General features: G+C 45.7%; 1 protein-coding gene across 1 annotated transcript; it reads right to left on the minus strand.

Annotated features, from left to right (window-relative positions):
- Positions 1–67,721: 67,721 nt before the first annotated feature.
- LOC123130478 (protein transport protein Sec31B) lies at positions 67,722–68,839 on the minus strand. The gene is made up of 4 exons (XM_044550376.1): positions 68,638–68,839; positions 68,481–68,538; positions 68,188–68,279; positions 67,722–68,080 (listed from the first exon to the last, which is right to left on the minus strand). The coding sequence occupies exons 1-4, from the start codon at positions 68,728–68,730 to the stop codon at positions 67,919–67,921; spliced, it is 405 nt and encodes a 134-aa protein (XP_044406311.1). The 5' UTR covers positions 68,731–68,839; the 3' UTR covers positions 67,722–67,918.
- Positions 68,840–144,179: the final 75,340 nt, after the last annotated feature.

Raw genomic sequence — 144,179 nt, forward strand, 5'->3', positions numbered from 1 at the left:
TTTAGGATTTATTTAATTATTTAAATTCAACATTATCCAGAATAGTGTTTGCCGACGTCAGCATGACATCAGCAGTTGACCTAGTCAACCTGACAGGTGGGTCCCACCTGTCATTGACACATTTAATTATCAAGTTTAATTAACCTAATCAGTATTAATTAGGGGGTGGGCCCCACTGTCATTGACTAGTTAATTAACTAATAGTAGTTAGTTTAATTAGTTATTTGGTTAATCTTAATCATGATTATTTAGTTTAATTAACTGTTTAGTTTAATTAATCAAGATTAATTAAGTTAATTAATTAATTAATATTTTATTTATTATTCATTTTTAAAACCTTTTTTTAACGTTCAGGGGCTGGGGCCCTGCTGCCATTGGCCCCAGGGGGCTAACGGGCGCACGAGCGAAATAGCAGCGGGCGCCAGCCGGGCGACGGGCGACGGGCGCCAGCCCGCAGGGGCGCTCGCCCAAGATAGCCGCGGGGCGGGGCTGGCGGGGAGCCAGCGCCAGGGGTGGAGGCGGAGCGGTTGGGGGCGACGGCGGCGGAGAACACCGGCAGGCGAGCATCGATAGGCGGCGGGGGAGGCGCGGTGGCGTGGGGGCAATGGAACGGCGCGGGTGCGCGCTCTAGCAGCAGGGGGCGGCGACGCGAGGAGCTGGGGTTTCGGCGACACGCGGTTAGAGGCGCTGGCGGCGACGAGCGTGCAGCGAGGCGCGGCTCGGCGAAATTGCGAGGCCAGCGAGGCGACGCAACAGTGTGGAAGGGCTGCGGGCGACGGCGCGGGGAGTCGGGCGGCGTGGTCGCGAGTGCGTCGGCATGATGGCGAGAGGCGGCCTGCGGGCAGCCGAGGCGCCCGGGACGATGATGGGGCGCAACACGAGGCGGACGGGGAAGTAGCGGGACGGCGCGGCGACGGGTCCGTGGTGGTGCGTGGTGGGCGGGGGAGACGGGGCGCGGCCGTCGACGTGGTGAGCGCGGGGGCGGGGCTGCGGGTAAGGACGGTGGGGCGGGAGCCGCGGTGGGCGCGGTCACCGCGCGGCGAGCGCGAACGCGCGTGCGGGGACGTGCAGGGGAGGGCGTGGAGCGGCTATGGCGGGGCTTCGCCCGAGTGAGAGGGGAGGAGGCAAGGCTCACATCGAGGAGCAGGGACGGGGCTGCGGGAGTCGTGGAGGAGGACGGGCACGTCGTCGGCGTGGAGGAGGCAGGCCGGCGGGGAAGAGGCGCCGGCGAGGTCCAGGCGGCGGGGTCGTCGGGCTCGAGGCAGCGCGCGCTGGCCCGGGGCGGCGGTCTCCTCCCGATCCAATCGGGAGAGAGGGGGGAAAGATATTTTGCAGGGGGAGGAGTGGGTGTCGGTGGCAGAGTGGGTCTCACAGGGTGGGGGATAAGGAGAGGGAGTGGGCCGGCCTGTAGGTTGGGCCGGGTGGGCCGGTCGGGCGGCCTGGTGGGTTGGCCCAGTTGGGCCATGGCCTAGGGGGGTTTATTTTCCTTTTTTATTTCTTTTTGTTCTATTTTTGTTTATTATCCTTTTACTATTTTCTATTTTATTTTAGTTCCTCTTTCACTTTAGTTTTATAAACTAAGTCCCTAATTTAGTGTTAGTAAATAGCTACTGCCACATAAGTTTGGGCAGCAAAATAAAATAGTTTAATATTTTATTTATTGTAAAAGGCATTCAACTAATTGTTTTTGCTACTGTTTAAAACATTTTAGAGTATTCTACACTTTTATAAAAGTGTGGTTTCTCCACCATACTTACTTATGCATTATTTGGCTCACTCCGAACATTTTAGTTTTAATATTTGAAAACTTTTATTGTTTGCTTGATTTTGAATTTGAATTCGAACCGTTTTCGAACTAACGCAAGATTAGCAACAATAATTCGAGGTGACGCGGCATCATTAGAAGAGGTTTACTGTAGCTTAAATACACGGGCGTCACACCTGACCGCAGTTGTGCATTCAGGGTGATCCTCGGTGTCAAAAAAATAGGCGTGCTGGACCACTTCAGTGGCCTCTAGACGTCGAACGATGGCTCCCCCGCAGTGACTTCACGCGCCCACTTCTTCAGTTGGTGGTGAGAGGTGTGCAGCGAGGCGCCACCATCGACACACGTGGCCTCCGTAGCTTTATGGAACTCGTGTTCGCCGGACTCGTCATCCTCATCAAGACCATCATCTTTCTCCTTCTTGTCGCGGCCCCGAGCGGGCCTCTCTTGTTGATTATCCTTGTCGCGGCGGCCTCCTCGACCGCCACGCTTCTTGCCAGACCCCTCGGGACCATCCTGGCCCTTCTCCTTGTCGCGCCTCCCATATTCAACTTTCTGCTTCTCTGCAAGCAGCTCAACCTGCCGGCAATTCTAGAGGTCGTGGCCTTTGGTGCGGTGGATCTTGCAGTACTGCTTGTCGGAGCCTCCTGGCTTGTCGGCAGCCGCCAAGGCCCGGCAGGCGGCGCACCCGGCAACTTCCTTGCTAGGGTCATCAACCTTGGCCTTCTTGGCGGCGCCGGGGTCGCCGGATTCCTCGACGGCAAGCACAGTCTTGCCCTTACGCTTCCTGTTGCAGCATCGACCCTTCTTTGCCAGGGTGATGGCGTCTTCATCCGTGGAGTCGGTTTCTGCGTCAGCATCTTCGCCGGGGTACTTCCTTCCTTCTTCAGCCCGAGCACACCTATCGGCCAGAACATACATCTCGGCTACATCCTTAACCTTGTTCATCGCCAGCTCCTCACGCATCTTGTGGTTGCGCACATTCTGATGGAATGCACTGATGACAGTGGCAGGATGAGCATCTGGGATGTTGTACTGCACACGGCTGAACCTTCGTATGTGTAACAACCCGGATTTTTGCCCTTTTTCTTTTCCTTTGATTTTTTGGGATTTCCTGTTTTGATTTGCTTTTCCATGGCTATGAGGGTCTGAAACTTGGGAAGATCATGTCCTCCTAGGTTTTCTAGTGGCTTGTCACCCTCATCATCATCTCAAGATCATCTCATTTCCATCCTTGACCTAACCCAAGATTCTTTTGTTGAGAATATTCCTTTTCTGATAAAGGAATAACCCTTAAAACCCTAGGTTGTGAAGCAACCTATATTTCTGTCACTCCTCAAATTCCCAAATAATTCTCAGAAATTGTTTGGGTCCTATCTTGCTCAAATATGGAAAAATATTTCATTGCCAAGTTCAAAAATAATCCTCCAATAATTATTTTCCTATTTTGTCCTCAATGGCACTTTGCAAAGGAAGTGCTATTTATCTTTACCCATTTGACCCCAAACTTCTTGGACACCTTTGCATGTCCATCTCATTGGCTCATGCCAAAAATTCAACTCAATTTGCCTAGTAAATATTTGTCAGCAATTTTCCAAAGTTTCTGCCCAGGAAGGAACTTTGTGAAGGAGCTATATTTTAGGCATATCCAAATGAGTTGAAATTTTTTAGGGTCTTTCCTATGGTCAAATAATAACTCTCCACCAAATATGAGCTCATGTAACACATCTATGTGAGCCTAGCTCCAAATCTTAGCTTCTGGTCAGATTTTCAGTTTGTTAAGCAACTATATTTTATATTGCTTCAATTGAGCTGAAACTTTACCAGGACATGCTTCTACCTATATAAACTACTCCCACCAAGTTTTCCCTCAATTGGTTAATCCAATTACCCTGTGTAATTTTTCCAAGTTTCTGTCCAGAACGAAGCTTTGTGAAGCAAGTGCCACTTTGGTATTTCCAAATGGCATGAAATATTTACAGAAGCTTAACATCATCATATAACCCCTCTCTGCCAAATTTCAGCTCACAAAGATCAAGTATGTGAGTGTATCATCCAAATCCCCAAATCTGGCCAGGATTGCACTTTCTACTGCAACCACCATCTAAACTCCTCCTCTTAGTCTTATTTTTGGTGATCACCATCACCTTAGTGTGTGATCATCTCCAGACAAACTCTTTACCTTGTTACCCTGCTGGTTTAACCACACCAAGTTACAAACACCTTCTTACTGATTTACTTTTGGAGCTAAGTGCAAATCTCTTCTTTGCCCCTGGACTGATTTATTTCCTCATTTTGACTGAGGGCACCAAGGTCCATCTACTGGACATGGTTGGCCATGCCAAAGAGCGCCGCTTGTGCCAGTGCGCATGGTGATCACGCTGGCGTCATGGCTGCAGGCATGCTCTGGCTTGTTCCGGCCACTATGATCGTCTCCTCCCTCCTCGTCTCGACCTCAATTCATGTCCTGGAGCTTCCCCATGATCGACTGCATCTCCCTGCATCGGAGCCTCGTCATGGTTCGCCATTAATGCGCCGCTAAAACAGTGCCCATGACGTGCTTAGCCCCTGACCTCCCTTAGTGCACTGCTCCAGCTCGGTTGTGAGCTCCAGAGCCCTCCCCTCGAGTATATAAGCATGCCCCGAGTCCTCCCGCGGCTCATCCACTCCTCCCTTGCCTCTCTAGTCCCTCCTATTTTCGCTGGAGTTCGCCTCGGCCGCCGGGGTTCCTCCTTGGTTCCGGCTAGCTCAAGCCTCCTCCTCTCCTCTGGTGTTGTCCACTACCTCCCCCCACACTCCCATGAGCCGCCCCGACCCCTTTCGACCTCGCCTGAGTGCCTCTGGCCACAAGCCCCGAGTTCTGTCGTCGCCTCCGCCTCTCGGACGCTTCCTTGTCCGGCCTCCCCTGAGCATCTTCTCGCCTCTTCACCACCACCAACCGACTCCCCGTGCTCCAGCGGTCGGCCCCACCACCTCGACCTCGCCAGAGTAGTCCCTCCTATGCCGGCTACCCCCTCTGCCCGACGCCACTGCCTCCTCCCGTCCTCCTCCCGTCGCTGCACCTCCACGCCTTCCCGATGGCCGCCGCCCCTGGGGACGGACGCGGCCGTCTCCTGCGGTCCTGCCGGTGGCCTCGTCTCGGCCAACAGTGGCCGGAGCCGGCCGGGCCATCACCGGCTTCGCCCCTGCCTCCTGCTCCGGGTTCCTCCCGTGCCGCTCTGCGTTGGAGCCGGATCCTCTAACATTACAGAGCGAAGTCAGGGCTAGAAATCCCTTCAGGAAACGGACACACAACACCTCTCCCTTCTCATGCACGTGACCTGCTCTTTCTCTTTCTTCTCTTTTGGAGGGAAAAGTCACCCAGCTTGGCGCCAAAACCACACCCATGAGTTGCTTCCCTCCACTTCTTCTCCACTTTCCCCTCCACTGTTTGTACTGTACCTCACTTTTTCTCTTTTCCTCTTCTCTTTTGGAGCATCTGCCACTCCCAGCACAGCAATACTGCTTTTCTCCTCTTCTCTTTTGGAGCATCAGCACATCCAAAATGCTCTTTTCCTCTTCTCTTTTGGAGCATCAGCACAACAAGCACCTGGCCTGATCAAATACAACATCAAAATCAGAATTTAGAGGCTGATTAATGGAGAATCAAGATTCAAACAAGTAAGTTTTTCTTTTTATGGATCTTTTCAGTAGGAGTTGCACATGTTAAACCAGTTCTTGTTGGTGTCACTATGTAGCACTTATATCATGAAACAAATCTGCACCTCTCCTCTTTCTTTTGTATGGATTAGTTAGAATAATATTTACTTGTTTATTTTATAGGGCAAATGTCACACCTAGCTGGAAACCTCAACTTGGCATGAAATTTGATAATTTGGATGAGGCATGGGACTTTTGGAGGTACTATGGAGGAAGAATGGGATTCAGTGTTAGAAAGAGGTTTACAAATCGGAGTAAATTTGATGGTGTAGTGACTTCATGCAGATATGTATGTTTCAAAGAGGGGAAGAAGTCTGCAGATAAAAGAGACAACCTAACTAAGACATGCCGAGCTGAAATTAGAACTGATTGTGAGGTCCGTATGTCTCTTACAATAGATCGTGAAGTCGGAAATTATGAAATATATGATCTTTGTCTTGAACATAATCACATGCTTCAGCTGCCAGAAGCATGCCACTTGTTGCCATCACAAAGAAGGATCTCTAAAGTGCAAGCTTTTGAATTGAAATAGTTGATGACTCTGGTATTGCACCAAAAAATGCTCATGAATTTGCTAGTCGACGTGTTGGTGGATCAGCTGGTTTAACTTACACACGCATAGATCACAAGAACCACTTGCGAACAAAGCGCCAAAGAGAATTGAAGTATGGTGAGGCTGGAAGTATGTTGAAGTATTTTCAAGACAAAGCCATTGAGAATCCTTCCTTTCAATTTGTTATACAGTTGGACAGTGAGGAACAAATAACAAATATATTCTGGGCTGATGCCAAAATGATCATAGATTATGCTCATTTTGGTGATGTTATGACCTTTGACACTACTTTTGGGACAAATAAAGAGTACAGGCCATTTGGTGTGTTTGTTGGATTCAATCAATTCAGAGAAACAGTAGTATTTGGTGCTTCACTTCTCTATGAAGAGACATTCGAATCTTTCAAATGGCTATTTCATGCCTTCTTGTCGGTACATAACCAGAAGCACCCACGCACCATATTTACTGACCAAGGTAGTGCTATGGGGAAGGCAGTTGGGCATGTTTTTTCAGAGTCAATACATGGGCTGTGCACTTTCCACATTATGCAAAATGCTATCAAGCACCTACCCAGCAAAGAGAATAGTGAAGACAACGAAGACAATGTGGATGAGGGAGATAATGAGGAAAATGAATCATCTCTTCTCAAAGATTTCAGTGCTTGTATGTTTGAATACGAAGACCGAGAAACATTTGAAGATGCTTTTAATGTTATGAGAACCAAAGTGAAAAAGCAAACTTGGATGGATAGTATTTATAAGGTAAAGGAGAAGTGGGCAGAATGTTTTATGAGAGATGCTTTCACTTTGGGAATGCGAAGCACACAACTGAGTGAAAGTTTGAACAATGACCTCAAGAATCATCTCAAGTTAGATTTAGATATCAACCGCTTTTTCATCATTTTGAAAGAGCCGTGAAAGTGAAAAGAGACACTGAGATAAATTCAGAGTACGAGTCTAGGAAGAGTCTACCTAGAATCAAAATCCCCACACCAATGTTGCAACAAGTCAGTAGTCTTTATACTCCTGCTATATTTGAAGCTTTTCAAACCGAATATGGGAGGTCAATGGCAGCAAGTGCTCATATGCTACTTGGAGACAATGAATACATGGTTAAGATTGGAAGGCTTATTGATGGGCAATATGCAAGATTTGAAGAAGAATACAAAGTTGTTGAAGACAATCACCAACAAACGGCTTCATGTAGTTGTGGGCAGTTTGAGAGAGTAGGAATTTTGTGTGCTCATGCTTTGAAAGTTCTTGATTTAATGAATATCAAGTTGTTGCCGGCACACTACATTTTGAAGCGATGGACAAGAGAAGCACGGTCAGGATCCATCAAAGATTGTTGTGGACGGACTGTAGTTGAAAATCCAAAGTTGGATGCCATCACCCGATACAATTTTCTTATACACATGTGTTGTGAGTTGGCAACTCTAGCAGCCAACTCTGAAGAATGTTGTATTGTTATCGAGAATGCACTTATTAGTGCTACTAAGCAAGTGAAGGAACTATTGGGTGCACGCACAACTAATGTTGAAGACAGATGCCATGTCCAGGTGGCTCAATCATCAAATGAATCGTTGAGTGGTACACAAGTGACTCAAACATCAAATGAATTGTTGAGTGTTGCACGTCTGAAGAAAAAAGAGGTTGAGAAGAAAGGCTCTAAAAGAAAATTAGGTTTCCTTGAGAGGCAACACAAGAGGAGGAGGAAAACACCATCTGCGACCACATCAAAAAAAGAAAAAGAAGATTGTCCCATCAGCCAGCAGGGAGAAAAGGAGAACATACCATCACAGACTAGTTCAGTAAAGAAGGTTGTCTCAAAAAAATTTGCAAAAAAGACTAAACCAATACCAAAACTGAAGCAAGCAAGCACTGCAAAATATGAGTTCATGGAAAGTTTCACCAATTTGTTGACAGCTCCTATTGTTAATGACATAGATGTTGACACATTCTGAATGGTGGTGTCCTGGTAGCTAGTAAGGTAGGAATTATTTTGGCTGCTGCACTTTGTACTCTATTTTCTGAATGTTCCAAATGTTCTGAATGGTGGAGTATTGGTAGCTAGTAAGGCAGGAATTATTTTGGCAATGTAAGGATTTACTAAGTTCTCTTATGTTGCTACCTGGTGGGTTTTATGATTCGCAATTTGTATCCTTTCATATCACCAATCACAAGACAAATTAGTGCCAATTGGTTCAAAGATGCAGTGGCTACTAAGCACTTCCCACGCACCAAGTATTCAGAAGATATAAGAAATTCAGTTGATCCACGTAGTACTGACCTGCGATGAAGGAAGTTAGAGGTGCAGGCGGCGCGGATGGAGGTGCCGCCGACGACTGGAGGACGCGGACAGGCGGCGTAGACGGAGGGGCGGCACGGGCAGACGGCATGGACGGAGGTACGACGCTGGCGGCGCGGACGGAGGTGCCGCCGACGACTGGAGGACGCGGACAGGCGGCGCAGACAGAGGGCACGCGGGCGGACGGCCAGCGTGGACGGAGGAGCGGCGCTGGCGGGCTGCGCAGACGGGCGAGTTCGGTGAATCGCGGCGGCGCGGGCGAGGACTGGGCGGTGCCAGCGCCCAGCGGTGGCAGAGGAGTCGGGAGAGTTTCTCTTCTTTTTTCTTTTTTTAGCGACCCCCGCGTCCGTTTCCTGAAGGGATGTCTAGCCCTGACGCCGCTCTGTAATGTTAGAGGATCCGGCTCCCTCTGTGTTGACGCACGAGGAGGAAGAAGACAGGCGCCAGGCGGGCCCCACCACTCCCTCGGTCCCACTCGTCAGCGCCGAGGCGTTGACCCCGCCCGGGCCCAGGTATGTTAAGTGGAGGTGCCGTTCCTGGAAATCGTTTTCATTAAGTGAAAGAGTATTATAGGAAAGAACGTTTTCATTTTCTGAAAGCGTCTTTCCTCCTTCTTCCGCCCAAAAGTACGTTTTCCTTCTCTGAAAGCGTATTATCTTATATGCGTTTCTGCCTTATTCACTCAGGGGCCTGTTTGCTAAAGTTTATTCACGGATTGGTCCCTGATCTTCAACTCCTCATAACTTTTCAACCGTAACTCCGATCGAGGTGAAACCAATGCTCGCTTCTTCGTCTCATCGAGCTCTATCTTTTGGTAACATTTTCACTAGGTGTCCCACAGTGAAAATGACCATTTTTCCCTTGCCTCTATTCAGCCCCCTCCGAGAATGTATCGTCCGACGTTTCGTTTCACGGTTTCACCGCACTTCTTCCTGGAGTCTCCGTCACCCCAAGCAAGCCACAATACCCACTTGCATGATACTCATGCAGTAGCCATGGTTTTCAACTTGAATATTTGTTAAATGTTTGCTTGCTTAAAATATGGTTATAGTTGTTTCGGTAACGCTTATGGGTTCATGCTTACTTACTTGCTATGTTGTTATGCACTTGGATGTCATGCCCTGCTGGTTGCTAGTATTCTTTATGCTTATGCTTGCTAGGAGTATATGTTGATAGTGGTGATGGTCTTCGGTGCATGACTGCCGTCTGTCCCGAGTACCATTGTTATGCATGTTCCGTTGCATCCAGTTGGTTAAATGATTGCATGGTAGCTTTGTTGATATGTCTTGCATAATATTTATTGTTGATGCTAGTGGTCATGCTAGGTTTCAATGAGTAGTATGTACTTATGAGGTTCATGCTAGTCAGTATGCCATGTCTAGTTGGATATAATTCATTGTTGATATGGTGGATAGTTATGTGGTTCTCTCATGATTATGTTGATATCATGCTCATGCATTGTAATTGCATCATGTTATTTTATCATGGCTCAGCATATTGCATTCAAGTTTAGCCGGATTAAATTGAACTTGAACAACTGTTGGCTGAGTCATGGTGCCACCATATTGAAACTGACCAGTGCAACCACGCTTACCTTTGTGGGAAGGTCCTAACTGGGTCTATTGTCGTGCCTCTCGCCGGTGCCTCCAACTAGGGAAGGTTATGGGCGTGCTTACCCTGATCAGGTAGGTGGACATAACCTTGTGTGCCCGTTGTTTTTATTTTTATGGATCCGGTCCCCGTGGGGGAAGTTTGGCCACGACGGTGGTCGGTGTGTCTTTGGTAGACATGGGGCCACCCAGGACTAGCCCAGTTGGGAGTGGGTCGGAGTGGCCGGGAGAGTGTCATGGCAGTAGATCGGTTTCGTCGGAACGTCATTGGTCCACCCGAATGGGAGTGCGAGGCCATGGGTTCCATAGTGTGGGTACAGTGTACTACCTCTGCAGAATGTATATTAAATCTATCGATAGCCGCGCCCGTGGATAAGGGCCCAGTTCGTGTCGGTCCCACCGTGAGTCAACAGTATTAATAATAACTTGATTAATGACAACCCCGGTTCGGTGATGAAATAAGTTGGTTGTGATCGCCGGAAGGATCACTATTTGAGATAAGTTGCTTGTGATCGCTGGAAGGATCACTATTTGAGATAAGTTGGTTGTGATCACCGGAAAGATCACCGTTTGAGACCAAGTGTTGGTCATGGTTGTGATCCCCGGAATGATCACCGTGGTATCGAGGATAGCGAGTTGTTGGATATTCGTGATGTTGTGCGAGAATCGTGGGTAAAGATCAAGCTCCTTGTGATCATTTACTAATTACTAGGGTATTGTTTATACCAAGCTTGATTTAATTCTGAGATGATTGTATGATGTCCGAGGTTGGTAAGTGATGCATGTGCTGGTTATGAGGTAACCCGAGCAGAATAAACGGTGCATGTAGTGTCATCATGTTGCATGCTAGTATCATCAGATTTATATGTTCTTGCCATGATCATATTGTTCTAGCAGTATTATGTTCATGTTGTTCATGCCATGTTATTCTAATGATCTCATGATAATTCCTGCTTAACCTGTAATTTCCCATGCGGTTGTTTCTCTTGAATGCTTCTGGTTATTGTGAGCTTGCAAGTACATTCGATGTACTGACCTGGCGTGTCATGCCGGCTTGCAGGTCGTGCCTGGATTGCTTGCTTGTTTGGTGTTGTTCCTGTGTTCGTGAGCTAGGATAAACATTCCAGCCAGAGTCCCTGTGGATTTGGATCCATCATCGCCGTTCGTTGTTCCGCTGCCAGTAGTTGTTCCGCTGCTTCGAGTTGTTATGCTGCTTGTATAGAGCAACCGTGGTTGGCATAGTGTCGTCGTGCCGATGTTTTTCATTGTAATATTAGAACCCGTGTATTCATATTCGTGTTGTAATAGAGAGCTGGTTTGTTCTATACTAAGCAGTGATGTATTCCACAAGACTTCACCTTGATCTCTGGGTTGGAATACGGGCGTTCCGGTTTTCTCTGAGCCGGGTGCCACAGGCTTGGTATCAGAGCAGGTCTAGTTGTAGAGTGTCCTAGTCCACCGGAACATTAGAAAACGGTAGCATAGGGTATGGTTGTTGCCCTTGCTTGCTGCATTTCGTTGTTGCATTTGTTTGCTGCATATAGTCTTGTTTCGGTTACCATTAACTCATGTTTCATGCGTAGATGGCGGTCAACTTCCATGAGTTCAGTGCTCTTCCCTTAGCTCCCGGTGCTGTTCCTATTGAGTTCAGTCCCACTCCTGTACCTCTCAGCTTTGCCGCCCTCCTTGGCGACATGTGGCGTAGCGTTTATCCCCTCGAAGATCCACCTCATTATCAAGTATTCCAGTTTTCTGCTAGAGGAAGGATCCGGGAATATGTTGTCCATGTTCATCTGTCAGCCCCGATTCCTGTTGGTAAGTGCACCTACAGTTTCCATGGTGGTTATGGCGCTACTCCCGAGCATGCCGTTCAGCTTGCCGCAATGGCAGGAGTCACCGGTCTTCGTCATCAAGAGAGCATGGTGCTAGAGAACCGTACTTATCATTATTATCCCACCATCATTGAGAATCCTAGGCGGATCCAGTTTCCGTCTGTCAACCCTCAAGATGACCCGGCTATCCTCGCGATGTCTCGCTACATCACAGACGAGTGTCTTCTTATTTCTGAGTTAGTCGAAGACGCCAGTCGAGCCAAGAGATTTCTTGGTGTCGCTTTACCTCAGTCTCCGCCAGCTTCTCCAACTCCTTCGCCTCGTCCATCCGGAGTTTCAGAGTCAACGGTTCCACTTGCTACTCCCTTAGCTTCCTCGTCAGTTCGCGAGCGTTTGCTCAAGCGTAGGATGTAGTCCTTCGTGTAGCACTTGTGCATCCACTATAGTATCATGCTTGTGTGTGTCTATGTGGAGCAACTTTGTAGCTTGTTTGTTGTGTGCTTTGTTACAATAAATCGTTTTCTCGTGCTTCTTTATTTTGAATCCTCGGTGTTACCCCCTTATGGAAATTATTCCTCGACCGACACCGAATCAGAAGGAGCCGTAAGCAGTACAGATATACACCAAGGAAGTCAGTTAAAATCAATGAGGTTTTCAGCCGACAGCATTGTATTGCAGACATCCGTCCGGATACAAATTGTATTTTGATCAGAGTTTCAGCAACGAGTACCTGTCAGAGATACACTTTATCGCAGCAAAGATTAAATCAGAGAGAGGATAAACTTGGATCAACCATGCATTTCAATTCAAAGGTATGGGCTATGCACAATGATTGAATGTGCCATATGTCAAAATTAAAACATTGTGACACCCAGAAGTCAGTCCACTTGAATGGTGAATTCAGTAAGGACAGTCAGACAATTCTTGTCATATAAGTAATCAGTTGCTGGGCTGACAAAAATATATATGTCATTCCATTCACCAAGAAAATCAGTCCCGTCCTTCTCCACAATTTATGGACGAAGTGTACAAAGATAAGGTTCCCAAGAAAATCAGTCCCGTCCATGCAAGATATTCAGTCTTGTCGATAAAATACTTCAAAAGCTTCTGTCATAAGGTACCGAGTCTTCCCTAGAAAAGTCTTTAAGGGGGGAAGATTATGAGGTACGGTACCCCGATTTCCTCAATAAGATATCCACCGATGGCTTAGAGCATAAGCCATCCAGTCTTCCTCAGCACGATATCCCAGTGGTTTCCAAACGCAAGCTGCCCAATCTTCTTCTGTACGGCACTAATACAAGACATTAAATTATGAATTGTCAACATATGGTAGTGCTTTCCAAGTGGAAGATCTGCAACAGTCGGTCTAAAACAAAAATCTGTCAGAACAAAGGTATGCCTCGAGAATCAGATTTTTGTTCATTCAGTATACTGCCAAATCCATGCAAGTCTCTCGCACAAGGAAGAATTCACGGTACGCATCCGCCAACCTCACCGGTTATTCAAGAAACAAAAACCAGTGGGTGATGCCATAATCAATAAGGAAAGGCAACACTAAGACAATAATCTTGGCAGTGATTATAAAAATCAGCCTCACAAGGTGATATTATTAACCCTGTTACTGTCGGGCATAATCCACAATAGTATTGAGATCTGTATAACCACACGTGAGCCGGATAAATATACCGAGGCTCAAAACATGAACCAGACCAAGGTATGATTGCCAGATATTGTAAGTAACGGTATTCAGGGCCGCGAAAATAATCAATGATTGCATATATGGTCCCGCTCTTTCAGCAGAGGATCCAGATGAAGAAAGTAATAATGAAGGAGCAAGACCAACAATACAGGTATGCCGGTTAGTATGCAAAAAAATGTGGATGCCTAAGACCGTCTTATTCCACGGCAAACCCAAGAGGTATACTCCGTTGTGGTAAGTCCTGTCAGTATGTCAGATCCAGTGAAGCAAACCACCCCAGATCAAGACAGTCAGTTATATCCAATTCAGTGGAAATATTATATGAGAATGAATAAAAGAAACCTGAGTTGGAAACGGTTTCTTCAAGTAAGGAAAATTATTTAACCCTAGACAACCAAATCTCGAGGACGAGATTTCTTTAAGGGGGGAAGGTTTGTAACAGTCTGGATTTTTTTCCTTTTCTTTTCCTTTGATTTTCTGGGATTTTTCCTGTTTTGATTTGCTTTTCCATGGCTATGAGGGTCTAAAACTTGGGAAGATCATGTCTTCCTAGGTTTTCTAGTGGCTTGTCACCCTCATCATCATCTCAAGATCATGTCATTTCCATCCTTGACCTAACCCAAAATTCTTTCGTTGGGAATATTCCTTTTCTGATAAAGGAATAACCCTTAAAACCCTAGGTTGTGAAGCAACCTATATTTCTGTCAGTCCTAAAATTCCCAAATAATTCTCATAAATTTTGCGGGTCCTATATTGCTCAAATATGGCAAAATATTTCATTGCCAAGTTCAAAAGTAATCCTCCAATAATTCTTTTCCTATTATGTCCTGAATGGCACTTTGCAAAGGAAGTGCTATTTATCTTTGCCCATTTGACCCTAAACTTCTTGGACACCTTTTTATGTCCATCTCATTGGCTCATGCCAAAAATTAAACTCAATTTTCCTAGTAAATATTTTTCAGCAATTTTCCAAAGTTTCTGTCCAGGAAGGAACTTTGTGAAGGAGCTATATTCTAGGCATATCCAAATGAGTTGAAATTTTTCAGGGTCTTTCCTATGGTAAAATAATGACTCTCCACCAGATAGGAGCTCATGTAACTCATCTATGTGAGCCCAGCTAAAAATCTTAGTTTCTGGTCAGATTTTCAGTTTGTGAAGCAACTATATTTTATATTTCCTAAATTGAGCTGAAACTTTACCAGGACATGCTTATACCTATATCAACTACTACCACCAAGTTTTACCTCAATTGGTTAATCCAATTACCCTGTGTAATTTTTCCATGTTTCTGTACAGAATGAAGCTTTGTGAAGCAAGTGCCACTTTGGTATTTCCAAATGGCATGAAATTTGTACAGCAGCTTCACATCATCATATAACCCCTCTCTACCAAATTTCAGCTCACAGAGATCAAGTATGTGAGTGTATCATCCAAATCCCCAAATCTGGCCAGTATTGCACTTTCTACTGCAACCACCACCTAAACTCCTACTCTTGGTCTGATTTTTGGTGATCAGCATCACCTTAGTGTGTTATCATCGCCACCTTAGTGTGTGATCATCGCCAGACAAACTCTTTACCTTGTTACCCTGCTGGTTTAACCATAGCAAGTTACAAACACCTTCTTACTGATTTACTTTTGGAGCTAAGTGCAAATCTCTTCTTTGCCCTTGGACCGATTTATTTCCTCATTTTGACTGAGGGCACCAAGGTCCATCTACTGTACATGGTTGGCCACGCCAAAGAGCGCCCCTTGCACCAGTGCGCGTGGTGATCACGCTGGCGTCATGGCTGCAGGCGTGCTCTGGCTTGTTCCGGCCACTATGCTCGTCTCCTCCCTCCTCGTCTCGACCTCAATTCATGTCCTGGAGCTTCCTCGTGATCGACTGCATCTCCCTCCATTGGAGCCTCATCGTGGTTCACCATTAATGTGCCGCTAGAACAGTGCCTGTGTCGTGCTCAGCCCCTGACCTCCATTAGTGCACCGCTCCAGCTCGGTTGTGAGCTCCAGAACCCTCCCCTCGGCTATATAATCATGCCCCGAGTCCTCCCGCAGCTCATCCACTCCTCCCTCGCCTCTCTAGTCCACCGGAGTACTTGGCCCCCTCCTCTTTTCGCCGGAGTTCGCCTCGGCCGCTGATACCTCTCCAACGTATCTATAATTTTTGATTGCTCCATGCTACATTATCTACTGTTTTGGACATTATTGGGCTTTATTATCCACTTTTATATTATTTTTGGGACTAACCTATTAACTCGAGGCCCAGCCCAGAATTGTTGTTTTTTGCCTGTTTTAGGGTTTCGAAGAAAAGGAATATCAAACGGAGTCCAAACGGAATGAAACCTTCGGGAACGTGATTTTCTCAATGAACAAGACCCAGGAGACTTGGACCCTACGTCAAGACACGAAAGAGGAGGCCACGAGGTAGGGGGCGCGCCTACTCCCCAGGAGACACCCTCGTGGGCCCCCTGTTGCTCCACCGACGTACTCCTTCCTCCTATATATACCTACGTACCCCCAAACGATCAGAGACGGAGCCAAAACCCTAATTCCACCACTGTAACTTTCTGTATCCACGAGATCCCATCTTGGGGCCTGTTCTGGAGCTCCGCCTGAGGGGGCATCGATCACGGAGGGCTTCTACATCAATACCATAGCCCCTTTGATGAAGTGTGAGTAGTTCACCTCAGACCTACGGGTCCATAGCTAGTAGCTAGATGGCTTCTTCTCTCTTTTTGGATCTCAATACAATGTTCTCCCCCTCTCTTGTGGAGATCTATTCGATGTAATCTTCTTTTTGCGGTGTGTTTGTTGAGACCGATGAATTGTGGGTTTATGATCAAGTCTATCTATGAACAATATTTGAATCTTCTCTGAATTCTTTTATGTATGATTGGTTATCTTTGCAAGTCTCTTCGAATTATCAGTTTGGTTTAGCCTACTAGATTGATCTTTCTTGCAATGCGAGAAGTGCTTAGCTTTGGGTTCAATCTTGCGGTGTCCTTTCCCAGTGACAGTAGGGGCAGCAAGACACGTATTGTATTGTTGCCATCGAGGATAACAAGAACGGGTTTTCATCATATTGCATGAGTTTATCCCTCTACATCATGTCATCTTGCTTAAGGCATTACTCTGTTTTCATTAACTTAATACTCTAGATGCATGCTGGATAGCGGTCGATAAGTGGAGTAATAGTAGTAGATGCAGGCAGGAGTCGGTCTACTTGTCTCGAATGTGATGCCTATATACATGATCATACCTAGATATTCTCATAACTATGCTCAATTCTATCAATTTCTCAATAGTAATTTGTTCACCCACCGTAGAATACTTATGCTCTCGAGAGAAGCCACTAGTGAAACCTATGGCCCCCGGGTCTATCTTTATCATATTAATCTCCTACTACTTAGTTATTTCCTTTGCTTTTTTACTTTGCTTTTATTTTACTTTCCATCTTTATCACAAAAATAACAAAAAAATTATTTATCATCTCTATCAGATCTCACTTTCGTAAGTGACCGTGAAGGGATTGACAACCCCTAAATGTGTTGGTTGCGTTGAGCTATTGTTTTTGTGTAGGTATGAGGGATTCGCGCGTAGCCTCCTACTGGATTTATACCTTGGTTCTCAAAAACTGAGGGAAATACTTACGCTACTTTGCTGCATCATCCTCTCCTCTTTGGGAAAATCCAACGCAGTGCTCAAGAGGTAGCAAGAAAAATTTCTGGCGCCGTTGCCGGGGAGGTCTATGCAAAAGTCAATATACCAAGTACCCATCACATACCCTTATCTCCCGCATTACATTATTTGCCATTTTCCTCTCGTTTTCCTCTCCCCCACTCCACCCTTCCCGTTTTATTCGCCCTCTCTCTCTATCCTCTCTCTCTTTCTCTATTTGCCTTTTTTGCCGCTTTGGTTTTTGTTTGCTTGTGCGTTAGTTCGTTTTCTTGTCGTTATGGCTAGTCCTTATCTTCTCCGTTGTCTCCCGAGAATTAAATTCTAAATTTTAAGCAAAGGGAGGGGGAATCTAAAAGATGCTTGGTATAGAATTTGCAATGCTCAAAATAGATCTACCAGGAAGCAATCTACTTCCATTCTTCTCCGCAATTTTTATGTAGGCGTTACTCCTTGGCACAGATATGTCCTTGATACTATTACTGGATGGAACTGCTTGGGTAGCCATACTTTTGATTCTTATAATGCTATGATAGATTTGTTTGGCTCACCTCCTCTTTTGGTTAATGGAACTGTATTAACTTTGGAGCATGTAATGCAAAGACTTGAAATTATTGAAAATAAGGTTTCTACCGTAGAGTCAATTGAAAATTTGGATTAAAATATCCACAACCGAATCTCTCAATATGGATCTAAAGTATGAGTCACTTTGAAAAATATTAAAGAGAAAGAACCCATAGTTAATGAGAAAATAACTCACGATTCCACTAGAATAGATAAACTTGAGGATATTATTACGAACTTGGGAACCACTTTTTCTTCCGTAAAGAATACTCCAAGTCCTCCCGCTAAAATTGCCAAGCTTATGTATGTTCCTAAAAATAAGGGTGAATCCTCTAGTAAGGAAACTGCGGAACTCAAATCTATAAGTATTCATCCCAATCTTTTTGCTATCATTAAGGAACCATTTGTTACAAATGATTTTTTTGATCTTGTGCCTAAAAGTTTGATAATAAATAAAAAGAAAGAAATTCCTAAAGATGGTAGATGCCTCATTGAAGAATTGCCTACCAAAGATGGCAATACCTAGATCTATCCTTACTTGTTATGCCTAGCTAGGGGCGTTAAACAATAGCGCTTGTTGGGAGGCAACCCAATTTTATTTTTATTACTTGGTTTTTGCTCCTGTTTAGTAATAAATAATTTATTTAGCCTCTGTTTTGGTTGTGTTTTTTGTGTTTAATTAGTGTTTGTGCCAAGTAGAACCGTTGGGAAGACTTGGGGAAAGTCTTGTTACACTTGCTGTAAAAAAAGAAACTTTAGCGCTCACGAGAACTGCTACCATTTTTATTTGGAAAGTGCTATTTAGTTAATTATTTTTGCAGATGATTAATAGATAAATTCCTCACGTCCAGCAATTTATTTTAGAATTTTTGGGGTTCCAGATCTTGTGCTAGGTACAGATTACTACAGACTGTTCTGTTTTTGACAGATTCTGTTTTTCGTGTGTTGTTTGCTTATTTTGATGAATCTATGGCTAGTAAAATAGTTTATAAACCATAGAGAAGTTGGAATACAGTAGGTTTAACACCAATATAAATAAAGAATGAGTTCATTACAGTACCTTGAAGTGGTCTTTTGTTTTCTTTCGCTAACGGAGCTCACGAGATTTTCTACTTTGAGTTTTGTGTTGTGAAGTTTTCAAGTTTTGGGTAAAGATTTGATTGATTATGGAACAAGGAGTGGCAAGAGTGTCGGTGTCAAAACCGGCGGATCTCGGGTAGGGGGTCCCGAACTGTGGGTCTAAGCCGGATGGTAACAGGAGGCAAGGGACACGAAGTTTTACCCAGGTTCGGGCCTTCTCGATGGAGGTAAAACCCTACGTCCTGCTTGATTAATATTGATGATATGGGTAGTACAAGAGTAGATATACCACGAGATCAGAGAGGCTAAACCCTAGAAGCTAGCCTATGGTATGATTGTTGACGTGTATGTTGTCCTACGGACTAAAACCCTCCGGTTTATATAGACACCGGATAGGGTTAGAGTTACATAGAGTCGGTTACAATGGTAGGAGATCTGAACATCCGTATCGCCAAGCTTGCCTTCCATGCCAAGGAAAGTCCCTTCCAGACACGGGATGGAGTCTTCAATCTTGTATCTTCATAATCCAGGAGTCCGGCTGAAGGTATAGTTCGGCTATCCGAACACCCCCTAATCCAGGACTCCCTCAGTAGCCCCTGAACCAGGCTTCAATGACAACGAGTCCAGCGCGCAAATTGTCTTCGGCATTGCAAGGCGGGTTCCTCCTCCAAGTACTTCATAGAAGATTTTGAACACAAAGATAGTGTCCGGCTCTGCAAAATAAGTTTCCACATATTTCCATAGAGAGAATAATATTTACACAAATCTAATCTGCTGACGTATTCCGTAGTGTGACATCAGACCACGGCCAAGCTTTTATTCAAACCGTTTTACTGTCCCATCTTAGCGCGTTATGCGAGGCGGTTTCCTTGGCACGTCTTGTTAAAGCAGAGATCGTGTCCCCTTATTCTGGGATTCTCATCAATACGGGCGTGGGTAACCCAACCGCGCCATTGATTACGGCGCTTGGAGATAAGCGAGTTTTACCAGGCTGGTGGGGACACGTAGTCATGTCCACCCATATAAGGGGATAAGGATCCACCTTTTTACCCACGCCTTCTTCCTCCTTTGCCCATCCATTCTTGCACACCCGAGCTCCAGCGCCCAAGTCCGCACTACCACCTCAACCTTCCCCAGTCATGTCCGGAGCGGGAGGCAAGTGGATGGTCTCCTCCGTCACGGAGGGGCACATCAAAAAGTTGAGGAAGGTCGGATATCTGGCTAGAGACATCGCGCACCGGCTTCCCGAAAAGGGGCAGCTCATCCCCACTCCTAGGCCCCATGAGAGGGTGGTATTGCTCCCCCATTTCCTCCGCGGACTGGGCTTCCCTCTGCATCCATTTGTCTGGGGGCTCATGTTCTACTACGGCCTGGATTTCCACGATCTGGCCCCGAACATCATCCTCAACATCTCGGCGTTCATCGTCGTGTGCGAGGCATTCCTCCGCATCCGCCCCCATTTCGGCCTATGGCTTAAGACTTTCAATGTCAAGCCAAAGGTGGTGCGCGGCAGCCAGGCGGAGTGCAGCGGTGCCATGGTTGGCAAGATGGCCAACGTCCTGTGGCTCGAGGGCTCCTTTGTGGAGACGCTGAAGGGGTGGCAATCATGGTGGTTTTACGTCACCGAGCCACGCGACGCCGAATGGATCACACCCCCTAAGTTTCTATCCGGCCCCCCTACGCGGCTCACGTCCTGGAAGGAGACGGGCCTGTCGTGGGGTAACCAGATGGAGGTGACCGGACTGCAAACATGCATCCAATCCCTGGTGAACAAGCAACTCAGGCTTGTCAACATAGTCCAGGTTATGCTCATCCGCCTGATCCTCCAGTGTCAACGACGGGCCTTCAATCTGTGGGAGTTCGACCCGGCGCAGCATCAAACTCTAAACAGGCTCTTCGACACGACGTACGAAGATGCCTGGAGGATGCTTTTCAAGGGCGCCGAGGCTCCCGCATCCGCTACCGAGGATCGCGGATTCAGCGCGCAGCGTCACGCGCTCGCGGTAAGCTATTTTTTCCTTTTACAGGGTATCAGTTTTCCATAGTTTGACTCTATGCGGGATCTAAACTCCCTTACCTTTGACAGGATTGGCAGGCGAAGTCCGGACGGATCGACTGTCCGGCGCCTTTGCCCAAAGGCCCAGCGGACGCTCAATTGGCGAAGCTGCTGGTTCTGGCACCCTATGTGGTGCCGGAGAAGAGGGCCAAGAAGAAGGCCACGGGGACTCGAAAGAGTGCCCGACGCCCGGAGGTGTCGGATTCACCATCCGACGAATCTGAGGCACACTCCTCCCATGAAGACGAGGAGGAGGAAGAAGAGACCCCTCCCCCTCCAGCGGGGGAAGGGAAGAAAAGGAAGGCCGCCCCAACTGGGGAGGCCGAAGGGTCCAAGAAGGGGAAAACCCTTTCTCCGGACTACTCCACCGACACCGACGACGGCAGAGAGGAGTGGGCGCCCAGGGCCAAGCCCCTGGCGAAATCGTATGTATCCGGATACCAAAGTAATTCATGGTATTCGTTTATTGCGCAACTTTCCCTTATGTCGAATGTGTTTATGCAGCCCACCCAAAGACCGGCTCGACGCGTCATCGAGCGGCTCACTGGACTCGTCGGACGTGAACTCACTTCCGATGGCTTCCTCCCCCCGCCCTACGGACGACACCGAAGTGTTGTCCCAACAGGTTCCAATCCGGGAGGAGGTGGTCCTGGAGGCGCCGCAAGGCGACCTCCCGGACTCCAGGAGTAAAGGGGATGAAACCCCCCAGGGCTCCAAGTCCGGCTCTAGGCCGGACACCGCTCTAGAACCTTCAAAGGTTCCAGAGTCCGGCGGGGGACCTCCTTCCAAGAGGAGCAAGTCCACCGTGATGACGGCCTCCGTCCAACCGGAGGCGCCGGACAATATGTTGGAGACGCTCCAAGGCGCCTCCATCGACGAGGAGCACCGCGCTATTATGAGTGCGGTGGTCCAGAAGGTTCAGTCCGCAAAAAACGCACTGACTGAAGCTTGTACTAGCCTTTTGACAGGCTTCGAGGTAAGTAAAGAAAGTGTAAATAATAGTACTGCATAGACAGTAGCCCCTGATGCTCTGTTTGGCGTTTGGGAAGAAAAGCCGAATAGAGGATCAAATAGAATTCGCAGGAGTCTAACAAAAAATGAGTCAATATGCATGTGCAGGCTACCCTGCTTGCGTCTGCCGCTTTGACTGCGGAAGTGGACACGCTGAAGCAGGACCTCGAAAGGTCCGAGCAAGAGCTCGAGCGTGCCAAGAAGCAGCTCGAGGACAATGAAGGTAAGAAATACCTTGTTAAAATATATATATATATAAGGTGCAATTGCGAAAAATGACAGGATTATCGTGGCTATTGTAGGGGCCACGTCTGAGGTGGCGACCCTTAAGGAAGCGCTGGACGAGGCCGAGAAGAATTCGGCCTCAGAGCACACCGAGCGGGAGAAGTATGAGGCCGAGGTTGGCAAGGTGCGGCAAGAGCTTCAGCCTCTCATGGAAAAACATGAGAGTTTGGAGCGTGACTCGAAGACGCAAGCATCTGAGCTTGCGGTGGCTATTGAAAATGCCAAATCTGCCAAGGCCGAATCCCAGAAGACCCTCCAGGAGTTGGATGAGGTGAAGAAGATTGCGGTGGGTAAGGCATTCTCTATGCAAAGCAAACGCATAAACGTGAGTTACCTGTTACTTACCCGAATCCGGAGCTCTCCAGGAGCGTTCGCAGATCTTCCCCGGAGTGTATCCGATGCCGCTGCATTCTATCAAGCCGAAGAGGGAAGCTCGACGGAGAAGGTGTTCTGGTCTCAGTACGCTGAGGCCGGACACCCCATGCCCCTGAGCGACCAGCTGAAGCAACTGGTCGAGCTCCACAAGGCGGCCGAATAGGCCATGAAGGGCCTCCTAGTTCGGCTGTGTCCTAGAGAGGCTCTGCCTGGGAGCTATTTCGGGCTGGTGCGGCGGCTGGTGGAGGCCTGTCCGAGGCTTGAAGACATCAAGCACTCCGTCTACATTGAAGGTGCCCGTAGGGCCATTGCACGTGCTAAGGTGCACTAGGGCAAGCTGGATGCGGAGAAGCTTGTGAAGGACGGGCCACCGCCGGGGAAAGAGCATCGCAAGCCCGAGAATTATTATAAGGATGTTCTGAAGGGTGCCCACCTTGTTGCGGATGAATGTACCAAGGATGTATTTTTTGAGTAAAACCCGCTTGTGTTATCCTGTGTGCTGAAAACTTGTTCATATGCGCTAAGCAATGCAGCTTGAATTTAAAATATTACCTTCTGTGCGGTTGTTTATCAATACTGAGAGATGGCGAGTCGTCGGCTTCTGCCCCCTTGCCGCTAGTGCTGGGGTGTTCGGGGATAAACCTGGGCGCTCTTTTTCCCATATTTGGGTCCTTCGAGGGAGGCGCTCAGCCCAACGAACGAGGCAATCGGACTATAATGCATGAACACTCTCACTTAGCCACAGAATTCTATAATTTTAAATTTCGGCGAAGCCCCTAGTATTCAGAAGACCGAGTTTGGGGCGCTATCCATGCCTTGGCCGGACAGAGCCGACTCCTCGCCCTAAGCGGCATAAGTCTTTAGGGACTCGAATAAACCTCTCGAACAGCGACCAGCTCTCGCCTCATCATGATGGTCAGTTTTACCACTGAGGTGCTCGACCCAGCTCAACCGGGGCACAATCACAGTGGTTCTCCTAGTGCTACCTTAGCCGATATAGCGGAACGTAAGGCACCAAAACAGAGGAGCCGGGCAAAACCAACTATTGACCCAAGACATGATTCAGAGCCGATGCATATAATGCTATAAGTTCGGGGTGCCGCACTTGTGAAAGTGTTCGGACTTCTCATACCATATTGAGGGGTACTAAAGCCCCTGGCGTATTTTGGCCGTACCAACGTGTACGGGTGCAACATGTCGTTAAGGAACATATAAAAAAAGGTAATGCAAAAAATAGGCAAAAGCTATGCATTGTTTATCAAAATAGCTGCGATCAAAGCAGAACGATACAAGTAATGCGATAAACGAAAAGTTGGACTATTTAACATGTCTGCTCCAGGGGCAAGCTGTGGAATAATATGCGAAACAGGTATACTGCTCGTGATAGAGTTCACCTGGGATTTCCGTAATGCGGCATGGCTTGTCTGCTTCCCTGGTCCTTGCATCATTTGTGCGGCAATTGAACTGCCGAACAGGCCTTCCAAAGAGTAGAGTCCTGGAAGTAAGAGAAAAGTAAAAAATCGGCAGCCCCTGGTGCGGTTTAAGCTGTGTTTTGGGCGTGCCGTGATGGTGCCCCTCCCCCTATGCCCATGGTATTTCCAGAGCGTAGTTATGGACGCGAAGTACTGGGGTTGGGGTTGGGGCCGCATTGCTACGCCTGCTCGGAACATGCCAGGCGGTCTTGTTGTAGGTTACTCCGGGCGCGCTTGACGGTGTCCAGGTGTTTAATGGCCGGACTGGAGAACTGCCTGGAGAGGCTGCTTTGTACTTCCGCTGCAAGGGCCGCCATGTGCTCCTCCGTTCGGAGGGAGCGTTTGGTGTTTCCATTGACCGTAATTACTCCACGAGGGCCTGGCATCTTGAGCTTAAGGTATGCGTAGTGCGATACCACATTGAATTTGGAGAATGTGGTTCGCCCAAGCAGTGCGTGATAGCCACTTCGAAACGGGACTATGTCAAAGATTAACTCCTCGCTTCGGAAATTATCCAGAGATCCGAAGACCACTTCAAGTGTGACTGAGTCTGTGCAGTTGGCCTGTACACCTGGTATTATGCCTTTAAAGGTCATTTTGGTGGGCTTAATCCTCGAGGGATCTATGCCCATTTTCTGCACTGTATCCTGGTAAAGCAGGTTCAGGCTACTGCCGCCGTCCATAAGGACTCTAGTGAGATGAAATTCGTCAATAATTGGGTCTAGAACCAATGCGGCAAATCCGCCATGACGGATGCTAGTGGGATGGTCCCTTCGATTAAAGGTGATCGGGCAGGTGGACCATGGGTTGAACTTTGGGGCTACTGGCTCTACCGCGTATACGTCCCTTAACGCACGCTTCCGCTCCCTTTTGGGGACATGGGTTGCGTATATCATGTTCACCGTCCGCACTTGTGGGGGATAACCCTTCTGTCCACTGTTGTTCAGCGGCCGGGGCTCCTCGTCGTCATCGCTATGCAGCCCCTTGTCTTCATTGTCGGCGCTTAACTTGCCTGCCTGCTTGAACACCCAACAATCCCTGTTGGTGTGATTGGCCGGCTTTTCGGGGGTGCCATGTATTTGGCACAAGAGGTCGAGTATTCGGTCCAAGCTAGACGGGCCCCTAGGATTCCTTTTGAATAGATTTTTCCGCTGACCGGATTTAGAGCCTCTGAATCCGGCATTAACTGCCGTATCCTCAGCATTGTCGCCGTTAATGCGGCACTTCTGCTTGTTGCGACGCGTCCTGCCACTAATGTCCCTGGTGTCCGAACTGCCAGGGTTCTTGGTCATATTGTTGCTACGAGCAAGCCAGTTGTCTTCTCCCGCGCAAAGCAGGTCATGGCGGTGTTCGTCACCCCTTTGAACTCCACGCCGCCGCCCCCGGACTTCACGGGGCAGTCAGGGGAACCCGGCGGCGAGTTCCCGATCGTGGAAAGAGGCGGTGGTGACGCCCCCGTGCCAGACATGGTCGCGCCGCCACAGCCGCCCTGCCACCGTCTAGAAGTGCGCCAGGCAAACAGCTGGCGGATCCGCCCTTGCCGCCGACTGAAGACGAGGCCGTGGAGAGACTACTCCTTCAAGTCGGCTCGCCAACGCGCCGCCGTCTTGGGAAGGCGACTTCGGCGCCACGCCCCTTGGAGTCCGGTACCGCCAGCTCAATGATTCCAGACGCCGAGGCGACGAGTGCCGCGCCCATTGGGTGGGTGCAAGGAGGCGACACGGGCCCGCTGAACCAGGCGCTTCTGGATGTCCAGACGAAGCTGCGAGCTGAGAGCGACGCCATCCAGAACTGCACCAAGGCGCACCTGGCGTCGTGGGCAGCCATCCGGGTATGCTTTCTCCTTTGTCCCTGTTTTCTTGTTTCTCTCTGTGGGGGTGCACCAGCGCACCCACTGGGTGTAGTCCCCGAGTTCTAGGTCGGCTGCAGAGCAGGCGGCTCAGAACTCCAATTGGTAAGTTCCGGGTACTAACCTTTGTTCTGAAATACTTGTTGCAGGACTATCACAACCTCCATGTCACCGCCTTCAACCGCAACGTTGAAGAGCTGGGGAAGCGGACTGCCGACTTGTCGGAGAGCCGGAGTGAGTCCTTTTTCTTCTTTGCGGGGGCGCGCTGGCGCACCCGCGAGCTGTAGTCCCCGAGATTCGGGCCGACTGCTGAGCAGTCGAGGCGGATCTCCCCGGCGACCTTCTTCGTTGATGACTTAACGCCTTCTTTCTTCTTTCTCTTCAGAGGCCAACGCCGCTCTTCAACAGCAGCTGAGCGAAGCCAACTCCGTGCTGCGCGCCAAGGGGGAGGAGTGCAGCAAGCTCGCCGCCGAGCGCGATCTGCTGGCCGCACAATTGGCGGAGCAGAAGGAGCTGCTTACGAAGACGTAGAAGGAGGCGGAAGAGGCGGAAGCCGCCCTCCTGGCCGAGTTCGCGAGCGAGCGCTCCTCCTGGACCGACAAGGAGGCAATGCTGGTCTCCGGCTTCCACGAGATCGAGGACCTTGTCGATGGTGAGCTTCTTTGCTTTCCTTCTTCGAATCGCTGACTATAGGTCGAGCCGACTTCTGGTTTTTTTTGACTTGCTCTTCGTTCTTTCCGTCTTGGCAGACTTCTTCCCCGGCCACTCGCAGGCCGCCATTCAAGCTATCGAGGCCGACCGCGAGGAGCGGAGGGCGGGTGGCACGGAGATCGCCGCTGATGCCCCTCAGACTCTTGACGAGCATATTCTGAGCATCGGGGCTCGCCTGCGGCTGGCCCACCAGATGCTGCGCCGGCTTCAACGTGTCGGCGCCCAAGCGATCGCGGCCCTATGGCCAGACGTGCAGGCTCTGCGCACCCCCAGTTGGACTGCTGACTGGCTGGAGGTCACGGCTGGCCGTCTTGAGGCCTGGAAGGATTCCTCAGCCCGGGCTGGAGCATGCCGAGCCTTGGAATTCGTCAAGGCGTGGTACCCGTGGCTGGACCTAGACCGGCTGGCCACACTCCGGTCAGAGGCCCAGCCGAAGCTGGCAGCCGCGGAAGATGCCCTTGTCAAGCGTGCGGCGGCGATCGCCGAGTACACCGACACCAGCATCTTTGTCCCTGAGCGGGCTGAAGACGGCGAGGAGGTGCCGCCGGAGTGGTTTGGGCTAAACCCCGACTACGGCGAGGACTCGGCAGAGGTGATCGACTCCAGCGTCGAGGAGGAAGACGAGGCGGAGGACGGGAGCGAGACGGAGGCACCAGAAGATGGAGCAGACGGCCAGCCTCAGCTCGACCGCGCCTCCAGCAACGAGCCGTGCCCACCCGAGCTGACTACTGCCGGAGGTGATCAAGCCGAGACCGCCCAGCCGGCCGCCCCAACGTCCAACACCGCTGTCTCCTCCGATCCTCCAAACCCGTCTGCCGCCCACTAGGCTTCCACCTTGTCTTTGTTTTATCTGTTCTAAAAGTTTTTGAAGAACTTTTTAATTTGCACAATTCCACCCACGGGGTGTATTTTGAAATTCTTCTCGAAGATTCGACCAAGGGCCTTTGTTATGTAAATATTCATCCGACTTCTATCCTTCTTGCTCATTGTTCTTTTGGCTTTTTCCTTTGCCGCCTTCCCTCAGTTGTCGTCTTTGTCAGTCAGACAGCCACTCTGCGGACTGCTGTTGGATCAAATTCTTGGTCACTTTGGGAAGGCAAGTACTTAGCCGTTTTTAGGGTTGTTTTAACAAGTCGGATAGAAGGTGGCAAGCCGACTATTCAAGAGTCGGTTTGCGAAAAGGCTGGAAGCCGGCTTTAAGCTATGTTTGTGCTTTGAGTCCTTAGCCATTTTTCATGTGGACGCCCATTCTTCCTCACTCCTGGCCACCAGACAGTCGCTCTGCGAGCTGCGGCTTCTGGCAGGAGACAGTTTAGACGCCACACACTACTTGTCCGGCTGCAAGAAGCATTTGATAGCGCAGGTCGGCAAGTCCCCGAGCCGACTAGTCAAACCTGGTGCCAAACGGCATAACAAAGAGTAATAAACTCGAAGGTATATTTCTTATCATATAGATAAAAGAGGGCAGTCCCCGAGCTCTTCTCGGGGGGGCCCAAAGTCTTGGTACTTTTAATACAAAAGGTAGCGTGATACATACTGCGTTTAACTATAAAATTTTCGGAGGAGATTTGCATTCCATGGCCATTCTGTCTCTTTGCCGGAGTCATCCCTCTTGCGTGCTCGGGGCTTTTGAGCGTCGATCAGGTAGTAGGAGTCGTTGCCCAGCACTTTGCTGATGATGAAGGGGCCTTCCCAAGGTGCCGACAGCTTGTGCTGGCCGGCTGTTCGCTGGATTAATCGGAGCACGAGGTCGCCCTCCTGGAAAGATCTCGGCCTGACCTTCCTGTTGTAGTATCTGCATAGGCTCTGCTGGTAGATGTTGGACCGGCTGAGTGCCAACAGCCGGCCCTCTTCCAGCAGGTCGACGCCGTCTTGCCGTGCTTCTTCTGCTTCTTCCTCGGTGTACATGGTGACTCGCGGGGAATCGAACTCTGTGTCCGTTGGGATGACGGCTTCAGAACCATAGACGAGGAAGAAAGGCGTGAACCCGGTTGACTTGTTTGGAGTCGTGCGTAGGACGGCTGGCAACTCGTCGAGCCAGGAGCCAGCCGAGTGCTCCAGAGGCTCGATCAGTCGGGGCTTGATGCCGGACAGGATGAGGCCGTTTGCTCGCTCCACCTGGCCATTTGACTGTGGATGGGCGACGGATGCTAGGTCTAGTCAGATGCCCTGTGTCGCACAGAAACGGGCCAAGGCGCCTTTGGCAAAATTCGTGCCGTTGTCGGTGATGATGCTGTGTGGTATGCCGTACCGAATTGTGATGTCAGAGATGAAAGCCACGGCAGTCGGACCGTTCAGTTTCTTGATTGGCTTCGCTTCTATCCACTTGGTGAACTTGTCCACCGTGACAAGTAAGTGAGTTAAGCCGCCTCGTGCCGTCTTGAATGGTCCCACCATGTCTAGACCCCAAACTGCGAAAGGCCAGGCAATGGGGATGGTCTTGAGTGCAGAAGCCGGCTGATGCGGCTTGGAGCGGAACTTCTGGCACCCTTTGCATTTTTGGACCAATTCCTTGGCCTCTTATAAGGCCGTTGGCCAAAAGAAACCGTGTCGGAAAGCTTTGGCGACGAGTGCTCTTGAAGCCGCATGGTGGCCACACTCGCCTTGATGGATGTCTTTGAGAATTGCTTGGCCTTGCTCTGGCTCTACGCAGCGCTGGTAGACACCAGTGACACTGCGCCTGACCAGCTCTCTGTTGACTATGGTGTAGGCTGCCGCTCGGTGTTGTACTTGCTGAGCTAAGGTCTCATCAGTCGGCAGCTCTTTGCTCACTAGAAATTTGAGGATGGGCTGAGCCCAAGAGGGTGCTACTATTTCTTTGACTGCCAGAACTGCGACTTGGACGAGGGCGGCTGGGTCGGGAGGTGGCGGGTTGGAGTCAACAACCGCTTGCTGGATTAATGAAGTCCCCGGGCCAACTGGCTCAGCTCTTGGGCTGAGTTCTGGAGTCTTCGGGCCGACCGCCGCAGTCCCCGGGCCGGGTTCTGCAGTCCCTGGGCCGGCCCCGACCATGGCGGCTTTGGAGCCATCTGCCAAAATCCCCGTACCGTCTGCCGGGGCTCTGGAGTCGGATCCGACTTCTTCAGGAGGAGCTGGCACAAAAATGGAGTCTGATTCTGGTGAAGGCTTGACAGACGGCTTGAGGAGGCGTTGAAGGGCGACGTCGGATGGTATTGCTTGGCGGGTAGAGCCGATTCGTGCCAAGGCGTCTACTTGGTCATTGTCGTTTCTTGGCACATGGAGGAACTCGCACCCCTCGAAATACCCACTGAATTGCTGCACGAGGAAACGGTAACTCGCCATGTTTGCATCTTTGGCGTCCCAGTCGCCAGACGACTGCTGGACTACTAAGTCCGAGTCGCCATAAAACAGGATCCGGCGAATGCCAAGTTCTTTGGCAAGCCGGAGCCCGTGAATGAGCGCCTTGTACTCGGCGACGTTGTTGGAGGCGGCAAAATGGATTTGCAGTGCGTATTTGAGCTTGTCGCCTTTAGGAGAAGTGAGGACAACGCCAGCTCCCAAGCCGGTGCACATCTTGGAGCCGTCGAAATGCATCCGCCAATGGGTGGAGTCAGGTGCTAGAGGTAGGTACTGGATCTCGGCCCAGTCGACGAGAAAGTCGGCCAGTGCTTGTGACTTGATGGCGGTGCGGGGCTGGTAGTGGATGGTGTAGGGAGCCAGCTCTATGGCCCACTTGGCCCCTCGGCCAGAAGCATCTCGGCTTCTGATGATCTCGGCAAGTGGGGTCGTGCAGACCACAGTGATTGGATGCTCTTGGAAGTAAGGCTTCAATTTCTTGGCGGCAAAGTGCACGCCATAGCACATCTTCTGGTAGTGGGGGTAGTTCTGCTTGGAGGCCGACAGTACTTCGCTTAGGTAATATACCGGTCTCTGGACAGGTAGTGCCCTGCCTTCCTCCTTGCGTTCCACTACAATGACTGTGCTGACTACTCGGCTGGTGGCAGCGATGTACAGGAGCATAGGTTCCTTAGGAGTCGGAGCCGCCAGAACGGGTGGAGTAGTCAGCATCTTCTTCAACTGGAGAAAAGCTTCATCCGCCTTGTGGTTCCACTCGAAAAAAGTGGTCTTCTTCATGAGCTGGTATAAGGGGAGAGCTTTCTCGCCCAGCCGACTGATGAATCGGCTGATGGACGCCAAGCAGCCGGTGAACTTTTGCACATCCAGCAGTCGGCTGGGTACCTCCATCCTCTCAATGGCCTTGATCTTTACAGGGTTGCACTCTATGCCGTGTTCGGAGACCAGGAAGCCAAGGAGTTGGCCGGCTGGTACTCCGAAGACGCACTTCTCAGGGTTGAGCTTGATCTGGAATCGGCGCAGGTTCTCAAAGGTCTCCTTGAGGTCTTCCAGCAGTGTTCCATGATTTTCCGTCTTCACCACCACATCGTCCACGTAGACGTGGGCGTTTCTGCCGAGTTGCTTGAGGAGGCACTTCTGCATGCAACGCTGAAAGGTGGCGCCGGCATTTCTCAAGCCGAATGTCATGGTGAGGTAGCAGAAGGCTCCAAACGGCGTGATGAAGGCAGTCTTCAGTCTGTCAGCCAGGTTCAGCTTGATCTGGTGATATCCTGAATATGCGTCCAAAAAGCTCAACAGCTCGCATCCGGCAGTGGAGTCTATCACCTGATCAATTCTTGGTAGAGCAAACGGGTCCTTGGGGCAGGCCTTGTTGAGGCTTGTGTAGTCAATACACATTCGCCACTGCTTGTTCTTCTTCAGTACCAGGACCGGGTTGGCTAGCCATTCTGGAAAGAATACTTCCATAATGAAGCCGGCTGCTAGGAGTCGGGCTATCTCTTCTCCTACAACTCTTCTCTTTTCTTCTGACAGGCGGCGCAAGGGCTGCCTGGCCGGCTTTGCATCAGATCGGACATGTAACTTGTGCTCGGCGAATTCCTTCGGTACACCCGGCATGTCTTTGGGGGACCATGCGAAGATGTCCCGATTCTCACAGAGGAAATCGACGAGCTCGCCTTCCTATTTGCTGTCAAGGTTTGCGCCTACGATAGCGTACCTCTCTGGGTGCTTCGGATCCAGGGTATCTTCTTTGTCTCCTTGGCCGGCTTGAATGAACCCTCGGCCTCCGACTCCTTTGGGTTAGGCGACACCTCTAGCTGCTTGCCGGCCATCGCCACAACCCGGTCAAGGAGCCGCTTCTCGGCCGCGATCACCAGGGACTCGGCCAGCCGACTACTCTCAGCCGCACAGGCAGACGACTTCCGGTAGTCGCCGGCTACGGTCGGAACCCCCTGGAACTGGGCATCTTCATTTTGAGGTAGGCGTAGTGGGGGACCGCCATGAACTTGGCCAGGGCGGGTCGGCCAAGTAGTGCATGGTATGGGCTCTCGAGATCCACCACCTCGAACCAAACTGACTCTCGGCGGAAGTGATCTTTGTCTCCAAATAGGACGTCCATCAGGATCTTGCCGATTGGTGAGCAGGAAAGCCCAGGAATAATGTCGTGGAACACAGTCCGGCTGTTCTGAAGCTGTCTTTGCTTGATTCCTAATTTCTCCATGGTGTCCTTGTGCAGGATGTTGATGCCGCTACCTCCGTCTATCAGAACTCGCAAGAAACGAGTAGCTCGTCTATCCGTGGCAAAGGTGGCATCCAAGACCAAGGCATAAGAGCCCGGACTCGGCATCACCTCTGGGTGATCAACCCTGCTCCAGCTGATAGACTTCTCGGACCAGTGCATGAACTCTGGCGTCTCTGACGCTACTGCATTCACCTCTTGTCGCTGCGGCCGCTTGCTGCGTCGATCATCAGCCATGCTGGTAAATATCACGTAGGCTCCATGCTCTTTGGGGTACTCGTCTTGTACTATGCCGATTGGCCTGACAGCCGGCTGCTGGGGCGGAGGCGGAGGCTACTGCCCGGCAGGCGGGGGAGGTAGGAGGCCGTCTCCTTTGGCGATCCTGGTGAGCCAGTGGCACTTCCGGGTGGTGTGATTCGACGGGTTCGCGCCGCTATGGAACTTGCAAGGACCATCCAGAGTCTGCTCGTATGAGAAAGCCGACAACCAGTTGGGCTTGCCACCTTTCTGTCGCTTGGGTGGAGGCTGCTGACCTTCAACTGTCGCGACCTGCCGGCTGCTGGAAGCCGGCTGTGGGGCCTTGCGCTTGTGGTCGTTCTGCTGTTGCCGCCGACTGGCATCTCCAGCCGGAGTTCTTGGAGCCTGAGGGGCCACTTTGTCAGTTGCGCTAACTTGAATCTCCGCCTTCATGGAGGAGTCGGCCGTGGCATACTTGTCTGCTATGATCAGCAGCTCGTCGAGGGTTTCTGGCTCATCGTAGAGGAGCTTGTGCTTGAGGAGGGTGCCTTCTCTGCACCCGGCGGTGAAATACTCGATAGCCTGCACCTCGTGCACGCCCTCGCAGGAGTTCCGAAGCTCGGCCCAACGCATGAGGTAGTCGCGGGTTGACTCGTTGGGGCCTTGCATGCACAAGGAAATCTGACGAGGCTTGGGAGGACGCTTGTACGTGCTTGTGAAGTTGCGGATGAATGCTTCGGTGAAGTCGACCCAGCCGTTGATGCTGCGGGGCTTCAGGCTGTTCAGCCATGTCCGGGCCGTGCCCTGGAGCATGAGCGGAACGTATTTTACGGCGACACGCTTGTTGCCGTTCGCTATGTTGACAGCCGTGGAGTAGTCAACCAGCCAGTCCTCCGGCTTCATGGAGCCAGTGTACTTGGGCGTGTCTCTTGGGAGCGTGAATCCTTTGGGAAAGGGCTCGTCTCGAATGCGGGGCCCGAAACAAGGCGGACCCAACTCGTCTTCTTCTTCCAGCGCCAGGGATCGGTGAAGTCGATCGATCCGGTAGCGGGCGTCATTTTCCCCGACTCCCTCTCGGTGGCCAAGGCGGTCGCCGAGAGTCGGATGGTCAACAGGCGGCGGGGAGACTCGCCTTTCCTTGCGAGGAGGAGGAGGCGGATAGTCGTCCCGTCGTTCTACAGCTCTCGAGCGGCCGTCTTGGTCGTGCTCTATGGTAATGTGAGTCCGGCTGTGGCTGATAGTCGGATCCTTGTCTTTCCTTCCTCGGGCGCCGCCAGTCAGCGTCCGAGACGTCGCGCCTTGATCTCGGCGAAGGTCGTCGTTTTTCCGCTGCGGCACCTCCGTGCGGCAGCCGGCCTCGTTCTGCGCGGCAGCCGCGTCGAGGAGCCGCTGGACTCGCTCCATCATCAGGCGGCGCTCTTCGCCCTCGAAGTTGTCCAGCTCGTCCGCCGCCGCCTGGGCGGCTCGAATGTTCTCCGTAGGCGTGGCGTACACAGGGCGACTTGCCCCGAACAGGTTGGCGATGGCCACACCGCGCTGCTGGACCGTGCCAAGGCGTCTGGGCCCAGCTGGGGCCGGCGAGCCACCAACAGCGCGATCTATCTCATGCTGGTAGGCTTCTGACAAGCGTCTCATGCTAGCCAGCTTCTTCGACGAGCTGAAGGCGGCTTGCCTCCAACGTCTCCACGTCAGCGTCTTCCGGAATGGGCGCAGTCAGGTCTTGTAGTGCCGCGCCAAGTGGGTCATGCGCTCCTCCACCGGGAGGCTCGTCATGACCGATGACGAGCACCTCGGTGACGGTGCTTCCGTCGCTCTCCGCGCGAGGGAGAGGTTCGTCGTAAACCACCACGTTGGTGGGGCCTATAGACTCCAAGTCCACGGCAGGCTCGCCGGCAACGTGGAGTTGGTCGAGGAGGCCCGCGAGGAGGCTCTCGGGGCTGCCCGTGCCTGCGTTGGATGCATGTTCGTCAGAGAGGCGAACCTCGCCGACAAGTTCGGCGAGGCAGCTGGCTGCGCAGGTGCTCTCAACGCCGTGCAGCGCGTCAGCGCAAACTCTGTCTGGTGTGCCTGGCTGGCTGCGCTCGCCAGGGAGGAAAAGGGTTCCCGTCCAGAGAAGGTCTCCGGACGATGGTGCACCATGCCCCACGGTGGGCGCCAAATGTCGGGGGTTGGGTGCGACATATGCCAAAGGATGGCTTATCATGGTGGGGGCGAGTAGAACGTCGCCGGTGCCTGGAAACGGGATAAGGCAAAGACATGCACGCCGACGAATCTTACCCAGCTTCAGGGCTCTCCGGGGAGATAATACCCCTACTGCTGCTCTACGGGGTCTCCGCATGATCACTATGGTAAAGTGTTTACACAGTTGCTCCTTGAGCTGTTTCCTGGAGGTAGGAGAAGGCAAGGCTAGCTCTCTCCTTCCTATATGATCTGGTCTAGTGCTAATGGATTCCAACCCTTTGCATGGATGCCCTGGGGGGTTTATATAGGCCTACCCACCAGGAGTACAATGGTAATCCGGCTGGGCGCGGGCCCAGCCATCAGTCCCTCTGGCCGCCGTCTTATCCGCCGACTCCTGGGGCCCGCCGATTGGTGGGCCCCACCGACTGGCTTGGTGTGGGGCCGACAGGCCGCGTCCGCCGCGGGCGGGTCTTTGCCGGCTGCAGATTACTGTAGCCGTGCCTCTGATGACGCAGGCTCGGTCATGAGGTCGTGGCGACAGCCCCGCCGTCTGGCGAGCGATCACTGTGGCTACTACTTGTCGGGTCTGTTAATGGCGCGTGGGGCCCGTGGGAGGGGCCGGCCGACTTCTTGTGGCCGACTCCCATCCGGGCCGACTGGTGGTGCTTTCGCCGTCTTTCGTACGCCCGCCGACTGGTGGGACCCATCATCCCTGGGTCGTACCAGTAGGCCGTCATGGGCACAGGGCTCCGCCCCCTGGGGATGATGTCAGGGCCGGCATGGCAACAATGTCGCGCCGTGCAGAAATCTTCGTGGGTACGGTGTACTGTAGCCACGCCTGCCCTTGGAAAAAGGGGTGGGAGTGGTCCTCACTATGGCCACTCCCCGTCCCGTCCCTCTTTATGAGGGCATGAGGGTTGTTGGCGTCGCGGGCCGACTCCCCAAGGATGGCTTCTCTAGAAGTCGCCGGTCAGGAGTCGGCTTATCCTGAAGTCGTCCCTGGGACTCAGCCGCGAGTGAGCAGCCGGCCGCCTCGCCGCCGACTCTCAGAAGGTTTCTCTTCGTCCTGGGGCCTCGAGGGGCGCAGTCTGCCCCGATGTCTTGAAAGGTTCTGGGCCTGGGTTGCCTACCCGTGGCGCATTACTCCGACACTGCTTGTGTGTTGGGATGAACAAGACTAGCATGGGCCAACCTGGACGACTCAAACTAGATGCACACTTTCCAGCCACCTGAGGCGGGCACCCATACCAACCTCTATGGTGGCGTCGCCCCATTTTGCGTGTATGATTGGGTATTGAAAAATTTCCACTGGCACTTTTGATTTTTCTATGAACTGAGTTCTCCAATAATGTGAAGGATGCCAGTCTTTTCATCCTATTGTAGATTGCTTAGATCTCGATATGCCAAAATTAATCGCATGAAATATACAGTAAAAGCCAGTGTGATGTGTTTGGCTACAACTAGTCTGACTACATGTCCTCATATAACATATCAAGGATGCACCATCTTACCAGATTAACCATTCGACTTACTCATGCAGTGTGGGAAGAAAGAAGTATTGGGACTACGTATCCAAGCAATTGATGCCATGGACTCATTCGTACAACCTTGTAAGCGAAAAAGAAGTTGCAGTGTGCCTGTACAAAGAACTAGCATAAGTTCAGTTACCTGCTTCTCGGAATTTTAGTTAGCCACTTATTGCAAAATTGTTCAATTACGTTGCTTGGCTTAATTTAGTTTGCTACTGATTACATAATGGCACAGCCTATTAATCATATTGTAGACTGCGTCTATCTATGTGTTTGATACTTACTGTTAAGAATTACCTGTTTGACTTAACTTAAATATCTACTTGTTTGTTTAACTGCTTTGCTGCTGCAACAGTGGGTTACAATGATGTTAATAACTACTTTTCAGCGTCCAATTGAAACTCTTTAATTCCTTGTTTGTTTAACTGGTTTGCTGTTATAACTCCGAGTTGAGATGTTTTGCTAACTTCAACTTTTCTGAATCCAATCGGAACTTTAATGGCAAAACAGGTTAGCCCAAGATCAAAGAGCGAGGTCCCCATGGACGTTGCATCATCCCACAGCAGTGGCACCGGCCCAATCGTGCATTATGAATTGCCAACTGTTGATGCTCTAGAGGCTAAACTAGTGGTAGACAGAGATTTTGCTTCTGCACTTAGAGATGAAGTTGACACGTTGAGGAAGCAAACAACACAATCACAAGCAGTACTCAAGAAAACCATTAAATATTTGGTGGATTTCAAAATGAAGCAAGCTGAGACTGATCAGATTGTTAAGGTCCTGAAGGAAAAAAGGAAATTAAATTCCTACTTGGTAAATCATAGGTGAAATGTTCTTTCCATAGTTGAATAACCTTTGTGTTGTCTGTTCATGTAATCAACCAAACCATTTGTTTTAGAGATCATGTAATAATTGTTTTTTTTGTTTTTTGGTTTGTAATTTTATTTGAACACAAGTCTATATTAATTGATAAGACTCGGAGACATTTCATTTGGATTGCTGTGCCAGACCTACAAATATGCCAATCGGGCTGAATGTGCATTCAGCAATAGTAGTAGTATAGATGGACCATCAGTGGCATGCATCGGAAAGGGCCAAGATGCTGGCTAAAAAAGGATGTTGTTGTAGCCAAAAAAAGTACAGCGGCCTGGCTTATGTATGTTAGTTGATATTATTGATCCATATACTCTATAAGTGTTTATATGTCTGTTAGTTCTGTACATTCTTGGTTGATTGACTCGGTATTTGAATCTTGATACATCGCTTGTGTACATATCTAAATGGGAGTACACATTATGTTGCGTGTGACATTTGAGTTGGAGATGAAGTGTTCCAAATATTCGAGTTCACCTTAAACTAGATTCTAGTTTCTGAATTTGAGTATTGGCATTTGTAAACCATATTCATATATGACAGTGGAATACATCTTTGTCGTCCTTTTGAAAATATATAAAAACACATAGAATGATTTATAAAGATTCATATAGGAATACAAAATGGATTCGAATTTAGTTGCCAGGGTAAACGTGGATGCTTATTGTCCCAAAATTCGAAAGAAGCAGCAAAATGTCCACTCCCTCGTCGGCTGCCCGAAGCCAAGTGTTTGGGAGACGGAAATTACTGTCTACCCATTACACGGACAATCCATCGGCCCGATTTCCACTGCTCTAAATAGGGGTAGGTTAGTAACTTCAATTAGACGTGACACGACCGCCTCTGAGCCCATTCCGACACAGTGGGTGTCAAACATGGGCGGCAAAACTCATTTGATTCAAGCTCGTCCGAAAGACCTCTGTTTCTCCCTCCATTCCCCATTCATACACGGTGGGCGGCAAAACAAACTCGACTTGGCCGAAATCGATGTAGGCAAATATTTTCAATAGGGGCAGGTTTGTAAATTCACTCAGACGTGACACAACCACCCTACCTGTCAGCCCCATTCATACACCGTGGGCGTCAACCATGGGCGCCAACCACCCTCTCCTCGCCCGAAATCGCTCTGGGCAAATATTGGCGAGATGCGAGATTACCGTCCTATACCCAACCGATGAGATGTCCGAATTTTAAATGGGGGCTAAGTTCATAACTTTCCCATATTTCAGACAGGCGCGTCCCAAAAACATGGTTCCCCGTACCTCTCCCCCCATTTTCCCATTCATACACCATCCGTGCTAGAACACCCCATCCCCACACCAGCCTCCGTCCGCCACCCCATCCATCGCCGTCGTCCTCCACCACATCCATCGCCACCGTCCTCCACCATGCCGGAGCGCCTGCCAAGACCGCGTCGTCCACTGCTAGAGATGGACGTTTCTCATCCACGGTGATGGACCAATAGCCTTGCATCGCGTCCTCTCGCTTCGTCGGCGTCGTCATCCTCTTTGCCGGGGCCGCTCACACGACCTTCTCTTCCACCGCAATGGGACTTATCCCCCGATGCACCCGTCTACCGTCGCAGATCTGCTTCAACGCAACCGACAGCCATCGCACCCCCGATGCCTACACGGCGCCGCGAGAGAGGTGGTACTTCATATCTCCTCAACTTTTTGATCTCAACTAGAAAATAGATCTTAACTTGGTTACTCTACTTTGTTTTCAGCTCTTAGAATTTAGTTCTTAGTTCAAAGCAAACAATGGATGCTAAATATCATTTCTCCGGTTTGCACCTTCCAATCTGCCATGTCACAGCCATAATACGGTTTAATTGATCATGCTTAGGGTTTAATTGATCATGTTGGTTCCGTGGTGGTTTCTTTAATAGAAATCGGAGGGGAAACCCTCTTTTGCTAAAAAAATATGCTTAGAGTTTCCCCCTTTTATGATCACTATACAATCAGAATACGTGCTTCATGTCATAATAACACTGCTCCACCCATCAAGCTAAACAAGCTTAGTTGTTCAAATACGAATCTAATATTATTAAAACAGAGTTGTTTAATTGGTCAGCTAAATGTTCCTAAATTAGTTTCAAAAATGCATGTTCGCCGCTCGGGTGTGTATCTCTATAGGGTGCCCACGGTGGGCCGGCCCACCCTGGGATTTTGGGTCGTCCCAGGCCCCGATTCCCCTTTGTTCTGCTGCGCGCTTCCGATCTCTACTCGCCCACAGCCGCCTGCCTCACTGGTGACTTGCCGTCCCTGGACGGCATGACTCTAGGAGGAGACGCCGGACTAACAGGAGGCCAGGAGCCGCTCACCCAACAGCGTCACCGCTGCCCGGGCACGCCGCCGTGCCTACCTTCCCAGTCCGTTCAGGGCTCAGGCATGTTGCACCCACCAAGCCAACCCGATTTATCCTAAGATACGTCCTCAACACTCAGCAGCCACTCCTCACCACCCATTTTCTAATTGATTCATTACTCATTAGGCAGGACTGTCATTAGGGTTTGTTGTGTGCTTAGTGCTACCTACACTTAATGGTTTAGATGTATTTCGGTAATCTTTAGTACCTCTAAAGTTCACATGGTTTTCAAAATTCCGGCCCTCAAAACAGAAACTAGTCATTTTGGATTGTTGGTCGTAGTGACATTGACCCAGATTACTACTGCAAGCCAGGTTTGTTGACAATTTTACTTGTCTTTCTTACTCATTCAATATAATATCCAATTATTCATGCCGATTAGTTGCAAACAATAAGTGATAGATAAACTTCTTCATTCAGAATTTGGACGGTCTCTTACTGCAGTTACAATTCTGCATACTTGTCCTAGTAAGCTCACAAGTAAATGATTGATTCACTACATCTATGCTTGCCTTGTCATATTTGTTGTCAATATTCTTTTAGGGTGGACCACCCTGTTTCTAAATACTGGAACTGCAGACATGAGTGAATAGTATTTCTCTATGTGATCTCTTCCATCATGTGTGGGTAACGAACACTGCATTGTATAGAAAGAAAGTGTCATTTCCAGCTTTTACATAGGTTTCGATCTTTTACATGGAATACAATCTGCCTACTTGCTTTGTGTCACACTACGAACACTCCACCATTGAAGCTAAACATTACGCCACTCATAATTGCTTAGTTTATTTGTTCAAATACGAATTTCATATGATTCTAATGTTCCTACTTCAGTTTTGAAATGTGTGCCTGCTTGTTATAGAGACATAAGGGATTTGTATTTTTGTGTGTGGTCTGGTCAACACGGTTGGGGAGGTGAACTTTGCATATGCAGGGGTATATAGGGAGACACTCTCCGAGTTGAATCCGCAATGCATTCCATAGATAATCTGACTACTTTTTATGTTTTCATGAATCTTAGATTCTGAACAGCATCATAATGATTATGAGCTTGCGCGCATGAAAAGAATAAAGCAGAACAATGCCATGGCTGTCAAACTTGGCATTAAGGGACTGAAATCAAGTCTGGATGCAATGCAATGCAAACACTCTCCACCTACAGATTCATTCTCAGAATATGATCCTAACAGTGATTCTGAGCTAGAGGGAGACCTAAGTCAATGTAGCTCCCTAGTGGAGGAGTCAGAGGAAGATGCCCTATCTTATTCACCCATCAAGGTACTTGCTCTAACTTTCCAAGGTTACGTTGCTCGCACATATCTTGCAACTAATGCTTTGCATTGCTTCTACTTTGTTGAACTGCCATTAGCTTAGTTTACACATCGTGTATGTGAATACGCCCTGCCTATCCATTTTCAGTACATATTCCATCTGTCATCATACCATATTTATCCATTCAAATGTTGTTCTTGTGTATCAGACGCTCAAAAGGAAGAGGGCGATTGCTGATCGTGGAGGAGCACAAGCAAACTATTTGGAAAAGGTAGTGGCACCTGATAAATCAAATAGCCCATTAGGTGTAGTTGCAATATCACCCGACCCACAAAATACCCCAACTCTAGCAGACTCTAGCCCTACTACACTGGTCATTTCTGATGCCCTAACTCGGCAGACCCCAACTGCTGCAAACAGTATGGTTATGCAAGTTGACATAGCACCAACTATACGATGCAAAACCCCCATTCCAACAAAGAGTACACCAAATCCAGTTGTCAAATCCCTTTTTGAACCAGAGAGAGCCCTAATTGCAGCAAATAGGACCCCTGTTCCATTTCTTACCAGTTTAGAAGACAAAGCTTATGTTGTTGTCAGGAACTTTGTGTGCATCTTTCCTTCATGGAAAGATTATACCGCAGACATAGAACAATTTCCAGTTCTCCTCCGCAACTTACGCGTAAGTAATGTACTAATGTTATTCATGGTCATTACTGCATATGTTTCTGCTGACAGAAGGCACAAGATTTCATTCTTTTAAATAGGCGAGGGGCAAACTAGATTGTGATGACGAGCAAGGGTTGGTTGCGCTTTTCAAGCACTCGTTGATGAAGTATCGTTCCTACCTGAGGCAAGCGCACTTCGATGGCAAGCCTCTGAACGAAATTTCTGTAAAGTCTCCGGTGCTACATTTATCCGACGGTGACTGGAATAATCTTGTTACACATTGGTCTCAGCTGCAGCGTAAGGTACTGTCTATGATATCACATCACAATTTGAACTACATTTCTGCATTTGCCTTAATGTCTCACTTGTATGAAAACTGTTAGCAGAAGAACATCCATTCTAAAGGGACCACAGAATCTCGCAACTATACTGCACACTGCATTGCTCTTGTGAGTACCTCTTGCCCTGTATGACCATACTTACTTTCATAGTTGTTTGATTATGTAGCATCACTGCACATGTTAGCCTCGTAATCGTCCATTTGGTGGACATTATAAGATCTGTATGGACTCTTACATAAATTTAGAATCAACCCAATGCTTTTGAAGAGGTTTAGCTCCGCAGTCCTCTTTTAAGGACTGAACGTGGTCTATCACTATACTTACATTAACAGATACTCCCTCCGTCCCATAATATAAGAATGTTTTGTACAGTACACCAGTGTTCAAAACACTCTTGTATTATGGGAAGAGGGATTGGTTCATTTTGTAGCATTCTGCATCTTATCTCCCTCGCCACCATTTACTAAAAAAGATTAGATCTATATTTAGTCTTACCAACAAGTAGAATACACAGACAATGCCAGTGCAGAAGTGTAGCACATTCCTCTTGTCGGTACATTTTATCCTGTAACGCGTGTACTTCCAGGGATTGGTAGTTGATTATGTAGCATCAATCTGCATCTTATCTTCATTATCCTCTATCCCTTCCAGTATTATCATATCTGTAATTACTCTCTACAAAATGTAGAGTACAGGCAATGCTTATGAAGAAGATTCTGTGCTGAAATTCTTGAGTTATCCTTCCCTTGACATGGAGAAGGGCATTATAAAGCCGGTCTTAACTGTTAATGTAAGTCAGTCCTTCTAAAGCCTTTATCCTCAACTGATGTTTAATTTGCTCATACTCCCTATCGTTTACTGCTATTTAGTTTGCTGTTTCTACCAAAATGCATGTTCGTAAGAATCGTAAGTTCTAAGTTTTACTTGTAAAACCAAATTCCTTATTCATACCATGCATATTACTTAATACTCCCTATATGTATGCTTGTTTTTGTGGATCTATAATCCAGTGTGTGGTGAAGCAGCCCACGTTTGCACCTTGTCATCTCATGTTTTATCTTACTGATGTGGCTGATGATATGAACAACATGCCATGCACATTATCCAAAATAGATACAATGTTTTTCTTTGCCCTTCATCTATGCTTGTTATGTTGACATGGTAATCCAGTAGTGTGGTGAAGCTCACCGCATTATGAACAATGCCAAATTATGCTATTGATATTTTGAACTTACTCTTTATTTTGTAATTTGAAATTGGATAGAATTGACAAAACAGTTATCATCTTTGTTTATACACGTGCAAAACCTGTCATCTCTTTGCTTTGTTTCAGGGTGATATGCCTGATGGCATGCACAAGTCTGTTGAAGGCTGTGAGACAAACCCAACATATATTGCAGCAAAGAAGGCAAAACATATTGAAGATAGTGAGACAACCCCAAAGTCTTGTCTTGATGCAGTGTTCAAGTTACTTGAGACTAACAGTCAGACAAGCTCACAGAATTCGTTGTCTGAATTAGTTCGACTTCTTCAATCCCAAGTTCTAGCAGAAAGGTATTCTGCAAATCAACTTCGACTTGAAGTCCTATCTCTAATAAAGATTGCGGAGAACACCAATGAGAACCTCATCGCTAAACAGCTACACCTGGAAGCTATGACCGACATGCTAGGCCGGTCTCACAGCCTTGCTCAGCAGCTTGTGCAACAGTTCCCCCGCAAGGCTAACCTTTCTTGAACTGTCTTGGAAGTGGTCTCGGTTCAGTATTATTTTGTTACGCTGAAATGGTGCCCAGTTTTTGTAATCTGCGTCTTCGTTGCGCTTTATGATCACTGGTGGCGAACTTCGATGCCCAGTGGATTTAATATACCTTAAATCCTTTATTGTAGAGTGTAGGTTTATTGTTAGTTACTATGCCATAATTTCTTTATTGTATAGAGTAGGTTTGTTCTTAATTCCTACTAGTTACTGCTATCATTCGCTATTCGAAAAAAAATCAGATGTAGTCGACCGGACCGAAACATTCGACTCTAACGGGCCAGGTTTTTAGTGGGCCACAATTGGGCCGGCCTGCGTCTTTCTTCAGCCCAAATGATTGGGGCCTTCACACATTGCGCCAGGCCCAAACTTACACCAGCCTATATTTTAGTTGGGCCTTTTGTCGACCCAGCGCTTAGTTTGGCCCAGGTAGCATTGGACCATTAACAGGCTGAATATTGTACTAGCCTGTTACGGCCGAGATGAAACCACGGGCCTTTAGCAGGCCAAAATGCATGTTGGGCCTCAATTTTCACTAGTCGTCGACGGGCCTTCAGCGGGCCGAAATGTAGACCAGGCCGTTTTGGGCCAGTTAGCTCACGGTTCGTTACCAGGCCGAAACATATCTCGGGCCTTAGTTGGCCCACTGATATCATGGGCCTTTAAGAGGCTGAAAGCTTAGCACAGGCATCAACGAGCCGAATTACGCGACAGGCCTTCAATAGGCCCAAAGTCACATTGGGCTTAATTGTTGCCACCTTTAGCACGGGCCGTTAGTGGGCCCGATGTCCCGTCGGACCATATATGGCCCATGGGCAGCACGGGCCATTCCCAGGCTGAAAGTCACACCGGGCTGAAATGGGCCCATTTCTACATCAGGCCTCTAACAGGCCGAAAGTCACTGGGCTGTAGTTGGGCCCAAATATTCGGCGAACAATTAACGGGCCAGATCTGGCTTCGGGCTGCAAATGGGCCCAAATATTGGGCGAACAATTAACGGGCCAGATCTGGCTTCGGGCCGTAAATGGGCCCAAATATTAGGCGAACAATTAACGGGCCAGATCTGGCTTCGGGCCGTAAATGGGCCTTTATTAAGTAGGCCGTTATTGGGCTGGCCCACTAGTACCTGATTAAGTTCTATGGGCCTTTGACTGGGCCGGCCTTTTTAACCTATATGGGCCTCTATTGGGCCCAGCCACATGTCGACGTATCATAGGCATGTCTCCTCCAATGGACGGGCGACATCTGGCCCACTGACGAGCTGACGGGTGTTCCCTTCGGCCAATCAGAATTTTACATGTGGAAATTTCCCATTGATCAGGGCTGTTAATGGGTTATCGGATCCAAAATCTGACCCGATAGCTTAACGACGTTCCGTTACGGTGGATGCCACGTGTCGGTCACCCTTGACAAAAGCACTTCTGTGACGCGTGATTTATCATGATGGAAGTGGACACTTCCGTGATGATAATTTTGGTAATGTCATGGAACACTTCTACGACAGCACAGGTATGGCTATCTTGATTCTATCATAAAATCATCATGGATCTACATGCATGACAAAAAACGCGACCTACTGTGACAAACACGTATCATCACGGAAGTGTATTTTTTTGTAGTGCTAGTTGATACATGAGCTATTCGAGCATACAAAACAGAAATTTTATTTGAAGGTTTAGAGTTTGGCACATACAAATTTACTTGGAACGGTAGGTAGATACCGTATATAGGTAGGTATGGTGGACTCATATGGAACAACTTTGGGGCTTATGGGATTGGATGCACAAGCAGTATTCCCGCTTAGTACAGGTGAAGGCTAGAAAAAGGCTGGGAAGCGACCAGCTAGAGAGCGACAACAGTCATGAACATGCATTAAAATTAATCAACACCGAATGCAAGCATGAGTAGGATATAATGCACCATGAACATAAATATCGTAGAGGCTATGTTGATTTTGTTTTAACTACATGCGTGAACATGTGCCAAGTCAAGCCACTTGAATCGTTCAAAAGAGGATACCACCCTATCATACCACATCACAACCATTTTAATAGCATGTTGGCACGCAAGGTAAACCATTATAAGCTCCTAGCTAATTAAGCATGGCATAAGCAACTATAATCTCTAATTGTCATTGCAAACATGTTTATTCATAATAGGCTGAATCAGGAATGATGAACTAATCATATTTACAAAAACAAGAGAGGTCGAGTTCATACCAGCTTCTCCCATCTCAATCAGTCCATCATATATCGTCATAATTGCCTTTCACTTGCACGACTGAATGATGTGAATAATAATAATAGTGCACGTGCATTGGACTAAGCTGGAATCTGCAAGCATTCAATAAATAGGAGAAGACAAGGCAATATGGACTTTTGGTTAAATCAACAACAATTCATATAGGAGTCACTTCAACAATTTAATTATGGTCTTCTCCTATCGACCCCCAAAGAAAAGAAAAGAAATAAAACTATTTACATGGGAAAGCTCCCAACAAGAAAAAGAAGAACAGGAAATCTTTTTGGATTTCTTTTTAATTACTACTACAAGCATAGAAATTAAAACTAGCTAAAAGCTACAACTAATTTGTTTTTTTGGTTTTTTCTTAAGGTTTATCAAACACACAAGAAGAAAGCATAAAAAAGAACAAACTAGCATGGATATTACAATGAAAAAGTATGAGCACCGACATCTAGCAATGAGTGTGTGAACATGAATGTAATGTCGGTGAGAAATACATACTGCCTCAAGCTTAGGCTTTTGGCCTAAGTGGGTGTATTGCCACAGATGGCCTGGCGGATATCCAAAGTTGTAGTTGGGGTCGTACTGAGATGCAGCAGTCATTGCATCATGGGCTGCGGCTTGGAGGCGAGCTATCTCATCCCTCCTCTTATACTCTTCCGCCCCCTCTTTGGTTATAAAATATCTCCTTTTTCCTGAAAGTCAAAGAAAGTAGAAGCAGGGAGAGTGACGCGATAGGTGGCGTCGTTTGTCAAAGATTAGTCCGTACTGGAGGAACTGATCGTTCCTCTCAACAAAATGATGATAAACCATAGCCTCATAATCCAAATAAGGAGGCAACTCAATATCATCCTCACGTATGGTTATACCAAGAAAATTAGCTACACGGGTTGCATAAAATCCACCAAAGAAATCTCCATTAAATCTATTATGATGCAACCTACGTGCAACAATGGCTCCCAAATTATAAGATTTATCTCCTAACACAACACTCCTAAGAATACTGAGGTCAGGGACACACATGTGACGTGCTTCATCCTTACCATTTATGCACCTACCTATGAAGAGAGAAAAATAATGTATAGCAGGAAAATGAAGGCTCCCTATGGTAGCTTGTGATATATCTCTAGATTTCCCCACAGTTATATTAGCAAGAAAATATCTAAATTCAGATTTGCGAGGTTCACTAGCACTACCCCATTGTGGAAGTTTGCAAGCAGTGGTAAAATCCTCTAAGCTACCCTCGAAAGGTATTTTGCAAACCCTGCAAAATTCATATAGTGACATCTTAACCACATCATATAAATGAAACTCTACTGAAGGAGGTGATTCCTTAGGATAATAGTAGCAGTTTTGCACAAAATTATTGGTGAGTAAGAGATACTGCTCGCGTTGGTCGCGGAGGAAGTCGGTGAGGCCTGCATTCTTAGCCAATTCATAAAAATCATCATAAATCCCGGCTGCTCTCAAGAAATCGTCGGAAGGCCATTCACACGGCCGAACCTCCGTGGTGCGAGGCAGATTATATTTGGGCCTCTCTGCTTCTTCATTTTGCTTTTCCTTCGAGCTTCGGCTTGATAAGCCCCTCAAAAATCTCTTCATTATTTTTTGAAAAATTCTGAAATTTTTAGTAACTTCAAATATAAGTGAACCAAACTCAACAAAATTGATAGCAACTACTCCTACAAGTGCCTAGAGCCTATATCATGCATTAGAACTACTTGGAACCATATAAATTTGACATGCAAGCTCAAGAACATGGTCACCTAGGCAGCACAAATTTGCAATGAATAAAGCACTACAACAAAAACTAATCCTATATACTTAAGAAGTTCACCCCCACTATTTGATTTATCTCAACATGCAGCATAGACACCTCAGCATCCAATTACATTCAGCCATGTCACACACGTAGTCTTACTCAATCCCACCACCTCAGGTCTGACCAAATATTAGAAAAAACGAAATCTTTAAGATTTCTTGAAATGTACACGCTAATACAGCGAAATGAACGGCTCTTGGGTTAACTGAAACCCGAGTTGTCCCCTGAGCCATCGTTTCCTATTCGACTTCTATAACAGATGAGGCTTTTAAGGAGCCTCCCAACGTATCTTCTTTTACCTCCCACACCTCATCTTCCCATCCCATCTCACGAAGCAACCACTGAAATTGAGATTCACCATGCGCGACCTCATAATCAGACCAAGATCAGCTTCAATGCTCCTCCACCGCGGCGCAGCTCGACGAAAACATCGCATGCCCGCAGCGCATCCTGGGCGGCCCACTTCAGCTTAGACCGGCGATCAACATACACCATCCGCCGTCCGCATTGGCTTCAACCCGCCGGCGGATGCCCACGACACCCCACCTCAATTGAGCCGGCGTGGCGCCACCAGCAACCTTGCCGCCGTCCGGCGTACAATCCTCATCCCCCTCCCTTCGCTCTGGTCTGGAGTGCGGCGAGCCGGTCGGCGTGGTGTACTGTTGGAGATGAAGACGATGGTCTATTTGCACCAGGTATCTGCTCGCCTCTACCAAACTTACTTTCTAACCCATGTGTCATCTATTTCTCAACATCACTATCGCCACCTGAAGTTTTTGTCGAATTTTCCTCCCTTCGCTCTTGTCTAGAATGCGGCGAGCCGGTCGGCGTGGCATACTGTTGGAGATGAAGATGAGGGTCTATTTGCACCAAGTATATTCTTGCCTCTACCAAACTTACTTTCTAACCCATGTGTCATCTGTTTCTCAACATCACTATCGCCACCTAAAGTTTTTGTCGGATTTTATTGCAATATGCAAACAAAACTGCATAATGGGTATTAACGTTGCAAGGTAAATTGATAATGCGTGACTATTTCCTGAATTCCTTTTACAATATCGAGTCTGAAGGTAACTGTTATTTTATATGTATTGCACTTGCATATTAAGATTGAATGATCTGCTATGCTGCATTTCATTCATAATAATCTGTCCATTGGGTTATCTTTAGAGAAATTTGGATCTATACTTCTAGGAGTAGTCCATTGGTCGATCTCTTTGTGTCTATTATATGTCGATCTTCCAGTAGTGTAATGGGGATGGCCCTGGTCAGAATCATATTCAGAGGGAGGAATGAATGAAGCATAAGATTGATTAAGTTCAGCAAAGGCATCCAATATTGCCCTGGTCAGAATTACTGCCACATCCATGGTGATGGCCATGCACTCTGCCACGACACTTTCTGGTAAGAAAATGATCAGTAACATATCATAATAGTGGTGTGTTATTTCCTCATGGATGGTTATCAATGCAGTTCATAGCGAGTAAGGTGTCATTTCGCAAAACAAAATTGAGAGTAAGGTGTCATGAAGTTGCGATACAGTTAGCTTATTGTGATGCTTGCCAAATGTTGGTAAATAAAAAATGGAATCCACAATATTATATCATACGTATATTTATCAGTTTGCATGGATTAGTGTGTTCCTTTCATGAATATTCTGCAGGGCACTCTATTTTGTTGTGCTAATGTGTGATCTGCCCTTGCTTCGAATTAATGAAAATCGGTGGCTTAACTAAAAGCGTGTCAAAATAATACCTTCCATGATTATTTGGTAGTTGATTGCATGTGATTGCAATTTTGAACTGCATGGATAATTTTAATCTCAGTGCTTTCCTCTGTATAAGATCTCTTGCTCTTCTTAAATTATGCAGTGCAATTTTTTTTACGTTTGTCTCAGAGAATTGTTTAATTGCTAATATATGTCTAAATTTCTCATGCTTTTTCAGAAATATTATAGATGTCTAATGGCATGACACCTACCAAGTGGTTGCCAAAGTTGAGAAGCAGGTCGTGTTATATGTATTAATCTCTTTTCTTCCATATAAGGTTTATTTTGGTGGTAGCATGGATTTTGGTTCTCCCAAATAAAGCCTTTTCACCGTGGTGTGTTATACTCACTGAGGTTTATATGTATTAATCTCTTTTCTTCCACGTGCGATCATTTCCCTGAATTTTGAATTATGTTGTTTATCACAACTATCGGCATATATGTTTGCAATGGCCTCATCAAATATAGAAGCACGAAAATTCAATACAAGGCCCTCATCAAATATATAGTGGCGATTAGTCGTACTCTTACTAAATTTTTCATTCTTTTATAGATGGCAAAAATACTTCACACTGATGAGTGACGAGGATGGTTCTTCATATGGAGTGCTAAGGACCAGTACTAGCTATAATGCCCAAATTTAAGTATCTGAAGCACTTTTTTTATCTACTTAGTGTCACATCCTTTGTTTTACGACTCCATATCAATGGGATTCATTATGCACAAGTGGCAATCCCTGATACAATGAGCAAATGGTTTCCTTTATATTATTAATGTGTTACCCAACATTATATAACATTTTCTCTACAAAATATGTATTTACGCATTCCCGCAGCAACGCGCGGGGTATCATCTAGTTGGACCAATGGAGGAGTCACATACCAAGGAACAATCCCCCAAAGCAGTTTTGCGAGAGGTGCTTTAAGCAAGGAGATCGAAAATCACAGCAAAATGAGCTAGAACTCGTGCTTGAGCTGGATGGTGATTTTTTTGGGAGGAAGAAGTGTGTGGGTGCAGGAATAAGTGGATGGGATCCACCATGGGCCCACGAGGTAGGGGGCGCGCCCTGGGGGTGGCCGCGCCCTGGACCCTCGTGGACAGGTGCTTGCTCCCCCTGCTGTGTTCTCAGTGCCAAATATTCTCAAATATTCCAGAAAAAAACATATTTAATTTTCAGGGCATTTGGAGAACTTTTATTTTCGAGGTATTTTTTTATTGCATGGATAATTCAGAAAACAGACAGAAATTACTATTTTTTCTTTATTTAATATAAATAACATAAAGTAAAAGGAGGTTACAGAGAGTTGTGTTTTCTAAATTCATCCATCTCATGCTCATCAAAAGGAATCCACTAACAAGGTTGATCAGGTCTTGTTAACAAACTCATTCCGAGTAACATGGAACCAGAGAATTTTCAAATAACACTAGGTTACCTCAGCGGGGATATGTACATCCCCAACAATAAGAATATCATATTTCTTCTTGACATTAGGAAGAGGAAATTGAAAACCTCCAATAGTAATTGTTGAAATTTTTCCAATAGAATTGATATTATAGACTTGAGGTTGTTTCCTCGGAAAGTGTACCGTATGCTCATTACCATTAACATGAAAAGTGACATTGCCTTTGGTGAAATCAATAACAGCCCCTGCAGTATCAAAAAGGGTCTTCCAAGAATAATAGACATACTATCGTCCTTGGGAATATCAAGAATAACAAAGTCCATTAAAATAGTAACATTTGCAACCACAACAGGCACATCCTCACAAATACCAACAGGTATAGCAGTTGATTTATCAGCCATTTGCAAAGATATTTCAGTAGGTGCCAACTTATTCAAATCAAGTCTACGATATAAAGAGAGAGGCATAACACTAACACCGGCTCCAAGATCACATAAAGCAGTTCTAACGTAGTTTCTTTTAATGGAGCATGGTATAGTTGGTACTCCTAGATCTCCTAGTTTCTTAGGCATTCCACCTTTAAAAGTATAATTAGCAAGCATGGTGGAAATTTCAGCTTCCGGTATCTTTCTTTTATTAGTAACAATATCTTTCATATACTTAGCATAAGGATTCATTTTAAGCATATCAGTCAAACGCATACGCAAAAAGATAGGTCTAATCATTTTAGCAAAGTGCTCAAAATCCTCATCATCCTTTTTCTTGGATGACTTAGGAGGGAAAGGCATGGGTTTCTGAACCCAAGGTTCTCTTTCCTTACCGTGATTCCTAGCAACAAAGTCTCTTTTATCATAACGTTGATTCTTTGATTGTGGGTTATCAAGATCAACATCAGGTTCAATCTCTACATCATTGTCATTACTAGGTTGAGCATCAACATGAACATCATTATTAACATTATCAGTAGTTTTATGTTCATTACTAGATTGTGTTTCAGCATCAGAAATAGAGATATCATTGGGATTCTCAGGTGTGTCAATAATAGGTTCACTATAAGCATGCAAAGTCCTATCATTTTTCCTTTTCTTCCTCTTAGAAGGACTAGGTGCATCAATATCATTTCTATGAGAACCTTGCTCAATTCTCTTAGGATGGCCCTCAGGATACAAAGGTTCCTGGGTCATTTTACCACCTCTAGTCATAACTCTAACATAATTATCATTTTTCTTACCATTTAATTCACTGAGCAAATCATTCTGAGCTTTAAGTACTTGTTCTACTTGAGTGGTAACCATAGAAGCATGTTCACTAATGAGTCTAAGTTCACCTTTAACTCTAGACATATAATCACCCAAGTGTTCAATCATATAAGCATTTTGTTTCAATTTTCTACCAAAATAAGCATTGAAGTCTTCTTGCTTAACCATAAAGTTATCAAACTCATCCAAACATTGGCTAGCAAACTTAGTAGGAGGGATTTCAGCTTTATCATATCTATAGAGAGAATTTACCTTTACTACCTGTGTCGGGTTATCAAGACCATGTGTTTCTTCAATAGGTGATGGATTAAGACCATATATTTCTTCAATAGGCGGTAAATTAAGAGCATGTATTTCTTTAATAGGAGGTAAATTCTTAACATCTTCAGCTTTAATACCCTTTTCTTTCATGGATTTCTTTGCCTCTTGCATATCTTCAGGATTGAGAAATAGAACACCCCTTTTCTTTGGAGTTGGTTTAGGAATAGGCTCAAGAGTTGGCTCAGGAGGTGTCCAATTATTTTCATTTGTCAACATAATATTCAATAGAATTTCAGCTTCATCCGGTGTTCTTTTCCTGAAAACAGAACCAGCACAACTATCCAGGTGGTCTCTGGAAGCATCGGTTAGTCCATTATAAAAGATATCAAGTATTTCATTTTTCTTAAGAGGATAATCAGGCAAAGAATTAAGTAATTGGAGAAGCCTCCCCCAAGCTTGTGGGAGACTCTCTTCTTCAATTTGCACAAAATTATATATATCCCTTAAGGCAGCTTGTTTCTTATGAGAAGGGAAATATTTAGTAGAGAAATAATAAATCATATCCTGGGGACTACGCACACAACCAGGATCAAGAGAATTAAACCATACCTTAGCATCACCCTTTAATGAGAACAGAAATATTTTAAGGATATAGAAGTAGCGAGTTCTCTCATCATTAGTGAACAGGGTGGCTATATCATTTACTTTAGTAAGATGTTCCACAACAGTTTGATATTCATAGCCATAAAAAGGATCAGATTCAACCAAAGTAATATATCAGGATCAATAGAGAATTCATAATCCTTATCAATAACAAAGATAGGTGAAGTAGTATAAGCAGGATCATATTTCATTCTAGCATTCAGAGTTTTTTGTTTAAGCTTAGCTAATAATTTCTTAAGATCACTTCTATCGTTGCATGCAAGCAAGTCTATTTTAGTTTCTTCATCCATAACATAGCCCTCAGGCACAACAGGCAATTCATATTTATTAGGAGAGCCTTCATCATCACTTTCATCAATATTATCAGTTTCAATAATTTCATTCTCTCTAGCCCTAGCAAGTTGTTCATCAAGAAATTCACCAAGTGGCACAATATTATCAAGCATAGAAGTAGTTTCATCATAAGTATCATGCATAGCAAAAGTGGCATCATCAATAATATGCGACATATCAGAATTAATAGCAAAAGCAGGTTTAGGTGTCGCAAGCTTACTCAAAACAGAAGGTGAATCAAGTGCAAAGCTAGATGGCAGTTCCTTACCTCCCCTCGTAGTTGAGGGATAATTTTTTGTTTTCGCGTCTTTCAAGTTCTTCATAGTGACCAGCAGATATAAATCCCAAGTGACTCAAAGAATAGAGCTATGCTCCCCGTCAACGGCGCCAGAAAATAGTCTTGATAACCCACAAGTATAGGGGATCGCAACAGTTTTCGAGGGTAGAGTATTCAACCCAAATTTATTGATTCGACACAAGGGGAGCCAAAGAATATTCTCAAGTATTAGCAGCTGAGTTGTCAATTCAACCACACCTGGAAACTTAATATCTGCAGCAAGTGTTTAGTAGCAAAGTAATATGATAGTAGTGGTAACGGTAGCAAAAGTAATATTTTTGGTATTTTGTAGTGATGATAACAATAGCAACGGAAAAGTAAATAAGCGAAGAACAATATGTGAAAATCTCGTAGGCATTGGATCGGTGATGGAGAATTATGTCGGATGTGGTTCATCATGTAACAGTCATAACATAGGGTGACACAGAACTAGCTCCAATTCATCAATGTAATGTATGCATGTATTCGGAATATAGTCATACGTGCTTATGGAAAAGAACTTGCATGACATCTTTTTTCCTACCCTCCCGTGGCAGCGGGGTCCTAGCGGAAACTAAGGGATATTAAGGCCTCCTTTTAATAGAGTACCAGACCAAAGCATTAACACATGGTGAATACATGAACTCCTCAAACTACGGTCATCACCGGGAGTGGTCCCGACTATTGTCACTTCGGGGTTGCCGGATCATAACACATAGTAGGTGACTATAGACTTGCAAGATAGGATCAAGAACTCACATATATTCATGAAAACATAATAGGTTCGGATCTGAAATCATGGCACTCAGGCCCTAGTGACAAGCATTAAGCATAGCAAAGTCATAGCAACATCAATCTCAGAACATAGTGGATACTAGGGATCAAACGCTAACAAAACTAACTCGATTAGATGATAAATCTCATCCAACCCATCACCGTCCAGCAAGCCTAAGATGGAATTACTCACGCATGGCGGTGAGCATCATGAAATTGGTGATGGAGGATAGTTGATGATGACGACGGCGACAGATTCCCCTCTCCGGAGCCCCAAACGGACTCCAGATCAGCCCTCCCAAGAGAGTTTAGGGCTTGGCCACGGCTCTGTATCATAAAACGCGATGAATCCTTCTCCCTGATTTTTTCTCCCCGAACACGAATATATGGAGTTGGAGTTGAGGTCGGTGGAGCTCCAGGGGACCCACAAGGCAGGGGGCGCGCCTCCCACCCTCGTGGCTAGGGTGTGGGCCCCCTGGCCTTGATTCTTTGCCGGTATTTTTTATTATTTCCAAAAATAATCTCCGTGTAGTTTTAGGTCATTCCGAGAAGTTTTGTTTCTGCACATAAATAACACCATGGAAATTCTGCTGAAAACAACGTCAGTCCGGGTTAGTTCCATTCAAATCATGCAAGTTAGAGTCCAAAACAAGGGCAAAAGTGTTTGGAAAAGTAGATACAACGGATACGTATCAGAGATTCAGAAGAAGATGGAACTGAGAATTATTCAAAGACCAACATAAGGCTTACTGGTGTTGATAAGGGATCTAAGAACAAGGGAATTCAGAATGATAATCATGTAAGTTTTAAGGTGTATTTTCCTGTTCTTTCATAGTTGTTGTACAACTCTCTGACTGCTATAAATGTTACGCAGGAGCAAGTGAACAAATTTTCACTTTCAAAAACTATAAAGCAAGAACTAGAGGATGATGAACTAACTATAGACCAGATTAAAAGGGGCAGGAGATGGAGCACAGACCGTGCTGCACATTTTGGCGAAGAATCAAAAGCTGAAGTTGGTCAGGAAATAAACAAATCCAAATATATGGAATCAAGCCCCAAGAAGAAGCGTGTCGTAACATGAAAATGCGCCGGTATTGATAACAAACCAGTAAACAATCACCATGAGGAAGAATCGGAAAAAGAAGGTAATCAGGAGCACAACGATTCAAGGCCTAGGACAAGGCTTAGTTCTGTTGATAAAAAGTTGTTGAACAAAGGCATTCAGAAATGTGTATCAAGGACTCTAAAGACATGTCGCTGATTATTGCATAAACAATAATTTAGGATGTAGTATAATAGATGGGAGCATCAGATTTGTACTTTATATGGACTTCGTCATTGTTAAAGATTTTCAATAAATATAAAGGCTTACCTTTGCATTAGTAAAGTTATTATTATCTGTATTATTCAAAAGTAGATTTTTGGTGTAATCCTAAATAGTCTGAAACAATTCAATCTTTGGTTTGTAGGATTTTTGTAGAAATTCTATAGGATAGGATTTGCAAAGGAAAAATTCCTTTGAAGCACTTTGGTTTGTAGGAATGGATTCCTATTCATATATAGGATAGGAATCAATCCTTCACGTTTTGGAGGGAAAAAACATTAGCCTAGACTCAATGGAAAAAATCGTATCCTATGCACCAAATGGCATCTCTTTCTCTATAGGAATTGACATGCATGTCATCTCACTTCCTATGATTTTCCTATTCCTATAAAATTCCTATCCTCTGAACCAAAGAAGGCTAGGCACCTTAGTTACTTGCTATATGAATATGTTAGGCCTCCTTTGGTTTGGAGGAATCTTGTAGGCTTTCTAGAGGATATGATTTTTGTAGGAAAAATTCCAATGAAGCCTTTGGTTTGTAGGAATGGATTCCTATTTGTTAAGGCATATCTCTTTCGATGTGGTTTTGGTGATTTATGACAACGTGTTTGCGGACTAATCGTGTGCTTTGAGTATTTCAGAGATTCATCCTTGGCACAAGACGATTTATTCCCCTCGGAGTGTCATTCAAGACGGTGTAGCTCTTTCGATGGACTAGTTGCGTAGAGGGCACCGTACTATCAAGAGGGGGTCCGCTGGGGTATTGCTTGGGTGGAATCAACACGTACACATCCGCTTCTCACCCTTAGAGCTCTTCCGCATCGATGGAGAGATCTTTTCTCTCATGTGTGTCTTGTCAGGGTCCCAGCGGTAGTACCATGCTACCCAGCGGTAGTACCGCTGAGGGGTCACAAGCGGCAGTACCGCTCCGCAGCGGTAGTACCGCCGTGACTCCGCGGCTGTACTACCGCTGGCCTATCTGGCTCCTACCACCTTGACTCGAGGGCTCTTTTTCTCGTGTCGGGTTTTGCGGCACTAGTTCGGCAGTAGTGGCGGTAGTACCGCTCTGGGTCCAGGTCCCTGCTTCTCTCCTCTGCGCGGCAGTACCGCTAGTTGGAGCGGCAGTATCGCTGGCTCAGCGGTAGTACCGCCCCCCCCAAGCGGTACTACCGCCCTCTGCGGGGCTGTTTTGTGTGGCAACGGTTGGATTGTTGCCCCCACTATATAAAGGGGTCCCCTTCTTCCCCATTGACTCACCTCTTCCCCCTCAAGCTCCATTAATGCTCCAAGCTCCATTTTCGCTCGATCTATCTCTCTAGCCAATCAAACTTGTTGATTTGCTCGGGAGTGGTTGACAAGGGCCCGATCTACACTTCCACCAAGAGATTTTCGATTCCCCCACCTATCCCTAGCGGATCTTGTTACTCTTGGGTGTTTGAGCACCCTAGACGGTTGAGGTCACTATGGAGCCATAGTCAATTGTGATGAAGCTTCGTGGTATTGTTGGGAGCCTCCGATTAAGTTGTGGAGATTGCCCCAACCTTGTTTGTAAATTTCCGGTCGCTGCCTTCAAGGGCACCAATAGTGGAATCACGGCATCTCGCATTGTGTGAGGGCATGAGGTGAATACGGTGGCCCTAGTGGCTTCTTGGGGAGCATTGTGCCACCGCTCTAACGGAGACGTACTTCCCCTCAAAAGGAAGGAACTTCGGTAACACATCCTCGTCTTCACCGTATCCACTCTTGGTTATTTCTTACCTTTACTTGTGCAAGCTCTTTAGTGTTACTTCTCTTGCTTGCTTGTTTGGTTGTTGTTATTGCATCATATAGGTTGCTCACCTAGTTGCATCTAGACAACCTACTTTGATGCAAAGTTTAATTTGGTAAAGAAAAGTTAAAAATTGTTAGTTGCCTATTCATCCCCCCCCCCTCTAGTCAACCATATCGATCCTTTCAATTGGTATCAGAGCCTTGTCTCTTTATTAAGGACTTTACCGTCCGAAGAGTATGGTTGATACCGTAGACGGTGTGGAGGAACACTCCGGTGTGAATCCGATCTCGTCTACGGGCGATGGGGGAACCTCGATCTCTCGTGAGGAGTTCAATGTGGCCTTGGAGACATTGAAAACCTCCATGACGACCGAGGTTGAATGCATGTTTACTAAATTCCTTGAAGGGCTTAAACTATCCACCGCACCGTTGAAAGTGGGTAATCCCACCGACAAGGTGATGGATGCTACCTCCGATAAGGGGGAAGCTAGTAGCAAAAAGGCTCCTTCTTCTAGTGGTAAGAATGGCACAAGCATCTTTGCTCATGTGGAACCACCACTTGTTTATGGTGGACTGGTCCCTTCCACTCATTTGAATCATGCCGGTCCTCCCCCTAAGATTGTGAAAAATGAGGACTTTGATTCTTGGGTTTACCGCTTTAAACATCATTTAAATCATGTGAACACTAATCTTTGGAGAATCATTGAAGAAGGTTTCTATCTGCATGATCCGAGCAACTTCACCCCTCGAGAAGCCGCGGATAATCAATTCAATGAGAATGCTCTCTTCATCATTCAAGATGCAATTCCACCCGAAGATCTACCTCATCTTCGGCCCTTCGCCTTGGCCAAAGACGCATGGCTTTGTGTTGTCTCACTCTACCGGGGAAGCGCAAGCATTCAACGCTCCAACTATGAAGTGGTGCAAGATGAGGCCGATGAGTTTGCAATGAAAGAAGATGAAGAACCTCGTGAGCTTTATCGGAGAGTAACCAAACTCGCGGTCTTACTCTGAGATCACGGGAGCAAGGACACGGATGACAATTGGATCAAGCGCAAATTCCTCAAGGCAATGATGCCCTACCACAAGGCCATGTCCTCCGTCATTCGTCAAAGGCCGGACTTCCACACCTTGACCTCAAGTGAAGTGTTGGATGAGTTTGTGGCCATGAGCATTTTGGACAAGACGGCCGACAATGTGGTGCTTCGTTCTCAAAGGGCAAAGAAGCCCAACCTTGCATTGAAGGCCAAGCTCTGCGTTGAAGAAGAAGAAGAGGAAGAAGAGGAGAGCAACCCCGAAGATACAAAGTATGCATATCATGAACACATCGCACTTGCTTCAAGGCAATTTTGGAGCAAGAAAAACTCAAGGCCAAACTTTAACAAAAACAACTCAAGTGGCACAAAGAGCAAGCAACGTGTAAGGACTTGCTAAAATTGTGGCAATGTGAGTCATTTTGTTGCGGAATGCCCGTATGAGAAGAGAGAAGACAATGGTGGCAAGCTCATCCGAAAGGACAAGGCCAAGTCGTTCCCCAACAAGAGCAACTTCACCAAGAAGACTCCCCCCAAGGCATTGGTGGTACAAGAAGAGTACAATGAGGATGATGATGATGATGAAGATAGTGAGTCGGTTGCCATGGCCTCTATTGCCATTGCGACGACTCCACGGGTGTGTCTCTTCGACTCACCCAATGAGAGCATCACCGCCAAGTGCCTCATGGCTAAAGCCACCAACAAGGTAACCTCCAACATCAAAACTACCATCATTAATCATCCTTCTTCGACGGATAGCATTGATGAACATGAGGGAGCTAATGTGGAGGTGAATGAGTTTGATGCCTTTATGGGCAAACTTAAGGGTAAATCCAAGAAGCACTTTGTTGCTCTCTTGGAACAACTTGGTGAAGCCAATGACATGATCGAGGCTCACGAAGATACTATCTCTAAGATGGAAGGGCATAGTCGTGACTATGCCGATGAGATCTCGGATCTTTCCAATGCTCTTGAGGAAGAGCGTGGTCTTCATTTGGCTCTTCAGGAGTCACACAACATTGATCATGCTAAGTTAAAGGAAGATTTTGATCATGCTCTCATTGTGTCTTGTGTGCTAAAAATCCGAGAAGGCCGAACTTGAGGTTGATCTTGCTAGACTCAAAGAGGAGTTTGATCTACTTGACAAGGCTCACAAGGTCTTGAAGAGTGCTCATGCTAGCCTCAAAGAGTCTCATGATCAACTTCAAGTAAAGCTAACCAAGGAAAAAGCCACTTTTCCTCATATGATGTTAATTGATAATGCAAATGCTACTAACCCATGTTGTGAGCATGTGCATCTTGTTGAGGAGAACACTAAGCTAAAGGTTCAACTTGAGAAAGGTCTTGCGTCTTGCATACAAGGCAAGAAGAACCTCAACGACCTCTTGACCAACCAAAAGGGGGTTGTGGCCAAGGAAGGGATTGGGTACGTTCCCGAGTCCAAGAACAAGAAGAATGACAAGACCAAACGACCTCCTCCTCTCATGCAAACTTTTGTGAAGGAGGGAGAGAGTGCTTCCAAGGAGAAGAAGAACAATGCGAAGGGTGGCTATGTCAAAAAGGGCAATGCCACTCCTCCCATCAAAGCCGGCGACTTTAATCCTTCTTATGTGTTATGTCGGGCTAGTGATGGGCATGTCTATGCCAAATTTGTTGGTTCCCCTCATGAGTACATTGAATGGTCCATTTGGGTTCCAAAGACCCTTGTTACTAACATCAAAGGACCCATTACAAAATGGGTACCTAAAACCAAGCATTGATCTCTTGTAGGTGTTTGCTTCCGGTGGGGGATCATGGTTGCTCGATAGCGGAACCACAAATCATATGGCTGGAAGCAAGGACTTGGTGGTGGACGTGCACAAGATTCCATCCATGCCCACCAATGTCGAGTGGGGTGACGCCTCATCTTCTAAGGTATTGGGACTTGGCAAGGTAGTCATTTCTCATGATCTCACGATCGAGAAGGTCATGCTTGTTGAGTCCCTTGCATACAATTTACTTTCCGTTTGTCAACTTGCAATCATGGGCTTTGCCACTTTCTTTGATATCGATACCATGGCCCTCTTGTGGAGCAAGACTCTTAAAGTAGCCTTTGTTGGGCATGTCGAGAACAGTCTATATGTGATTAACTTTTTGGAGCGACCCACTAAGACCGCGACATGCCTAATGGCTAAAGTTGATGTGGGATGGCTTTGGCATCTCCGTTTAGCCCATGTCAATATGAGATCTTTGCAAAGTCTTCTCAAGGGGGGCCATGTCCGTGGACTAACGAATGTTAGTTTTGCTAAAGATCGTGCTTGCAGTGCTTGTATCGAAGGAAAGCTACATGAGAAGGCTCACCCTCCCACGACTATCATTTACTCAAAGAGGCCTTTGGAGCTCCTTCACTTGGATCTCTTTGGGCCTCCATCCTTCGATAGTCTTGGGGGTAGGAAGTATTGCTTGGTGATTGTGGATGACTACTCAAAATACACTTGGGTGTATTTCTTCAAGAGGAAGAGCAAGACCCAACAAACCATCATTGACTTTGCAAATGAAGCACGACGTCAACACAATGAAAAGATCTTGACAATAAGAAGTGACAATGGCACCAAGTTCAAGAACTACACCTTGGATGAGTTTCTTAGTGATGAGGGGATCAAGCATCAATATTCCGCACCTTACACCCCTCAACAAAAGGGTGTTGCGGAGAGGAAGAATCGGACGTTGATGGATGCGGCAAGGACCATGATGGCGGAGTTCAAGTCTCCATACAACTTTTGGGCCGAAGCCATCAACACCGCGTGTCATGCATCCAATCGGATCTACCTCCGCAAGGGCTTGAACAAGACTCCATATGAGATACTCACCGGTAACAAGCCCAACCTCAAGTACTTTCGGGTGTTCGGGTGTAAGTGTTTCATTCTCAAGAAAGGTGTTCGGTTGTCTAAATTTGAAGCTAGAGCTTATGAGGGCATATTTGTTGGTTATGCTACAAACTCTCATGCTTATTGTGTCCTCAATAAATCTACGGGACTTATTGAGGAGACGTGTAACGTGGATTTTGATGAAAATAACGGCTCCCAAGTGGAGCAAAGTGGCACTTGTGATGTAGGTGATGAAATTCCTCCTCAAGCCATAAGAAGAATGGGTGTTCGCTTTATCCTACCCATTGAGGAACCCCTTGTGGCCGAAGGAGAAGGACAATGCTCCACTCAAGTGGATCCATCACCAACCCAAGGCCCACACGCTTCCGAAGAACAACATGAAGGCCCTCATCCTCAAGAACAAGACCAAGGGCAAGATCATGCTCAAGACGGTGTTGACACACCAAGTGATGCCCAAGGTCAAGTTCTCTCCTCCGAGCAAGTTCAAGAACAAGAACAAGCTCAAGACGATGCTCAAGATGATCAAGTGACCACTTCTCGTCTCACCCCCGAGGAGGAATTGGAGCGTCGTGCCGCCAAGGTTGCTTCCAAGATCTCCACCAAGGATCATCTCATGACGAATGTGCTTGGAAGCTTAAGAAAGGGGGGTAAGCACTTGTAGACAATTATCAAACTATTGTGAGCATCACGTGTTTGTCTCTTGCGTCGAACCCCACAAGGTCTATGAGGCGCTCGAAGATCCGGATTGGCTCAATGCCATGCATGAAGAACTCAACAACTTCGAGTGCAACAAAGTGTCGAGATTGGTGCCAAGACCGACGGGGAACCACAATGTCATTGGAACCAAGTGGATATTTAAGAACAAGCAAGATGCCCATGGGATTATCATTCGCAACAAGGCTCGTTTGGTAGCACAAGGCTACTCCCAAGTCGAGGATATAGACTACGGTGAAACCTTTGCTCCCGTTGCTCATCTTGAATCCATTCGCATGTTGATTGCATATGCTTCTCATCATAACTTTAAGTTACAACAAATGGATGTGAAGAGTGCTTTTCTTAATGGTCCTATTAATGAATTGGTTTATGTCAAGCAACCCCCCAGGTTTGAGGATCCCTACTTTCCCGATCATGTGTATCAACTCGATAAGGCACTCTATGGCCTTAAACAAGCCCCACGTGCGTGGTATGACCACCTTACCGAGTTGTTACAAGACCGTGGTTTTGAAGTTGGGCTAATCGACCCCACTCTTTTTACTAAGAAGGTCAAAGGGGAGTTGTTTGTGTGCCAATTATATGTTCATGATATTATCTTTGGTTCCCCTAACAAAGCTTTCAATGAGGAATTTGCCGCTCTCATGACCTCAAAGTTCGAGATGTCTTCCATGGGAGAGTTGAAGTTCTTTCTAGGGTTTGAAGTGAAGCAAAGAAGAGAAGGAACCTTCATCAACCAAGCCAAATACACTCAAGACATGCTCAAGAGATTCAAGCTAAGTGACGTCAACCCGGCTTCCACTCCAATGCCCACCAAGTGCCAACTTGACATAGATCCCAATGGTAAAGAGGTGGATCAAAAGGTATATCGCTCCATGATTGGATCCTTGCTTTACCTTTGTGCATCTAGACCGGATATCATGTTGAGTGTGGGAAATTGTGCACGGTTTCAAGCCGCACCTAAGGAAAGTCACTATGTGGTGGTCAAACGAATCTTTAGGTATTTGGCTCATACCCCAAACTTTGGCTTATGGTACCCAAGAGGATCAAACTTCAAGCTTGTAGGGTATTCGGATTCCGATTGGGCGGGAGACAAAGTGGATAGGAAGTCCACTTCCGGAGGGTGCCAATTCCTTGGTTGTTCTTTGGTAAGTTGGTCTTCCAAAAAGCAAAGTTGTGTGTCTCTCTCGTCCACCGAAGCAGAGTATGTAGCGGCCGATAGTTGTTGTGCACAACTCCTATGGATGAGGCAAACTTTAAAGGATTACGGTGTCACTTGTGACAAAGTGCCTCTTTGGTGTGACAATGAAAGTGCCATCAAGATCTCTCTCAACCCGGTGCAACACTTCAAGACGAAGCATATTGAGATTCGGTATCACTTCATACGGGATCACATTAGGCGAGGAGAGATCGAGCTCAACTATGTCAACACTCATGATAACCTTGCAGATATTTTCACGAAGCCCTTGGATGAAGCAAGATTTCGCGAGTTAAGGCATGAGCTAAATATCATTGATTCGAGCAATGTGACTTGAACCCTTGCACACCCCACCACGCTCAATTTGTTGTCTAGTTTAGATGTAGGCATGGACATAGGGGGAGTGTTGTTCTCTCAATGAACTCTCCCTCCCCCCATTATGCATAAATTAATCAAGTCTTTCACATTATCCATTGTTGATGGTACTTGTGTTTCAAAGACGAGTTTTGGTCATGGGCCTAAGGTTAAAATCTTCGCAGCGCCATACCTCTTGACTCAAACATAGGTGGCCACCGCCCTCTCTTGTAGAGGTGTGTCTTGGCATTTTTGCTGGTGTGCTCTCTCTTCTTCTTGCCTTTTTGTTTTTTCTTCTGAGCTTAGCCATGTTGTTTAGTTGTCGTGGTGTGCTGGGCAGTACTACCGCTGGTGGTGCGCGGTACTACCGCCCCCCAGCGCGGTACCACCACTGAGGGACGGGACCAGGGGGTTATATCGGGGCAGGGGGAGGTTTCTTCTCCCCCATACCCATTCGCTTCGCCCCCTCGTTCCTCTTCCTCTCTCCAGCCTCGCCTCGCCGCGGGAGGGCTTCGGCGGATCTTCGTCTCCGGGGCGTCCCTCTCCATTTCCTTCGGTGGAGTCGATCCCCACCTCGTTCTCTTGCCATGGATGCCGGTATTGCCCCCATTCCTTCTCTCCTTTTGTCTCGTTTTCAGATCTTGCATCTTAGGGGCAATGGTGGTTGCATCTCTAGATTTTTGGCTAAATCTAGGCTTGAGTAGATTGGAGAAGGCAACTAGACTATCTAGATTAAAGTTTGGTAGGAATTTTTTGAATTTGGCAGGCCGGTAGTGCCGGATCTGACCACGGTAGTAGGGAACTGTTGTTTCCCCGCCTCGAGCGGTACTACCGCTCTCTTTGGAGCGTTACTACCGCTTGGGCGGTACTACCGCCTGCCTATCGCGGTACTACCACTGCCTACCAAGTTCCATCATGTTCCTGCCTTACCTTGATCTTTTTGTTGAGTTTGTTGGCTTATGCTCGTTCTTTCTGGTTGTTTTGCGTGTTCTTGTGTTTGGTTCCAGGTGATGAACTTCCTGAGCATCAAGCTCGCCGTGTCAACCTCGGGCGTGCAACGTGAAAGCGCTACCGCACCTCTGAGCCAGCAGGTGGTTCCTCTAGCACTCAACCACCACCAGTAGGCGCTTCCGCAAGTGCTCCTCCACCACCTCAGCAGTCGAAGAGATCCACCAACAAGCCAAAGGGAAAGACTGTGACTAAGATGACTGCCAAGGAGTTTTGGGAAAAGCGTCGCTGCAACCCCTATGAGGCAGACCAAGATCCCACTTTGGTCAACCGCCCGTTCTGGAACCGCTTTCAGTTTGCCATCTATTTTGATGTGATCAAGGCCAAGAAGAATCTCTATGTTGATGTTCGCTCCATCGACACTGATGCCATGGATAAGGACCCTGAGTACTTTGGCGAAGCCTTTCAGACGTGTAATCAGCTGAACATTCTCAGGATCATGCAGTTCAACAAGGATTTCGATGCAGACTTGGTGGCCCAATTCTATGCTACCGTTCATCTTGGAACTGATGCCGACGGGACTCTGACTTGGATGACCAATGGCAAGTTGCTTTCAGTCAAGTGGAAGGCCTTCATGGAGTTACTTGATGTGGAAGATAACTGGCTTGAGACTCCAGTAGGCTTCCGCCCTCACCGCAATGCCACATCCACTCACAAGCAAGCCCTTTGGCCCAACTGCACTGTGAAGGTTCACCCAGTGACCAAGAAGGAAACCTATGAGCTGTCTACGTATCTGGACGTTCTTCATCGTGTCTTCTGCGAGACTCTCTTCCCTCGCATCGGGAATATGGATCAGGTTCACTCCTATCTCGTGGGCATGCTTCTTTTCTGCCAGCATGAGAAGGAAGCAAACACTGGAGAGAGCCTGGACATTTCTCATGTTATGTGGTCTGAACTTCTCTCTGCCGTTTTCTGAGCGCAAGTGCCCGATATATGGTCCATTCATCATGAGGCTCATTGAGAAGGCCTGGGCTCGTGTCTATCCCAGAGTGTTACTGGAAACTGGAGACTTGGTTTCTCATGAGATCAAGCGTCTGAGGAAGAAGGACAATTGGGGCACTCCAGCGCCTAAACCCGGGGGTCCATCTACTGCTACTGCTGCCATGGAGGCTGAGGGTGAGGCTGCAACTGATGATCACGAGGAGGACTTTGGACCCGCTAGTGCAGAACCGTCTTGGGCAAAGAAGCTCAAATGCAAGATGAAGAAGCTTTTCTGCATGGAGTCCCATGGTCAGTACATGACTCATGTGGCGGAGAAGCAGGCCAGGGTGCGCCACAAGGAGCTCATGCGTCACCTGGGTGCGACAGTTGTCAGCGGTTCTGAGGGACAGATCACTGAAGAGGAGGAATGGATTCACCAGCATTGCCCTTGGACCGATTCAGACGCCGAGCAGTTTCCGACCAACGACGGAGATGCAGACGATCACGCTGAGATGTGATGTTCGAGATCCTCAGCTTGCCATCACCTGGAGTCGTAGCGTCGCTCTTTGACCTTTTGGTGTCTCGATGCCAAAGGTGGAGAGAGTTTAGGGATTTGTGTTGTTGCCGTGCTGTGAGTGTGTCTTTGTGTCTTGTGTTTTCTCGTGTGTTCTCTCGCTGTCTTTGTTTGGTTTGGTTTGGTGCCTGTGAGACCTAAGTTTTAGACATATGGTGTGAGACATATGCTCCCTATCGCTACCTTATTACTTATGTCTTTTCAGTACTGTAGTATCTTATGAGTTGCATGCTTGTCCTGTTTTATACCCTACTCTCATATATCTTGTGCTTAGAATTGTTGGACTATAAAATATAGGGGGGGTGTTGATCCGGATGTGTGTGTCTTGCATTCCAAAGGCTCCACTAACTAGGTGCACACATTCAGGGGGAGCCCGTCTATATTTTGTAGTTCTAAGTATTCTTACTTTTTCTCTTCCTTGTGCAAATCCCTAGTTGTCATCAATCCACCAAAAGGGGGGAGATTGTTGAGGCATATCTCTCTCTCTCTCTCTATGTGGTTTTGGTGATTGATGACAACGTGTTTATGGACTAATCGTGTGCTTTGAGTATTTCAGAGATTCATCCTTGGCACGAGACGATTTCTTCCCCTCGGAGTGTCATTCAAGACGGTGTAGCTCTTTCGGTGGACTAGTTGAGTAGAGGGCACCGTACTATCAAGAGGGGGTCCCCTGAGGTATTGCTTGGGTGGAATCAACACATACACATCCGCTTCTCACCCTCAGAGCTCTTCCGCGTCGATGGAGAGATCTTCGTGGTATTGTTGGGAGCCTCCGATTAAGTTGTGGAGATTGCCCCAACCTTGTTTGTAAAGGTCCGGTCGCCGCCTTCAAGGGCACCAATAGTGGAATCACAGCATCTCGCATTGTGTGAGGGCGTGAGGTGAATACGGTGGCCCTAGTGGCTTCTTGGGGAGCATTGTGCCTCCACACTGCTCTAACGGAGACGTACTTTCCCTCAAAAGGAAGGAAATTCGGTAACACATCCTCGTCTTCACCGGATCCACTCTTGGTTATTTCTTACCTTTACTTGTGCAAGCTCTTTAGTGTTACTTCTCTTGCTTGCTTGTTTGGTTGTTGTTATTGCATCATATAGGTTGCTCACCTAGTTGCACATCTAGACAACCTACTTTGATGCAAAGTTTAATTTGGTAAAGAAAAGTTAAAAATTGTTAGTTGCCTATTCACCCCCCCCCCCCTCTAGTCAACCATATCGATCCTTCCACTATTCCTATATAGGATAGAAATCAATCCTTCACATTTAGCTTAGCTTAGACATTAGTGAACATTCAGAAGGATTGATCTAAGGAAAAGGGAAAAAAAACATTAGCCTAGACTCAATGAAAAAAATCATATCCTATGAATCAAGTGACATCCCTTTCCCTATAGGAAGTGGGATGCATGCCACCTCACTTCCTATGTTTTTCCTATTCCTATGATATTTCTATCCTATGAACCAAAGGAGGCCTTAGTGTTACTCGATCTAAGCTATATTAGCTTTGTACATACATTCTGAAGGTTGAACAATTTAAGACTCATCTGCACTTCTTTTCTGCTTTGCAATGGATGAATTATTCACCCTAAGTCAAATATCAGTACCTGAGGTACCCTTTTTAACTACTGTCCAGATACCATGCCCCGGTTAATTTGAATTGATTTTGATTCTGGAGGGAGAGACAGAGCGCAATGTTAAGTAAGATCATGAGCATGAGGAAAGGCGCTAAAATATGTTATCATGCCAGGAGCAAGGTAAGCACGCAAAGAGGAAAAACACCGTAATAGTATAAAGCCAGGTCAAATTTATCTATAAAGAAACTGAGATATGTATCAATTATCATTTGATGGATCATGATCCACGTCGATCATGTCCGTATTATTACATTTGCATTCTCACTTTCTCAGCAAATCAACTGAGTTCATCCACATGTATCATGTTATAACTCCGACTCTAACTAGCTACAACTATTTTTGCTTATGCAAAGTCTAAAGTCTCAGGTAATAAGCGGGAAATCAACCTCGTACAGATGTAACTGCCCATCTGATGCGGCTACAAATGACCTTGCCGAGGTCCCCTCAGAGAAGAAAGTGTCTTCCGATGTCTTGTTCCATTGCACATCAAATAGTCGACTCTGGGAGTTCTTCTCAGAAATCACCTAGACCAGAAGAGACCGTTGTTTCTTTATTATTAGAAAAGGAAATCATTACGTGCACTAGTCTAACCGCCTCGCAGAAGTAAACATAGAAGTCATTACGGACATACCAGTCTCTCATACATATCCCAAACAATCACCTTATGGTTGTTCGTAGTGACGACTAAGTCATTCCATCGACTCCAGGACATGGCGATGACACCTTTTCAAATAAAAACAGTGTTAAGAAGCATGTTAAGTGAGTGACATATGATGTGGCAACAGTACTACTAGGTTGTATCCCCACTTTTGCCAAGATCATAAAATGTGCCAATAATAGTTATCATTCCTGTTGAGAGAATATGCCAATAACAGAGTAATAATGTACTGCATTTCATTCCTGTTGAGAGAAAAAGGGGACTACCTTCTGAATGTTCACAAAATTTCATGAGTGGTTCTTCCATTTTCCTTAGATCAAATTCCTGTCAATTCAAAACAGAGTAATACTAATTCAGAACAGAGCAGTTAATCTTTATTTTTTTGTACTGACTAAGCAGTGTAACAAGTAAAACAAGTAGTACCATCAAAGAGCTTGACTCAAAAGCATCATCACAGGCCACAAGCAACACGTTTTCATTAACTGGACTGAACTCCACGGACGAACAGCGCCTCATGCACTCACAGCGACTAGAAAATGCGTTAATATAGTATATCCCTTCAACACTAGGTACTAGTATATGATTCAAATATACCTGACAGTAGAAGCTTTCGAGCTCAAATCGACAATCGCTGCACAACACATTCTCAACATAAGATGGTTTGAACAAAACAGAGAACAAAATGCAGATAAAATGCAAATGTATGAACTTACAAGTAGTTCCACCGGATGATGTGTAGACAATCAGGTTTGGTAAAAACTTGCTCCACGATAGAGAAGAAATGGTGAGCGAGGGACTAGAAATATGCTGCAGAGACCATGCTGTGGTCAGTGTACATTGAACATTTCGCTACCATCATTGTATGCAAATACACATGCATAGCTACCTGATATGTGGGGACTGATGGAGCAGACATGTTGGCGAACAATGTTCGCTATATCCCACACTAAGATCAGCCCGTCCTCAGAGCCCGAAGCAAGCAATGTTGGCGAACATGGGCTAAACTCTAAGGCTCGTACCTGAAAAACAGACCAAAAGGGTGAAGAGGGGGCTAAATGAAGAAATAGACAAGCATGTTGTTGGATCAACAATACAACTACATAGAGTATATGCATGTGAACTACAGTATTAAGCACTAAGAATTCATTCATAATAAGATCTTTTTCATCCATTAAAGTTATCATACCAGAGAGAGAACATAAATGACAAGCATGATTTTGGTTTGGATTCACAAAATCAAACACCACCAGCAGTACACTGTCCGGAATTCAGAAATTCACTCATGCACTCCATTCACTACACTGGATGCTAACCATTGCAATCATCCTACCAGCTCAAGCATCATTTTATTCATGTTTTTTGTTAACATGTCACTGGGGGGAATCCCCACCTGAATATTGATTTCTATTCAAAGAAAATAAGCCAGTTTATAAGGAAAACCAGGTCAAAAACCATGATCCAGTCCCAAAAAAAAAACCATGATCCAGTAATTGATCTCAGCCAACCCAGATAGAACTCTGACGAAACTGAAAATAAAATAAGACAGCAGCATAAAAGTTCAGAACAAGTGCACGCAGGACTAATTTTCTTTGGTTTTGTCTAAAATTGAATAGGAAATCTGAATCTAAGGACAAGACGCAATGCAAGGGAACAAGTAACCCACAATTTGCCTCCTTGTAACTTAAAACACAACGCAAAAGGCCAGCAACCTAAATAGATAGGTAGTTGGGAGGAGCAGCATGCACTGGTTATGAAGAAACCATCTACAAAGCATCACTGGCAACAAGGAGGCAAACTCAGAGGTCGCCGAGAGAGCACCAAACAGCAGCAACGATGATTCTGTGAGCCTAAATGCATAGTACAGTTACAACAAGCTTCAACAAATTGAGGAGGACAGACTTGTACAGGAAGGTACCACATCGCACAAATTGAGGACAGACTTGATTTACGAGGCCAAATCAAGAGCCTCTGCTGGATCAAGCATACTACGAATCTTAGCCGGACCAAACACCCACTGACACAACCAATCGCGTAGTACAAGAATCAAGGGAGTCTGCCGAACTAAGCATAGTACAGGCGAGAGAATACCGGGCCGCGCTGCGCGGGAAAGGAGGGACGAAGTGAAGCCACCAGGCCGTGGGCCGCGCCCGTGGACGGTGTGAAATTGCTCGTCATCTTGTCGAGGAGCGGCGGCGATGGCTTACGCTGCCCGATGTGCTGCTGGTCCAGTCTGAAACTGTTTGCTCGAGTCCTGAATTCGCCCCGTTCCAGTTTCAGCCTCTCCTTGAGCTCCATCTCGCCTGCGTCGTACTCAGAAGCATTCCAGTCGCTGCAGATAAACCACCGGTCGGTCAGAGCGTACTCCGACGACAACGCTCCGGCCAACTATCGGCGAGAAGAGTTTTGGTTTCTGAACGAGGGTACCTGATCTTCTTGTGCGGATCCCACACGACGACGGAGCCGTTCTCCAAACCTCTAGCAATGAGACCCGCGAGTGGCCTTGAGGAGCCCGACGAGAATGCGTCCGACCAGCAGACGCGGCGGAGCGGCGCTGGCGACCAGAACGAACCCAACTCGTCGAAGAGGTAGGCGCCCGGGGTGGAACGGAGGAGCCGCAGCTTCGGCTTGATGTCGCCCATGGCGCCGGCGGCGAGGAACGGCCCCTCCGGGCAGAAAGCGAGCGTGGAGGTGGGCGCGTCCTTCGACTGGGGGTCCGCTACCTCCACCTCCATGGCGGCAGGAGAGGAGGAGGGAGAGAGGACACGCGCGCAGGCGGGTGGAGAGAGGGGGAGAGAGAGCGGGGAGATGGGGGCCGGTGGCTTTCTGCCAGCTGGCCTGCGCTTTTGTACTTGCGGCGGCGGAAACTTGCGGACCCCACCCCGAGCCGTTACGCTTTCCCGTTCTCTTTTTGGAAATCGGAGGAAGGAAGAACTAGTAGCAGTACCCCCAAAATATTCACTTCTTGGATTTCTGTATATGGAGTCAACAAGAGTTGTGCCACCTACTCTACTTGTGGACGGTGTGAATCACCCGCGGTGCACCAAAATCGTTCCACAAATGTGCAAGTACATCAGCGCTCGGATAAAAATGGCCCCTATCAAAATCCAGACTAAATTCCAAACTAAACAGAGGATTTCCGTAGGGGTTCGTCTGCAAGTCGTGGTGAGCAAAGAGCAGAGAAGGTGAGGCAGGGGACTGATGACACGATGCGTCGGTCCATCCACTCGGAAATCATCAATCAAAATCTCATCCATCCATTGATACATCGTCAAGTTAGCACCAAACCTCCATCGACGCATTTGTCTGTCTGTAATTCATCCAACGAAATACCCCCAAAGAAAAAACATTCCCTTAGTGCATAGCCTCCTATCGGGACGGTGGCAGCCGAAACACAAGGGAGCCGACTCCGAATGTATCCAAGCGGGACCGTGTTTTGACCCACGGGAATACGTCTGGTCGGGGTGACTGTTTCGGCCTAGACAGATTCGCCGCTAGAGCTCATTGAGAGTACGGCGGAGATCCCGGCAGACGCTCAATTACAGCCGGATAGGCTGAATTCACAACAATCGTCTCAGCACGTCAATTTGCTCTCAGCCTACCTGGGAGACTTGGGCGACACGCATGCAAGCATAACATGACGCGCGTCACGGTCGTTTTGCGAAGTGGCCCCTGTACCGCGCCATGTCTCTCAAACATGACCCTTGCTCTCTCAAAATCAACGCGCCGCGCCTCTTCCCTACACAAAACTCCACACACACCTGCGACGCTGACCAAGCCAATGCTCCCACCTCTCCGGTGGCTGCCACCCCCCACAGGAGCGATGCCGCTAATGCTCGTGCTGCCGCCCGCGCCGTGAGAACAACCGGGCCTTGAGTCCAAGCCGGCGCCCGGCGCCGGAGCACGTGATGTGAGGAAGGCGTGCGCGCGGACACCGTGGACTACTCCTTGACCACCTGCTGCACGGTCATGGTCGAGGGGCAGAGGGGAATGTCCGTGCAGGATAATCGAGATAGAGCGCATTGACGGCGGAGATCGAGGCGGTGGCGCGACGTTCGGAGTTGGGAAAGGAAGCCAATTCAAGTTGTGGCGTGCTCCTGTTACACAGATTATTGCGGCGACGGCGTACAGAGTGGCGCTGGAGCTTGGAGTGACGGCATCGAGCCGTCCAAGTGGCGACCATGGGAAACTTGGCTTCGCGGCGATGTGCACCGGCCGTTCGTGGCCTGGTCATGGTCAGCAAGGCCATGATGGCGCAGAACGCCACAGTGTGGTCCAGTAACGGAGAACGCAGTGTTGCCGGGAAGTGGATTTTTCCTAACTAGTTGCCCCCGCAACCTGTATCCTAGCCCTCTATCTAAGGTCCTGTTCAATCAACCTTCTCCATCACGTGTCAGCCATGCACTGCATTCCCTTGGCCCACATGCATGCTGCGGCTACTCCTACTTCATGTGCATGTCGCCTCTTCAAACAAAATTGCAAGATAAACACTGGTGGAAAAACAGGCTTCCGTCCAGCCCCATAAGTCGCGAAGCTGTAGGAACCGCGACTAATGGGACCTTTAGTCGCGGCTCTGGAGGTGAACCGCGACCAAAGGCCTGGGCCCAGGGCGCTCGGTGGCCAGCTGGCGCACGTGAGGGTCTTTAGTCGCGGTTGGCCAGGACAACCGCGACTAAAGGCCTTCGGGCACCTTTAGTCACGGTTTGCCAAGCCAACCGCAACTAAAGCCCCTCCCCTATTTTTCTGAATTTTTTGATATATTATTTGTATTTTTAACATATTGAATTGAATTGAATTAGTTTTATTTTTCTGAATTTTTTGATATATTATTTGTATTTTTAACATATTGAATTGAATTAGTTTTATTTTTCTTAATTTTTTGATATATTATTTGTATTTTTAGAATTTTGAATTGAATTAGTTTTTTTTTCTTTAGTCGCGGTTGGCCTGCCCAACCGCGACTAAAGGTGGTTGCGCGCGGGAACGAAAAACCCGCCAAAAAAGTCCTTTAGTCGCGGGTCGCCTCCCCAACCGCGACTAAAGGTTACCCTTTAGTCGCGGGTCGCCTCCCCAACCGCGACTAAAGGTTTCCCTTTAGTTGCGGGTCGCCTCCCCAACCGCGACTAAAGGCCCTTTAGTCGCGGGTCGCCTCCCCAACCGCGACTAAAGGGGGGGCTATAAATACAACCGCCCGACCCGTCGCCTCCATTTCTCTGCTCGTTCTCTGCCGCGCCGAAGGCCTGCCGCCCTCGCCCTCGACGCCGCCCGCCGTCGACCTCGCCCTCGACGCCGCCCGCCGTCGCCCGCGCCCTCGACGCCGCCCGCCGTCGCCCGCCGCCCCCTCTCGCCCACGTACGGCGCCCGTCGCCCCCTTTCGCCCTAGTACGCCGCCCGCCGGCCTCCCTCGCCCACCGCGCCGCCTCGCTGCCCTCAACGCCGGCGGCCGGCCTCGCCGTCCTCAACGCCGCCCCCCAATCCATCCTCGGGCCGCCGGCCTCGCCGCCCTCAACTGCTCTACAGAGCGATGATCGAGAGAGAGAGAGAGAGAGAGAGAGAGAGCAGAGAGAGAGAGAGAGGGGGAGGGAGAGAATTTTTTAACTAGTTAATTAACAAAAAAAGGGTAAAATTTGATAATTAACAAAAACGGTAAAATTTGATAATTAACCCTAAACCTGTGGCGGCCTTTAGTCGCGGTTGGCCAGAAGAACCGCGACTAAAGGTCCTCCGCCCCGACGGCCGCCTGGCGCCCACGTGGACGGGCCGTTAGTCGCGGTTCTTAAGCAGCCGCGACTAAAGGTGGGGGGCTTTAGTCGCGCTTATTTGGTCGCGGTTGCGCAACCGCGACTAATGGCAGTTGCGAACCGCGACCAAAGGCCTTTTTTCCACCAGTGAAACAAATATGTCACTATTAATTTGAAATAAATTGTGCAAATTTAAATTCGTTAATGTATTTGAATTTCTCACGCTCAGCTCTACAAAACAAGTCCAATATCAATATATTGCAAAAAAGTTCCATAAACTTTTCATTAAAGTTAGGCCAAGCTATCTATAAGTTCTTTGGTTCAAGATACATTTTCCAGCAAAGTTCTTTCATATTTCTAACAAAGTGTCGACCCACTATTTAGAAAGTTCTTCAGCCCCTTATTCTGTTTATTTAGCACTTTACAATAAAAATTAAAAGTTCTTCGCTGTTTAAAGCAAAGTTTCAAAAAAATATGTTTCAAATGTATCCAAGACTATACTTGTTCTAAAGAGCTTAGCGTCATGAGTTCAAATATGTAAAAATATTTGAAAACAAGATTTCGGTTTTAAAGATACGTACCATCTAAATTGTCAAAAGAAAATGAAAAGTGATGGAGTAAGAGGAGAGAGGAAAGATAATATAGGCCATGCATGTGTCACAACTTGCGTAGGAAGAGAAAGAGAAAAACCCATGCACATGCAATGGCTCGCATCCCCATGGACCAGCAACGACACTGATTCACGTTGCACGCTCAACTGGTTAGGATTCGCCTTATTCGGTGTAGCCGCCGCGAGCAACTTCTCGTCGCCCTCGTTCGGCACCCGGCCTCCGGCCGCAGTCCCCTCGCTCGCACTACTCCTTCCCCTTGCCGCTCGTTCGACGTCGCCTCGCCGGTACTGTCCCTAAGCATCACCTCGTCTCCGAGCTCGCAAGCTTCGCATCCGTCATCGCCGCCATCCGACAGGCGCCACTCCCTCCCCACATCATATGTTTGGCCAGCTGGCGACCAGTCGTCCCGACCCCGTACATTCGGGCATGCCCAGCTCCGTGTACACACGGCCTTGCCCAGCCCGTGACCAGTCGACGCATTCACGGTCGGGCACGGAGAACGTCGTGCAGAGCGAGGACGCGCCCGTCGGTCGGTGTCGACGTCCACGGACACACTGACTGTGCCCTCTGCCTCGTCCTCCTTCCTGCACCCAGCCACGGCAGGCCGAACAGTGATACGCACTCGTGCCTCTGCTTGCTAATGGATATGGCATGTCGCTACTGCACAGCAGAAGCTCGGGCGCGGCGCCGATGGCCATGGCGGGGTGCCGGGGCGGCTTAGCGCAGCACCAAGGATGGCCTCACAGACGACGGCGCGGCCGTGGGCGAACTGCACTCCTCCTCGTATGTGCAGCACCCGGTGGCATCGTACTTGTTGGACTTATTTACCCAAAAACCATCACACTTGAAGTTAAGGTAACAACTTGGTACCATATTTGTGTCAGGGCACAAAAAACCACCAACTCTGGGCCTAACCAGTAACACGGAGCACTGAGGCTCGGATTTGGTTGCGAAAACAGTCAAACCGACAAGTAGGGCCCGCATGTCAGGCTGACGTAGCATGCTTATGTGGACAATATGCTGAGTTGGACGAAGGTCCCACCTGTCAATGACCAAGTGTTTTCTTTTTCTTCCTCTTTTCCTCCATGGGCATTTCAACAAACGGGTTGTGAGCAACCCTTCCTTCTTCCCTGTCTCTGGCCAAGCCAAACCGTGGCTGGTTCTTTTCCATTGTCGAGCCTATGTGCGCCGCTAGGCGACACATACACGCGGTGGTCGACTTTCGACGCCATCCTCGCTGTCTGTGTCGTGGAAGTCGAAGTGGGCGCCTCCCTGGGCGTCGCTCCAGGAGACAAGGTCGCGTCCCCGAGCTGCGTCGTGGAAGTGGCCGCCTCCCTCGACGTCGTGCAGGGCATGGTCGAGAAGCCCCTGAAGCACGGCGTCACGCAGAAGCTCGGGCGACGCCCATGGTTTTCTTCTGCGGACTCCGTTCCCGAGCTGCCGGCCGCTGGGCCATTCTTCCTCAGCTCCTCCCCGGGCCATCATTGGAAGCAGCACACTCCTCCCCGTGCCACCAGGTGCGGAGCAAGAAGGATGGAGCCGACATCCACGGCGGAGGGCGCGATGGCGGCCTGCACAGGGAGGCTGTGCACGACAGCTAGCGACGATGTGGTGGTGAGCAGGGAGCCCTTGGGCACGCCCGTGCTGGCGCGCATGCCATGGATGGCATGTCCGGCCGCCCGACGAGCCGTCTGTCGTGGTTCTAAGTCTGACAGTAGAATGCAGGGTAGGTATGAGGAGGCAAGATCCTAGCTACGGTGAAGTTGTGCACACAAGATTTACGAGTTCAGGCCCTTCTCAGAAGAAGTAACAGCCCTACATCTCGGTGCCCAGAGGCTGGTCGATTGGATCATGCGTGGAGTTATAGGGGGTGCGAACCCTTGTCTCAGAGGAGGGGGTGTCTTATATAGAGTTTGCCAGGACCCCAACCATCCCCCGTTACATAGAGTTCAATGTACATAAACAGGGGACGTTACTGGTAACACTAGCATTAAAGTGATATAAATGATCTTTAAGACTACGGAGTGAACGCCTAACCGTTGCCATCCAGAGTGACTTTAGATCTTCTGTACTCTGAGTGGTTTCTGATGTGGTCAATGCTGGAAATATGCCCTAGAGGCAATAATAAAAGGATTATTATTATATTTCCTTGTTCATGATAATTGTCTTTTATTCATGCTATAATTGTGTTATCCGGAAATCGTAATACATGTGTGAATACATAGACACCAAATGTCCCTAGTAAGCCTCTAGCTGACTAGCTCGTTGATCAACAGATAGTCATGGTTTCCTGACTATGGACATTGGATGTCATTGATAACGAGATCACATCATTAGGAGAATGATGTGATGGACAAGACCCAATCCTAAACATACCACAAGATCGTATAGTTCGTTTGCTAGAGTTTTTCCAATGTCAAGTATCTTTTCCTTAGACCATGAGATCATGTAACTCCGGGATACCGTAGGAGTGCTTTGGGTGTACCAAACATCACAACGTAACTGGGTGACTATAAAGGTATACTACGGGTATCTCCGAAAGTGTCTGTTGGGTTGACACGGATCAAGACTGGGATTTGTCACTCCGTATGACGGAGAGGTATCTCTAGGCCCACTCGGTAATGCATCATCATAATGAGCTCAAAGTGACCAAGTGTCTGGTCAAGGGATCATGCATTAAGGTACGAGTAAAGTGACTTGCCGGTAACGAGATTGAACGAGGTATTGGGATACCGACGATCGAATCTTGGGCAAGTAACATACCGATTGACAAAGGGAATCGTATACGGGGTTGCTTGAATCCTTGACATCGTGGTTCATCCGATGAGAGCATTGAGGAGCATGTGGGAGCCAACATGGGTATCTAGATCCCGCTGTTGGTTATTGAGCGGAGAGTCGTCTTGGTCATGTCTACATGTCTCCCGAACCCGTAGGGTCTACACACTTAAGGTTCGGTGACGCTAGGGTTGTATGGATATGAGTATGCAGTAATCCGAAAGTTGTTCGGAGTCCCGAATGAGATCCCGGACGTCACGAGGAGTTCCGGAATGGTCCGGAGGTGAAGAATTATATATAAGAAGTGCAGTTTCGGCCATCGGGAGAGTTTCGGGGGTCAACGGTATTGTACCGGGACCACCGGAAGGGTCCCGAGGGTCCACCGGGCGGGGCCACCCGTCCCGGAGGGCCCCATGGGCTGAAGTGGGGAGGGAACCAGCCCATAGTGGGCTAGTGCGCCCCCCTTGGGCCCCCCATGCGCCTAGAGTTGGGAACCCTAGGGGAGGGGGCGCCTCCACTTGCCTTGGGGGGCACTCCTCCCCCTTGGCCGCCGCCCCCCTAGGAGATCCCATCTCCTAGGGCCGGCGCACCCCCTAGGGGCCTATATAAAGGGGGGGAGGGCAGCCGCACCCTGAAGTCTTGGCGCCTCCCTCTCCCCTGCTACACCTCTCCCTCTCGCAGAAGAACGGCGAAACCCTGCTGTGGTGACTGCTGCATCCACCACCACGCCGTCGTACTGCTGGATCTTCATCAACCTTTCCTTCCCCTTGCTGGATCAAGAAGGAGGAGACGTCACGCTGACCGTACGTGTGTTGAACACGGAGGTGCCGTCCGTTCGGCGCTAGGATCTCCGGTGATTTGGATCACGACGAGTACGACTCCCTCATCGCCGTTCTTTGAACGCTTCCGCTCGCGATCTACAAAGGTATGTAGATGCATCCGATCACTCGTTGCTAGATGAACTCATAGATGGATCTTGGTGAAAACGTAGGAAATTTTTTTGTTTTCTGCAACGTTCCCCAACAGTGGCATCATGAGCTAGGTCTATGCGTAGTTCTCTTTGCATGAGTAGAACACAATTTGTTGTGGGCGTAGATGTTGTCAACTTTCTTGCCGCTACTAGTCTTATTTTGCTTCAGCGGTATTGTGGGATGAAGCGGCCCGGACCAACCTTACACGTACGCTTACGTGAGACCGGTTCCACCGACTGACATGCACTAGTTGCATAAGGTGGCTGGCGGGTGTCTGTCTCTCCCACTTTAGTTGGAGCGGATTCGACGAAAAGGGTCCTTATGAAGGGTAAATAGAAGTTGACAAATCACGTTGTGGCTTTAACGTAGGTAAGAAAACGTTCTTGCTAGAACCCTCTTGCAGCCACGTAAAACTTGCAACAACAATTAGAGGATGTCTAACTTGTTTTTGCAACAAGTGTTTTTGTGATGTGATATGGCCAAAGTTGTGATGAATGATGAATGATGTATGTGATGTATGAGATCATGTTCTTGTAATAGGAATCACGACTTGCATGTCGATGAGTATGACAACCGGCAGGAGCCATAGGAGTTGTCTTTATTTTTTGTATGACCTGCGTGTCATTGAGAAATGCCATGTAAATTACTTTACTTTATTGCTAAACGTGTTAGCCATAGTAGTAGAAGTAATAGTTGGCAAGCAACTTCATGGAGACACGATGATGGAGATCATGATGATGGAGATCATGGTGTCATGCCGGTGACAACATGATCATGAAGCCCCAAGATGGAGATCAAATGAAGCTATATGATACTGGCCATATCATGTCACTATTATTTGATTGCATGTGATGTTTGTCATGTTTTTGCATCTTGTTTACTTAGAACGACGGTAGTAAATAAGATGATCCCTCATAATAATTTCAAGAAAGTGTTCCCCCTAACTGTGCACCGTTGCGATAGTTCGTTGTTTCGAAGCACCACGTGATGATCGGTTGTGATAGATTCCAACGTTCACATACAACGGGTGTAAGACAGATTTACACATGCAAACACTTAGGTTGACTTGACGAGCCTAGCATGTACAGACATGGCCTCGGAACACAGAAGACCGAAAGGTCGAGCATGAGTCGTATAGAAGATACGATCAACATGAAGATGTTCACCGATGTTGACTAGTCCGTCTCACGTGATGATCGGACACGGCCTAGTTAACTCGGATCATGTTATACTTAGATGAACTTAATTATCATGAACTTAGTATAAAATCTTTACAACATGTATTGTAGATCAAATGGCCAACGTTGTCCTCAACTTCAACGCGTTCCTAGAGAAAACCAAGCTGAAAGACGATGGCAGCAACTATACGGACTGGGTCCGGAACCTGAGGATCATCCTCATAGCTGCCAAGAAAGATTATGTCCTACAAGCACCGCTAGGTGAAGCACCTGCTCTCCCTGCAGAACAAGACGTTATGAACGCTTGGCAGACACGTACCGATGATTACTCCCTCGTTCAGTGCGGCATGCTTTACAGCTTAGAGCCGGGGCTCCAAAAGCGTTTTGAGAGACACAGAGCATATGAGATGTTCGAAGAGCTAAAAATGGTTTTTCAAGCTCATGCCCGGGTCGAGAGATATGAAGTCTCCGACAAGTTCTTCAGCTGTAAGATGGAGGAAAACAGTTCTGTCAGTGTGCACATACTCACTATGTCTGGGTTACATAACCGCTTGACTCAGCTAGGATTTAATCTCCCGGATGACGCGGTCATTGACAGAATCCTTCAGTCGCTTCCACCGAGCTACAAGAGCTTTGTGATGAACTTCAATATGCAGGGGATGGAAAAGACCATTCCTGAAGTATTTGCAATGCTGAAATCAGCAGAGGTAGAAGTCAAAAAGGAACATCAAGTGTTGATGGTGAATAAAACCACTAAGTTCAAGAAAGGCAAGGGTAAGAAGAACTTCAAGAAGGACGGCAAGGGAGTTTCCGCACCCGGTAAGCAAGCTGCCGGAAGAAGCCAAAGAATGGAGCCAAGCCCGAGACTGAGTGCTTTTATTGCAAGGGAAGTGGTCACTGGAAGCGGAACTGCCCCAAATACTTAGCGGACAAGAAGGCTGGCATCACGAAAGGTATATGTGATATACATGTAATTGATGTGTACCTTACCAGTACTAATAGTAGCTCCTGGGTATTTGATACCGGTGCAGTTGCTCACATTTGTAACTCAAAGCAGGAGCTGCGGAATAAGCGGAGACTAGCGAAGGACGAGGTGACGATGCGCGTTGGGAATGGTTCCAAGGTCGATGTGATCGCCGTCGGCACGCTACCTCTACATTTACCTACGGGATTAGTTTTAAACCTCAATAATTGTTATTTAGTGCCAGCTTTGAGCATGAACATTGTATCAGGATCTCGTTTAATTCGAGATGGCTACTCATTTAAATCCGAGAATAATGGTTGTTCTATTTATATGAGAGATATGTTTTATGGTCATGCTCCGATGGTGAATGGTTTATTCTTAATGAATCTCGAGCGTAATGCTACACATATTCATAGTGTGAATACCAAAAGATGTAAGGTTGATAATGATAGTCCCACATACTTGTGGCACTGCCGCCTTGGTCACATAGGTGTCAAACGCATGAAGAAGCTCCATGCAGATGGACTTTTAGAGTCTCTTGATTACGAATCATTTGACACGTGCGAACCATGCCTCATGGGTAAAATGACCAAGACTCCGTTCTCAGGAACAATGGAGCGAGCAACCAACTTATTGGAAATCATACATACTGATGTGTGCGGTCCAATGAGTGTTGAGGCTCACGGTGGCTATCGTTATGTTCTCACCCTCACTGATGACTTGAGTAGATATGGGTATGTCTATTTAATGAAACACAAGTCTGAGACCTTTGAAAAGTTCAAGGAATTTCAGAGTGAGGTTGAGAATCAACGTGACAGGAAAATCAAGTTCTTGCGATCAGATCGTGGGGGAGAATACTTGAGTCACGAATTTGGCACACACTTAAGAAAATGTGGAATAGTTTCACAACTCACGCCGCCTGGAACACCTCAGCGTAATGGTGTGTCCGAACGTCGTAATCGCACTCTATTAGATATGGTGCGATCTATGATGTCTCTTACCGATTTACCGCTATCATTTTGGGGCTATGCTTTAGAGACTGCCGCATTCACTTTAAATAGGGCTCCGTCGAAATCCGTTGAGACGACACCGTATGAATTATGGTTTGGGAAGAAACCTAAGCTGTCGTTTCTAAAAGTTTGGGGATGCGATGCTTATGTCAAGAAACTTCAACCTGAAAAGCTCGAACCCAAGTCGGAAAAATGCGTCTTCATAGGATACCCTAAAGAAACTATTGGGTATACCTTCTACCTCAGATCCGAAGGCAAGATCTTTGTTGCCAAGAATGGATCCTTTCTAGAGAAAGAGTTTCTCTCGAAAGAAGTAAGTGGGAGGAAAGTAGAACTTGATGAAGTATTACCTCTTGAACCGGAAAGTGGCGCGACTCAAGAAAATGTTCCTGAGGTGCCTGCACCGACTAGAGAGGAAGTTAATGATGATGATCATGAAACTTCAGATCAAGTTGCTACTGAACTTCGTAGGTCCACAAGGACACGTTCCGCACCAGAGTGGTACGGCAACCCTGTCTTGGAAATCATGTTGTTAGACAACGGTGAAACTTCGAACTATGAAGAAGCCCGGATTCCGACAAATGGCTGGAAGCCATGAAATCCGAGATAGGATCCATGTATGAAAACGAAGTATGGACTTTGAATGACTTGCCCATTGAGCGGCGAGCCATAGAAAATAAATGGATATTTAAGAAGAAGACAGACGCGGATGGTAATGTGACCATCTATAAAGCTCGGCTTGTCGCTAAGGGTTATCGACAAGTTCAAGGGGTTGACTATGATGAGACTTTCTCACCTGTAGTGAAGCTGAAGTCTGTCCGAATCATGTTAGCAATTGCCGCATTCTATGATTATGAGATATGGCAAATGGACGTCAAGACGGCATTCCTTAATGGTTTCCTTAAGGAAGAACTGTATATGATGCAGCCGGAAGGTTTTGTCGATCCTAAGAATGCTGACAAGGTGTGCAAGCTCCAACGCTCGATTTATGGGCTGGTGCAAGCATCTCGGAGTTGGAACATTCGCTTTGATGAGATGATCAAAGCGTTTGGGTTTATGCAGACTTATGGAGAAGCCTGTGTTTACAAGAAAGCGAGTGGGAGCTCTGTAGCATTTCTCATATTATATGTAGATGACATACTTTTGATGGGAAATGATATAGAGCTTTTGGACAGCATTAAGGCCTACTTGAATAAGAGTTTTTCAATGAAGGACCTTGGAGAAGCTGCTTATATATTAGGCATCAAGATCTATAGAGATAGATCAAGACGCCTCATAGGTCTTTCACAAAGCACATACCTTGATAAGATATTGAAGAAGTTCAATATGGATCAGTCTAAGAAGGGGTTCTTGCCTGTGTTGCAAGGTGTGAAATTGAGCTCAGCTCAATGTCCGACCACGGCAGAAGATATAGAAGAGATGAGTGTCATCCCCTATGCCTCAGCCATAGGGTCTATTATGTATGCCATGCTGTGTACCAGACCTGATGTAAACCTTGCCGTAAGTTTGGTAGGTAGGTACCAAAGTAATCCCGGCAAGGAACACTGGACAGCGGTCAAGAATATCCTGAAGTACCTGAAAAGGACTAAGGAAATGTTTCTCGTTTATGGAGGTGACGAAGAGCTCGTCGTAAAGGGTTATGTCGACGCTAGCTTCGACACAGATCTGGATGACTCTAAGTCACAAACCGGATACGTGTATATTTTGAATGGTGGGGCAGTAAGCTGGTGCAGTTGCAAGCAGAGCGTCGTGGCGGGATCTACATGTGAAGCGGAGTACATGGCAGCCTCGGAGGCAGCGCATGAAGCAATTTGGGTGAAGGAGTTCATCACCGACCTAGGAGTCATACCCAATGCGTCGGGGCCGATCAAACTCTTCTGTGACAACACTGGAGCTATTGCACTTGCCAAGGAGCCCAGGTTTCACAAGAAGACCAGGCACATCAAGCGTCGCTTCAACTCCATTCGTGAAAATGTTCAAGATGGAGACATAGATATTTGTAAAGTACATACGGACCTGAATGTAGCAGATCCGTTGACTAAACCTCTCCCTAGAGCAAAACATGATCAACACCAGAATTCCATGGGTGTTCGATTCATCACAATGTAACTAGATTATTGACTCTAGTGCAAGTGGGAGACTGTTGGAAATATGCCCTAGAGGCAATAATAAAAGGATTATTATTATATTTCCTTGTTCATGATAATTGTCTTTTATTCATGCTATAATTGTGTTATCCGGAAATCGTAATACATGTGTGAATACATAGACACCAACATGTCCCTAGTAAGCCTCTAGTTGACTAGCTCGTTGATCAACAGATAGTCATGGTTTCCTGACTATGGACATTGGATGTCATTGATAACGAGATCACATCATTAGGAGAATGATGTGATGGACAAGACCCAATCCTAAACATAGCACAAGATCGTATAGTTCGTTTGCTAGAGTTTTTCCAATGTCAAGTATCTTTTCCTTAGACCATGAGATCGTGTAACTCCCGGATACCGTAGGAGTGCTTTGGGTGTACCAAACGTCACAACGTAACTGGGTGACTATAAAGGTATACTACGGGTATCTCCGAAAGTATCTGTTGAGTTGACGCAGATCAAGACTGGGATTTGTCACTCTGTATGACGGAGAGGTATCTCTGGGCCCACTTGGTAATGTATCATCATAATGAGCTCAAAGTGACCAAGTGTCTGGTCACGGGATCATGCATTACGGTACGATTAAAGTGAGTTGCCGGTAATGAGATTGAACGAGGTATTGGGATACCGACGATCGAATCTTGGGCAAGTGACATACCGATTGACAAAGGGAATTGTATACGGGGTTGCTTGAATCCTCGACATCGTGGTTCATCCGATGAGATCATCGAGGAGCATGTGGGAGCCAACATGGGTATCCAGATCCCGTTGTTGGTTATTGACCGGAGAGTCATCTTGGTCATGTTTACATGTCTCCCGAACCCGTAGGGTCTACACACTTAAGGTTCGGTGATGCTAGGGTTGTATGGATATGAGTATGCAGTAATCTGAAAGTTGTTCGGAGTCTCGGATGAGATCCCGGACGTCACGAGGAGTTCCGGAATGGTCCGGAGGTGAAGAATTATATATAGGAAGTGCAGTTTCGGCCATCGGGAGAGTTTTGGGGGTCAACAATATTGTACCGGAACCACCAGAAGGGTCCCGAGGGTCCACCGGGTGGGGCCACCCATCCCGGAGGGCCCCATGGGCTGAAGTGGGGAGGGAACCAGCCCATAGTGGGCTGGTGCGCCCCCCCTGGGGCCCCCATGCGCCTAGGATTGGGAACCCTAGGGGAGGGGGCGCCTCCACTTGCCTTGGGGGGCACTCCTCCCCCTTGGCCGCCGCCCCCCTAGGAGATCCCATCTCCTAGGGCCGGCGCATGCCCCTAGGGGCCTATATAAAGGGGGGGGGAGGGAGGGAAGCTGCACCCTGAAGTCTTGGCGCCTCCCTCTCCCCTGCTACACCTCTCCCTCTCGCAGAAGAACGGCGAAGCCCTGCTGCAGTGACTGCTGCATCCACCACCACGCCGTTGTGCTGCTGGATCTTCATCAACCTCTCCTTCCCCCTTGCTGGATCAAGAAGGAGGGTACGTCACGCTGACCGTACGTGTGTTGAACGCGGAGGTGCCGTCCGTTCGGCGCTAGGATCTCCGGTGATTTGGATCACGACGAGTACGACTCCCTCATCCCCGTTCTTTGAACGCTTCCGCTCGCGATCTACAAAGGTATGTAGATGCATTCGATCACTCGTTGCTAGATGAACTCATAGATGGATCTTGGTGAAAACGTAGGAACATTTTTTGTTTTCTGCAACGTTCCCCAACAGTCAAATGATTATATTCTAGTCGAATGAAATTGGGTTGTCCGAGTGGAACCCATGGTCGAGTGAGCTTCACCCTGAGGTGATTTCAGTCGGTATGATTTGTTGTCCTTTGAATGTCTTCGACTGTAGGGCAGTGTCCTTGGGGAGGGTGCTTAGATCAGGTCTATTGCCCTACCCTAGGTACATTTCATCGTCATTAATCCCCGAATGGTTCTAGGTCCGAGTGGAGATGGAGTTAAAGATGGTTCCGACTCAATGTTCATGCTTCGGAAGCATTTTACTTGGATTGGTGAACCATGCAAAAATTTCGACTTCATTTCCAGTCGCCTTGAGCCATTCAAAGGTTGTCGAGTGAACTTAGCTGATAAGCTTTGAATGCTGATATGGCATAAAATCTTCGGCGGGATCGACTACGCTGCCGTTCCCGGATCTCGTGGGATTTGAAATATGGGGAAGCGCGCGGGACGGAGAGAGCCGCAATAAGCGGGGCGGATTAGGCAGGGGCGCCTCGATTCTCGTGCCACCTTTTTCGCCATGTATCGACCACGCGACTGTTGCAGGATTTGACAGGATTGCCTGGGTCCACAAGTCAGTCACTTGGGGAATAGGACCATATAAGGCGTCTGGGCTGGCGTCTTTGCACTGTGCGCCCCATTTCCCCCTTCTTTCTCTCCTTCTCCACTGCATCCACCTCTGCTCTCGGCGCTGCCGCCCAGTCCGAGCTCAACCCGCTGCAATGGGGAAGGACAAGACGGTGGCACTGGAGCGCGTGAAGAAGGCGACAACGAAGGCGAAGGGGAAGAAGACGAGCCGGGGAGGGTCGTCATCGAGAACCGGCCTGCCGCCCGGCTGGATCCAGGGCGACTGGATTCGGTCGACGATCCAGCGAGAAGACATGGAGGATCTGGTTGAGGGGGGACTGATTCCCCGTGATTCTTGGTGGCTTCCGGAGGACGAGACCGAGCTGCGACCGCAGGAGGGTGAGTGTGTCCTTCTTGCGACCCACGTCGACCGCGGTTTCTCTTTGCCTCCCCATCCTTTCTTCCGGGGTTTTCTGAACTTTTTTGGAGCCCAACTTCATCACTTTTCTCCCAACACCATCACATACCTTGCTGCATACGTGTCCATGTGCGAGAACTTTCTGGGCTGTCGACCGCACTGGGGTCTCTTCAAACACATTTTCACATGTCGTTCTCAGTCTGTAAAAAAGGCCAATCCGAGTGACGAGAGGACACACGTGATCCAGATGTGTGGAGGTCTAGGGATCCAAATGAGGAATAAAAGTAATTTTCCTGCTATGATTCTTCCCGAGTCAGTCAGAAGGTGGCAGTCGACCTGGTTCTATTGTAAGGACCAACCGACCCCGGGCCAGTCGACTGGCCTTCCCCCGTTTTCCATAGGACGAGTTGAGAAGCCTTCCCCTTGAGAGTGACTCTAGCTGAGAAAGTGGAGGTGAATATGTTGGTTGAGCGGATAGTCCAACTTGTCCGCGATGGTGTGACTGACATGGACTTGCTAGAGGTGTTCCTTAGTCGACACATCCAGCCACTCCAATCCCATGACCATCCAATGTGGATGTATTCGGGTATTGAAGACAACACTCGGATCCACCCGGAGGAAGTTGATGAGAAGACGGTGGCACAGTGGCTGCAAGGTATTACTGGCAACAAAGACAACCCCAGGGGGCCTAGGAGGGTTCCTCCACTCGACAACACCACTGAACCAGACAAGGCCTGACTCTTTTATTTCGAGTGTCTTTTATTCTGACATGTATATGTTCTTGAATCCGATTGATATCCACTCGACTTCGTGCCTTGCAGATCTACACCGAGATGTATTCGATGCCCAACGGAGAGCAGGAGCAGGAGGGAGAGGCGAGCGGAGGTGACAGCGGTGACTGGCACTCCGACGGAGGAGGAGACAAGGAGAGTGAAGACTCGAGCAGTGGTGAGGAGGTCGACTCTCCACCTCGCACGGAAAGACGCTCCAAGCAGAGGCAGGACCCATCAAGTGTTTGTGGCAAAGCGACTCCACCGACTGGACAGACCTCGAAGTGCACTCGAACATCTTCTCCTGTGCCGACTGAGAAAACTCCGAAGCAGCCCAAAGTCGCACCGTCAAGGCCCCGGAAGGCCCTACCCAAGATTAAAGTGGTCGTTCCCATCGCTTCTGGGTAATTATTGTGCTCGACCTCTTGGTTTTTGCATGACTCGATCTTTGGTCGAATCACTTTCCTGTTGTAACCGAGTGAATTCTGAAATTGTCAGTGTTGCCTCTGAGACTTCTCTTTACCAAGATGATGATGAGGAGGAGACGGAAGACGCAGTCACCTCCAACGTGGGTATAACTCTTGTCATCTTGTCTTTACTTTATCAGCCATTTTGACTGTCACATCCCAAATTTTCAATTCGGAATGTTATACACTAGATCATCATTGCATATCATATTTATTGCATTTTGGTTGATCCTAGAAATTTCACGCAACTCAAGGACCCTCGGAGAGAGTTGGCGATTTCGTTATTTTCATATTTGAGTTGTCTCAAATTTTGAAAATAGGATCATTTGATTTTATTTATTTTATCTTCAATTATTTCTATTATAAAAATTATGAGAGAGGGAATAAAATGACTTTCCCAAAAATAAAGAAATATTGGGGATTTAATAAAAAAACCAAATAAGATTTTATTTGGTTTCATTTGCTATTTTATTTGAATTTAGGAAAAATGCGCGTTTTTCAATATTGCATTTAGGCCCCAAATAAATGTTCATCCTGTGCGGCTTGATTTTAGAAGCCGGGGAAAATTTATTTCGGGATTTTTGTAGTCCATTTAGTATTCCTTTTGTTTTTTTCCCGAGCATAATTATTTAAAAAAAAAGTCCGAACCGACCTTGGGCCGTAACCGGCCAGGACTCCGCCTGGCCGGGCCTTCTTATAGTGCCCCGAGGCCCGAGGCCAGCCCCAAGCCGCCCCGCCCCTGAAACCCTAGGCCGCCGCCGCCGCCGCCGGACCGCCGCCGCCGTTCGCCGGAGTCGCTGGAGGTAGACCTTGCGCCGCCGTTTTTTTTTGGAAAACCGATCGGTTTTCCGTCAGTTTTGTTTTTTTAGTTTCGGTTTTTTAAATAGATCAGTTTTTCCGGTTCATTTAATTAGCGAGCGTTCGTCTGTTCGTTCGTTTTAACGAACGTTTATCGTTTTTTCTCTTTTTTCGGATTAAATCCGCGATTTTTCTGATCGCGATTCCTGATCCGATTTTCGTTTTAGTCTAACTTTTCGCTCGTTTATCGGAATCAGGCGATTCAAGCGCCTGGAGTTTCGTCTCGAAACCCTCTTTCCGTCTAACCAACTCAAACAAGTTTTTGCCACTATAAAAATTGCCCTAGATCCAGAATAGTAAATGAAGCATGTTTCTTTTGCCGTTTGTCTTTCGTTGCTTCGTTCGATTTGATTCTTTTTGACAACCGGAGTTCTTAAGTTGAACTTTCTGGTTAGATCTCTTATTTGAGTTTTACCTGTGCATTAGTTGAGTACTTATTGTATGCTTGTTTGTTTGCGACAGAGTACCCGGAGTGTGCCGCTTGCTACTTCGAATCGCTAGGTTTCCCGGATCATCAGCAAGGAAAGTAACACTTTGATCATGCTTTCCCACTACCCAGTTTTATTGCATTATATCAATCCTCACACATTGCATGATTAGGATCTAATTAAATTGTGGGTTTTGGAAGTAGCTGAGGTAGTACCTATTACCTGTTATTATCAAACCTTTGGGAGTTACTTCTACGTTTGCTTATTATGCCATGCTATGCTAGTAGACGTGGATTGGGTGAGTGTATCCATGACAGATGTGAGATTGTTAATTAATGGTTTATTTAAGGTGGCAACTTAAATACACATCTAGGTGGATTGAGGCACGTGGGTATTCCAGCGATTGCCTGTTTTCTTTATGGACCGCCACCCAGACTCAAAGGGATCATGAGATTATTCATGCTAGAAACTTCCGTGTGGAGCCGCAAACTATTATGGGCTCTAGCATAGTTGATTAAGTTGTGCGAACTCTTATAGTGGTAGACTAGCAGATGTAGGGGAAAGTAGGTGTAACGGTCTACCCAATCGTAAGGTGCTAGCACTTCTGAAAGACTATGTCTCGGTCATCCGTCTTTTCAAACACCATGTAGTGCGAGAAACCAAAAGGAGTCGATCGAGTCTTGTGGGGAAAAGTGCGCAAACCTCTGCAGAGTGTATAAACTAATCATGATTAGCCGTGTCCCCGGTTATGGACATCTTGAGTATCTAGTACCTAGATTATCATGTGAATCTCAACATGTTACTCTAAAATTAATTTTGTTGGGTTTTCTTTAATGATGATGCTTAATTGGGATTGAGAATGTTGTCAACCATTCTGAATGTTTAACAACTACCATGATAGTTAAATAAAATTTATTCCTTTGCAGTAGGGAAAAATTGGCTTTACGCAAAACTGTAACCATATAGCTTTCCACCAGCCAAATATGCATATAGAATAGCCTATTTCATTCCATTACTCTCTATGTGTTATTTTGCCAGCATATTCCATGTGCTGACCCGTTTCGGGCTGCAACGTTAATGTTGCAGACTTTTCAGACGACGATTAATGTGTTTTAGGTCATGGTTCTATACTTAGTGATGCCGTTGGAGTTGATGGACTCACTTATCTTCCAAGCCTTCCGCTGTTATCGTTATTAGATGGCCTTAAGCCATATTTATTGTAATAAGTTCTCTTTTGAGACACTCGATGTAATAAGTGTGTGATTGCTACTCTGTTATAAATCCTTCAAGTATTGTGTGGTGCCAGCATTACTGATCCAGGGATGACACCTAAGCACAGAGATTGGACCGTTTGAGGTCTGGTCGCTACAAGATGGTATCAGAGCACACGCTGACTGTAGGACACGACCACTAAGCTAAAACCCTAGATCACTACTCACTCTCTTCTCATTCTGACCTCTCATCTTTTCTACTCTTTTAGGATGGCGGATGCAAGGAACAAGTTCACGCAACCAGATGAAGATACACCCTTTGGACGTCACTTGAAGGAAGTCACTAGATACCTGAACATAGGAGTACCAAGCTTCACCGGAACCTACAACGCCACTTTACCTGAAGAAGAGCGCTGAATGATTCAAGTTCAAGTTCCAGGAAGGACATTCATGTTAGTCACTGAGCCCGTAGAGTTTTCTTTTGATGCACCAACTTGGAGTCTAGGAAAGAACATGGCAGCTCACATCGCCATGGGACGCATTGGAGAAGTTTACCGCAATGATCTCAAGATTACTATCTACTAGATTTGTGGGCGCCGAGATGAGCACTGGGAGATGATCAGTACCAGGAAGGATAGATCAATTGCAAGTTTTATCCAGGAGTTAAACCAACACATTTGACGTCAGGAGAACCAGATGTGCGCCGACATGATAGATCTTAAGAAGGCGAGGACAAGAATCAAGGAACTGGAGGAAGAACTCAAGGCTACACGTGAAGATTATGAAGAGGAAATCGAAGTATTAGTGGAGAAGAATGACAATCTAATCAAGAAGATTGGAATATTTATGGGAGGCCCTACACAAGTAGAAGAAGACGAAGAACCCAAGGAGATTCGCCCGGAAGACTACATCATCATCGACGACACTGACTCGGATCCAGACGATAGCGGTGATGACTATGTTGATGAAGCTGGAGCAGATATAATGGAGTCTGCAACCGAAGAATAATTCTAGTAGACCACCTCATCAGTAGTAGTAGTCCACCATGTAAATATAGTAGTCCGAGCACTTTTGCGATAGTTAGATTGATTGTATGCCCTTGTTTGATTGATTGAATGAAGTGAATTGTTTGCTTTTGCCTCATGTGCATATGGGTAGTGTTTTCCCTTTAGACCCCGTCTATTCTTAAATCTCATCTTTTCTAAAACCCTCAGATGCCTCCGAGACGTGACCCCGAATTTACCTTCCCACCGGAGCTCACCCAGTTGATCCAGCAGCAGAACACATTGATGCAGTTGCTAGTCCAGAATCAGAATCAGGGGAACAACAACAACCCACCACCACCACCACCACCTGTTGATCACTTAGCCCGTTTTCTTAGGCTGAATCCGCCGGTGTTTTCCAGTAGCACCGAGCCGATAATAGCAGATGATTGGCTCCGCAAGACAGCTAGAGAGTTGACCACAGCAGGATGCACATATGTGGAAATGGTGAAGTTTGCCGCACATCAGCTTGAAGGACCCGCAACATTATGGTGGGAGAATTTCACAGCCACTTTCCCTGTCGACACTATCACGTGGGACCAGTTTCAGCAGGCTTTTCGAACTGCCCATGTTTCAGCAGGAGCTATGGCCATGAAGAAGCGAGAGTTTCGCAACTTGCGCCAAGGAGGACGGACAGTTGGCCAGTATGTGGAGGACATTAGTAAGTTAGCACGTTATGCCCTAGATGACGTTGCTACGGATGCAACTAAGCAGGAGAAGTTTCTGGAAGGACTGAATGATGAGTTGAGCATGCAGTTGATGGTAGCAACCTTCAACAATTACCAGGAGTTGGTAGATCGTGCTCTCGTGATCGAAGGGAAGCAGCAGCAGATTGAGAATCGAAAGAGGAAGTATGGACAAGGGGAGCACAATTCAGGAGCTCAGCAGAAGCCACGTTTTACCCCTAGACCAGGAGGACATTTTCAGCATACCCATGGAGGAGGTAGCTTGCACAATCATAATGGCACCAAGAATGGTAATGGGAATGGAGGAAACATCGATTGCGCCACTAAGTCGATCTTGCTTACCACCCCAGAAGGGAGAAGGATCAAGTATGTATCCCGGCATGTGCCGAAGAGGACTCAAGTAAATTGTCTAACAGGAGTTGTGCAGGAGGAAGTACCAGTAGTGAAGGATTTCCCTGATGTATTTCCAGAAGAGTTTCCAGGCATGCCACCGGATAGAGATATTGAATTTTTGATTGAGCTTTTCCCAGGCACAGGGCCAATATCTAAGAGACCGTATAGGATGCCCACAAAGGATTTGGTGGAGATAAAGAAGCAGATTAAGGAGTTACTGGATAAAGGATATTTTCGCCCAAGTTCTTCGCCTTGGGGATCGCCAGTACTTCTAGTGGAGAAGAAGGATGGATCGTTAAGGATGGTTGTTGATTATCGAGGTTTGAATGAAGTAACCATCAAGAACAAGTACCCACTACCAATGATCAATGATCTGTTTGATCAATTGCAAGGAGCTAGGGTATTTTCCAAGATCGATTTGCGATCAGGATACCACCAATTGAAGATTCGAGAACAGGATATACCTAAGATGGCTTTTACCACCAGGTATGGGCTGTACGAGTATACCGTTATGTCATTTGGTCTGACTAACGCACCTTCATATTTTATGAACATGATGAATAAAGTGTTTATGGAGTTTTTGGATAAGTTCGTCGTAGTGTTCATTGATGATATCCTGGTTTACTCGAAGAATGAAGAGGAGCATAAGGAGCATTTGCGTTTGGTTCTTGGAAAGCTCCGAGAACATCAATTATATGCCAAGTTTAGCAAATGTGAGTTTTGGTTGAAAGAAGTTGGATTTCTCGGACACGTTATATCCGTAGAAGGTATAGTAGTAGATCCCACTAAAGTTGATACTGTGACCAAGTGGGAAGCGCCAACAACAGTTGGAGAGATCCGGAGTTTTCTTGGACTCACAGGATACTACCGGAGGTTTATTGAGAATTTCTCAAAGATTGCGAAGCCTATGACGGAGTTGTTGAAGAAGGATACCAAGTTCAAATGGACTGGGGAATGTGAGGCTAGTTTCCAGGAGTTGAAGAAACGTTTGGTTACCTCACCAGTGTTGATTTTACCGGATCAGACCAAAGATTATGAGGTGTATTATGACGCTTCACGTCGAGGACTTGGAGCAGTGCTTATGCAGGAAGGAAGAGTTGTTTCATATGCCTCACGACAGCTTAAGCCCCATGAGTTGAATTATGCTATGCATGATTTGGAGTTAGCAGCCGTAGTGCATGCATTGAAGACTTGGATACATTTTCTGATTGGAAACCATTGTGAGGTGTACACGGATCACAAGAGTTTGAAGTATATTTTCACACAGAAGGAGTTGAACCTCAGATAAAGGAGATGGTTGGAGCTCATCAAGGATTATGATATGAAAATGCATTATCACCCCGGAAAGGCTAACGTAGTAGCTGACGCATTGAGCCGTAAGAGCCATGCCAACACCCTAGTGACGGGAGATCTACCAAGGGAGTTAGCCAAAAATCTTCGAGAGCTATTCTTGGAAATAGTTCCAAGAGCCTATGTAGCAGCATTGGAGATTCAGTCTATTTTGATGGATAAGATCAGAGAAGCTCAAAAGACTGACAAGGAGATTGCTTCTATTAAGGAGAAAATGAGCAAAGAAAAAGCTAAGGGTTTTCATGAGCATGAGCACGATACCTTATGGTTTGAAGACCGTGTCTATGTACCAAATGATTCGGAGATCAGGAAGTTAATTTTACAAGAGGCCCATGATTCACCGTATTCGATTCACCCAGGAAATACCAAGATGTATTTGGATTTGAAGGATATTTTCTGGTGGACCGGAATGAAAAAGGATATTGCAAAATATGTAGCAGTTTGTGATGTATGCCAGAGAGTAAAGGCAGAGCATCCGAAGCCAGCCGGATTGCTACAGCCATTGCCGATACCCGAATGGAAGTGGGATAAGCTAGGCATGGATTTTATTACAGGATTGCCCAGAACACGTTCAGGCTATGACTCCATATGGGTTGTAGTCGATCATTTGACAAAGGTAGCTCATTTCATTCCAGTGAAGACTACCTATACCAGTGCAAAGTTGGCAAAGATATACATGACTAGAATCGTTTGTCTGCATGGAATTCCAAGGAGCATAGTATCAGAGAGAGGAATCCAATTTACCTCAAAGTTCTGGAATCAGTTACATGAAACTTTGGGTACCAGACTGGAGTTTAGCACAGCTTTCCACCCGCAGACAGATGGACAGACTGAGAGAGTCAATCAGATTTTGGAGGATATGCTAAGAGCTTGTGCACTAGATTACAGATCTAGCTGGGACGAGAATTTGCCGTATGGAGAGTTCTCTTACAACAACAATTATCAATCCAGTTTGAAGATGACCCCTTTCGAAGCCTTGTACGGAAGGAGGTGCAGGACCCTATTGTCTTGGGATGAAGTTGGAGACCGCCAGTTGTTTGGATCGGATCTGATAAAGGAGTCTGAACAAAAAGAGAAATTGATTCGCGGTAGGCTCAAGGTAGCTCAATCCAGGCAGAAGAGTTATGCAGATTCTAAACGCAAGGAGACAGTTTACGAAGTCGGGGACAGAGTTTATCTTCGAGTATCACCACTTCGAGGAGTTAAGCGCTTTGGAGTTAAGGGAAAGTTAGCGCCACGTTTTGTAGGACCATACAAAGTTTTGGAGCGTATGGGAGAAGTAGCCTATAAATTGGAATTGCCCGAAGGATTGTCAGGAGTTCACCACGTGTTCCATGTATCCCAGTTGAAGAAGTGCCACGCAGAGATGGCTGACATACCGCCGAGAGATACGGTACCACTGGAAGCAATTCAGTTGGACAGTGATTTGACCAATGAGGAGAAACTAGTTAAGATTCTAGAGTATGCCAGTCGAGTCACCTGCAGCAAGGTTATCAAGTTTTGCAAGGTTCAGTGGAGCCACCACACGGAGGATGAAGCCACCTGGGAGCGAGAGGAAGATTTGCTGAAGGACCACCGTCACCTATTTTCTAGCCAACCCGGATCTCGAGGGCGAGATTCATCTTAAGGGGGGTAGGTTTTGTAACATCCCAAATTTTCAATTTGGAATGTTATACACTAGATCATCATTGCATATCATATTTATTGCATTTTGGTTGATCCTAGAAATTTCACGCAACTCAAGGACCCTCGGAGAGAGTTGGGGATTTCGTTATTTTTATATTTGAGTTGTCTCAAATTTTGAAAATAGGATCATTTGATTTTATTTATTTTATATTCAGTTATTTCTATTATAAAAATTATGAGAGAGGGAATAAAATGACTTCCCAAAAATAAAGAAATATTGGGGATTTAATAAAAAAATCAAATAAGATTTTATTTGGTTTTATTTGCTATTTTATTTGAATTTAGGAAAAATGCGCGTTTTTCAAAATTGCATTTAGGCCCCAAATAAATGTTCATCCTGTGTGGCATGATTTTAGAAGTAGGGGAAAATTTATTTGGAGATTTTTGGAGTCTGTTTAGTATTCCTTTTGTTTTCTTTCCCGAGCATAATTATTTTAAAAATAAGTCCGAACCGACCTTGGGACGTAACCGGCCAGGACTCCACCTGGCTGGGCCTTCTTATAGCGCCCCGAGGCCCGAGGCCAGCCCCAAGCCGCCCCACCCCCGAAACCCTAGGCCGCCGCCGCCGCCCGTGCCGCTCGCGCCGCGCCGCCGCCGCCCGTGCCGCGCCGCCGCCGCCCGCCGCCCCGCCGCTCACCGGAGTCGCCGGAGGTAGACCTCGCGCCGCCGGTTTTTTTTAGAAAACCGATCGGTTTTCCGTCGGTTTTGTTTTTTTAGTTTCGATTTTTTTAAAATAGATCGGTTTTTCCGGTTTATTTAATTAGCGAGCGTTCGTCCGTTCGTTCTTTTTAACGAACGTTCGTCGTTTTTTTCTTTTCTCGGATTAAATCCGCGATTTTTCTGATTGCGATTCCTGATCTGATTTTCGTTTTAGTCTAACTTTTCACTCGTTTATCGGAATCAGGCGATTCAAGCGCCTGGACTTTCGTCTCGAAACCCTCTTTCTGTTTAACCAACTCAAACAAGTTTTTGCCACTGTAAAAATTGCCCTAGATCCAGAATAGTAAATGAAGCATGTTTCTTTTGCCGTTTGTCTTTCGTTGCTTCGTTCGATTTGATTCTTTTTGCCAACCAGAGTTCTTAAGTTGAACTTTCTGGTTAGATCTCTTATTTGAGTTTTACCTGTGCATTAGTTGAGTACTTATTGTATGCTTGTTTGTTTGTGATAGAGTACCCAGAGTGCGCCGCTTGCTACTTCGAATCGCTAGGTTTCCCGGATCATCAGCAAGGAAAGTAACACTTTGATCATGCTTTCCCACTACCCAGTTTTATTGCATTAGATCAATCCTCACACATTGCATGATTAGGATCTAATTAAATTGTGGGTTTGGGAAGTAGCTGAGGTAGTACCTATTACCTGTTATTATCAAACCTTTGGGAGTTACTTCTGCGTTTGCTTATTATGCCATGCTATGCTAGTAGACGTGGATTGGGTGAGTGTATCCATGACAGATGTGAGATTGTTAATTAATGGTTTATTTAAGGTGGCAACTTAAATACACATCTGGGTGGATTGAGGCACGTGGGTATTCCAGCGATTGCCTGTTTTCTTTATGGACCGCCACCCAGGCTCAAAGGGATCATGAGATTATTCATGCTAGAAACTTCCGTGTGCAGCCACAAGCTATTATGGGCTCTAGCATAGTTGATTAAGTTGTGTGAACTCTTACAGTGGTAGACTAGCAGATGTAGGGGAAAGTAGGTGTAACGGTCTACCCGATCGTAAGGTGCTAGCGGTTCTGAAAGACTATGTCTCGGTCATCCGTCTTCCCAAACACCATGTAGTGCGAGAAACCAAGCGGAGGTGATCGAGTCTTGTGGGGAAAAGTGCGCAAACCTCTGCAGAGTGTATAAACTAATCATGATTAGCCGCATCCCCGGTTATGGACATTTTGAGTATCTAGTACCTGGATTATCATGTGAATCTCAACATGTTACTCTAAAATTAATTTTGTTGGGTTTTGTTTAATGATGATGCTTAATTGGGATTGAGAATGCTGTCAACCATTCTCAACGTTTAACAACTACCATGATAGTTAAATAAAATTTATTCCTTTGCAGTAGGAAAAAATTGGCTTTACGCAAAACTGTAACCATAGAGCTTTCCACCAGCCAAATATGCATATAGAATAGCCTATTTCATTCCATTACTCTCTATGTGTTATTTTGCCAGCATATTCCATGTGCTGACCCGTTTTGGGCTGCAACGTTAATGTTGCAGACTTTTCAGACAATGATTAAGGTGTTTTTAGGTCATGGTTCTATACTCAGTGATGCCGTTGGAGTTGATGGACTCACTTATCTTCCAAGCCTTCCGCTGTTATCGTTATTAGATGGCCTTAAGCCATATTTATTGTAATAAGTTCTCTTTTGAGACACTCGATGTAATAAGTGTGTGATTGCTACTCTATTATAAATCCTTCAAGTACTGTGTGGTGTCAGCATTACTGATCCAGGGATGACACCTGAGCACAGAGATTGGACCGTTTGAGGTCTGGTCGCTACATTGACAGTCGACTGAACTCTTGCAATTGATTGCATTGCAGCTTCACCCAATGTTATTGAACTTCCAGATGACGATGAGGATGTGCCACAGAGACCCATGGGAAGGAGGGGTAGGACTTCGAGAAGGAAGGCACCAGCTAGCAAGACGCCCAGTCGACACCGACGACGGAACCAATGATTCAGTAGTCCGGAGACCTGAACCGGGCTTTTGTTACTTTTGATGTTCCAGTGTCGAGTGAACACCCTTCATCATCGACTGCACAAGTCACTGTTTCGTCTGTCCAACACCACGCCTCGGATCCTCAAGCTGCCGCGATTGAACCACCGTATCCACTGTTCGTCACCCATCATGTTCCGGAAGACCAGGCAAGCGCTGCTACGGAAGCCATACGCCAAGCAGGCCTGATGATGGAGCGGATGAAGACAGTGCACGTGACCAGCCAAGCTGCTTATGATGCCAGTGCAACCCTCCAAGCCAATGTCCAGGTTAGTTGGTTTCCGACTGATCTCCTAGCTTGACGCTTGTTCTGTTAGGATATGCTACCTGAAAACTTTTCATTATGCATCCATTCGTCAATCTGTACTTCGCATCTGGACACCCACTGGGTGTTTCAATTTATGTCGAGCAGTTTTTCCAGTTGAGTTGACTAGGTTGTGTCGATTGTAACTTTGGACTAGTGGGGGCACGCAGAGTGCACCCACTGGGTGTAGTCCCCGAGGCCGCCGTCGAATGTGTGATTCGGCGGGGGTCTTGATAAAAATATTTTGTTCTTCAGTTCTTTCACTCGGTCTGGGAAGACCATGTCGAGTGGAACCTGAACCAGTGGGGGCACGCCGAGTGCACCCACCGGGTGTAGTGCCCGAGAACGCAGTCGACTGCGGGCAGTCGGTTGTGGTCTGAGAATAACCGTTGCCTCTTCTTTCTTTTCTCTCTTTTTCCTTCCACTCAGTCTGGGCGGACCATGTCGAGTGGAACCTGGACCAGTGGGGGCACGCTAAGTGCACCCACTGGGTGTAGTCCCCGAGACTACTGTTGAATGTTTGATTCTGTAGTAGTCTTAGAATTCTTTTCCTCGGAAGCGAATAATCTTTGATTCTGTCCACTGATGTATCTCTTTACTCACTTCAGAAATCTTGTGAGATCATCTCCAAATTTTCTTAATTCGAGGAGAAGCAGAGACAACTCAACCTTGACTTGGAGTTGGCCAAGCAGAACTTGTAGAAGGCCAAACAAGAAACAGCTGGTATAGAAGGTAAAAAACTTGTCGACTGTAGGATTGGGCTGTCTCTCAAGTCATCTCCTCGTTCTTCTCTCTGAACAGGGTGCTTGTTTGTTGTATATGTATATTTTTCAGAGAAAATGAGGCAGGCTCTGACATAGAAGGACCTTGATCTTGTCGCAGCGCAGAAGGAGGCTCAGGAGAAAACAACACTCGGCGATAAGAAGCTGGCCACAGTCGGGCGCTAGAGGAAGACAATGCCAAGCTGAAGGCTGCTCTTGCCGAAGCTAATAGAGAAGTGACCCGTCTGAAGAAGGATAAGGTAGCTTTGAACGACAACATTGAAGACATTTCTCGTAAGAGAAATGGTTTGGAGGCTAATCTAGGGCACTCGCCAAGAAGTTATTCCTTATGCTTGAAGGTATGTTTCCTTGTCTGACTTGTTTTGCTATCGTCAATTCATCATAAAAGCCGTCGACTCATTAGTTATTTGTGGTTGTAGAATTTTGTCAAAACTTTGAGGAAGAAACTGGCAAATTGAGACAAGCTTGGACCGCATCAATTCTCCTGTCAAGGATGAAGTTGCCATGGACGTGCTTCGACTAGAATCCCGCCTTGCCAGCATTATGGACTACCTTGCTCATCTGAAGGTTGCGGTGTCACAGATCGACACAGCACTTTGGCCAAAGCAGACGCTCCAAAATGACCTCGAGTGTTTGATGACTTGACTCAATGAGATCCCTGGTCGAGTGCAGGAATGGAAGAAATCATTTGCTCGATGTGGTGCTGATGTAGCTCTGTCTCTTGTTCGCGTCCATTGCAAGGAGGCCAAAGGAGAGAAGTTAGCGGCGATCAAGGTTTCCAACACCAAGAGACTTGACTTCCAGTCTTTTATGTAGACCTTCATTGCTACTGCTACTCAAATTGAGATGGAATCGACCTGGATGAGTTCGTCGAGCCTGCCACTCCTCCTCCTGCAGAGTGAACAAACTTTTTATGATCTGATTAAATTTGCCTCGGTATGCCGAGTGGTTTTGTAACCGTTAAACTCCTTTGGGCATGTTGCCCGAGTACTTTAATCTACGGTCCGAAACCTCGTAGGATTTATCTGAACTTTGTTGCTTTTGAATCTCTTGACTCTGAGTGGAACTTGATTCTTCAGTCTGAATTGTTACTGACTCTGTGATGCAGCTCTGTCGAGTGGATTATGGACAAAGGCACTTGGTGCCGTCATGACCCGCACCTCGTCGTCCTTGCGGATCAGGATGGAGCGCACATTGAACTTGTGCCGCAGCTCCGAGGATAAGGTTGCAGCCGACCTGCACCTCGTCGTCCTTGCGGATCGGGATGGAGCGCACGTTGTACTTGTGCCGCAGCCCTGAGGATAAGGTCACAGTCTACCTGCATCTCGTCGTCCTTGCGGAGCAGGATGGAGCGCTGATATGTCTCTAACGTATCTATAATTTTTTATTGTTCCATGATATTATATATTCTTTTTTGGATGTTTAATGGGCTTATTTATACACTTTTATATTATGTTTGGGACTAACCTATTAACCGGAGGCCCAGCCCAAATTGTTATTTTTTTGCCTATTTCAGTGTTTCGCAGAAAAAGAATATCAAACGGAGTCCAAACGGAGTGAAACCTTCGGGAGCGTGATTTTTGGAACAAACGTGATCCAAAGGACTTGGAGTGGACGTCAAGCAATCAACGAGGAGGCCACGAGGCAGGGGGCGCGCCCTCCACCCTCATGGGCCCCTTGTGGCTCCACCGACCTACTTCTTCCTCTTATATATACCTACGTACCCTGAAAACATCAGAGAGCACCACGAAAACCTAATTCCACCACCGCAACTTTCTGTACCCGTGAGATCCCATTTTGGGGCCTTTTCCGGCGCTTCGCCGGAGGGGGCATTGATCATGGAGGGCTTCTACATCAACACCATAGTGTAACGCCCTCGGTGCGGCTATATCTCCCACGTGTCGAAGCACGACTTAGAGGCATAACCGCATTGAAAGCAATGTTGCAAGTGAGGTAATATTCACACAACCCATGTAATACATATGGGAAAAAGATACATAGTTGGCTTACAATCGCCACTTCACACAATACATGAATAAAGCATTACATCATCCAGATACAATCAAGGTCCGACTATGGAACCAAAATGAAAGAAGACTACCCCAAAAGCTACACAGATCCCCAATCGTCCCAACTGGGCTCCACTACTGATCAACTGGAACGAAACAACACAAAGGACAAGATCTTCATCGAGCTCCTCCTGAGCTTGGTTGCGTCAACTGCTCGGTAACATCGGCACCTGCAAACTGGTTTTGAAGTATCTGTGAGTCATGGGGACTCAGCAATCTCACACCCACGCGATCAAGACTATTTAAGCTTATGGGTAAGGTAAAGGTATGAGGTGGAGCTGCAGCAAGCGACTAGCATATTTGGTGGCTAACAACGCAAATGAGAGCGAGAAGAGAAGGCAAAAGCACGGTCGAACAACTATGATCAAGAAGTTATCCTAGAACAACCTATGTCAACCATAACTCCAACACCGTGTTCACTTCCCGGACTCCGCCGAGAAGAGACCATCACAGTTACACACGCGGTTGATGTATTTTAATTAAGATAAACTTCAGGTTTTCTACAACCGGACATTAACAAATTCCCATCTGCCCATAACCACGGGCACGGCTTTCGAAAGTTCAAATCCCTGCAGGGGTGTCCCAACTTAGCCCATCACAAGCTCTCACTGTCAACGAAGGATATTCCTTCTAGCGGGAAGACCCGATCAGACTCGGAATCCCAGTTACAAGACATCCTCGACAATGGTAAAACAAGTCCAGCAACACCGCCCAAATGTGCCGACAAATCCTGATAGGAGCTGCACATATCTCGTTCTCAGGGCACACTCAGATTGTCCAAACTTCCGGTAGGCCAGCCTAGAGTTGCCCCTGGTGGCCACCGACGGCTGACAGGTTGGACCAACACTCAGAGGAGCACTGGCCCGGGGGGGGGGGGGTTAAAATAATGATGACCCTTGAGTCTGCAGAACCCAAGGGAAAGAAAAGGCTAGGTGGCGAATGGTAAAACCAATGTTGGGCATTGCTGGAGGAGTTTTATTCAAGGCGAACTATCAAGGGGTTCCCATTATAACCCAACCGCGTAAGGAACGCAAAATCCGGGAACATAACACCGATATGACAGAAACTAGGGTGGCAAGAGTGGAACAAAACACCAGGCATAAGGCCAAGCCTTCCACCCTTTACCAAGTATATAGATGCATTAATTAAATAAGAGATATTGTGATATCCCAACAAAATATCCATGTTCCAAACATGGAACAAGCTCCAATCTTCACCTGCAACTAACAACGCTATAAGAGGGGCTGAGCAAAGTGGTAACATAGCCAAACAACGGTTTGCTAGGACAAGGTGGGTTAGAGGTTTAGTTCAACAATATAGGAGGAATGGTAAGCAAGTGGTAGGTATCGCAGCATAGGCATAGCAAAAGAGCGAGCAACTAGCAAGCAAAGATAGAAGTGATTTCGAGGCTATGGTCTTCTTGCTTGAAATCCCGCAAGGAAGAAGAATGAGTCCATGAAGAAGACAAATGGATGTAGTCGAATGGGTCCTCACAAACGCGACGTTATCGGAGCCAACCCGAAGAAGCAACACCAGAAAGAAGCACACAACAACAACCAACACATGAACATGGTATGATATGCGGGATGCGGTATGTGATGCATATGCATGATGTGCAAAGGAATGATCAAAACTGGCTCAACTTGGAAAACCAAGAGTGCCACTGGAAAGAGGAGTTGATTTCGGTTGAAATCGATATAAAGATCACCGGAATCGGAAGCACGGTTTGGAAATGGCAAGCAAAACAAATATGGCATCGGTCTGCGATAAACAGCAAGTAACCATCTAAATGCATCAAGATAAGTTTGCTACAGCACTCAAACATGACAACATAATGGATGGCAGGGATCCACTCATGAATCTTGACAAAAGATGAACACTGAGCTATGGCTAATGCATCCATTAACAACTTCAAACAAGCATGGCAAAAGTGCAAATGATAATAGGTTCCAGACTTAGTGAAATTAACACAAGTCTGGAATTTATCATCCGGAAGTAATCTTTAGAGCATGATAACTATATGCTACAGGAACATATCATGGCAAGGCAAGGCATGGCATGAAGCTACTCAAAGCACTTAACAAAAGTCCCTTAGTGACCTTGAGCCAAAAGGGATCAGAAAATACAATTGCAAGCATGTGAAAATGGCAAAAACATAAACAGATTCAGACTTAGTGAAAAACTGGAGCATGCAAAACCGTTAACGAGTAGGCATGTTTACGAGCTCGATGCACTAACTACAGAGCATGGCATGACAAACTAAGCATACACCCATTAAGAAGACATGGCGTAGAAGCTAGACATGGCAAGAACAACAACATAGCATGCACGGATCAATAACAACAACCTCGGCAAAATCGCTAAACATGTTAACAATCTGCCAGGAACATTTTATAGCAAAAGTAGAGCTCGATTGACTCAATCTAGGATGCTCCATAAATGCAACAAAGACATGGATGGATAGAGCACCATAATATTAACAAAACATCCTTACTGATCATCCTCAAAAGAGGCACAGATCACTAGGAAACAACATGAACATATGGCATAACAACAAAAACAGGACAAGGACTTAGTGAAATTCTAAGTCCCTGAAATCAGCATTACCGATTACGATACTTTGCATGCTTGTGCTAGTCACCACATATATCACAAAAAATACATGGCATACACCCCTGTAAAGATAGCATGGCATATAACAAAACACATGTAGAGCTCAGGATCATAGCATGCACACATTAATCATGGCAAAAATGACAAAATGCCATTTGCTGAAACAGATCTGACAAATTTCTCACATAGCCTCTTCCAACAGCATTTTGGGCATCAAGATGAGCTCAAATTAAAATGATGCAATGAGATGAAATGATGTACTCGTCGAGACGAACATTTTGATATGCCACACGCACGAATCGGAGCTACGGATGCAGAAGAGTTATGGCATGTCAAACTATGCAAAAAAATTAGGGTTTCGGGGAGAAAAGTCAACCGAGATATTTTCAGATCTGGATCCAGATCGGCGTGGATTACGAGGATCGACAGAGTTCACCGTAGCAGCCGAGTCTCGCCGGAAAAACTATTCACCGGAGAGGCGGGACTTGCCGGAGGAAGGGGAGGAAGCCGGAGGGGAGGCACGGGGCGGCGGACGGCGGCCTCGGGACACGAGAGCCGGCCGGCGCCGGAGTGGGTGGCGGGCATCATGGTGGTGGGCAACGGCGCGGGAGGAGCTGACCGGCGCTGGTGGGCACGGACGGTGGCGCGAGGCTCCGGCGGCCGGAGCGGGCGAAGATGGCGGCGGGGCGATGGCGCGGGCGGCGCGCGCGGTGAGGAGGCGGCGACCCGGTTGGCGGCGGCGAGGGCCCGCCCTGGGCCGAACGGGCCTCAGCGGCGGCGGCGGCTGCTATGCCACGTGGCGCAACGCGATTTGCGCGGAGGCGGCGGCGCGCAGGTCGGACGTGTTCGGCTGTTCGGATCTCATCCGGCGGTGCGAGGAGAGGGGAAAAATTAGGGTTTGCCCGCGAATTTCGGAGGAGGAGGTGTTTATATAGGTAGAGGGAGCTAGGAGAGTCCAAATGAGGTGCGGTTTTCGGCCACGCGATCGTGATCGAACGACCGAGATGATGGAGAGGGTTTAGGTGGGTTTTGGGCCACTTTGGAGAGGTGTTGGGCTGCAACACACACGAGGCCTTTTCGGTCCCTCGGTTAACTGTTGGAGTATCAAACGAAGTCCAAATGGCACGAAACTTGATAGGCGGTCTACCGATAGTAAACCAAGGCCGCATGACAAGTCTCGGTCCAATCCGTAAACGTTTAACACCCGCACACGAAAAGAGGTAAAAGGGGACACCGGGTGACATAGGAGCGCCGGATTGCAAAATGGACAACGGGGAAAATGCTCGGATGCATGAGACGAACATGTATGCAAATGAAATGCACATGATGACATGATATGAAATGCATGACACGCCAGCAATGAAAAGGCAACAACAGCGAATAACTGGAGTACACCTGGCACATTGGTCTCGGGGCGTTACAACACTCCACCACTATGAGAGGGTCTCGTCCCGAGATCTAGAATGGCACCGAAGGGAAAACGGAAGGAAAAGAGGAGAGGTAAGGCTAAGTTCCTTCTTTGACAAACGAGTGAAACCAAAGGACCTTGCGAGGTTGAGCAAAAGACAGAAAGAAAGCAATGGAGATGAACAAAGTTGAAAACACTCCGTTAGAAAAAAGGAACAAGGAAGAACAACTTTGAACAACACTCCGATTTGGAGAGAGATGAAAGACTTGATAAAATGAAAAAGCTTGAGCAAAGGAACACAACACTCTGGTTAAATGGGATAAGCAAGGAAAAGAACATGATCTTTGACAAAACGAGATGATGGGTTGAAAAGAGCAACATCACAATGCCTCCGGAACAAAAGAATAGAAGGTAGATAATTGAAATAGGAGAATTTAGAAGAAAATGCTATCTTATGCCACAAAAGAGGTTGAGAAGGCATCCCTAGGAGAATGGTCGAACGGAGTTGTTGGAACACCAACAACGGAAGGACGGGCTTGAAATGGGCTTATGGAAGGCATCTCAACATTATGACGTGACAACTTGCCACTCACGGAAAAGATTTGATTGGATTTATAAGACAAGGGGACGAGAAACTATTTCACCGGGAGGATAAATGTAGAACTTGGGTCATTTATGAGCACCATAATAGCAACAATCCTTAGGGAAAGCTTTAGGTGAAAATATAACCCAAGATAACTCAAATGACGAGATTGATGGATTTAAAATATCTCGTTCTTAACAACATGTGAATCATGAGACATGAACTCAAATTATCAAGAATGACATAATACCACCTCAAATGATACGGTTGAAAGAATTGCACTTTGAAATGCAAGATAAAGAATACTTGAACTCCTCTGAAAAGAATCTCGATGAACACTTCGAAAAGAAATTACATCCTTGATGAACCATCATGTAGAACCTTCATGAAGAACACCGGTAAACAAAGGAATGATCAAACAAATGGAGAGAGAAGTTGGAAACACAAGGTGAATCCTTGCAATGATTAGATGGATCTTCACGAAGAAATAATTGAAATAACTTTGAGCTCCGGAAAGAAAGATGGACAACTTGAATCGAGAATTTGATGAACCTCCGGAATAAGGAATTAAGTTTACTCGATGAGACAAGAATAAGAATTACATTATGCGTATCCTTCACCAATTTAAATTAGCGACAATCAAAGGATTTGACATATTACTTATTCTCGTAGAAAGGATTAAGATAGATATGTCGCAAACTTGAGAAGGTCTTCAACGAACCACCGGTAGAATTTGGAAAAACGAAAGAATTGATATGATAAACGAAGGAAGAAGAAACTTGGAAGAACCACCGTAAGAAATGAAAACAATTGAAGAAAGGATAAAGAAGCACCAGGAAGAATTATAAAAAGAACAAAGATACTCGAGACAATCTAGATACATGAGAACGAAGGGATCACAAACTGATTATAGATCACTTGAACGATGCACCAGTAAGATTGGAGAATGACAACTGAAAGCTGAGAATGAATAAATCTTCTGAAATGATGGGCTCCGGAGGAACAAACTAGAAAGACTCCTGAATTGCTCTGGATAGGTGAAAAGAAATCTCACAATCAAAAACAATTATGAGAGGAAGGCATTAAGCTAGAACCACGAATCTTTGATGGAAACAGATAAGATTGCAGAGAAAATCTTCTTCGGTCTTCCAAATCTGAAAATTACGACGAGAAACACCACCATGAATTGTTGAGACACTCCGGAATGAAGAATGGAAAGGTGGAGCCAATGGTGAAAAGAATTTGGAAGATCTTGGAGAAAGACATTTGACTGATGATAAATCATTCTTACGTCAAACTTTAGAAAAGAATTTGAGAAGCTCCAGAAAATAAGAAGAGTCAGGTAAGATCCTGGGTTAGGGCCCACTCAAAAGATACATCATAGAACGATTTAAAAGAGAGAAAGCACCGGTTGAATTAAATGGCCAGAATGAGATAACAACCTCGAAAGATCTTGAATGAAAGCAGAGTGGAAAATACGAATCTTCGAGATATCTTGAGCACTCTGGAACAATTAAATAGCGAGAAGTGAATGATTATGAGGTGCACCGGTATGAGAAGGTATTTGAAACAAGGAAAAGAATATGATCAACACAGAAAACTTGAATTGTATCCACCGGAGAAGAAAACAAGTGAAGAGTGACGAACTTGGAGCTCCGTTAGAATCTTCATGAGAAACACCGGATAAGAACATTGACGGAAAGAATGGATTGGGTTCCCATCAATAAAGGGATACTTGAATAAGAAATGTGAGTCCTTGAAGAAACAAAGGGAGGGAGGGCGGGAAAACAAAAACAATTTGGAATGGATGAAACGAACACCATTGAGAAACTTAGAATTGATCTTGCGGATGTTGAAATGAACGGATCCACTTGAAGAGGAGCACACCGGTTGAGAAGAAATTGAAATGACAAACTCGATGATCAAGAAGGATTAGCATCCACAAAGAAGTATGAGAACACCGCTTAGGGAAGGTATGGAATCAACACTTGACTTCGAAGCAACTCGAATACCACAACTCAAAACAAAACAAAGGATTGGCTTGCAGAATAAGCCGGAACAAACATATGATAGAGATTTCGTTCGAAGTTGTCATGGTGGGGCCTACACGGGCTCGATCGTAAAGCACCATCATGTACAAGGCAGTGCACATGACATACGAAGCGTCCCTGAGTTGATATAGCCAAGGACTCTTTAAGACATAACGAGACCACTGTAAAACCAATCGTGGATAGGCGGACCACTAGACGTCGAACCCCAATTTCATATCATACACCCGTCAGAAAGATATCCTAAGAGCTACTTGAATTCCCACTTATAAACTCCCGAAATTTTCCGGTTATGCAATTAGGTGTTGGGGATACAGGGGAAGCATAATATCTCACCCAAAACTAACAAATCCTACATCCAGTTGTATCCATCCTTCAACACATAACCAAGAAACCTTCGGAAATCGTCTACCTCAACCTTCAAAAAGCATCCGTTATACGAGTTATGGCAATACTCCCGAACTCCCGCCCCAGTACTGGGTGGCATCGAGGCTATCTCACCAACAACTGCATAAAAGAGATTTTCGATGTCGGCGAAACTAAACTCAGGTATTCCAGAACTGCAACGATAAAATTGTGACGACAACACCTCGGAGCTCAACTCCCCGGGACACTGCCACAACCCCTAAATGACAGGAGGCACCAAGAACAATGTTCTCGTCACAAAACCATCGGAACGATTCCAAGATACCCGCGTGATCCTAAATTTTTTTAGTGAAATTTGAGAAGAGAAGAGTCAAAACTCTACATCAGGATGCCTCACCAGAGCGACGAAGGGACTGAGGAGTAAAAAGAATCCTACTCTCCGATATATATAATCCTAAATGACTCAAAACATTTCTAGACTCAATAATGCCAGCGATTCGATCAAGCAGGGGGCTCCTAAGGTCGGGGAAGGTTCTGATACCAACTTGTAACACCCTCGATGCAGCTATATCTCCCACGTGTCGAAGCACGACTTAGAGGCATAACCGCATTGAAAGCAATGTCGCAAGTGAGGTAATCTTCACACAACCCATGTAATACATAAGGGAAGAAGATACATAGTTGGCTTACAATCGCCACTTCACACAATACATGAATAAAGCATTACATCATCCAGATACAATCAAGGTCCGACTATGGAACCAAAATGAAAGAAGACTACCCCAAAAGCTACACAGATCCCCGATCGTCCCAACTGGGCTCCACTACTGATCAACTGGAACGAAACAACACAAAGGACAAGATCTTCATCGACCTCCTCCTGGGCTTGGTTGCGTCACCTGCTCGGTAACATCGGCACCTGCAAACTGGTTTTGAAGTATCTGTGAGTCACGGGGACTCAGCAATCTCACACCCGCGCGATCAAGACTATTTAAGCTTATGGGTAAGGTAAAGGTATGAGGTGGAGCTGCAGCAAGCAACTAGCATATTTGGTGGCTAACAACGCAAATGAGAGCGAGAAGAGAAGGCAAAAGCATGGCCGAACAACTATGATCAAGAAGTGATCCTAGAACAACCTACGTCAACCATAACTCCGACACCGTGTTCACTTCCCGGACTCCGCCGAGAAGAGACCATCATGGTTACACACGCTGTTGATGTATTTTAATTAAGATAAACTTCAGGTTTTCTACAACCGGACATTAACAAATTCCCATCTTCCCATAACCGCGGGCACGGCTTTCGAAAGTTCAAATCCCTGCAGGGGTGTCCCAACTTAGCCCATCACAAGCTCTCATGGTCAACGAAGGATATTCCTTCTAGCGGGAAGACCCGATCAGACTCAGAATCCCGGTTACTCCTCGATAATGGTAAAACAAGTCCAGCAACACCGCCCGAATGTGCCAACAAATCCCGATAGGAGCTGCACATATCTCGTTCTCAAGGCACACTCAAATTGTCCAAACTTCCGGTAGGCCACCCTAGAGTTGCCCCTGGTGGCCACCGGCGGCTGACAGGTTGGACCAACACTCAAAGGAGCATTGGCCCAGGGGGTTAAAATAATGATGACCCTTGAGTCTGCAGAACCCAAGGGAAAGAAAAGGCTAGGTGGCGAATGGTAAAACCAATGTTGGGCATTGCTGGAGGAGTTTTATTCAAGGCAAACTGTCAAGGGGTTCCCATTATAACCCAACCGCGTAAGGAACGCAAAATCCGGGAACATAACACTGATATGACAGAAACTAGGGCGGCAAGAGTGGAACAAAACACCAGGCATAAGGCCGAGCCTTCCACCCTTTACCAAGTATATAGATGCATTAATTAAATAAGAGATATTGTGATATCCCAACAAAATATCCATGTTCCAAACATGGAACAAGCTCTAATCTTCACCTGCAACTAACAACGCTATAAGAGGGGCCGAGCAAAGCGGTAACATAGCCAAACAACGGTTTGCTAGGACAAGGTGGGTTAGAGGCTTGTTTCAACAATATAGGAGGCATGGTAAGCAAGTGGTAGGTATCGCGGCATAGGCATAGCAAAAGAGCGAGCAACTAGCAAGCAAAGATAGAAGTGATTTCGAGGGTATGGTCATCTTGCCTGAAATCCCGCAAGGAAGAAGAACGAGTCCATGAAGAAGAAAAATGGACGTAGTCGAACGGGTCCTCACAAACGCGACGTTGCCGGAACCTACCCGAAGAAGCAACACCGGAAAGAAGCACACAACATAGTAAACAACCAACACATGAACATGGTATGATATGCGGGATGCGATATGTGATGCATATGCATGATGTGCAAAGGAATGATCGAAACTGGCCTCAACTTGGAAAACCAAGAGTGCCACTGGAAAGAGGAGTTGATTTCGGTTGAAATCGATATAAAGATCACCGGAATCAGAAGCACGGTTTGGAAATGGCAAGCAAAACAAATATGGCACCGGTCTGCGATAAACAGCAAGTAGCCATCTAAATGCACCAAGATAAATATGCTACAACACTCAAACATGACAAAATAATGCATGGCAGGGACCCACTCACAAATATTGACAAAAGATGAACACTGAGTTACGGCTAATTCATCCATTAACAGGTTCAAACAAGCATGGCAAAAGTGCAAATGATAACAGGTTTCAGACTTAGTAAAATTAACACAAGTCTGGAATTTATCATCAGGAAGCAATCTTTAGAGCATGATAACTATATGCTACAGGAACATATCATGGCAAGTCAAGGCATGGCATGAAGCTACTCAAAGCACTTAACAAAAGTCCCTTAGTGACCTTGAGCCAAAAGGGATCAAAAAATACAATTGCAAGCATGTGAACTTGACAAAGACATAAACAGATTCAGACTTAGTGAAAAACTGGAGCATGCAAAACAGTTAACGAGTAGGTATGTTTACGAGATCGATGCACTAACTTAAGAGAATGGCATGACAAACTAAGCATACACCCATTAAGAAGACATGGCATAGAAGCTAGACATGGCAAGAACAACAACATAGCATGCACGGATCAATAACAACAACCTCGGCAAAATCGCTAAACATGTTAACAATCTGCCAGGAACATTTTATAGCAAAAGTAGAGCTCGATTGACTCAATCTAGGTTGCTCCATAAATGCAAACAAAGACATGGATGGATAGAGCACCACAATATTAACAAAACATCCTTACTGATCATCCTCAAAAGAGGCACGAATCACTAGGAAACAACATGAACATATGGCATAACAACAAAAATAGGACAAGGACTTAGTGAAATTCTAAGTCCCTGAAATCAGCATTACCGATTACGATACTTTGCATGCTTGTGCTAGTCACCACATATATCACAAAAAATACATGGCATACACCCCTGTAAAGATGGCATGGCATATAACAAAACACATGTAGAGCTCAGGATCATAGCATGCACACATTAATCATGGAAAAATGACAAAATGCCATTTGCTGAAACAGATCTGACAAATTCCTCACATAGCCTCTTCCAACAGCATTTCGGGCATCAAGATGAGCTGAAATGAAAATGATACCATGAGCTGAAATGATGTACTCGTCGAGACGAACATTTTGATATGCCACACGCACGAATCGGAGCTACGGATGCAGAGTTATGGCATGTCAAAGTATGCAAAAAATTAGGGTTTCGGGGAGAAAAGTTAACCGAGATATTTTCAGATCTGGATCCAGATCGGCGCGGATTACGAGGATCGACGGAGTTCACTGTAGCAGCCGAGTCTCGCCGGAAAAACTGTTCACCGGAGAGGCGGGACATGCCGGAGGAAGGGGAGGAAGCCGGAGGGGAGGCGCATGGCGGCGGTGCATGGCGGTGAACGGCGGCCTCGGGACGCGAGAGCCGGCCGGCGCTGCAGCGGGCGGCGGGCGTCACGGTGGTGGGCGGCGGCGCGGGAGGAGCTGACCGGCGCCGGTGGGCGCGGACGGCGGCGCGAGGCTCCAGTGGCCGGAGCGGGCGAAGATGGCGGCGGGGCGATGGCGCGGGCGGCGCGCGCGGTGAGGAGGCGGCGGCCCGGTTGGCGGCGGCGAGGGCCCGCCCTAGGCCGAACGGGCCTCAGTAGCGGCGGCTGCTGTGCCATGTGGCGCAGCGTGATTTGCGCGGAGGCGGCGGCGCGCAGGTCGGACGTGTCCGGCCGTTCGGATCTCGTCCGGCGGCGCGAGGAGAGGGGAAAAATTAGGGTTTTCCCGCGAATTTCGGAGGAGGAGGTGTTTATATAGGTAGAGGGAGCTAGGAGAGTCCAAATGAGGTGCGGTTTTCGGCCACGCAATCATGATCGAACGACCGAGATAATGGAGAGGATTTAGGTGGGTTTTGGGCCACTTTGGAGAGGTGTTGAGCTGCAACACACACGAGGCCTTTTCGGTCCCTCGGTTAACCGTTGGAGTATCAAACGAAGTCCAAATGGCACGAAACTTGACATGCGGTCTGCCGGTAGTAAACCAAGGCCGCATGAAAAGTCTCGGTCCAATCCGTAAATGTTTAACACTCGCACACGAAAAGAGGTAAAAGGGGACACCGGGTGACATAGGAGCGCCGGATTGCAAAACGGACAACGGGGAAAATGCTCGGATGCTTGAGACGAACATGTATGCAAATGAAATGCACATGATGACATGATATGAAATGCATGACATGCCATCAATGACAAGGCAACAACAGTGAATAAATGGAGGACACCTGGCACATCGGTCTCGGGGCGTTACACATAGCCTCTCCGATGATGTGTGAGTAGTTTACCTCAGACCTTCGAGTCCATAGTTATTAGCTAGATGGCTTCTTCTCTCTCTCTTTGGATCTCAATACAAAGTTCTCCTTGATTCTCTTGGAGATCTATTCGATGTAATCTTCTTTTGCAGTGTGTTTGTCGAGATCCGATGAATTATGGGTTTATTATCAAGATTATCTATGAACAATATTTGAATCTTCTCTTAGTTCTTTTATGTATGATTAGTTATCTTTGCAAATCTCTTTGAATTATGAGTTTGGTTTGGCCTACTAGATTGATCTTTCTTGCAATGGGAGAAGTGCTTAGCTTTGGGTTCAATCTTGCGGTCCTCGATCCCAGTGATAGTAGGGGAAACGACGCGTATTGTATTGTTGCCATTGAGGATAAAAAGATGGGGTTTATATCATATTGCATGAGTTTATCCCTCTACATCATGTCATCTTGCTTAAAGTGTTACCCCGCTCTTATGAACTTAATACTATAGATGCATGCTGGATAGCGGTCGATGTGTGCAGTAATAGTAGTAGGTGCAGGCAGGAGTCAGTCTACTTGTCATGAACGTGATGCCTATATACATGATCATACCTAGATATTCCCATAAATATGCTCAATTCTATCAATTGCTCGACAGTAATTTGTTCACCCACCATAATACTTATGCTATCTTGAGAGAAGCCACTAGTGAAACCTATGGCCCCCGTGTCTATTTTCCATCATACAAGTTTCCAATCTATTTTATTTTGCAATCTTTACTTTCAATTTATATCATAAAAATACCAAAAATAGTTATCTTATTATTATTATCTCTATCAGATCTCACTCTTGCAAGTGGCCGTGAAGGGATTGACAACCTCTTTATCGCGTTGGTTGCGAGGTTCTTATTTGTTTGTGTAGGTACGAGGTTACTCGCGCGTGGTCTCTGATACGTCTCCGTCGTATCTATAATTTTTGATTGTTCCATGCCAATATTCCACAACTTTCATATACTTTTGGTAACTTTTTATACTATTTGTGGGACTAACATATTGATCCAGTGCCCAGTGCCAGTTCCTGTTTGTTGCATGTTTTTTGTGTCGCAGTAAATCCATATAAAACGGAGTCCAAACGGGATAAAAACTGACGGAGATTTTTTTTGGAATATATGTGATTTTTGGGAAGAAAAATCCAAGCGAGACGATGCTCGAGGGGGCCACGAGGCAGGGGGGCGCGCCCCTGACCCTCGTGCCCACCCCGTAAGGCGGTTGATGCCCTTCTTTCGCCGCAAGACAGCTAATAGCCGGATAGAGATCATGTTAAAATTTCAGCCCAATCAGAGTTACGAATCTCCGGTAATATAAGAAACGGTGAAAAGGCAGAACCGGAGAACGCAGAAACAAAGAGAGACATATCCAATCTCGGAGGGGCTCTCGCCCCTCTGCCTCCATGGAGGCCATGGACTAGAGGGGAAACCCTTCTCCCATCTAGGGAGAAGGTCAAGGAAGAAGAAGAAGAAGGGGGCTCTCTCCCCCTCGCTTCTGGTGGCGCTGGAATGCCGTCGGGGCCATCATCATCACCACGATCTTCACCAAAACCTCCGCCATCTTCACCAACATCTCCATCACCTTCCCCCCTCTATCTACAGCGGTCCTCTCTCCCCCAACCCGCTGTACCCTCTACTTGAACATGGTGCTTTATGCTTCATATTATTATCCAATGACGTGTTTCCATCCTGTGATGTCTGAGTAGTTTTTTGTTATCCTATCGGTGATTGGTGAATTACTATGATTGATTTAATTTGCTTGTGGTTATGTTGCTGTCCTTTGGTGCCCATCATATGAGCGTGCACGCGGATCACACTATAGGGTTAGTTGTATGTTGATAGGACTATGTATTGGAGGGCAAGAGTGATAGAAGCTTCAACCTAGCATAGAAATTGATGCATACGTGATTGAAGGGGGACCAATATATCTTAATGCTATGGTTGGGTTTTACCTTAATGTACATTAGTAGTTGCGGATGCTTGCTAATAGTTCCAATCATAAGTGCATAGATTTCCAAGTCAGGGATGACATGCTAGCAGTGGCCTCTCCCACATAAAACTTGCTACCGGTCTAGTAAAGTAGTCATTTGCTTAGGGACAATTTCACAACTCATACCATCACTTTTCCAGACTCTCTATACTAACTTTATCGCTTCTTTATCTAAACAGCCCCTAGCTTTTATTTACGTGCTCTTTATTATCTTGCAAACCTATCCAAAAACACCTCCAAAGTACTTCTAGTTTCATACTTGTTCTAGGTAAAGCGAACGTTAAGCGTGCGTAGAGTTGTATCGGTCGTCGATAGAACTTGAGGGAATATTTGTTCTACCTTTAGCTCCTCGTTGGGTTAGAAACTCTTGCTTATCGAAAGAGGCTACAATCGATCCCCTATACTTGTGGGTTATCAAGACCTTTTTCTAGCGCCGTTGCCGGGGAGTCATAGCGTGGGGTGAATATTCTCGTGTGTGCTTGTTTGCTTTATTACTAAGTAATTTTTATTTGCTATTCTAAGTTATTTTCTATCTTTAGTTATGGGTAGGAAATGCAAAATACCAAAAAAATTAGTGGTACCTGCTACACCAATGGTTGAAGAACCACTCAAAATCTATCACACTCCTGAAGCTTTTTACCTGGATCATCTTCGATCCCTATGTGCTCGTGCTGAAACCCCAACTAGCTTAGTTGAGGGAATATCTTTAGATGAGTATGCTTGTTATGTGCGACACCGCTTATCTCAAAAAGGGAAACTTTTATTGGATCAAATTCATCGTTTGTAATGCTATGCTTGGAATTTATGTGAAATTTATGATTTTACTTGTTGTTCTAAAGACCCTAAGAAACACCTTCCCACCAATGTAAGTTTAGTGATAATGGAATCGTATCTTCGTATGCTAAGGGTGTTTATAATTACTATGATGTTCAACAAATTGAATAATTTGTTGCTTTTAAGGGTGCTTATGAAATTGCTTCTTTGATTGGAAAGTATGATGCTACTCTTCACAAATCTGAAAAATTTGCCATACTTAAATATTGTTATGATAATTATGCTTCTAATGCCTATGTTAAACCATATATTGAGGACTCCTCCGCTGTCCAAGAAGAGACTAATATTTTGCAGGAGTCTATGGAAGAAGAAATTGATCAAACTGTGAGCTCATTGGATGAAAAAGATGAGGAGGAGAGCGAAGAACAAAAGGAGGAAGAGCGGATTGATCACCCATGCCCACCTTCTAATGAGAGTAACTCTTCAACTCATACATTGTTTAATTTCCCTTCGTGCTTACCGAAGGATGGTTGCTATGATGACTGTTATGATCCCGTTGATTCTCTTGAAATACCCCTTTTTGATGATGCTTGCTATGCTTGTGGCCAAGATGCCAATATGAATTATGCTTATGGAGATGAACTTGCTATAGTTCCTTATGTTAAACATGATATTGTTGCTATTGCACCCACGCATGATAGTCCTATTATCTTTTTGAGTTCTCCCAACTACACTATATCGGAGAAGTTTACCCTTATTAAGGATTATATTGATGGGTTGCGTTTTACTATTACAAATGATGATTTTGATAGATATAATATGCATGTGCTTGATTCTCCTACTTGCAATTATTATGGGAGAGGAACTATATCTCCACCTCTCTATGTTTCCCACACGATAAAATTGCAAGAAACTGCTTATGCTATGTCTTGGCCTTTACTTGATGTGCATGAATTGTTCTTGTATGACATGCCGATGCATAGGAAGAGAGTTAGACTTTGTCATTACTTGATATATGTTGATTTGTGCTCACTACTAAATGCCAAATCATTGCTAATTCAAATTGGCTTTGATATACCTTGGGATCCGGGTGGATCCATTAATTGAGCACTATATGCCTAGCTTAATGGATTGAAAGAAAGCGCAGCCAGGGAGACAACTCGAAAGTTTTAGAGAGTCATTTATTTCTGATGTGTTCTTTTATAAAGTTTAAAAATAAAAATAATGTGCCATGGTTTGCCTTTAGGATGTTTTAGATTACTTGTTGGTTTGTACGGTGCAGGACAGAAACTTTGGCCGTAGTGCGCGATTTTACATTTTTTACTGGAATGTCAAATAGTTCTGAAACTTTTTTCACTGTCTTTCTATACAAATTTTTTATTTTCCTTAATTTTTGTAGAATTTTTGGAGTACCATAGGTATGGTGAATGTTCAGATTATTACAGACTGTTCTGTTTTAGACAGATTCTGTTTTTGATGCATAGTTTGCTTGTTTTGATGAAACTATCGAGTTATATCAGTGGATTAAGCCATGGAAAAGTTATATTAAAGTAGCTACGATGCAAAAACAAAATATGAATTGGTTTGCAACAGTACTTAGAGTAGTGATTTGCTTTATTATACTAACGGATCTTACCGAGTTTTCTGTTGAGTTTTGTGTGGATGAAGTGTTCGAAGATCGAGGAGGTCTCGATGTGAGGAGAAGAAGGAGAGGCAAGAGCTCAAGCTTGGGGATTCCCAAGGCACTCCAGGTAAATATTCAAGGAGACTCAAGCGTCTAAGCTTGGGCTGCCCCGGAAGGCATCCCATCTTTCTTCAATAAGTGTCGGTATGTTTTCGGATTCGTTTTGTTCATGCGATATGTGCAATCTTGGAGCGTCTTTTGCATTTAGTTTTCATTTTTATTTTATGCACCATGCTGAGATAGTCCTTGGTTTATTTATAGAATGCTCTTTGCACTTCACTTAAATCTTTTGAGTATGGCTTTATAGAACGCTTCATGTGCTTCACTTATATCTTTTGAAGTTTGGATTGCCTGTTTCTCTTCAGATAGAAAACCGCCATTTGTAGAATGCTCTTTTGCTTCACCTATATTTGTTAGAGTGTGAGCATACCTTTTGTATAAATAATTAAACTCTCTTGCTTCACTTATATCTATTTAGAAAGGTGACAGGAACTGGTCATTCACATGGTTAGTCATAAAATCCTACATAAAACTTGTAGATCACTGAATATGATATGTTTGATTCCTTGCAATAGTTTTGTGATATAAAGATGATGATATTAGAGTCATGCTAGCGGGTAGTTGTGGATTGTAGAAATACTTGTGTTGAAGTTTGTGAAAATTCCCGTAGCATGCACATATGGTGAACCGTTATGTGATGAAGTCGGAGCATGATTGATTTATTGATTGTCTTCCTTATGAGTGGCGGTCGGGGACGAGCGATGGTCTTTTCCTACCAATCTATCCCCCTATGAGAATGTGCGTAGTACTTTGTTTCGATAGCTAATAGACTTTTTGCAATAAGTATGTGAGTTCTTTATGACTAATGTTGAGTCCATGGATTATACGCACTCTCACCCTTCCATCATTGCTAGCCTCTTCGGTACCGTGCATTGCCCTTTCTCACCTTGAGAGTTGGTGCAAACTTCGCCGGTGCATCCAAACCCCGTGATATGATATGCTCTATCACACATAAACCTCCTTATATCTTCCTCAAAACAGCCACCATACCTACCTATCATGGCATTTCCATAGCCAATCCGAGATATATTGCCATTCAACTTCCATCATCATCATATACATGACTTGACCATTTATTGTCATATTGCTTTGCATGATCTTAAGATAGCTAGCATGATGTTTTCATGGCTTGTCCATTTTTTGATGTCATTGCTACGCTAGATCATTGCACATCCTGGTACACCGCCGGAGGCATTCATATAGGGTCATATCTTTGTTCTAGTATCGAGTTGTAATATTGAGTTGTAAGTAAATAAAAGTGTGATGATCATCATTATTAGAGCATTGCCCAAGTGAGGAAAGGATGATGGAGACTATGAATCCCCTACAAGTCGGGATGAGACTCTGGACTTGAAAAATATAAAAGAGTCCAAAGAAGCCCAAATAAAAAAAGAGGCCAAAGAAGCCCACCAAAAAAGAGAAAAAATAAAAAAAATGAGAGAAAATAGATAAGGGGCAATGTTACTATCCTTTTACCACACTTGTGCTTCAGAGTAGCACCATGTTCTTCATATAGAGAGTCTCTTGAGTTATCACTTTCATATACTAGTGGGAATTTTCATTATAGAACTTGGCTTGTATATTCCAACGATGGGCTTCCTCAAATGCCCTAGGTCTTCATGAGTAAGCAAGTTGGATGCACACCCACTTAGTTTTCAGTTTGAGATTTCATACACTTATAGCTCTTACTGCATCCGTTGCATGGCAATCCCTACTCCCCGCATTGACATCAATTGATGGGCATCTCCATAGCCCATTGATTAGCCGCGTCAATGTGAGACTTTATTCCTTTTTGTCTTCTCCACATAACCTCCATCATCATATTCCATTCCACCTATAGTGCTATATCCATGGCTCACGCTCATGTATTGCGTGAAAGTTGAAAAGGTTTGAGAATGTCAAAAGTATGAAACAATTGCTTGGCTTGTCATCGGGGTTGTGCATGATTTGAATATTTTGTGTGGTGAAGATGGAGCATAGCCAGACCATATGATTTTGTAGGGATAACTTTCTTTGGCCATGTTATTTCGAAAAGACATGATTGCTTTATTAGTATGCTTGAAGTATTATTGTCTTAATGTCGAATGATAGACTATTGCTTTGAATCACTCGTGTCTTAATATTCATGCCATGATTAGATATATGATCAAGATTATGCTAGGTAGCATTCCACATCAAAAATTATCTTTTTTATCATTTACCTACTCGAGGACAAGCAAGAATTGAGCTTGGGGATGCTGATACGTCTCTGTCGTATCTATAATTTTTGATTGTTCCATGCCAATATTCTACAACTTTCATATACTTTTGGCAACTTTTATACTATTTTTGGGACTAACATATTGATCCAGTGCCCAGTGCCAGTTCCTGTTTGTTGCATGTTTTTTGTTTCGTAATAAATCCATATCAAACAGAGTCCAAACGGGATAAAAACCGACAGAGATTTTTTTGGAATATATGTGATTTTTAGGAAGAAAAATCCACGCAAGACGAAGCTCGAGGGGGCCATGAGGTAGGGGGGCGCCCCTGACCATCGTGGCCACCTCGTAAGGCGGTTTATGCCCTTCTTTCGCCGCAAGAAAGTTAATATCCGGATAGAGATTGTGTTAAAATTTCAGCCCAATCGGAGTTACGAATCTCCGGGAATATAAGAAACGGTGAAAGGGCAGAATCGGAGAACGCAGAAACAGAGAGAGACAGATCCAATCTCAGAGGGGCTCTCGCCCCTCCGCCTCCATGGAGGCCATGGACCAGAGAGGAAACCCTTCTCCCATCTATGGAGAAGTTCAAGGAATAATAAGGAGGAGGGGGGCTCTCTTCCCCTCGCTTCCGGTGGCGCCGGAATGCCGCCGGGGCCATCATCATCACCGCGATCTTCACCAACACCTCCGCAATCTTCACCAACATCTCCATCACCTTCCCCCCTCTATCTACAGCGGTCCACTCTCCCGCAACCCGCTGTACCCTCTACTTGAACATGGTGCTTTATGCTTCATTTTATTATCCAATGATGTGTTGCCATCCTATGATGTCTCAGTAGATTTTCGTTGTCCTGTCGGTGATTGGTGAATTACTATGATTGATTTAATTTGCTTGTGGTTATGTTGATGTCCTTTGGTGCCCATCATATGAGCGCGCACGTGGATCACATCATAGGGTTAGTTGTATGTTGATAGGACTATGTATTGGAGGGCAAGAGTGACAGAAGCTTCAACCTAGCATAGAAATTGATGCATACGGGATTGATGGGGGACCAATATATCTTAATGCTATGGTTGGGTTTTACCTTAATGAACGTTAGTAGTTGCGGATGCTTGCTAATAGTTCTAATCATAAGTGCATAGAATTCCAAGTCAGGGATGGCATGCTAGCAGTGGCCTCTCCAACATAAAACTAGTTATCGGTCTAGTAAAGTAGTCATTTGCTTAGGGACAATTTCGCAACTCCTACCACCACTTTTCCACACTCGCTATACTAACTTTATCGCTTCTTTATCTAAACAGCCCCTAGCTTTTATTTACGTGCTCTTTATTATCTTGCAAACCTATCCAAAAACACCTCCAAAGTACTTCTAGTTTCATACTTGTTCTAGGTAAAGCGAACGTTAAGCGTGCATAGAGTTGTATCGGTGGTCGATAGAACTTGAGGGAATATTTGTTCTACCTTTAGCTCCTCGTTGGGTTTGACACTCTTACTTATCAAAAGAGGCTACAATTGATCCCCTATACTTGTGGGTTATCAGTCTCCTACTGGATTGATAACTTGGTTCTCAAAAACTGAGGGAAATATTTATGGTGCTTTGCTGCATCACCCTTTCCTCTTCAAGGGAAAACCAACACATGCTCAAGAGGTAGCAAGAAGGATTTCTGGCGCCGTTGTCGGGGAGTCTACACACAAGTCAAGACATGCCAAGTACCCATCACAAATCTTATCCTTCGCATTACATTATTTGCCATTTGCCTCTCGTTTTCCTCTCCCCCACTTCACCCTTGCCGTTTTATTCGCCCTCTTTTCCTTTCGACCTCTCTTTCCATTCGCTTTTTCTTCGCTTGTTTGCTTGTGTGTTGGATTGCTTGCTTGTCATGATGGCTCAAGATAATACTAAATTGTGTGACTTTGCCAATACCAACAATAATGATTTTATTAGCACTCCGATTGCTCCTCTTACCGATGCTACATCTTGTGAAGTTAATACTGCTTTGTTGAATCTTGTCATGAAAGATCCGTTTTCTGGCCTTCCTAGTGAAGATGCCGCTACCCATCTAAACAACTTTGTTGATTTGTGTGATATGCAAAAGAAGAAAGATGTGGATAATGATATTGTTAAACTTAAGCTATTTCCGTTTTCGCTTAGAGATCGTGCTAAAGCTTGGTTTTCGTCTTTGCCTAAAAATAGTATTGATTCATGGAATAAGTGCAAAGACGCTTTTATCTCTAAGTATTTTCCTCCCGCTAAGATCATCTCTCTTAGAAACGATATTATGAATTTTAAATAACTTTATCATGAGCATGTTGCACAATCTTGGGAGAGGATGAAATTAATGATACGTAATTGCCCTACACATGGTTTGCATTTATGGATGATTATACAAAAAAATTATGCCGAATTGAATTTTGCTTCTAGAAATCTTTTAGATTCGTCCGCGGGAGGCAATTTTATGGAAATCACTTTAGTAGAAGCTACCAAACTCCTAGATAATATTATGGTTAATTATTCTCAATGGCACACTAAAAGATCTACTAGTAAAAAGGTGCATGCAATTGAAGAGATTAATGTTTTGAGTGGAAAGATGGATGAACTTATGAAATTGTTTGCTAATAAGAGTACTCCTACTGATCCCAATGATATGCCTTTGTCTACTTTAATTGAGAATAATAATGAATCAATGGATGTGAATTTTGTTGGTAGGAACAATTTTGGTAACAACGCGTATAGAGGTAATTTTAATTCTAGGCCGTTTCCTAGTAATTCCTATAATAGTTATGGTAATTCCTACAAAAATTCTTATGGAAATTATAATAAGATGCCCTCTGATTTCGAATCTAGTATTAAAGAATTTATTAGTTCGCAAAAGAGTTTCAATGCTTTGATTGAAGAAAAATTGCTTAAGATTGATGAGGTGGCTAGGAATGTGGATAGAATTTCTCTTGATGTTGATTCTTTGAAACTTAGATCTATTCCACCTAAGCATGATATCAATGAGTCTCTCAAATCCATGAGAATTTCCATTGATGAGTGCAAAGAAAGAACCGCTAGGATGCATGCAAAAAAGGCTTGCTTTGTGAAAGCGTGTTCTTCTAGTTTTGATGATAATAAGGATGAAGATATAAAAGTGATTGATGTGTACCCTATTAAATCCTTGTTTTGCAATATGAATCTTGATAATGATGGGACTGGAGATGAGTCAACTTTAGTTAGAAGGCATCCCAAAAATATGGACTTTTTAGATCTTGATGCAAAAATTGGTAAAAGTGGGATTGAAGAGGTTAAAACATTAGATAGCAACGAACCCACTATCTTGGATTTCAAGGAATTTAATTATGATAATTGCTATTTGATAGATTGTATTTCCTTGTTGCAATCCGTGCTAAATTCTCCTCATGCTTATAGTCAAAATAAAGCTTTTACTAAACATATCGTTTATGCTTTAATGCAATCTTACGAAGAAAAACTTGAGTTGGAAGTTTCTATCCCTAGAAAACTTTATGATGAGTGGGAACCTACAATTAAAATAAAAATTAAAGATCATGAATGCTATGCTTTGTGTGATTTGGGTGCTAGTGTTTCCACGATCCCAAAAACTTTGTGTGATTTGCTAGGTTTTCGTGAATTTGATGGTTGTTCTTTAAACTTGCACCTTGCAGATTCCACTATTAAAAAACCTATGGGAAGAATTAATGATGTTCTTATTTTTTCAAATAGGAATTATGTGCTCGTAGATTTCATTGTTTTTGATATGGATTGCAATCCTTCATGTCCTATTATTCTTGGTAGACCTTTCCTTAGAACGATTGGTGCAATCATTGATATGAAGGAAGGGAATATTAGATTCCAATTTCCGTTAAGGAAAGCCATGGAACACTTCCCTAGAAAGAAAATTAAATTACCATATGAATCTATTATGATATCCACTTATGGATTTCCTACCAAAGATGGCAATACCAAGATCTATCCTCGCTTTTATGCCTAGCTAGGGGCGTTAAACGATAGCGCTTGTTGGGATGGAACCCAATTTTATTTTTACTCCTTGCTTTTTGTTCCTGTTTAGTAATAAATAATTTTTCTAGACTATGTTTTGGTTGTTTTTTTGTGTTTAATTAGTGTCTGTGCCAAGTAGAACCATTGTGAAGACTTGGGGAAAGTCTTTTTGATCTTGCTGTAAAAAACAGAAAGTTTAGCGCTCACGAGATTAGCTACAACTTTTTAATGGAGAGTGATATTTAGTTAATTATTTTTAAAGAAGATGAATAGATAAATTCCTCACGTCCAGCAATTTATTTTAGAATTTTTGGGGTTCCGTAAGTATGCGTTCGATACAGATTACTACAGACTGTTCTGTTTTTGACAGATTCTGTTTTTTGTGTGTTGTTTGCTTATTTTGATGAATCTATGGCTAGTAATGGAGTTTATAAGCCATATAAAAGTTGGAATATAGTAGTTTTAACACCAATATAAATAAAGAATGAGTTCATTACAGTACCTTGAAGTGGTGTTTTGTTTTCTTTTGCTAACAGAGCTCATGAGATTTTCTGTTAAGTTTTGTGTTGTGAAGTTTTCAAGTTTTGGGTAAAGATCTGATGGATTATGGAACAAGGAGTAGAAAGAGCCTGAGATTGGGTATGCCCAAGGCACCCCAAGGTAAAATCCAAGGAAACCAAAAATCCTAAGCTTGGGGATGCCTCGGAAGGAATCCCCTCTTTTGTCTTCGTTCATCGGTAACTTTACTTGGAGCTATATTTTTATTCACCACATGATATGTGTTTTGCTTGGAGCATCTTGTATGATTTGAGCCTTTGCTTTTTAGTTTACCACAATCATCCTTGCTGTAACACCATTTTAGAGAGACACACATGAATCGGAATTTATTAGAATACTCTATGTGCTTCACTTATATCTTTTGAGCTATATAGTTTTTGCTCTAGTGCTTCACTTATATCTTTTAGAGCACGGTGGTGGTTTTATTTTATAGAAATAATTGATTTCTCATGCTTCACTTATATTATTTTGAGAGTCCTTTAGAACAGCGTGGTAATTTGCTTTTAGTCATAATAAAAACTTTCATATAAGTGCATTGAATACTATGAGAAGTTTGATACTTGATAATTGTTTTTGAGATATGGAGATGGTGGTATTAGAGTCATGCTAGTTGAGTAGTTGTGAATTTGATAAATAATTGTGTTGAAGTTTGTGATTCCCGTAGCATGCACGTATGGTGAACCATTATGTGATGAAGTCGGAGCATGATTTATTTATTGATTGTCTTCCTTATGAGTGGCGGTCGGGGACGAGCGATGGTATTTTCCTACCAATCTATCCCCCTAGGAGCATACACATAGTACTTTGTTTCGATAACTAATAGATTTTTGCAATAAGTATGTGAGTTCTTTATGACTAATGTGGAGTCCATGGATTATACACACTCCCACCATTCCACATTTGCTAGCCTCTCTATTACCGCGCACTTTTCACCGGTATCATACACCCACCATATATCTTCCTCAAACCAGCCACCATACCTACCTATTATGGCATTTCCATAGCCATTTTGAGATATTATTGCCATGCAACTTTCCACCATTCCGTTTGTTATGACACGCGTCATCATTGTCATATTGCCATGCATGATCATGTAGTATCGTATTTGTGGCAAAGCCGCCATTCATAATTTTTTCATACATGTCACTCTTGATTCACTACATATCCCGGTACACCGCGGGAGGCATTCACATAGAGTCATATTTTGTTCTAAGTATTGATTTGTAATTCTTGAGTTTTAAGTAAAAAGAAGTGTGATGATCATCATTATTAGAGCATTGTCCCAGTGAGGAAATGATGATAGAGACTATGATTCCCCCACAAGTCGGGATGAGACTCCGGATGAAAACAAAGAAAAGAGGCCAAAAGATAAAAAAGAAAGAAGATCCAAATAAAAAAATGAGAGGAAAAGAGAGAAGGGACAATGTTACTATCCTTTTTCCACACTTGTGCTTCAAAGTAGCACCATGATCTTCATGATAGAGAGTCTCCTATGTTGTCACTTTCATAAACTAGTGGGAATTTTACATTATAGAACTTGGCTTGTATATTCCAATGATGGGCTTTCTCAAATTGCCCTAGATCTTCGTGAGCAAGCAAGTTGGATGCACACCCACTTAGTTTCTTTTGTTGAGCTTTCATACACTTATAGCTCTTACTGCATCCGTTGCATGGCAATCCCTACTCACTCACATTGATATCTATTGATGGGCATCTCCATAGCCCGTTGATACGCCTAGTTGATGTGAGACTATCTTCTCCTTTTTGTCTTCTCCACAACCACCATTCTATTCCACCTATAGTGCCATGTCCATGGCTCACACTCATGTATTGCGTGAAAGTTGAAAAAGTTTGAGAACGTCAAAAGTATGAAAAAATTGCTTGGCGTGTCATCGGGGTTGTGCATGATTTAATATTTTGTGTGATGAAGACAGAGCATAGCCAGACTATATGATATTGTAGGGATAACTTTCTTTGGCCATGTTATTTTGAGAAGACATGATTGCTTAGTTAGTATGCTTGAAGTATTATTATTTTTATGTCAATATTAAACTTTTATGTTGAATTTTCCGGATCTGAACATTCATGCCACAATAAATAAAATTACATTGAGAAATATGTTAAGAAACATTCCACATCAAAAATTCTGTTTTTATCATTTACCTACTCGAGGAGGTGTAGGAATTAAGCTTGGGGATACTTGATACGTCTGCAACGTATCTATAATTTTTGATTGTTCCATGCTATTATATATTCTGTTTTGGATGTTTAATGGGCATATTTATACACTTTTATATTATGTTTGGGACTAACCTATTAACCGGAGGCCCAGCCCAAATTGCTGTTTTTTGCCTATTTCAGTGTTTCGCAGAAAAAGAATATCAAACGGAGTCCAAACAGAATGAAACCTTCGGGGGCATGATTTTTTGGAACAAACATGATCCAGAGGACTTGGAGTGGACGTAAAGCAATCAACGAGGAGGCCACGAGGTAGGGGGCATGCCTACCCCCTGGGCGCGCCCTCCACCCTCGTGGCTCCACCGACCTACTTCTTCCTCCTATATATACCTACGTACCGTGAAAACATCATAGAGCACAACGAAAACCTAATTCCACCGCCGCAACCTTCTATACCCGTGAGATCCCATCTTGGGGCCTTTTCCGGTGCTCCGCCGGAGGGGGCATTGATCACAGAGGGCTTCTACATCAACACCATAGCCTCTCCAATGATGTGTGAGTAGTTTACCTCAGACCTTCGGGTCCATAGTTATTAGCTAGATGGCTTCTTCTCTCTCTTTGGATCTCAATACAAAGTTCTCCTCGATTCTCTTGGAGATCTATTCGATGTAATCTTCTTTTGTTGTGTGTTTGTCGAGATCCAATGAATTGTGGGTTTATGATCAAGATTATCTATGAACAATATTTGAATCTTCTCTGAATTCTTTTATGTATGATTGGTTATCTTTGCAAATCTCTTCGAATTATGAGTTTGGTTTAGCCTACTAGATTGATCTTTCTTGCAATGGGAGAAGTGCTTAGCTTTGGGTTCAATCTTGCGGTGCTCGATCCCAGTGATAGTAGGGGAAACGACACGTATTGTATTGTTGCATCGAGGATAATAAGTTGGGGTTTATATCATTTAGCATGATTTTATCCTTCTACATCATGTCCTCTTGCTTAAAGCGTTACTCCGTTCTTATGAACTTAATACTCTAGATGCATGCTGGATAGCGGTCGATGTGTGGAGTAATAGTAGTAGATGCAGGCAGGAGTCGGTCTACTTGTCACGGACGTGATGCCTATATACATGATCATACCTAGATATTCTCATAATTATTCTCAATTCTATCAATTGCTCGACAGTAATTTGTTCCCCCATCGTAATACTTATGCTATCTTGAGAGAAGCCACTAGTGAAACCTATGGCCCCCGGGTCTATTTTCCATCATACAAGTTTCCAATCTATTTTATTTTGCAATCTTTACTTTCAATTTATATCATAAAAATACCAAAAATATTTATCTTATTATTATTATCTCAATCAGATCGCACTTTTGCAAGTGGCCATGAAGGGATTGACAACCCCTTTATCGCGTTGGTTGCGAGGTTCTTATTTGTTTGTGTAGGTACGAGGTGACTCGCGCGTGGTCTCCTACTGGATTGATACCTTGGTTCTCAAAAACTGAGGGAAATACTTACGCTGCTTTGCTGCATCACCCTTTCCTCTTCGAGGGAAAACTAACGCATGCTCAAGAGGTAGAAAGCGCACATTGTACTTGTGCCGCAGCTCTAAGGATAAGGTCGTAGTCGACCTGCACCTCGTCGTCATTGCAGATCAGGATGGAGCGTGTTTTAAACTTAGGTGAGTACATGAGTGCAGCTAAGCCCCCGAGTGGGAGGATTGCTCTCCACTCGGTAGGATTGTTTTTAAACTTAGGCGAGTACGAGACTGCAGCTAAGCCCTCGAGTGAGAGGGTTGCTCTGCACTCAGTAGGATTTTTTAAAGTTAGGCGAGTATGAGACTACAGCTAAGCTCCCGAGTGAGAGGGTTGCTCTCCACTCGGTAGGATTTTTTAAACTTAGGCGAGTACGGAACTGCAGCTAAGCCCCCGAGTGGGAGGATTGCTCTCCACTCGGTAGGATTTTTTATACTTAGGTGAGTACGGAACTACAGCTAAGCCCCCGAGTGAGAGGGTTGGTCTCTTCTACCTCTTGAGCACTGCGTTGGTTTTCCCTTGAAGAGGAAAGGATGATGCAGCAAAGTAGCGTAAGTATTTCCCTCAGTTTTTGAGAACCAAAGTATCAATCCAGTAGGAGGCTACGCGCGAATCCCTCGCACCTGCACGTACAAAACAAATAAATCCTCGCAACCAACACGATAAGGGGTTGTCAATCCCTACACGGTCACTTACGAGAGTGAGATCTGATAGATATGATAAGATAATGTTTTTGGTATTTTTATGATAAAGATGCAAATAAAATAAAAGGCAATGAAAATAACTAAGTATTGGAAGATTAATATGATGAAGATAGACCCTGGGGCCATAGGTTTCACCTAGTGGCTTCTCTCAAGAGCATAAGTATTTCACGGTGGGTGAACGAATTACTGTTGAGCAATTGAGAGAATTGATCATAGTTATGAGAATATCTAGGTATGATCATCTATATAGGCATCACGTCCAAGACAAGTAGATCGACTCCTGCCTGCATCTACTACTATTACTCCACACACCGACCGCTATCCAGCATGCATCTAGAGTATTAAGTTCATAAGAACAGAGTAATGCCTTAAGCAAGATGACATGATGTAAGGGATAAATTCATGCAATATGATAAAAAAAACCATCTTGTTATCCTCGATGGCAACAATATAATACGTGCCTTGCTGCCCCTACTGTCACTGGGAAAGGACACCGCAAGATTGAACCCAAAGCTAAGCACTTCTCCCATTGCAAGAAAGATCAATCTAGTAGGCCAAACCAAACTGATAATTCGAAGAGACTTGCAAAGATAACCAATCATACATAAAAGAATTCAGATAAGATTCAAATATTGTTCATAGATAAACTTGATCATAAACCCACAATTCATCGGTCTCAACAAACACACCGCAAGAGAAGATTACATCGAATAGATCTCTACAAGAGAGGGCGAGAACTTTGTATTGAGATCCAAAAAGAGAGAAGAAGCCATCTAGCTAATAACTATGGACCTGTAGGTCTGAGGTAAACTACTCACACTTCATCGGAGAGGATATGGTGTTGATGTAGAAGCCCTCCGTGATCGATGCCCCCTCCGGCGGAGCTCCGGAACAGGCCCCAAGATGGGATCTCGTGGATACAGAAAGTTACGGTGATGGAATTAGGGTTTTGGCTCCGTATTTGATCGTTTGGGAATACGTAGGTATATATAGGAGGAAGAAGTACGTCGGTGGAGCAACAGGGGGGCCACGAGGGTGGAGGGCACGCCTGGGGGGGGGGGGGAGGTGGGCCCCCTACCTCGTGGCCTCCCTGTTGGTTGCTTGACGTAGGGTCCAAGTCTCCTGGATCATGTTCGGTAAGAAAATCATGTTCCCGAAGGTTTCATTCCATTTGGACTCCGTTTGATATTCCTTTTCTTCAAAACCCTAAAATAGGAAAAAAATAGCAATTCTGGGCTGGGCCTCTGGTTAATAGGTTAGTCCCAAAAATAATATAAAAGTGTATAATAAAGCCCAATAATGTCCAAAACAGTAGATAATATAGCATGGAGCAATCAAAAATTATAGATACGTTGGAGACGTATCAAGCATCCCCAAGCTTAATTCCTGCTCGTCCTTGAGTAGGTAAATGATAAAAACGGAATTTTTGATGTGGAATGCTACTTGGCATAAGTTCAATGTAATTCTTCTTAATTGTGGAATAAATATTTAGATCCAAAAGATTCAAGATAAAAGTCTAATATTGATATAGAAATAATAATACTTCAAGCATACTAACTAAGCAATTATGTCTTCTCAAAATAACATGGCCAAAGAAAGTTCATCCCTACAAAAATCATATAGTTTAGTCATGCTCCATTTTCGTCACACAAGAATGCTCTCATCATGCACAACCCCGATGACAAGCCAAGCAATTGTTTCATACTGTAGTAATCTCAAACTTTATAAACCATCACGCAATACATGAGCGTGAGCCATGGATATAGCACTATGGGTGGAATAGAATATAATGAGGGGGTTATGTGGAGAAGACAAAAAGGAGAAAGTCTCACATCAACGAGGCTAATCAATGAGCTATGTAGATGCCCATAGATTGATGTTAATGCAAGGAGTAGGGATTGCCATGCAACAGATGCACTAGAGCTATAAATGTATGAAAGCTCAACAAAAGAAACTAGTGGGTGTGCATCCAACTTGCTTGCTCACGAAGACCTAGGGCACCTGAGGAGGCCCATTGTTGGAATATACAAGCCAAGTTCTATAATGAAAAATTCCCACCAGTATATGAAAGTGACAAAACAAGAGACTCTCTATCATGAAGATCATGGTGCTACTTTGAAGCACAAGTGTGGAAAAAGGATAGTAGCATTGTCCCGTTTTATTTCTCTTTTTTGGGGGGGGGGGCTTCATTTTTTTGGCCTTTCTCCTTTTTTTATTGGGACAATGCTCTATTAAATGATGATCATCACACTTCCATTTATTTACAACTCAATGATTACAACTCGATAATAGAACAAGTTATGACTCTATATGAATGCCTCCGGCGGTGTACCAGGATATGCAATGAATCAAGTGTGACATGTATGAAAAATTATGAACGGTGGCTTTGCCACAAATACGATGTCAACTACATGATCATGCAAAGCAATATGACAATGATGAATGTGTCATGATAAACGAGATGGTGGAAAGTTGCATGGCAATATATCTCGGAATGGCTATGAAAATGCCATAATAGGTAGGTATAGTGGCTGTTTTGAGGAAGATATAAGGAGGTTTATGTGTGAAAGATCGTATCATATCAAAGGGTTTGGATTCACCGGCGAAGTTTGCACCAACTCTCAATGTGAGAAAGGGCAATGCACGGTACCGAAGAGGCTAGCAATGATGGAAGGGTGAGAGTGCATATAATCCACGGACTCAACATTAGTCATAAATAACTCACATAATTATTGCAAAAATCTATAAGTCATCAAAAACCAAGCACTACGCGCATGCTCCTAGGGGGATAGATTGGTAGGAAAAGACCATCGCTCGTCCCCGACCGTCACTCATAAGGAGGACAATCAAAGAACACCTCATGTTTCAAATTTGTTACATAACGTTTACCATACGTGCATGCTACAGGACTTGCAAACTTCAACACAAGTATTTATAAATTTCACAACTAATCAACTAGCTCAACTTTAATATCACTACATCCATATCTCAAAACAATCATCAAGCATCAAACTTCTCTTAGTACTCAATACACTCATAAGAGAATTTTATTATTAATCTTGTATACCTAGCATATTAGGATTGTTTAAGCAAATTACCATGCTATTTAAGACTCTCAAAATGATCTATGTGAAGCATGAGAGATCAATAGTTTCTATAAAACAAATCCACCATCGTGCTCTAAAAGATATAAGTGAAGTACTAGAGCAAAACTATATAACTCAAAAGATATAAGTGAAGCACATAGAGTATTCTAATAATTTCTGAATCATGTGTGTCTCTCTCAAAAGGTGTGTACAGAAAATATGATTGTGGTAAACTAAAAAGAAAAGTCTCAAATCATACAAGATGCTCCAAGCAAAACACATATCATGTGGTGAATAAAAATATAGTTCCAAGTAAAGTTACCGATAGAAGTAGATGAAAGAGGGGTTGCCTTCCGGGGCATCCCCAAACTTTGGCTTTTAGGTGTCCTTAGATTATCTTGGGGGTGCCATGGGCATCCCCAATCTTAGGCTCTTTCCACTCCTTGTTCCATAATCCGTCAAATCTTTACCCAAAACTTGAAAACTTCACAACACAAAACTTAAAGTAGAAAATCTCGTGAGCTCCGTTAGCGAAAGAAAACAAAAGACCACTTCAAGGTACTTTAATTAGCTCATTATTTATTTATATTGGTGTTAAACCTACTGTATTCCAACTTCTCTATGGTTTATAAACTATTTTACTAGCCATAGATTCATCAATATAAGCAAACAACACACGAAAAACAGAATCTGTCAAAAACAGAACAGTCTGTAGTAATCTGTAGCTAGCGCATGATCTGGAACCCCAAAAATTCTAAAATAAATTTCTGGACGTGAGGAATTTATCTATTAATAATCTGCACAAATAATTAACTAAATAGAACTTTCCAAATAAAAATGGCAGCTGTTCTTGTGAGCGCTAAAGTTTCTGTTTTTTACAGCAAGATTAACAAGACTTTCCCCAAGTCTTCCCAACGGTTCTACTTAGCACAAACAGTAATTAAACAAAAAAAACACAACCAAAACAGAGGCTAGATAAATTATTTATTACTAAACAGGAGCAAAAAGCAACGAATAAAAATAAAATTGGGTTGCCTCCCAACAAGCGCTATCGTTTAACGCCCCTAGCTAGGCATAAAAAGCAAGGATAGATCTAGGTATTGCCATCTTTGGTAGGCAATCCATAAGTGGCTCTCATAATAGATTCAAAAGGTAATTTAATTTTCTTTCTAGGAAAGTGTTCCATGCCTTTCCTTAACGTAAATTGGAATCTAATATTTCCTTCCTTCATATCAATAATTGCACCAATCGTTCTAAGGAAAGGTCTACAAAGAATAATAGGACATGAAGGATTGCAATCTATATCAAGAATGATAAAGTCTACGGGCACATAATTCCTATTTGAGACAATAAGAACATCATTAATTCTTCCCATAGGTTTCTTAATAGTGGGATCTGCAAGGTGCAAGTTTAGAGAGCAATCATCAAAACCATGGAAACCTAACAAATCACACAAAGTCTTTGGGATCGGGGAAACACTAGCACCAAAATCACACAAAGCATAGCATTCATGATCTTTAATTTTAATTTTAATAGTTGGTTCCCACTCATCATAAAGTTTTCTAGGGATAGAAACTTCCAACTCAAGTTTTTCTTCATAAGATTGCATCAAAGCATCAACGATATGTTTGGTAAAAGCTTTATTTTGGCTATAAGCATGAGGAGAATTTAGCACGAATTGTAACAAGGAAATACAATCTATCAAAGAGAAATTATCATAATTAAATTCCTTGAAATCCAAAATAGTAGGTTCATTAGCATCAAGAGTTTTGATCTCTTCAATCCCACTTTTATCAAATTTAGCATCAAGATCTAAAAACTCCAAAATTTTGGAACGCCTTCTAGGTAAAGGTGGATCATATTCAGTCCCATCATTATCAAAATTCATAATGCAAAACAAAGATTTAATAGGGGACACATCAATAACTTTTAGATCTTCATCTTTATTATCATGGTAACTAGAAGAACACACTTTTATAAAGGAATCTTTCTTAGCACGCATCCTAGCGGTTCTTTCTTTGCGCTCATCAATGGAAATTCTCATGGCTTTGAGAGACTCATTGATATCATGCTTAGGTGGAATAGATATAAGTTTCAAAGAATCAACATCAAGAGAAATTCTATCAATGTTCCTAGCCAACTCATCAATCTTAAGCAATTTTTCTTCAATCAAAGCATTGAAATTCTTTTGCAAAGTAATAAATTCTTTAATATAAGATTCAAAATCAGAGGGCATCTTATTATAATTTCCATAAGAATTGTTGCAGGAATTACCATAATTATTAGAGGAATTTCTAGGATGAGGCCTAAGATTAAAGTTTCCTCTATACGCATTGTTGCCAAAATTGTTCCTACCAACAAAATTCACATCCATAGATTCATTATTATTCTCAATCAAAGTAGACAAAGGCATATCATTAGGATCAGAAGAAACACTCTTATTAGCAAATAATTTCATAAGTTCATCCATCTTTCCACTCAAAACATTAATTTCTTCTATCGCATGCACTTTCTTATTAGTAGATCTTCCAGTGTGCCATTTAGAATAATTAACCATAATATTATCTAGGAGTTTAGTAGCTTCTCCTAAAGTGATTTCCATAAAAGTGCCTCCCGCGGCCGAGTCTAAAAGATTTCTAGAAGCAAAATTCAATCCGGCATAAAAATTTTGTATAATCATCCAGAAATTCGAACCATGTCTTGGGCAATTACGTATCATTAATTTCATCCTCTCCCAAGCTTGTGCAACATGTTCATGATCAAGTTGCTTAAAATTCATAATATCGTTTCTAAGAGAGATGATCTTAGCAGGAGGAAAATACTTAGAGATAAAAGCATCTTTGCACTTATTCCAAGAATCAATACTATTTTTAGGCAAAGACGAAAACCAAGCTTTAGCACGATCTCTAAGAGAAAAAGGAAATAGCTTCAATTTAACAATATCATTATCCACATCTTTCTTCTTTTGCATATCAGACAAATCAACGAAGCTATTTAGATGAGTAGCGGCATCTTCACTAGGAAGGCTGAAAAATGGATCTTTCATGACAAGATTCAGCAAGGCAACATTAATTTCACAAGATTCAGCATCGGTAAGAGGAGCAATCGGAGTGTAATAAAACCATTGTTGTTGGTATTGGTAAAGTCACACAATTTAGTGTTATCTTGAGCCATCGTGACAATCAAGCAATCCAACACACAAGCAAATAAGAAACGGGCAAAAAGAGGCAAAGAGAGAAAGAGAGGGAGGATAGAGAGAGAGAGAGAGGGCGAATAAAACGGCAAGGGTGAACTGGGGGAGAGGAAAACGAGAGGCAAATGGCAAATAATGTAATGCGGGAGATAAGGGTTTGTGATGGGTACTTGGTATGTTTTGACTTTTGCGTAGACCTCCCCGACAACGGCGCCAGAAATCCTTCTTGCTACCTCTTGAGCACTGCATTGGTTTTCCCTTGAAGAGGAAAGGGCGATGCAGCAAAGTAGCGTAAGTATTTCCCTTAGTTTTTGAGAACTAGTGTATCAATCCAGTAGGAGGCTACGCGCGAGTCCCTCGCAACCAACGCGATAAGGGGTTGTCAATCCCTACACGGTCACTTACGAGAGTGAGATCTAATAGATATGATAAGATAATATTTTTGGTAAAGATGCAAAGTAAAATAAAAGGCAATGAAAATAACTAAGTATTGGAAGACTAATATGATGAAGATAGACCCGGGGGCCATAGGTTTCACTAGTGGCTTCTCTCAAGAGCATAAGTATTTTACGGTGGGTGAACGAATTATTGTTGAGCAATTGACAGAATTGAGCATAGTTATGAGAATATCTAGGTATGATCAGGTATATAGGCATCACATCCAAGACAAGTAGACTGACTCCTGCCTGCATCTACTACTATTACTCCACACATCGACCACTATCCAGCATGCATCTAGAGTATTAAGTTCATAAGAACAGAGTAACACCTTAAGCAAGATGACATGATGTGGAGGGATAAATTCGTGCAATATGATAAAAAACCCATCTTGTTATCCTCGATGACAACAATACAATATGTGCCTTGCTGCCCCTACTGTCACTGGGAAAGGGCACCGCAAGATTGAACCAAAAGCTAAGCACTTCTCACATTGCAAGAAAGATCAATCTAGTAGGCCAAACCAAACTGGTAATTCGAAGAGACTTGCAAAGATAACCAATCATACATAAAAGAATTGAGAGAAGATTCAAATATTGTTCAGATATAAACTTGATCATAAACCCACAATTCATCGGTCTCAACAAACACACCGCAAAAGAAGATTACATCGAATAGATCTCCACAAGAGAGGGGGAGAACTTTGTATTGAGAAACAACAAGAGAGAAGAAGCCATCTAGCTAATAACTATGGACCCGTAGGTATGAGGTAAATTACTCACACTTCATCGAAGAGGCTATGGTGTTGATGTAGAAGCCCTCCATGATCGATGCCCCCTCTGGCGGAGCTCCGGAACAGGCCCCAAGATGGGATCTCGTGGATACAGAAAGTTATGGCGGTGGAATTAGGGTTTTGGCTCCGTATCTGATTGTTTGGGGGTATGTAGGTATATATAGGAGGAAGAAGTACGTCGGTGGAGCAACAGGGGGCCCACGAGGGTGGAGGGCGCGCCTAGGGGGGGTAGGCGCACCCCCTACCTCGTGGCCTCCCTGTTGGTTGCTTGACGTAGGGTCCAAGTCTCCTGGATCATGTTCGGTGAGAAAATCACGTTCCCGAAGGTTTCATTCCGTTTGGACTCCGTTTGATATTCCTTTTCTTCGAAACCCTAAAATAGGCAAAAAAACAGAAATTCTGGGCTGGGCCTCCGGTTAATAGGTTAGTCCCAAAAATAATATAAAAGTGTATAATAAAGCCCAATAATGCCCAAAACAGTAGATAATATAGCATGGAGCAATCAAAAAGTATAGATACGTTGGAGACGTATCAGTCTCCACTTGGTAGAATTTTTTAAACTTAGGCGAGTACGGAACTGCACCTAAGCCCCCCGAGTGGGAGGATTGCTCTCCACTCGGTAGGATTTTTTAAACTTAGGCAAGTACGAAACTGCATCTAAGCCCCCGAGTGAGAGGGTTGCTCTCCACTCAGTAGGATTTTTTAAACTTAGACGAGTACGGAATTACAGCTAAGCCCCCGAGTGGGAGGATTGCTCTCCACTCGGTAGGACTTTCTAAACTTAGGCGAGTACGGAACTGCAGCTAAGCCCTAGAGTGAGAGGGTTGCTCTCCACTCGGTAGGATTTCTTAAACTTAGGCGAGTACGAAACTGCAGCTAAGCCCTTGAGTGGGAGGATTGCTCTCCACTCGGTAGAATTTTTTAAACTTAGGCGAGTACGGAACTGCAGCTAAGCCCCCAAGTGAGAGGGTTGCTCTCCACTCAGTAGGATTTTTTTAAACTTAGGCGAATCAGATTCGCAGCTAAGCCCCCGAGTGAGAGGCTTGCTCTTCACTCAGTAGGATTTTTTTTGAAACTTAGGCAAATCGGATTCACGGCTAAGTCACCCACTGGGGGATTTGGGACACATGTATAAGTAATAACAATTATTTAGGAGAATGTAAAACCATGTCTTTGCTAAACAAACTGAAAGGTACTTCTTATTACATCTCGATAGTCTGAATGCTTAAGTATTAAAATGGCGGAGAAGCTCCACATTCCAAGCGCGTGGCTCATCTTTTTTTTTGTTCCACATTGTATAGGTGGTATGCTCCATTGTGGAGCACTTTGGTGATGATGAAGGGGCCTTCCTAGGCAGGAGCAAGCTTATGTGGTCGTTGCTGATCCACTCGGAGAACCAGGTGCCCTTCCTGAAATGCTCGACCTCTTATGTTCCTAGCGTGGAACCGACGAAGGTCTTGCTAATAAATGGTCGACCTGATCAGGGCCATCTCTATTTCTTCTTCCAAAAGATCAACAACATCTTGCCGGGCTTGTTCTTCTTCTGCCTCTGAGAAAAGCTCCACTCGCAGGGCATTATGGAGTAAATCAGTCGGCAACACGGCCTCGGCTCCATAAACCATGAAGAAGGGAGTCCGGCCAGTCGACCGATTTGGCGTTGTTCTCAGACCCCACAATACTGATGGTAACTCATCTACCGAGGCACCAGCCACATGCTTGAGGTCACGCATCAATCTGGGCTTCAACCCTCGTAAGATCAAATCATTTTCTCTTTCTTCTTGTCCATTCGACTGTGGGTGAGCGGCTGAAGCATAGTCGACCCGGGTGTCCTGGGAAGCACAAAAAGCTCTGAGCTCATCTGAATCAAAATTTGAACCGTTGTCTGTGATGATGCTGTGCGGGACTCCATATCTGAATGTTAACTCTCCGATGAAGCTGACAGCGGTTCTCGAATCGAGGTTCTTGATGGGTTTGGCTTCAATCCATTTAGTGAACTTGTCGACTGCAACAAGAAGGTGGGTGATACCACTTCTGCCAGTCCTCAAGGGTCCAACCATATCCAACCCTCAAACAGCAAATGGCCAGATGAGTGGAATGGTCTTCAAAGATGAAGCGGGCTTGTGAGACATGTTGGAATAGAACTGGCAGCCCTCACACTTGTCGACTATTTCTTTTGCCATTTCATTCGCTCGTGGCCAGTAAAAACCTGCTCGGTATGCTTTGGCCACAATTATCCGAGAGGATGCATGGTGACCATAGGTCCCCGAGTGGATATCATTGAGGATCATTCGACCTTCTTCTGGGGTAATGCATCGTTGAGCAACTCCAGTCACACTCTCGTTGTACAGTCGATCACTTATCAAAGTGAAGGCTTTGGGTCAATGGACTATCAGTCATGCTTCATCTTTGTCTTCTGGACGTTCTTTCCTGAGAATACATGCGATATACGACACTGTCCATTCAGGAATAATAACCAAAACCTCCATGATTAAGTCGACCACAGCTGGGATTTCAACTTCAGTCGGATCAGTAGAACTTTTAGGTTGCGGGGGATCTTCTGTGAAGGGATCCTCTTGAACTGATGGTGTGTGAAGATGTTCTAAGAACACATTGCTGGGAATGGGCTCCTGCTAGGAACATATCTTTGCCAGGTCATCCACTGCCTAGTTCTTCGGTTGAGGAATATGGTGGAGCTCTAGCCCTTCAAACTTCTTTTCTAACTTTCTCATTGCATTTCAATAACCAGTCATAGCCGGGCTTCCGACGTCCCACTCCTTCATCACTTGATTGACCACCAAATCTAAGTCGTCGTAGACCATTAGGCGACGGACGCCGAGTGAAATGGCCATTCGCAACCCATACAGAAGTGCTTAGTATTCAGATTCATTGTTGGAGGCATCAAAGTGAATCTGAAGGACATAACTGAGTTTGTCACCTCGCGGGGATACCAGAACTACTCCAGCGCTAGAACCATTCAACATCTTGGATCCATCAAAGAACATAGTCTAATGTTCCGAGTGAACTTGAGTTGGTTGTTGTTGTTGGTGTTCGATCCACTCGACGAGGAAATCTGCTATTGCCTGGGACTTGATTGCTTTCTTTGCCTCAAAGTTGATATCCAACGGGAGGAGTTCAATCGCCCACTTTGCCACTCGACCAGTTGCATCTCTATTGTTCAGAATTTCTGACAATGGAGCATCACTGACGACTGTGATAGAGTGATCTGAGAAATAATGTGCAACCTTCTTCATGGTGAAGTAAATTCCATAGACAAGCTTCTGATAATGCGGATATCTCTGCTTGGACGGAGTTAAGACCTCAGAAATATAGTACACTGGGCGCTGAACCTTATAGGATTTACCTTCTTCTTCCCGCTCGACCGTGAGTACTGTACTGACAACTTGTCTAGTAGCTGCAATATAAAGTAGTAAAGGCTCTTTGCTGATTGGAGTAGCGAGCACCGGCTAGGTGGAGAGCAGGGTTTTGAGCTCTGCAAACGCTGCATCAGCTTCAGGAGTCCACTCGAACTTATCAGATTTCTTCATCAATCGGTAAAGAGGCAATGCATTTTCACCGAGATGAGAGATGAATCTACTCAGAGCGGCCAAACAACCAGTAAGCTTCTGAACGTCGTGTATGTGCACAAGGCATTTCATTCGGAGTATTGCGCCAACTTTCTCTGGGTTTGCATCGATACCATGTTCAGAAACGAGGAAACCGAGTAACTTTCCACCTGGAACTCCGAATGTACACTTCGATGGGTTAAGCTTGATATCATATCTTCTCAGATTGGCAAAGGTTTCAGGGAGGTCAGTCAGCAGGTCGGAACCTTTACGCAACTTAACCACGATGTCATCCATGTATGCTTCCACATTCCGACTGATTTGAGTGAGCAGGCACTTCTGTATCATGTGCATGAATGTGGCACCATCATTCTTGAGACCAAAAGGCATAGTAACATAGAAAAGCACCCGAATGGGGTGATAAAAGCTGCTTTTATTTCATCGGGTCCATACAGTCGGATCTGATGGTACCCAGAGTACGCGTCCAGAAAGGACAATCGCTCACATCCTGCAGTCGAGTGGACTATTTGATCGATGCGGGGAAGAGGGAAGTTATCTTTCGGGCAGCCCGATTGATATGCTTGAAGTCAATACACATACAGAGTGAATTATCTTTCTTGGGAACCATGACGACATTGGCGAGCCACTCAGAGTGGTAAATCTCTCGGATGAACTCAGCTGCCAGAGGTCGAGCCACTTCCTCGCCAATTGCCTTTCTTTTCTCCACGGCAGACTGTCTGAGATGCTCTTTGACATGTTTTGCTTTTGGGTCGACTCGCAAACAGTGCTCAGCCAATTCCCTGGTTACACCTGGCATGTCAGAAGGTTTCCATGCAAAGATGTCCCAGTTCTCATGGAGGAACTGGATGAGCGCTTCTTCCTATTTGCTGTCGAGTATTGTTGAAATATGAGTCGGAGCAGCATTGGGATCAGTCGGGTGAATATGAACTGACTTTGTTTCACCAGACGACTTAAATGCTGATTCTGAAGCAGGCTTCTTAGCTCTCAGCAAATCACTTGGATCTGCAGTCTTCTTGGATTCTTCCATTTCTACTGCCGCCATCTGTTCATCGGCAATATTTGAGCCTTTTTGTAAGCACTCTTCTGCTCGCTGCTGATTACCAGTGACTGTAATCACGCCCCTAAGGCCAGGCATCTTGAGTTTGAGGTACACGTAACATGGTCGAGCCATGAAATGAGCATACGCAGTTCTGCCCAGGATAGCATGATAGGCACTATGAAAATCCACAACTTCAAATGTCAACTTTTCCTTACGGTAATTCTTTGAATCACCGAAAACCATGTCAAGAGTGATCTGGCCGAGTAAATCGGCTTTCTTTCCAGGTATAACTCCATGGAATCGCATGTTGCTCTCGCTGAGCTTGGACATCGGAATGCCCATCCCTCGGAGGGTCTCAGCATACAAAATGTTCAAACCACTGCCGTCATCCATCAGGACTTTGGTCAATCGGGTGCCCCCAACGACCGGGTTGACCACCAACGCTTGCCTCCCGGGGTATCTACGTGCAGCGGGTGGTCAGACTGGTCGAATGTGATGGGAGTCTTTGACCATTTCAGATACGTCGTCATTGTCGGAGCAACCATGTTTACTTCTCTGTTGATGACTTTCAGTCGACTTTTACTTTTAATGTCAGCGAAAATCACCAAAGTGGAATTGACATTGGGGAATCCTTCATCACCTCTTCCTTGTCCTCATCCTTATCAGACTCCTTCTCTTTCTCACTGGGTTGTTTTTCTCGGAACTGCTGTATAAGGACTCGACACTGTCGAGTGGTATGTTTGGGATAAATCAGATTACCCTCTTCATTCTTCTTGATGTGAATGTGACATGGTAAATCCAACACGTCGTTCCCTGCTGAATCTTTTACCTTCTTGGGGATCCAGGGCCCTTTAGGCTTTCCCTTAAATTTTCCTTGGGTTGCGACTGCAACCTCTCTAGGAGCCGCAGGCTCCGCTTTGCGCTTCTACTTCCGATTGGAATTACCTCCTCCAGTATCCTGGCCGACTGGTTTGCCCTTGCCGCTGCGGAGTCGGTCTTCTTCTTTTCCGTTTGCGTACCGAGTGGCTATTTCCATCATTCGGGTCAGGGTGATGTCTCCTGTCCGACCAAATTTCAGGTTAAGCTCTATATACCGAATGCCCTCCTTGAAGGCGCAAACTGCTTGATGCTGAGACACATTCTCCAAAGTGTGATGCAAAGTGGTCCATCTCTGGATGTAATCCCTCAAAGTTTCATTCGGTTTTTGCACACAATGCTGCAACTCTGTCAACCCTGCGGGTCGTTTGCATGTGCCCTCGAATGTTCTGACAAACACTTGGGCTAACTCCTCCCAGCTGAATATACTTCTTGGAGCCAACTGATTCAACCAAGGTCTAGCTGAACCTTCAAGCATCAGGGAAGGTGTTTCATGGCCACCTCATCGTTTCCACCACCGATCTGAATAGCCACTCGGTAATCCTCAAGCCAAGTGTCAGACTTCGATTCACCAGTGAACTTACTAACTCCAGTCGCCAACCTGAAGTTAGGGGGATCTCTGCAGCCCTGATGGCTCTGCTAAAACACTCGGGACCGGAAACATGCACTCTGCTTCCAGTCAGGCGATCTCTGTCCTGCCCTTCTCTGTGTGCTCGATTCCTGTCCACTAGACCTTGTACCAGAATTGACCTCGCATCAAACCCTGTCTCCCTTGGGTCGACTGGCATCCTCCGCCCTCGATGTACGGGCGCCTATCATCATAATGCCGGGGCACGTATGATCCGCCCCTCGGAGGGGGTGTAGGCACTCGACGATGGTCATCACGATCGAGCCGATGATTGTGCTGCTCGTGGTTCTGACCCAGGTACTGCCCTTGACGATGCCCTCGCCCCTCACGCTGCGGAGGCGATCTTGGGCTGTGAGCCGACTGAACTATGTCAGCCACCACAGATCTACTATGAATTCTGTTACGCGACTGAGATACTGCAGTGCTCTGCTCTCCGGATGCTCGGAGCAGCGCTCTGATCTGCATCATACCTCTAACAACTTCCGACTAGGATGGCTGAATAAACTCTGCTATGCGGGCTGCAGCTATAAGGTTCTGGATCAGAGTGCGGTATACCTCTGGTTCAGGCGGGAACAACTACCGCTGCCGCCGACTGGATTCGGGGATCTGCCGCCAAGCACACTCATCGAGTGCACGCTGAAGGTTCTCCAGTCGAGTGCGCTCAGCCAAAGTGGCCAAGCGCGCCGCCTCCAAGGCCCGAGCCTCAGAGGTCTCTCCGACAACGGGCATGTGGAGCGCCTCCATATTGCGGCGGTGAAGTTCCTCCCTCTGCTGAGAAGAGAGGGTTTTGGGATGTACTCCTCGTGAGCACGCGACGGATCGCCACCGCCGTCGCCGCTGTTGCGACGCATGCCAGGTGGGCTGCATGACGTGTCGACCATTAGGACCTCCGCTGCGGGGTCGCTGCTGTCAGATACGTCTCCAACGTATCTATAATTTTTGATTGCTCCATGCTATATTCTCTACTGTTTTGGACTATATTGGGCTTTATTTTCCACTTTTATATTATTTTTGGGACTAACATATTAACCGGAGGCCCAGCCCAGAATTGCTGTTTTTCCCTATTTCAGTGTTTCGGAGAAACGGAATATCAAACGGAGTCCAAACGGAATGAAACCTTCAGAAACGTGATTTTCTCATCAGATAAGACCCGGGAGACTTGGACTCTCTGTCAAGAAAGCCACGAGGCGGTCAGGAGGGTGGAGGGTGCGCCCCCCCTAGGGCGCGCCCCTGCCTCGTGGGCCCCTCGAAGTTCCACCGACGTACTTCTTCCTCCTATATATACCTACGTACCTCCCAAATGATCGGGGACGGAGCAAAAAACCTAATTCCAGCGCCGCAACTTTCCGTATCCACGAGATCCCATCTTGGGGCCTATTCCGGAGCTCCGTCGGAGGGGGCATCGATCACGGAGGGCTTCTACATCATCATCCAAGCCCCTCCGATGAAGTGTGAGTAGTTTACTTCAGACCTACAGGTCCATAGTTAGTAGCTAGATGGCTTATTCTCTCTTTTTGGATCTCAATACAATGTTCTCCCCCTCTCTTGTGGAGATCTATTCGATGTAATCTTCTTTTCGCGATGTGTTTGTTGAGACCGATGAATTGTGGGTTTATGATCCAGTCTATCTATGCATAATATTTGAATCTTCTCTGAATTCTTTTATGTATGATCTTTGCAAGTCTCTTTGAATTATCAGTTTGGTTTGCCCTACTAGATTGGTTTTTCTTGCTATGGGAGAAGTGCTTAGCTTTGGGTTCGATCTTGCGGTGTCCTTTCCCAGTGACAGAATGGGCAGCAAGGCACGTATTGTATCATTGCCATCGAGGATAAAAAGATGGGGTTTTTATCATATTGCATGAAACTATCCCTCTACATCATGTCATCTTGCTTAAGGCGTTACTCTGTTTTTAACTTAATACTCCAGATGCATG

This window comes from Triticum aestivum, chromosome 6A, assembly GCF_018294505.1.
Source record: "Triticum aestivum cultivar Chinese Spring chromosome 6A, IWGSC CS RefSeq v2.1, whole genome shotgun sequence".
NCBI lineage: Eukaryota > Viridiplantae > Streptophyta > Magnoliopsida > Poales > Poaceae > Triticum > Triticum aestivum.

Coding starts and splice junctions, on each gene's coding strand:
- LOC123130478 (XM_044550376.1), bottom strand. CDS start 68,730: ATGAGGCGCTGTTCGTCCGTGGAGTTCAGTCCAGTTAATGAAAACGTG. Junction 68,539..68,637: donor TTGAGTCAAGCTCTTTGATG/GTACTACTTGTT, acceptor TTGAATTGACAG/GAATTTGATCTAAGGAAAAT. Junction 68,081..68,187: donor GGGATATGTATGAGAGACTG/GTATGTCCGTAA, acceptor CTTCTGGTCTAG/GTGATTTCTGAGAAGAACTC.